Genomic DNA, 144179 nt, shown 5'->3' on the forward strand with positions numbered 1-144179 from the left:
GGCGTCACTTGTTGTACTACCGGCTTGACTGTTGGCAGGACTCCGTGAACGGTCTCTGGGCTCATTGCCAGGAAGGGAGGAAGCACGCTCCCGCCGGAGAAGCTGCCTGGACCGAGCAAGGCGACGTTTTTTGGCTTTGTTTTTCATAACAAAGTCAGCGTGGGGGACGGGTCACGGGAGCGTAAACCAAGCAACCCGCGTGCGGGCAGCAGGAGAACTGTGTGTATTAGGGGTGGGCAGGTACCGGTACCAGTACCGGTACTAACGGTACCAGCTAAACGGTACGGTACCGGTACCAGATTGCTCGGTACCGGTACCAGTTGCTCGGATTTATTTATTGGATTTATTGATAATTCTTCATGTCCGATTTTTTTTTTTAGGTTGCTAATAAATATTGTTATTGTTATTAGACTATGATCGAGTACATCCATAATAACTATACATGCTATTTTTTTATCGAAAAAATAAATATTCACTTCATTCAGAGAGAGAGAGAGATCACCACTTAGTAAGTGGATATCTCGGTGATATGGGTAGTGGGTACTCGATCATAGTCTAATAACAATAACAATATATATTAGCGTTTTCTAAAGACTCGTGGGACTCACTAACTTTTAACCCAAGACTTCGTTTTCTTTTTACTTGCCACTGTTAAATTCGTATGACTCGTTAACTTTTAGAGAGAGAGAGAGAGAGAGAGAGAGAGAGAGAGAGAGAGAGAGAGAGAGAGAGAGAGAGAGAGAGAGAGATCATATTTATCCAATAAAGCATTAACGAAAAAAGAGTTTGAATCCCTTGGCGAGAGTTTTTGGCTATAAAGAATTGCATGATGAATTATATAAGATGATTAAATATTGGAGGTGTAGCAGGCGAGAGAGAGAGAGAGAGAGAGAGAGAGAGAGAGAGAGAGAGAGAGAGAGAGAGAGAGAGAGAGAGAGATCACCACTTAGTGAGTGGATATCTCGGTGATATGGGTAGTGGGTACTCGATCATAGTCTAATAACAATAACAATATTTATTAGCAACCTAAAAAAGAAAAAGAATCGGACATGAAAAATTATCCAGTAACTCCAATAAATAAATAAAATAATGGAAACGGGAGCTGTGATGGAAACGGAAAGCAGGACAAAATGGTGGGAACTTGGGGAGACGGTCAGCGGGGCAGTGACTCAGCGTCTACACACAGGGCTCATACCACATGGAGGCGGGCGAGCACCGAGCGTCACTTAAAGGACCTAACGGCAATGCGCAGTGCCGAGTGATCATTAAGCTTCCCGGAACCCAAGTGATCATGATGCTTCGCGGTACCAGTACCGATAGCAGCTATCGATACCAGTACCGGTACCTGGTATCGATAACTGCTATCGGTACTGGTACCGCGAAGCATCATGATCACATGATGCTTCGCGGTACCAGTACCGATAGCAGTTATCGATACCGGGGTATCGATAACTGCTATCGGAACTGGTACGGCGAAGCATCTTGATCACGTGGGTTCCGGGAAGCTTAATGATCACTCGGTGCTCGCCCGCCTCCATGTGTTATGGGCCCTGTGTGTAGACGCTGAGTCACTGCCCCGCTGACCGTCTCCCCAAGTTCCAACCATTTTGTCCTGCTTTCCGTTTCCTTACAGCTCCCGTTTCCATTATTTGATTTATTTATTGGAGTTACTGGATAATTCTTCATGTCCGATTCTTTTTCTTTTTTAGGTTGCTAATAAATATTTTTATTGTTATTAGACTATGATCGAGTACATCCATAATAACTATACATGCTATTTTTTTTTCGAAAAAATAAATATTCACTTCATTCAGAGAGAGAGAGAGAGAGAGAGAGAGAGAGATTTACATAGATTTACATAGAAAATTAGACCACACAGACCCCATGGTACAGACTAGGTGATCTGTCCTTAAACCTAAGTGATTTTACATTAATCAGAAGGCTCCTAAACGTTGCATTAATTTTCTACTCTAGTTGATATTAAGTTGAAGGAAGAGAGAGGGTTTTCTTTACAGGAAATTTGTTTGGGAATTTCATCAGAAGTCATTAAGAAAAAAAACTCCTTTGGGTACCGGTACCGGTACCGGTACTAACGGTACTTGAGTTTTCGGTACCGGTACTACCGTTACTCAAATTAACGGTACTTGCCCATCCCTAGTGTGTATATATATATATATATATATATATATATATATATATATATATATATATATATATATATATATATATATATGCTACAAGCCGGCACACCTTAGCGGACACACTTCAGACCATCATTATGAAAACCCTACAACCATAAGTATACCTGGTATCTCGTTCCTAGTGGGCCCATGGGGGAAGGGACATTGTGGTAGTTTTGGGGAGGAAGGATCAGGTAACCTCGCAGCCTGTCACAGGTGAGTCGGTGGGTGTGATTCAGGCCTTACAAGTGTATATTGCGATCAATAAATTCGCAATACTACCACGATTTATCTTCATAGGCCGTGCTTTCTATTACCTTTTTACCGCGTCCACATCACCTTTTAACAACCCATTTGCTACATCCCGTTACGTTTTTGCTACGTTATATCCAAAGCTGGGCGTTATCTCGATAAGGTATCGCGATACCTTATCGCTGATAACAAAATCGGGTTATCGGCCATCCGCTGCTAATTTAAATATATATCGGTATCTTCGTTACTTCTGTAACCAAATTAGCGATAATCGCTACTTTTTCCGCCTCAGAAAAAAAAAAAAACTGTCTACTCCTTAGTGCGCATGCCTGGCCCGGGCGCCCGGTGTTGTTTGATAAAACTTCGGGGTATGAAATATCTTCGGTGAAGAGATTTCATACTTATCATGAACATTAGAACACTATAGGTTATTTCTTTATGTTAAACCCAAAAATCAATATATCAAAGAGAAAAATCATTTAACTGCCCTAAAAATGAATATTCACTGCCTCAAATTTGATATTCCATATTCGTTTGTGAGCATGCCATGGTATTGAAGGCACCCGGTGTTGTGTTATTTGGTGTCCCATTGTCAAAAGCTGGCGCTTTTGTTTACAAACACTGGTCTCTCGTGAACTGCGCAACATTCAGACCAGTAAGCGTAGCCTTGTACAGTCTCACAAAGCTTTTTAACACATTAAGAGTAGTTGCTGGAAGGCTGAATCAGACAAACAGTACCACCATCCTCGCTGTATCTAGAACGACACTCTGTACATATAACTCGTACAGAGTGTCTGTCTAGAAACAGCGAGGATGGTGGTAGTGGTACTGTATGTCTGATTCAGCCTTCCAGCAACTCTTTATTACGGTTAAAATGCTTTGTGAGACTGTACAGGTCTACGCTTGCTGGTCTGAGCATGCGCAGTTCACGAGAGACCAGTGTTTGTAAACAAAAGCGCCAGCTTATGATGATGGGGACGCTAAATAACACAACACCGGTTCAGGCATTTCTAGTATTACTCCATATGTACGTGTCAACGTGTGGTTTTCAGGTTTTGTAAGTTTTTTAAAATACAGATAATGAAAATTTGAATTCATCTATGTTTTTTATTTGAAATATCAATATAGTATCGTTTTCGCCTATCGGACTTATCGCTAGCTAGTATCGGAATTGTGGATTTATATCGGGTATCGGTTATCGGTTATATTTGTGTCTCCAGTTAACGAAAATCGGTTATCACTGATAAGGTTTTCCATTATCAGTTATCGGTTATCAGGAATAAGGTTTTCTGTTATCGTGCCCAGCTATGTTTATATCTTTATACCTTTAGCGCTAAGTCTATAATATTACCAAGTCAAGTCATACGCAGGTTAATTGTGGGAGGAGACCCGTACAGCACAGGCGTGGTTTCGTAGGGTAGGCGGTGGCTGAAGCGGTAGCGTGCTGGGCCCACATTCACCACGTGATGGACGACACGAGTTCGAATCCCCACGCTACCACCTCGGATTTTTCAGTCACCGCCGAGTGGCTTAAAACTACCCACATGCTGTCCTGAAGACCACCAATCAACCCGGACTCGAGGAAGCCGTCCAAGAATCAAGAACGAGTTCCGGCAGGGGGGCAGCATGAGCCAAGAGAAGATGGCGCCACTATAAACACTTGCCTGCGCCATGACGGGCTGGGGCCAAATACCATCCAGGCCCCTCAAGCAAGCCTACCGGCGCAATAGGCACTAACGTAAAAAAAAAAAAAATGCGTGACACTGCTTGGAGCCAAACTATAGAGAAACAGGGATTTAGAGAAAATGAAGAAAGGCGGACTGATTTAAATCAATCACTTCATCATGCCTTCCCTCACAACCCACACCACCATTTGTAGGCAATGGAATTAGTCACGCAATAGCACTATAAGAAGACATATTTTTTCGTTAGTGGCTTGCCTGAACGCGCTGTGAAAGGAGGCGAGAATGCACATCCAGCTCGAGTGCACATACAGCCCTAACTTTAGTCACCCCTGAACTGGCGGGTACTTTTTTTTTTTTAGCTTCAAGTGACTTCATCCCCCTGCTCCGCCCCAAAACCGCCTCCTGCGTGTACCGGTCGCAGTTTTGAAGCAGAGTGACGTACATTTGTCACAACCACGGTTATTCCAGTTCTTCCATTTATAGCTTTCTATAACGGTTTTTTGCACCAGTTCCTTCCAATACCTGTAACCTGTGTCATAAACCCTATTTTCCTTTAGGTATTATTCCTTACCTTTCTTTTAGAGCGTGTAGACAACAGGTTTAGCACTTTTGTTGAGTGTATCTAGCGCCATTGGAAGTTTTGAGTTGGCAACGCTGGCCAGCCACACTGGCACTCAGTACGAGGGAACTCAAGCCGAGCCGCGTCGAGGTGTGCACCCTGTGGCCCCAGGCTCCCCAGGCACCGCCGACCACCCCAGTGCCAGGTGACTGTTACACGCAGCCGTTAATCCTCGAATGGGTTTGGGGCGCCAGGGTAAATACGGACCACTACAGGTTCACCTTATTATTAGACAAAAATTTTAAGTGGTCATTTAGGACATCATTGTCAAATGGTAAAGACTATTTAGAATGGCATGTGTCACCGTGTGGCAGTGGTGTAGGAAAGTGGCAGGTGAAACAAAATATTGACCTTCGTGTCCAGTATAGCTGCAGATATTTTCATTGTTCACGGTTTGGCCTCTGAAGTCGACCGTGGTGAACATCACTTACATACCGTGCTCGTCGAGCCTGGGGACGGGAGGCTGCTGAGACAAGGAGTGGGAGTGACCTGGGTATACATGCTTTTTTGGTAACTTAAGATTAAGGTCATGACAACTCTTCAATAATTTTTCCAAGGTAATGCTACAGAATTACACCCAACGGACTTTGGTGGTGAGCATTTTTTTTTATTGATTACAATATACAAATCATCACTGGTAATCACTTCAATTGCAGATTACACTGATTTAAGCAACTAAGTAAGTGGCAATGTATTATCCTTGGTTGCAATGCATCGTTATCAGTTACGGTGGAGGGGGAAGGCAAAATCTCTGAAAAATGGGCTTCCATAATTTCCCTAAATAAATCCCTAAAACAGGGAAAATTCCCTAGTCTCGAGAATAAGGAAAGTCCCTAATGCATACTCTTGTAATCTATTCCAATATATCCTATTGTTTGGTGTGTAATTGGATAGTCAGCGTAGTGGAACCTCACCCCCCCCCCCCCACCACCACCACCGCTGCCTCAATCCGTCCCGCGCTGCATAGTTTTCGCCATCCCACACCACATGTTGAATACATTTAAATTACCCCAACCAAACTTTACATACCTTCTAACAGGGGGGCTTCGTCCCCCCTGTCCTAAGGAGGGCATCTCTATCTGCCCATCTTGTCAGTCCCACACTTAACACTCAATAGCCTAGAGAGTGTTATATTGAGTGTGGTGACAATCCTGTGAACGTGACCGACCCACAGTTACATACTAGAGCGCGCATTCCCCATCTATCTGCATTGTACTGAGTGATGCCCGCAGCCCGTCACAGCGGCTGCGAGTGTGCCCGCTTCATCCAAAACCGACGACTTCACACCCTCACTCCGAGAGTGGTGGAATCTTCTGTTTGGGTCCTTGTGGGTCATGAGAAACTCAGACCAAACCAGATATCCCGCAAAGTGTTTCTTATTCCTCCCATACTACAGGACCTTGCTTTAGGCTTCCCTCCACAGTCGCTCTATGTTGTTTGTGTGTGCCAGTGTTGAAGGGTCAACAAATTTGAGACTGTGATTAACTGTTCAATGTTTGTAGCCCTTTTGATTGAGGCAATTATATGCTTTCCAGCAGTCTGAAATAATAGTGGTTCCTGGTTGAATCTGCTCTTCGATGACTTTCAAAAGTGTTTCACTGTCTCTTTTTTTTCAACAGGAACCATGAAGCACGTACGAGTTTCGCAACACAGTTTACCAAATACCCATTGACCTTCAATGACCCTGCCAACATTATATTTTCTTTTTCCGAATTTACTTTCGTCTATTTCAACTATTTTGCCTTGTCCCCCAATTTTTCCAGTTTGTTTGACACACCATTCCACTAGCACCTCCCGGCAGAAACTCGCCCAGTCCACAATGATATATATATATATATATATATATATATATATATATATATATATATATATATATATATATATATATATATATATATACACGAGGTGCATTCAAAAAGTATCCGACCTTAGTCCATAAGAGTAAAAATAATATACCGTTCAGTAATTCCTTAGCGTGATAGGCTATGCCCCTCTTCACCGCACATGCATGTAAATTTTAGCATCTGTAGGTCACGCCAGTTCCTGGCTGTGAAGCCTATAATACAGAGCTCCAGCACACTTTTGTCGGATTTTTGTATTTAGGCAACATGTCTGAGCGCATCAAACAGCGATATTGCATCAAGTTTTGTCAGAAGCTTGGTGATATGCAAGTGCAAACTATCCACAAGATTCAGCAAGCCTTTGGCAATGAGGCTATGTTCATTACACAGATAAAGGAGTGGTATAACTGCTTCAAACAAGGGCAAACCTCCGTCGAGAGCAAGGCACGGTCTGGCAGACCATCCTCCAGCAGAAACGAGGAATTCATTGAGAATGTTCGTCGAATGGTCATGGAAGACCGTTGTGTAACCATCAGTGAGATTGTAGAAGAAGTTGGAACAAGCACAGGATCAGTTCATATAATTTTAACAGAAGATCTGTGCATGCGAAGAGTGTCGGCGAAATCCGTTCCCAAGTTGTTATGGGAGCAGAAAAAAACTACTCCACCTGGAAATTACTCAGGACCTGCTTGACTGTGTTAACAATGACTCTGACTTTATGAAGATCATCATCACTGGTGATGAGACATGGGTTTATGGATACGACCCAGAAACGAAATTTCAATCATCACAATGGAAGCATCCCGCATCACCAAGACCCCAAAAAACACGACAGGTTCGCAGCAATGTTAAAGTAATGTTGATATGTTTTGAGATTATGCGTCGCCTACGTGACGCTGTGCAACGAAAAAGACCGGGAATTTGGGCGGCGAAAAACTGGAAGCTTCACCACGATAATGCGCCGGCTCATTCTGCCCAGCTGATCCAAGGTTTCCTGGCTAAAAACAACACTCCACTTGTTCAACATCCTCCCTATTCTCCAGACATGGCACCTTGTGACTTCTGGCTGTTTCCTAAACTGAAAACAACCCTGAAAGGGAAGCATTTTGAGACACGAGAGGAAATTATGAGAAAAGCGACGACAGAGCTCTACACTATTACAGTTAAGGATTTCCAGAAATGTTACCAGCAATGGCAGCACCGCTGGGACAAGTGTGTGAACTCCCAAGGAGAGTACTTTGAAGGTGATTAAATAAAATTTGTGATATATATAAAATTATTTTCTTTATTTCTAAAAGTCGGATGCTTTTTGAATGCACCTCGTGTGTATATATATATATATATATATAAATATATATATATATATATATATATATATATATATATATATATATATATATATATATATATATATATATATATATATATATATATATAGTGTGTGTGTGTGTGTGTGTATATATACGTTGAGAGATGATATATCAGGTAATTCTAAGTGAAAATTACTCTATACACATATGCTCGTTTTGCTTTATTATGCGAGAAATTGAGTGTTTAGGTGTGGCGGTTTGTGTGCTGCCGGGGCTGCGGGCCATGTTGTGTAGGAGCAACAGCTGACTGACTGCCCGGCGTGATGCCAATCTGTAGCCTAGTGATAAACATTTGCATTTATTACAACATGGGGCTGCATTATCAACAAATAACACTTACTGAGTGACCAAATAAATTACTGTGCGGGATAATCAAAGAAAAAAATACTCCGAACTTAACAATGGAACAGTTAGAAAAAACGCTTTATGCAGACATGGCAACTCACTGCGCTCACTGTGGGGCTGTGACAGTTGACACAGTGTAGTGTTTAAACGCCAGTGTGATAACTCACCTTACAACAAGTGTTCAAAGTGAGAGCCTTCACACTCAATACACTTCCTTGCTCGATCCAGGACCGATGTCGTCACCCTCCTCAGCATTGGTCTGTTGTTCTTTATTTCCTGTGTCACTTCCTGGATCCGCTGAATTAGCTGTTTATTTGGTCACTCAGTAAGTGTTATTTGTTGATAATGCAGCCCCATGTTGTAATAAATGCAAATGTTTATCACTAGGCTACAGATTGGCGGCATCACGCCCGGGCAGTCAGTCAGCTGTTGCTCCCTACACAACATGGCCCCGCAGCCCCCGGCAGCACACAAACCGCCACACCTAAACACTCAATTTCTCGCATAATAAAGCAAAAACGAGCATATGTGTATAGAGTAATTTTCACTTAGAATTACCTGATATATCATCTCTCAAACTATATACCCCCTCTCTTGTGACACACTGTATATATATATATATATATATATATATATATATATATATATATATATATACATATATATATATATATATATATATATATATATATATATATATATATATATATATATATATATATATATATATATATATATATATATATATATATACAGTAAAACCTTACCATTTGTGCACTCACCATTTGTGCCGTCGCCATTTGCGCAGCCTTAATTTGTGGCCATCATCCCACCATTTGCTCAGGTGGTCTTGCCATTTGCGCACCACCCCTCCCCCCCACCACTGACTAAGGCGGGGTTCCCACTATTCCGTTTTGACAGATCCGTCGACGTCAATGACGTAAAAATGACCAGCGAAACAGCAGCCACTCGGCATGGAGGATCCACTCCGTCAGTCCATCGCTCATCATTTGTTGACAAACATATGGACAGCATTAACCACAATGACTTTTTGTATATGTTATTTTGTAGCTAAGTACAGTACTTCTATTTAATATTTTCATGATATGTAGAATATTCAACATCACTGGACTGGCACCACTGCCCCTTCCCCGGATCCAAAAGTTAACTTGAGTTCATCTCTGGACGGGCTTCGTGCGGGCCCGGGCTCCGTTGGTGACGTCACTTACGGGCGATGGATCGGTGAAAATGCAATAGTGGGAATCCCTCCTAAGGGTCGGTTCCCCCTAGTGCTGTCTCCCGCGTAAATTTAAATTTCTATGTAGTATTGGTAAACATGTCCATGGTGGTGATGAAGTTGGAGGTGGTGATGAAGTTGGTGGTGGTGACGAAAGTGATGGTGGTGATAAAGGTGGTGGTAGTGGAGATGAAGGTGGTGGCGGTGATAAAGGTGGTGGGGGTGATGGTGATGGTGGTGGTGATCAAGGTTTTGGTGATGAAAGAAGTGTTGGTGGTGGTGGTGATTAACGTGGTGGTGGTGACAAAGGTGGTGGTGTAGGTGATGAAGGTGGTGGCAGTGATGAAGGTGATGGTGGTGATGATGATAGTGGTAGTGATGATGAAGATGGTGGTGGCGATTAAGGTGGTTGTGGTGATGAAGGTGGCTATGGTGGTGATGCAGGTGGTGGTGGTGGTGATAGTGGTAGTGGTGACGAAAGTGAAGGTGGTGACAAAGCCTTGAAACCAGCTGGCGATCTACAGCTGTCTGCCACTTGCGAGCCCTCTGCCGCCAATGAAGACCACTACCAGCGTACACAACATGTTGTTTCCCACCATTGCCCGATCGCCTCTCCTGGTCTTGTGGTGACTGTGATTCTCCGATGTTTTCTGCCTCACCTTTGCACCACTATCATGCCGCACCCAGCGTATTCGAAGCCTAAACCCCGGAAGAACCTGATGATGACCATCGCACAGAAGGTGGAAGTGATAGATAGAGTCCCGACAACCTAAGATTTAGACGCCATTGTTGGTCCTGTTTTCGCCGTGAGAGCGTGTGCTAGTGTTTGAAAAGCGCGGTGAAAACAGGGCCAATAATGGCGTCCAAATCTTAGGTTGTCGGGACTATCTATCAAGGGACTCTACAGATTACGACCCAGAAATGGGTTACGCTAAATGGAAGACACTATTAACATGTTTCCTGCCAGCAGGCCGTGACCGCCCATATGTATTTTTCCCCATAGGTTATTAAGTTAGCCATTTGTGCACCTTCAGACTGCCCATATGTGCGCAAATGGTGAGGTTTGACTGTACAGTATATATATAATATGAAATTACAGGCTATTAAAACCTTTTTCAAGCTACCAGACCCATGTAATTTAAACTAATGGATATTAAATTATTGGTGCTGTACAGCAACTAAGTAACTTATGAATATTAAATATAACCTAAGAAGAATTAATAGATTTTTTTTCTTTCACAGAAATCCACAAAACCCCAGTCAGTGATCACCATGTTTCAGTTCAACTTTAATGTGAATAGTGAAGCTGAGACTGGTAAGTTGGAGTGTGTACAACTATTGGAGCTTAGGCCTCCTTTCCATATTTTCACCAATCTCATAAACTTGTGTATCTGCATATTTACATCAACCCTTTCACACACCACGACGCGATTCACGTCAAAACAGAATCATCTACATCTGAGCTTTTGACTCGAATCGCGTCAAAAAACTTTTAAAATTCGCCAAAAACAAAGTATCTCTCAGAATTGCGGCAAAATTTTTTGCGTCAAAGATCTAAGCTAGACCTATAAAATAAACTCTCGTGCCGTTGGATTTGAAGTGATAATTGTCCGTGGCATAGTTGCCTCTCAGCAGGCAGCCTGTGAGCGCGGACTGTCGTCCTTTTAAATTGTGTCCGGAGCCTGGTAAGCCTAGATTACAGTTGTCAGACAAAATTTGGTGAAATTTATTCTTACCTCTGATGTAAAGTGATCGTGCCGTGATACAAAATTTTTTTTTTTATTCGCAGGGACCAGTAACTGTTACTGTTAGAAAATATGGCTAAGAAATTATCAAGTGAAGAGATTTTGAGACCCATTTGTACAGAGCATGATGATGATTCTCATGAAAGTGATGGTGATGATGGAAAAAGTGAAAAAAAAACTCCAGCAGAATGTTTGGGAGAGAGACTTAGTGATATTTATTATGATTATTATTGCGTCTGGCGAAGCTCTTCCAGACAGCAAATAGGTGTGCTAATAGTCATGTTTGTTATTATTATCAAAACTCTATTCCAGACAAAACTGATGTCTGTTTGACGTTGTGTGTTTTGTTTGCTGCCCTTGAGCTGTTTCTTCTTCTGGAAAGAACAGAATAGATAGAAAAATATAGTTTCCCTCCATTTTCTCAAGAACTACTGGTCGTATGAAAATTCCAATGATAGCGTTGGAATCCTTATAAAAATCCCCCTTTATTGGCATATAAATTATAAAAAGTCAACTCAGGAAGTTTTAAGCTACAAGGTGGTGAATGTAAGCATTTCTTATTTATCTTTAATCAATGTTTTTTTCGGAGTCGGTAAACTTCGCTATTTATTTGCATTTCTTGATATCATTTCCTTCATAAGGCAGAATAATCTTTTCCAAAACCAGCGATATATAATAATGCCAGGGAAAAAGAATACTCGTGGGTGAAATTTATAAAATGAAAAATTTCGCTGCATGGTCAGGCCATTCCACGAGGCCCCCTAGGGAGCCCCAGATAGATGTCGCAGTGGAAAGAGAAACTTATTAAACTTTTGGTGCGTGAAAGGGTTATCAACTCTGAAGACTATAGTTAATGTTTTTTTTTTTTTTTTTTTATATAAAATTGAATCCTCCACCCAGTTGTTTGCTTAGCAATCACTTTAAAAATTTCTCCAGGGTGCAGAAACTAGGAAATATTTTTGCTATTATTTAGCAGATCTGACTAATGTATTTCAGCGACAGACTTTTTACATTTATTTATTACATTCATTCTTCATACTTAATTAGCAGACTTCATATTTATTCTTCACATTTAGCCTTCACATAATAGGGCCAATTTCAATGTATATATGCCTTATGCATACATACATCTAGAATATTGCAGAAAATGACCAAAGAGGCATTTTATGTGATATAATGGTGGCAGGTTTTGAAGTTCTTTCGTTAAGCAGATCTAAACTGTGTGTTTCAGCGAGACACTTTTCACAGTTATTTATCACATTTATTCTTCACATTCATTCTTCACACTTATTTAGCAGACTTCACATTTATTCTTCACATTTTATCCTTCACATAATAGGGCCAATTTGAATTATATATGCCTTATGCATATACATAGGCTATCTAAAATATTACAGGACCAGAGAGCCACAAAAAGTAAAGTAATGGTGACAGGTATTGAAGTTTTCAAGACATTTGTTGGTCAACTGGTGAAGTGAGTTCATGTCATTCAAGTTCTTCTAATATTTTTCTTGTACTGTTGAAGCTCTGCAACATGTTGCTGTGCTTAATAATTTTAACACTTATTTAAAGCAATAATATATAACCATATGAGAGCAAGAATTTGTTATTTGATAATAAATTGCTTTGATATGCTCAATTAGGGACCCCCTGGCTACCAGAACTGCATTACTAAAGGTTCCAATCACTGGTTCTGATGCAAAGAAACAATGCCACGAAAGACAACTGTGAAATCAGATTTCTTGCTAGTGGTGGAGATCACCACTCATTGTTAATGATCCCAACAAAAGGAAGTGACTGCAAAATTGGCTCATAGTCTGTGTGTGTGTGTATTTCACCATGGCCTGATCACGAGTTGGACTCGCAATCGCCAGCAAGTACGCTCCCGATTAGAACAACTGCAAGGCTCATTAGTCGATCTCTGGTACTGCCAGGGCGTCACACACCACACACCCTATCCCCCTTGCTCAAGGGGGTACAGTAACCACTCCTAGTCAGCGTAAAAAAAACCGGCCTGAGCGGGGCTCAAACCACCACCTGTCAAGCTGTGAAGCCTGCCAGCGCAGCCCTTTACAGACTGAGCCATCAGAGTGTGTGTGTGTGTGTGTGTGTGTGTGTGTGTGTGTGTGTGTATTTACCTAGTTGTAGTTTACAGGGCCTGGGCTTATGCTCGTGTGGTCCCGCCTCTGTATCTGTATTTGTCCAACTTTTCCTTAAAGTTTTGCACACTCTTCGCCGATACTACATCCTCACTTAGTCTGTTCCAAACCTTTGTATTTCTTTGCGGGAAGCTATACAGTAAACCCTCTGGTATCTGGGTTAATAGAGCCATGGGGCACCCAGTTATGGGAAAAACCCGGATATGGTGTAGGTTAAGTGTTCGGACCCGAAAACCCAACTTTGGCCTACCGCATTTAACCCTTTCTTTGCTGGTGGGACGGAACACAACTATCCCCTCAGGAGCAGTCAGGCAGCCCAGTGGGGGTCTCTTTTAATATCTGTATCTCAAGAACTATTCATCACAACTAAAAACCATAAACACCATTGGAAAGAGGAGGCCCAGATCTATAGGATTATGTATGCCTCTCCTGCGAACGTACATGCACGTTCAGGGAGTGATGAATGTGAACACTTACGGCAGTGCGTGCGTGATGATCAGCCATACTGAGGGAACTGCAGACATCTTTCCTTGAGATTCTGGCAATGTTGTATTGCCAACTGTAATATTTACAACTATTTGGTCAAAGAATCAGTCAGGTGATAGGTGAAGTTATGCAAAAATGCCGCTATATTGGACAAGAATATCCACCAGTTACTCGTCCGTAGATTTGCCGCGCTGGGCTGATATGATTTTCCACCAAATTTAGTGAAGAACCCACTCAATTTTCAATCCTGTGTTGTGAAAAATAGTGTTGGAACACTCTCGCGGGAGATTTGAGTGCGGGTGGAGCTCACAGTAAGCGTTTAGCACCACCAGCAAATACGCCTAGCGCTTGCTGCGAGCGTTTAGCAATGAAAGGGTTAATATATCATTGGCTCAAGTGAAGCTACTTAAGATCACGCCCAAAAGCCCACGACAGCCTTCCACGCCCGCGCATATGTATATATATGAAACAAGTGCAGGGACGATATGTTATAGTCATAAAAAAGAAAAATATGTTACGAGTTACATTTCAGCCGTGCCGCCACCACCCCGCCCCGCTCACCCTGAGAATATATATCTTTATTATCTCACAAATGGAGCTACTTAAGCTCACGTTCGTACACCCACGTCAGCCCTTTATGCCTGTGCACATGTGGTTATATGAAACGAGTGCAGGAAGGATGTATTATAGCCGTAAAAACGAAAAAATGTTACGGGTTACGTCAAACTGCCCGCCTTGCCCCACCGCCCCGGACTGTTTTCTGCAATATTACATTATCTGTGCTTACGCCAGTGTAGGCAAGCCTTTCACCATCCAAAATGAATGCTTGGGTGTCGTGGCGTCTCTTGCAAATGATAATTAGTGACAACGTAAGAAATATTGTTGGGGCATTGCAGGGCTCTGGTCAGCACCTGCCATGGCCCCAAGGATGCGGGTGTTAAGATTCGCTCCTAACGGGGTAATTAACGCTTGTACACCTGACCTATATATATATATATATATATATATATATATATATATATATATATATATATATATATATATATATATATATATATATATATATACACACACACATCGGCGCCATGGTAAGTGCTGCAAACACCACACACAGGCAAAGCAATGCCTGGAGAAGGTAGGGCACACACACAAAAGCAATTAAGTGGGCCATGGTGAACATAAACAATGGCGTGCGGGGCGCTTGTTGTGTTGTGGTGCGCAAGGTAAAGATAATCTCTTTACCGTGGTGGTGTTGTACACCGCCAGGGCAGAGCTTAGAGGCATAGCACGGGCAATTTGAACGACTTTTGGCGGCGCGCGACAATTTTTATTTTTATTTTTTGGAAAAAAATCACATTTTCGAAAACTCCCGGATACGGGCGAGGTCAGATATGGTGCACCCGGATAACTGAGGGTTTACTGTATTTCTTTGTCTCTCAAGCATCTCCCCTTCCTCAATTTTTTACTGCGTTCTCTTGTGTTCCTGGTGTTTCTTCCTTCTCTTAGTAGTAACTCCTCATTATCTACTTCTTCCATTTTAATCAGTAATTTATAAATTTGTATTAGGTCTCCCCTTTCTCTTCTTTGTTCTAGTGTTGGCAGGTCCATTTCCTTTAACCTTTCTTCATATGTCAACCCCTCCAGCTCTGGAACCATTTTTGTTGCCATCCTTTGTATTCTTTCTAGTTTTTTTTGTTTCTTTTTATGGGGGACCACACTGCCTCTGCATATTCCAATTTTGGTATAATCATAGTGGTTATTAGCTTTTTCATCATATCCTTATCCCTGTAATAGAATGCTAATCCTATATTTCTTACCATTTTATACGTATCACTGAATATCCTATTAAAATGACTCTCAGGCTGTATATTAGCCTGTATTGTCACTCCCAGATCTCTTTCTTGAACTTTCTTTAATATTTCTCCATCTCCCATTCTATATGTCCATTATGGTCTCCCTTCACTCTTTCCCATTTCCATTACATGACATTTCTTCACATTGAATTCCTTTATTCATTTATTTTTTTACATTATTGAAAATTTTATAAATACAAAAAATTGCACTTTAGTTGTGATTTTCATTGATACCTTACAATAGACTTTCAGATTTTTTTGTCTATTTTGTAAAAAAAAATAAAGTGTAAAAAACAACTTTTTGAGATACTGGCTCTTAGATTGTTTTCCTGCCATTTGTATTTGTTTGATTGGCATGAAATCTTCACATATTATTGTTCATACCTTGTTTACTTTCTGAAGTAGGATAAGGTATGTGGTTCCCCCTTTATAAAGATATTATTCACTCAAGGGTGAGGGTATCAGAAGGTGCCACCTTCCTCATTGTAGCCAGATTTTATCCTAGAACTCCAGGTTGGTTTGCCTCGTCCTTCTTTTCTGTTTTTTTCGTCTTCCTCTTGGGTGTTGCATGTCTGGCTCTTTCCTGGTCCATCCACTGCAGAGATTCCTGTAGTCTTGGTTCAGTCCCAAGGAGATGCATGATGATATTTGCACCTGTGTATCCAAAGGATGTTTCACTCTGAACTCAACTCTCTTGAGGCCTGAAAACTTGACTTTACGGCACCTAATCCAAACCTTTGAATACAAAGACTCTTGGGGTTCTGGGTAGCACCCTTCAAACATCTTTTGAGGAGACTTGGGTTGCCAAGATCTTTGTAGACCGCCTAACTACTATAAACACTCGCCTGCGCCAGAACGGGCTGGGCCGACCATCAGGACCCACCGGAAAGAAGCCTTGGACCGACCATCAAGATCCACCGGGAAGAAGCCTACCGGCGCAATAGGCCGCAATGTAAAAAAAAAAAAAAAAAGTCATGCTATGGCACAATAGCGCGGGGCATATAAATGTCTTAAAGGGACGCTGTTCTTTAAATTCTAGAAAAAATAAACTACTACCTAATATTTCATGGTATCCCCAACATGTTGAGCGAGAAAAACATATTTCATGGATTTGTAATGCCAGGAAGTTAGGTTAAGAATGGAATGTACAAAGGATCACAAAGGTAGAGGTTAAGTATACTTACATAGTAATACATACGGTAGTAGGCGGTGGCTGAACAGATAGCGTGACGGCCACGCGTTCAGGAGGACGCGAGTTCAATCCCCGACCGGTGCCACAAAGCTGGGATTTTTCAGCCGCCGCCGAGTGGCTTAAAACTACCCACATGCTGTCCAGAAGACCACCTATCAACCCGGACTCTAGATTCTAGGATTAAAGATGAGCTCTGGGAGGGCAGCATGAGCTAGTGCAAGATGGCGCCACTATAAACACTCACCTGCGCCAGAACGGGCTGGGCCGACCATCAGGACCCACCGGGAAGAAGCCTTGGACCGACCATCAGGATCCACTGGGAAGAAGCATACCGGCGCTATAGGCCAAGACATATATAAAAAAAAAATATAAAAAAATGTATACTTAACATCTACCTTTGTGATCCTTTGTACATTCCATTCTTAACCTAACTTCCTGGTATTACAGATTAAAAAAAATATTTGTTAAAAAATCAACCCCAGGCACTCCCCTTAAATCAGTGGACAATATCACCTCTGCTACATCTTCTTACCTCTGTGAATGTTTCATTCAGCTATAAATGCTGTTTCCAGTAAATGGCTGCTATATGAGCTGCTGCAGGAATATTGTGAGGGGCTGTTGTTGTGGATGCCATATTTCTAGCAGACTGTTAGGTCTAGCGGTTAGCTTGGTAGGAAGCACGGGAACTGTGTAAACAAACCGCTGCTCTACCCACAGCTGGATATTTGAAATGTCAGCTCATTAGTTAACCAAGTACAGTAAACCCTCGATATAACAGACCCGCTTATAACGGATTTCGGATATAACGGACAAGGTCAGAGGGTCAGAAATCCATGGGGACTGACCAAGAAAAGTTTTTGACCAAACCGCGCCCGGTAACTACAACAGTGTCAGCTAGCCACCTCACCCTCCTCCCTTTATCTGCTGTCCCATCCTATGGTTACTGTGGTCTTTTCAGCCCACCTGATGAAATATTTTCCTCCTTGTGGTTTCCATTCAAATAAAGAAGGTATTTACACCACAAGAAAGTCTTATGCATCAGTCAAGTGGACGTTAATATAATGGAAAATAGCCAAGTGTTTGTGAGTGTTGGTACTGACACAGCTTAACCCTTTCATTGCTAAACGCTCGCACCGAGCGTTAGGCGTATTTGCTGATGGTGCTAAACGCTCGCTGTGAGCTCCACCCGCACTCAAATCTCCTGTGTATGAGAGTGTTCCAACACTAATTCTCACAACACAGGATTGCTAATTGAGTGGGTTCTTCACTAAATTTGGTGGAAAATCATATCAGCCCAGCTCGGCAAATCTACGGACGAGTAACTGGTGGATGTTCTTGCCCAATATAGCGGCATTTTTGCATAGTTTCACCTATCACCTGATTCTTTGACCAAATAGTTGTAAATATTGCAGTTGGCAATACTCCCTTGCCAGAATCTGAAGGAGAGATGTCCGCAGCTCCCTCAATATGGCTGATCATCCCGCACGCACCGACGTAAGTGTTAACATTCAACACTCCCTGAACGTGCATGTACGTTCCCAAGAGAGATATACATAACCAACTCCTATAGATCTGGAGCTCCTCTTTCCAATGGTGTTTTTGGTTTTTAGCTGCGATGAATAGTTTTTGAGATACAGAGGTTAAAAGAGACCCCCCATTGGGCTGCCCGACTGCGCCTGAGGGGATAGTTGCGTCCGCAACGTGCGCAAGGAAAGGGTTAAAGGGGTCGCCCGTTACGTAGGTTAGGCAAGGTTTAAGTTAAGTTTTGTTAGTTTAAATTTATTTGGCACGCGGGGTGGGGTGGCATAAATACGAAGCACAAGATTGGACAGGGTGGTGGCGGCGGTGGCCCATTACGCCGGCTGGTGTTGCAAAAATACCTCTTCGCAGAAATAAGTCACTCTACTGTCCACCATGCATGCGCACTTGGGAAATACACATCAGGAAAAAACGTTAATTTGCTTGGATTTGTTCTACTTTGTCCACTTGTGATCCATAGCTGGGCACGATAACAGAAAACCTTATTCCCGATAACCGATAACTGATAATGGAAAACCTTATCGGTGATAACCGATATTCGTTAACTGGAGACACAATTATAGGTGATAACTGATAACCGATACCCGATATAAATCCACAATTCCGATACAAACTAGCGATAAGTCCGATAGGCAAAAACGATACTATATTGATATTTCAAATAAAAAATCAGATGAATTCAAATTTTCATTATCTGTATTTTAGAAAACTTACAAAACCTGAATACTACACGTTGACACGTACACATGGATGGTAATACTAGAAACGCCTGAACCGGTGTTGTGTTATTTGGCGTCCCCACCGTCAAAAGCGCCCAAACACTGGTCTCTCGTGAACTGAGCATGCTCAGACCAGCAAGCGTAAACCTGTACAGTCTCACAAAGCTTTTTAACCGTAATTAAGAGTTGCTGGAAGGCTGAATCAGACATACAGTACCACTACCACCATCCTTGCTGTTTCTAGAACGACACTCTGTACGAGTTGTATTTATATGTACAGAGTGTCGTTCTAGAAACAGCAAGGATGGTGGTACTGTATGTCTGATTCAGCCTTCCAGCAACTCTTAATGTGTTAAAAAGCTTTGTGAGACTGTACAGGGCTACGCTTACTGGTCTGAACATGCGCAGTTCACAAGAGACCAGTGTTTGTAAACAAAAGTGCCAGCTTTTGATGATGGGACACCAAATAACACAACACTGGGTGCCTTCAATACCATGGCATGCTCACAAACGAATATGGAATATCAAATTTGAGGCAGTGAATAATAATTTTTTGGGCAAAGTTAAATGATTTTTCTCTTTGATATATTGATTTTTGAGTGTAACATAAAAAATAACCTTGTGTTTTAATGTTGATGATCTAAGTATGAAATCTCTTCACCGAAGATATTTCATACCTCAAAGTTTTTTCTTACAACACCGGGCGCCCGGGCCACGCATGTGCAGTAGGGAGGAGACAACGTTTTTTTTTTTTTTCCAAGAGGCAGAAAAAAGTAGCGATTATTGCTAGTTTGGTTACAAAAGTAATGAAGATACCGATATATATTTAAATAAGTATCGGATGGCCGATAACCCGATTTTGTTATTAGCGATAAAGTATCGCGATAACTTATTGCGATAACGCCCAGCTGTGTTGTGAACGCCCAGCTGTGTTGTGATCTTTGTTAGCAGTGAGTGAGATATAGAAACAGTAAGCTAGTTGAACCTCTCTCTGCGAGCTATTTTGCAGCTGTGGCGGCGGGCGGAGGCGTGTACACAACAGGCATTAAAAAATCGATCATTTAGTGATTTAATGATTTCCGATAGAAACAGTTAGCAGATTATTTCATAACACCAAAAACTACCAAAACAAAAACAAACAAAAAAAAAAAAATTAACCGTTCCGTCTGCCAGTGTGAGTAGGCGAACTTGTAAAATTATACCCATACCCGTAAAAATACGGCCCCCCCGTAGAGCCCCACTGCCAACTTGACAGCCAAAGTGCGTCGCCAAGTTTGCTGAGCAGCTATGCAGACATTGTGCATACAACATACACAATAAAAAGAAATATATACCTATGTTTATTTGGTTCGTCGGTATTATTGTACGTGTTTTTAATTTTCTGCTGCTTATAATGGACTTAAGGCATTAACGGACTAAGTTCCCCTCAATTAGTCCGTTATATCAAGGGTTTACTGTATTACTAATATTATTGACCTGGTCATAAGTGCAAACGGTTGTAAGTCATAGACGTCGTAACTCAAGAACTACCAGTACTGGCAATAATTCACCACTTATTAAAATATAAAAATTAAGAGAAAAATTCAAACAACTTGCCATCAGAAAAAGTTACTTCACAAGATGAATTGTAAATGTATTGAATCTCAAACAGGATTTTATTTTAATTTTTATCATTGTATCTCTTAAGCATTCCTCAAATTTTTATTAGTGTAGAGTCAAACTATGTATATTGGCTATGTGTTTCATTAACTACTGACTTCTACTGTCTCACAGATCCTCAGACTTTGGGAGGTGAGCACGGAGAGACTGTGCAGGTGTGGCTTCCAGCTCAAAAACATGAGATCACTCACTCTCATTTGCTTGATCCATCTGATGTCATAGCGGAAATTACTCTTTGTAAAACAAAAGTAAGTATGTGCATTGTTATGCATAGTTTTCAAATTGCATTTATTTGATAAATGAGTTTCATGTTCATCACAGCTGATAGTTCTCTGGATGTCTCCTCAAATTTAAGACATTTGTTGGTCAGCTGGTAAAGTGAGTTCAAGTCATTCAAGTTCTTTTAATATTTTTCTTGTACTATTGAAGCTCTGCAACATGTTGCTGTGTTTAATAATTTTAACACTTATTTAAAGCAATAATATATAACCATATGAGAGCAAGAATTTGTTATTTGATAATAAATTGCTTTGATATGCTCAATTAGGGACCCCCTGGCTACCAGAACTGCATTACTAAAGGTTCCAATCACTGGTTCTGATGCAAAGAAAATGCCACGAAAGACAACTGTGAAATCAGATTTCTTGCTAGTGGTGGAGATCACCACTCATTGTTAATGATCCCAACAAAAGGAAGTGACTGCAAAATTGGCTCATAGTCTGTGTGTGTGTGTATTTCACCATGGCCTGATCACGAGTTGTACTCGCAATCGCCAGCAAGTACGCTCCCGATTAGAACAACTGCAAGGCTCATTAGTCGATCTCTGGTACTGCCAGGGCGTCACACACCACACACCCTATCCCCCTTGCTCAAGGGGGTACAGTAACCACTCCTAGTCAGCGTAAAGAAAACCGGCCTGAGCGGGGCTCAAACCACCCCCTGTCAAGCTGTGAAGCCTGCCAGCGCAGCCCTTTACAGACTGAGCCATCAGAGTGTGTGTGTGTGTGTGTGTATTTACCTAGTTGTAGTTTACAGGGCCTGGGCTTATGCTCATGTGGTCCCGTCTCTGTATCTGTATTTGTCCAACTTTTCCTTAAAGTTTTGCACACTCTTCGCCGATACTACATCCTCACTTAGTCTGTTCCAAACCTCTATATTTCTTTGCAGGAAGCTATATTTCTTTGTCTCTCAAGCATCTCCCCTTCCTCAATTTTTTACTGCGTTCTCTTGTGTTCCTGGTGTTTATTCCTTCTCTTAGTAGTAACTCCTCATTATCTACTTCTTCCATTTTAATCAGTTATTTATAAATATGTATTAGGTCTCCCCTTTCTCTTCTTTGTTCTAGCGTTGGCAGGTCCATTTCCTTTAACCTTTCTTCATATGACAATCCCTCCAGCTCTGGAACCATTTTTGTTGCCGTCCTTTGTATTCGTTCAAGTTTTTTTATGTCTCTCTTCTTATGGGGGGACCACACCACCTCCACATATTCCAATTTTGGTCTAATCATAGTGGTTATTAGCTTTTTCATCACATCCTTGTCCATGTAGTGGAATGCTAATCCTATATTTCTTACCATTCTATACTTATCTCTGAATATCCTATTAAAATGACTCTCAGACTGTTGATTATCCTGTATTGTCACTCCCAGATCTCTCTCTTTTTGAACTTTCTTTAATATTTCTCCATCTCCCATTCTGTATGTCCATTTTGGTCTCCCTTCACTCTTTCCCATTTCCATTACATGACATTTCTTCACATTGAATTCCATCTCCCATTTTATACTCCATTCCCAAATCTTATTCATGTCATCTTGCAGAATTTCACAGTCTTTACTGTTTCTTATATGTCTCATCAGTTTTACATCATTCTCTTTTGGCTTTTCCCTTATATACCATTTCTTTATCCTTTCTCCCAGAACTCTTAAAAAAAACACCTCTTTTTCCTCTTCTGATGTGTGTATTTACCTAGTTGTATTTACCTAGTTGTGACATATGGGAAAAGAGCTCCGCTCGCACTGTCCAGTCTCCATATCCTCTCCTATCCAACTTTTCCTTGAAATCATGAATGTTTCTTGCACAAACCACCTCCTCCTCCAGTCCATTCCACAGCTCAATGCTTCTGTTTGGGAAGCTAAACTTTTACACATCTCGCCTACACGTGGTCGCCCTCAATTTCTTCCCATGTCCTCTTATTTCTCTCTCGCTCCACACACACAGGTCCTCTCTGTCCAGATTCTCCACCCCACTCGCCACCCTGTACACCGCTATCAGGTCTCCTCTCTCTCTTCTTCTCTCCAGGGTTGTGAGCCCCATGCTATTAAGTCTCTCCTCGTAAGTCCAATCCCTAAGTTCCGGTACCATCTTAGTTGCCATTCTCTGTACTCTCTCCAGCTTTCTTATATTCTTCTTTTCGTGAGGAGACCAGACCACTGCTGCATACTCCAACCTTGGCCTCATCATTGTAACTTATTTTCTTCATCATCTCTTCGTCCAAATACACAAATGCCGTCCTTATGTTCTTCGGCAAATTCATAGTTTGTCCCATTATCCTGTTGATGTGTTTGTCCGGTGACATGTTCTCTGAAATAGTCACTCCCAAATCTTTTTCTTCCATTCCTCTGCATATTATCTCACTTCCCATCTTATAATCATATTCACATCTTCTACCACTCCTACCAAACTCTATTTTTTTACATTTCCCAAGGTTGAATTTCATCTCCCATGTACGACTCCACTTCCATATTTTGTCCACGTCCCTCTTCAGTGCCTCACAGTTTCACATCATTGACTCGTCTCAATAGCTTTGCATCATCTGCAAATAAACTCACATAGCTGGTCACTCCGTCCACCATATCATTTATATAAACAGCAAACATTATTGGCGCCAGCACCGAACCTTGTGGGACCCCACTCCTCACTGGGCACCAGTTGGAAACCCTGTCCCTGATTACTGTCCTCATTTCCCTGTTAGTTAGGAAGTCCTCCAGCCACTTAATAAGTCCATCACCCACTCCACCCCTATTTTTAATTTTCCAAATTAGTCTTCTGTGTAGTACTTTGTCGAATGCCTTTTTCAAATCCAGGTACACTCCATCCCCCCAGCCTTCTCTCTCTTGTATTAAATCTGTCATCCTTGAGTAATAACATAACAAGTTGGTGACACATGATCTCTCTCTCCTGAATCCGAACTGGCAATCCGAGATAATTCTCTCATTTTCTAAAAAATCCGACCACCTGTTTTTAACTGGCCTCTCACATATCTTCGCAACCACACTAGTGAGTGATACCAGTCTGTAATTTAATGGGTCCTCTCTCTTTCCTCCTTTATAAATTGGTACTATGTTTGCTCTCTTCCAATCTTGTGGTACCCTTTCTTCACTCAGGGAGGCACTCATTATGGAGTGCAGTTTCTCTGCAAGTTGCTCACTACATTCTTTCAAGATCCACCCTGATACTCCATCCGGCCCTGTCGCCTTTCTTACATCCAGCTTGTTCAAGCTTTCCTTGACCTCCTGCACTGTTAACTGTATCTCCTGCATAACCCTTCCTCTTTCCTGGCCCGGTGGTTGTACGAATTCGTCTTCCTTTGTGAAAACTTTTTGAAAGCTGTTGTTCATCACTACTGCCATCTCTGCTGGGTCTTCATATGTAGTTCCATCCATTTTCAGTTTATCGATTGTTTCTCTATTCTTTAATTTGCCGTTCACGTGTCTATGAAATAATTTAGGTTGGTCTTTGCATTTGTCGATTATATCTTTTTCATATTTCCGTTTTTCTGCTCTTCTAATCTTTGTATATTCATTCCTTGCTTGTTTGAAATTGTTCCACGCGTTGATTCTTCCTCGTCTCCTCCATCCCTTCCAAGCTTCCTCCTTTCTTTTTCTAGCCGCCTCACATCTTTTGTTAAACCACTCCTTTTTACCAACATCCTTTTTGGTTACCTTTGGGACATATCTATTCTCGGCTTCTTTGTACAGCTTTAAAAACTCACTCCCACTTGTCTTAAGTACTCCTGGCTTTGTACAGCCCACTCCAATTTGCATTCTCAAAAAAAGTTTTCATATTAACAAAGTCTGCCTTAGAGTAGTTTCTTCTCCCTATTTTATGATCCTCTTTTCGGTCAATCCTTCTCTTTTCTTTTACTTCAAATTCCACAATCGCATGGTCACTCTTAGCTATTGGGCAGTCTATTTTAATATTTTCTTTTACTTCCGGTTCCTTGCTAAAAACCAGGTCTAATCTTGATGCCTCTCCTTTCCTGAATCTAGTATGTTCCTTAATCCATTGCGTCGGCACATGTTCCATTGCCAGTTGCAGGAGTCTTCCTCCCCACGACTCTTCTGTTCCCTGCGTTTGCCAATCCTCCCTTTCTACCTCTTTGCAATTAAAATCACCCATCAAAATTATTCTCACTCTCTCTTAACATTCCATGTGTGTGTGTGTGTGTGTGTGTGTGTGTGTGTGTTTACCTAGTTTTAGTGAACAGGGCCTGAGGTGCATGTGTGGTCCTGTCTCCATGTCTATAATTGTCCAGTCTTCCCTTAAATTGTTTTATACTCATTGCCATCACAACTTGTTCCCTTGATCCATTCCAGGCATCTATCCCTCTATAAGGGAAACTGAATTTCTTGACATCATTTCAGCACGTTCCCTTCATCAACTTCATACTGTGTCCTCATAGTTGTCTTGCTCATTATTATTATTATTATTATTATTATTATTATTATTATTATTATTATCATCAGCATTATTACTATTATTATTATTATTATTATTACTATTATTATTATTATTATTATGTTATTATTATTATTATTATTATTATTATTATTATTTTATTATTATTTTTATTTTATTATTATTATTATTATTATCACAGGCTAAGAATACCAGCCCTTCTGAAGAGTTCAAAGAACTCTATACCCAATTAGGGTCCCAATAGGAGGAACATTAGCCAAAAAATACCAAGTTGCCTTATTATAAATCTATTAACCCTCTCGTGCATGATGACGCTCAAAGGGTAAAAGGTCCTGGCGCACGATGATGCAAAACGTGTCATAAAAGTTAAAAAATTGATTAATAATTAAGTTTTCGGTGAAAGTGCGTCAAATTTGGGAGTGTCATTTGTTGGGATAAGTTTCTTAATGGTAGCATATGGCAACCTTCCTTAGGAGCGTAGATGAGGAGCTTTGAGCAATTTTTATTTGTTAGCCTACTCTGACGGGAGGAAAAAATAGTTTTCTTGGCGTAACTTGGGAACTAATAGGCGTATGAGGATTTTGAGGATACCATAAAAATCCTTACTAAATTCTGCTTTGAAACATATATTCGGCTAAAAAGTTGGCCCACAAAATTTCAAGCTAGCGAGTGGGGAAGAATTGGTACTTAGGATTTATTGTCAATAATACTCTATACGGAGACTTGAAACGAGTTTGTATTGTTTATATATATTTTTCTCTATTTTTATTTGTGCATTATCTAGTACAAGTCTTTATGAAGCCATTGATACCAAATTTATTAGGGTATGATATATGTGTGAGGGTAAAATACGTGCAGGAAGGTAGAGTATTGCGTCAGAAAAAAAAGGCTGGTCGGGCCTGAGAAATGCATGATGAGTGGAACAAAAACTTATTGGAAACTTACGGTGTGCGAGAGGGTTAACCCTTTCACGCACCATGACGCGATTCACGTCAAAACGGAATCTTCTACATCTGAGCGTTTGACTCAAATTGGGTCAAAACATTTTTAAAAATTCACCAAAAATAAAGTATCTCTCAGAATCGCTTCAACATTTTTCGCATCAAAGATCCAAGCTAGACCTATAAAATAAACTAATCCTCAACTCTCTCGTGCTGTTGGATTTGAAGTGATAATTGTCCGTGGCATAGTTGCCTCTCAGCAGGCAGCCTGTGAGCGTGGGCTGTCGTCCTTTTAAATTGTGTCCGGAGCCTGGTAAGCCTAGATTACAGTTGTCAGACAAAATTGGTGAAATTTATTCTTACCTCTGATGTAAAGTGATCGTGCCGTGATACAATTTTTTTTTTTTTATTCGCAGGGACCAGTAACTGTTACTGTTAGAAAATATGGCTAAGAAATTATCAAGTGAAGAGATTTTGAGACCCGTTTGTACAGAGCATGATGATGATTCTCATGAAAGTGATGGTGATGATGGAAAAAGTGAAAAAAAAACTCCAGCAGAATGTTTGGGAGAGAGACTTAGTGATATTTATTATGATTATTATTGCGTCTGGCGAAGCTCTTCCAGACAGCAAATAGGTGTGCTAATAGTCATGTTTGTTATTATTATCAAAACTCTATTCCAGACAAAACTGATTTCTATTTTGACTGCTTTGACCTGCCCGTTGTGTTTTGTTTGCTGCCCTTGAGCTGTTTCTTTTACTGGAGAGAACAGGATAGATAGAAAAATATAGTTTTCCTCCATTTTCTCAAGAACTTCTGGTCGTATGAAAAATCCAATGATAGTGTTGGAATCCTCATAAATCCCCAAATGTATTCATTAATTTATTTATGTATTTATTTTTATTTATATATTTATTTATTTATTTATTTATTTTTTGCTGCCTGTAGCACCGGTAGGTTGTCTTGAGGGGCCTCTTCAATGACCCCGGCCCTTTGGTGGAGCAGGTAAATTTTATTTATTGTGGCTGCTGTGCTATATAACTTTCTTGGCCCATGCTGCCCCCTGGTGCTCCACTTGAATTGTTGCTGAAGTTAGGATTGATTGAAGATCTTGGCAGCATGTGGGTAATCTTTCACCACTCGGCGATGGCCTGAAAAATCAGCGTATTTTGGTGGGACACGAACTTAGGTCCATGGGCTCACCAAGTCCACACACTGACCACTCAGCCACTGCCGTTTATTTATTTATTTATTTTTTTTACAACAAAGGAAGCAGCTCAAGGGCACAAAAAAAGGAAACAATAATAAAAAAGCCCGCTACTCGCAGCTCCTAAAAAAAAAGAATCAAAAGAGGTGGCCGAAAGAGAGGTCAATATTGGGAGGAGAGGTGTCCTGATACTCTCCTCTTGAAAGAGTTGAAGTCGTAGGCAGGAGGAAATACAGATGAAGGAAGATTGTTCCAGAGTTTACCAGCGTGAGGGATGGAAGAGTGAAGATGCTGGTTAACTCTTGCATAAGGGGTTTGGACAGTTTAGAGATGAGCATGAGTAGAAAGTCGTGTGCAGTGGGGCCGCGGGAGGGGGGGAGGCATGCAGTTAGCAAGTTCAGAAGAGCAGTCAGCGTGAAAATAGCGATAGAAGATAGAAAGAGAGGCAACATCGCGATGGAATTTAAGAGGTAGAAGACTATCAGTAGTAGGAGGAGAGCTGATGAGACGAAGAGTCTTAGACTCCATTCTGTCCAGAAGAGCTGTGTGAGTGGAGCCCCCCCACAAGTGAGATGTGTACTCCATACGAGGGTGGACAAGGCCCCTGTATATGGATAGCAACTGCGCGGGGGAGAAGAACTGGCGGAGACGGTACAGAACGCCCAACCTCGAGGAAGCTGATTTAGCGAGAGAGGAGATGTGAAGTTTCCAGTTGAGATTTTGAGTTAAGGATAGACCGAGGATGTTTAGTGTTGAAGAAGGTGACAGCTGAGTGTTGTCGAAGAATAGGGGATAAGGCTGGATTCACACGAGCCACTTTTTAGTGGTCAGTGGCCGCCACAAAATAATGGTCAAAATAGAACAAACACATCTCAGTGGGTGGATGCACACGGGCCACTTTTTTGTGGTCACCACAAAACGGTGGAGAGTTGTGGCGGGCGGAGCCATTTTCTGACCATGCCACTGTTGCCGGCCACAGTGGCCGGGGATAGAGACCGTTGTTTCAAATGGCAGCGTGCACACGAGCCACTATCGGTGGCCACCACCCTGCCACCCGCCGCTTTCCCTCTGTCTCAACACTTGAACACCTGAATTTTAACTGTCATAATGATGTATAAGTATGACCTTCACGCATAACTTGTGCTCAGGATATAACGGATAAGCTCATATGCTTTCATAACTAATGTTTTATTTTGTTTCACAGTTTTGCATATTAATTTATTCTGGTATGGATTAATTACTGAATGTGGTAGTTTTATTTACCCGGAAGTAGAAAGGGGAAAATGTTATGTAACTGCAAAGACTGCTGAGTTATGTCAATAAATTACATCTAATGTGACTTAATATTCTTCATGTTCAGTCTTATATTAAAATTACCGCAAGTCTCTCTTCTACTGGGACACAATTCCTCATGTTGATATCCTGCCGTGTTATACGTGGACCAATTATTGTCATAAGATGATTAAACCTATCCTGTGACCTCCTGAAGTAGTAAAAAAATTATCGTGTTCCTTTAGCTCTGTAAATAATGTGTGGAATGCTACATGCAGTAGTTTGTTGCAAAGTATATATGGGGTGAATCCATGGCAGTACTTTCTTCAGCACTTTTTGCCAAGTAAGCACAGACAGCTGCTGCCTCTATGAGATCCATAACCCCACGTGCTGACCTCATTAGTGGCCGCCATTGAGTGGCTCGTGTGCATGGTGCACCTACCCACCATTTTTCGTGGCGACCATTTTTTGTGGTGGCCACTTTTTGTGGCAGCCACTGACCACTAAAAGTGTCTTGTGTGAACCCAGCCTAAGTGTTTGGAAGATTGTGTCGAGTTGATAGGTGGAGAAATTGAGTTTTTGAGGCATTGAAGGACACAAGGTTCCTTCTACCCCAATCAGAAATGATAGCAAGGTCTGAGGTTAAGCGTTCTGCAGCCTCCAGTCTGGAGTCGTGTACTTCCTGTTGTGATGGCCTTCTATTGAAAGAAGTTGAATATTGCAAAGTGGAGTCGTCGGCGTATGAGTGGACAGGACAGTTTGTTATGGAAAGAAGATCATTGATGAATAACAGGAAGAGAGTGGGTGATAGGACAGAACCCTGTGGAACACCACTGTTGACAGGTTTAGGGGACCGTCTACCACCGCAGAGATAGAACGTCTGGAAAGGAAACTGGAGATAAAGGAACAGAGAGAGGGATAGAATCTAAAAGAGGGCAGTTTAGAAAACAAAGACTTGTGCCAGACTCTATCGAAGGCTTTCGATATGTCTAGTGCAATAGAGAAAGTTTCACTGAAACGGCTAAGAGAGGATGACCAAGAAGATCGCCAGTAGAACGCCCCTTGTGGAACCGATACTGGTGATCAGATAGAAGTTTAGAAGTGGAAAGGTGCTTTTGAATCTTTCGGTTAAAGATTGATTCAAAAGCTTTAGATAGACAGGAAAGTAAAGCTATAGAGCGGTAGTTTGAGGGATTGGAACGGTCACCCTTCTTAGGCACAGGCTTTATGAAGGCGTACTTCCAGCAGGAAGGAAAGGTTGATGTTGATGGGCAGAGACGAAAGAGTTTGACCAGGCAGGGTGTCAGCACAGAAGCACAGTTTTTAAGGACAATAGGAGGCACTCCATCAGGCCCATAAGCCTACTGAGAGTTGAGGCCAGAGAGGGCATAGAAAACATCATTATGAAGAATCTTAATAACAGGCATGAAGGAGTCAGAGGGGGAATGAGTAGAAGGAATATGCCCAGAATCGTCCAGGGTGGAGTTCTTACAGAAAGTCTGAGAGAAGAGTTCAGCCTTAGAGGTAGATGAGACTGCGGTGCTGCTGTCAGGGATAAAGAGGAGGGAAAGAGGAAGAAGTGAAATTGGAGGAGATATTTTTGGCTAGGTGCCAGAAGTCCCGGGAAGAATTAGATAAAGCAAGGTGTTGACATTTTCTATTGATGAAAGAGGTTTTGGTAAGTCGGAGAATAGATTTGGCACAATTCCGGGCTGAAATGTAAAGTTCATGATTAGTAGGAGCTGCCTCTCTATCTTTAACCCTTTCATGGCTAAACGCTCGCAGCGAGCGTTAGGCGTATTTGCTGGTGGTGCTAAACGCTTGCTGTGAGCTCCAACCGCACTCAAATCTCCCGCGTATGAGAGTGTTCCAACAATATTTCTCACAACACAGGATTGCCAATTGAGTGGGTTTTCCACTAAATTTGGTGGAAAATCATGTCAGCCTAGCGCAGAAAATCTACGGACGAGCAACTGGTGGATGTTGTTGTCCAATATAGCGGCATTTTTGCATAGCTTCACCTATCACATGACTGATATTTTGACCAATTAGTTGTAAATTTTGCAGTTGGCAATACTACCTTGCCAGCACCCCATCATCAAGAGATCTACAGTAGTTGCCATACGGCTGACCATCGCGCACGTATAAATGTACGTCTTCACAGGCAACACCCCCTGAACGTGCCTGTACTTTCGCAGGAGAGGATTACATTACCGAATCGTATAGATCTTGGCCTCCTCTTTCCAATGGTGTTTTTGTTTTTTTAGCTGTGATGAATAGTTTTTGAGATACAGAGGTTAAAAGAGCGAGCACTAGCGCCACTTGCTGGTGGTGCTAGAAGCTCGCTGCGAGTGCTAGTTGCACTCACAGCAAAAAAAAAAAAAACTGAACATGCCTGTACGTTCGCAGGATAGGCTTACATAACCAAATCTTATTGATCTTGGCCTCTCTTTCCAATGGTGTTTATGTTTTGTAGCTGTGATGAATAGTTTTTGAGATATTGCGATTAACCCTTTCATTGCTAAACGTTTGCAGCAGGCGTTAGGCGTATTTGCTGGTGGCACTAAATGCTCGCTGCGAGCTCCACCCACACTCAAATCTCCCGCGTATGAGAGTGTTCCAACAGTAATTCTCACAACACAGGATTGCCAATTGAGTGGATTTCACTAAATTTGGTGGATGTTCATGCCCAATATAGCGGCATTTTTGCATAGCTTCACCTATCACCTGACTGATTCTTTGACCAAATAGTTGTAAATATTGCAGTTGGCAATACTCCCTTGCCTGAATCTGAAGAAAAGATGTCTGCAGTTCCCTCAGTATGGCTGATCATCACGCACGCACCGACGTAAGTGTTAACATTTAACACTCCCTGAACATGCATGTACGTTCGCAAGAGAGGCATACATAACCAACTCCTATAGATCTGGACCTACTCTTTCCAATGGTGTTTTTGGTTTTTAGCTGTGATGAATAGTTTTTGAGATACAGAGGTTAAAAGAGACCCCCCATTGGGCTCCCCGACTGCGTCTGAGGGGATAGTCACGTCCGCACCGCGCGCAAGGAAAGGGTTAAAAGAGATCCCCTTCCCCCGCTGGGGTGCCCGAGTGCGCCTGAGGGAATAGTCTCGTTGCGAGCGCTTAGCAATGAAAGAGTTAATAGCACGAGAACAAGCATGATTAAACCATGGCTTTTTAGCATGAGGAGTAGAAAAAGAACGTGGAATGTATGCCTCCATTCCAGAGACAATCACCTCTGTTATTCGCTGGGCACACACAGCGGGGTCTCTCTCCTGGAAGCAGTAATCATTCCACGGGAAATCGGAAAACTACATCCTCAGGTCCTCCCAACGAGCTGAAGCAAAATGCCAGAAGCATCGCCTCTTTGGTGGGTCCAGAGGATGTACAGGAGCGATAGGACAGGATACAGAAATAAGGTTATGATCGGAGGAGCCCAACGGAGAGAACAGTTTGACAGAGTAAGCAGAAGGGTTAGAGGTAAGGAAGAGGTCTAGTATGTTGGGTCTGTCTCAAAGATGGTCGGGAATATGTGAAGGTGCTGAACCAACTGCTCTACTGTAGGTTGTTGAGGAGAGCAAAGTTGTAGGCTTGTTCACCAGGCTGGTCAGTGAAAGAGGATGAAAGCCAGAGCTGGTGGTGAACATTGAAATCTCCCAAGATGGAGATTTCAGCGAAGGGAGAGTGAGTCAAGATTGATTTCAATGTGTAATGACGTCTTAGAAATTTAGCTTAGAGAGAAGGGTGCCTGTCAGTTCTCAAATATGTAATAAAAAACTCTTTAAACAGTAATCTCTTCCCCCTTCCTTTTCATAAAATAATGTGTCCTCTTACATTTACAATAATAATCATTATCAGACAGCTCCATAATGGGGGTGGTCAGAAATGATGCTGTAAATAACCAATCAGTCAATGGATGCATAGGCCACAGGGGTGCGTCACCTTGCTCACCCTACAACCCCAAACCTGGGGGCTCCTCTGGGCAAGTCTCCATGCAGGCCCCTGTCCCATCCCAAGTACTTCATGCCAGGATCTATTGACTTGTTTAAACCACATACTCTGTGGGTGTCCCTTTGGCCTCCTCCACTCGGGGATGTCTCTTACAGATACATCTCAGTGAGCAGGGACGGCTTCTGGGTAGTGTGCCACACGTTCATATAGCTTGAGTTGCTGTTGACAAACTACGCAGGTAATAGAGGTCAAATCAGTCTCACTGAGCAGTCACTGGTTTGACACAAAGTCATTCCAGCGATATCCTTTGATTCAAGTGATGGGGCAAGGATGCAATCCTGCCTCAACCCCACATTCACAGGAAAGAAGCTATACATACACCCCACACACATACTTTACAGCACTTTCCGTCCTAGAGTACAGGCCAATCAATAGAATAGTGGTTCCTGCAGAAATCCCATTGAGTTGCAGGAGATCCCAGAGTGCCTCACAATACACTTAATCAGACACCTTAAGATCGACATAGGCTGCAAGCATCCCGTCGAAACTCACATTGGCATTCCACCAGTACGTGAGGCGCCAGGATATGATCAATTGGCGACTTGCCAGACATGAACCAGGACTGCTGAGGTCTCTGCAGCTTCAGCAGCTGGTTGCAAATTTGCATCAATAATAAATGGCAAGCACCTTTCCTGGTAGACTCAGCAGTGCAATACCACTGTAGGTGGCAACAGGCAAAGACGTGAAAACAAAAAAAAAAAAAAAAAAGTTGTAGCAGTCCTGGTGGCATCCCCTTTCCCTTTCCAGATGAGGATGACCAGCCCCATCTTGCAGTCAGGAGGAATGGCACCAGATTGCCATACAACAGTTTATACTGCATGCAACCCATGGATCATGACCTCACCTCCAGCTCTGAGCAGCTCCACACAGATGTCACAGATACCAGGTGCCTCTCCACCCTCAACTTTGCCACAACCTCTCTGACCTCATCAAGAGAGGCTTTCATTGATGGGGACCAACATCTGCCACCTGCAGTCCAGTGGCTGGAAGCTGCCTACTTGTAGGGTCTGGGTTGCACAACTGCTCAGAGTACTCAACCCAATTAGCCCTCCACCCATCCATGTCCAACACAAGACAGCTATCTGCTGTTCCGATAGTTCTAACCCATGAGGAAGGCTAGGAGAGGAGCTTCTTCAGGGCCTTCGATCTCCTCAGTGAGACTCCTGACACACTTCTCCTTGTTTCTCCTCAGAAGAGCTATTGTCCTACATGACAGACCCCTATATTGGTCCTGATTCCCAGCAAGCCTGGCAGTGCGACTCTCCTCAATATTCTCCAGCTTCTCTGCCAGGGCAAATCCACTCTTAGACATTGGGTCCTCTCCACTGCACTCCTTGACAGTTTGAAGAGTTTCACGTTTGAAGGTATCCCACAGTTCTACAGGGTTCTCAAGGATGCTGAACACGTTGAACCAATTTGAAACTATCGCTGCATACTCTTGAGCAGAGAGAGAGAGAGAGAGAGAGAGAGAGAGAGAATTTACATGGAAATTCAGACCACATAAACACTATGGTCCAGACTAGGTGATCTGTCCTTAAACCTAATAGTGAAGCAGATAAGTGAAACAATCATTCATATGGTGATGCAATCATGAAATTTGGTACATGTATTCTTCAAACCTCACTTTCAAAGCACATACCGCTGGCCACGCAAAAATTCAAGATGGCCGACTCATCTGACTGAGCCCTACTGTTATGGGTCAGATAATTGGAAGAAAAAAGACAAAAATACTGTCCATAGTAAGTGAAGATAATTTTGTCCAAAGCAGTTGCATATTAGACTTTAACTAAAATGGCGTCCAAGATGGCCACCGTTAAAGACAAATTTTGTGATATCTTGGCTATTAATAGAGCTAGACTAGTCATGTATTGGATATCCGCATCCGCATCCACGGAACATCCGCATAATTTTTCACATCCGCATCCGCATCTGCTTTTCTGATAAATGAAACATCCGCATCCGAATTTGTGCTGAAATAAACATTCGCATCTCCATCCACACCACACAAAGAGGATGTTGCAGATATATTTCATTCATTAGAGTCAAAGACTTTGAGATCACAATGCAGACTACAGAGTACAGAGCTTGCAAAGTTGAAGAAAATTAATTAATGCTTGCTAATTTTCTCCTAAAATTACACCTTCTATTCATTTCCTTTCAAATCTACTAAACCTAATGTGTCAAGAATTTTCCGGAAGTGCAGAAGGAAGGAGATTATTTTACATAGTAACTATGTAGTATGTATGTATCACGTAAATTTGTAAAAGTATGTATGTATGTATTGAACTGTGTAACTGTGTGTACAGTCGTGGCCATTGTCTCTCGGACGCCAGAGCTGGGCTCTTTGCTTTTCTAATCTTTTCAAATTTTTACAAATTCATCATCCATAGCCACCTCACTCTCCCTGTACCTGCCTTCCTCGACCCTCCTCGTCCCCGTCTTAACCGCCCCAAAATTTCTTCTGATGAGAGTGTGAGGTCAGCCCCTGAGGACAGGTGACACACACACACACACACACACACACACACACACACACACACACTCTCTCTCTCTCTCTCTCTCTCTCTCTCTCTCTCTCTCTCTCTCTCTCTCTCTCTCTCTCTCTCAGGAAGACAGGAAGAGAAAAGAAAGAAAGAGAAAACAAGAGAAAGTAAAAGAAGAGAAAGAAAAGAAGCAAAAAAAGAAAGAAAAAGAATGAAAGAAAGACAAATAAAAAAAAGATAGAGACAAAGAAAGAAAAAGACTGAAAGAAAGAGGATAAAGATTTACATAGAATTACATAGAAAATCAGACCACACAGACCCCATGGTCCAGACTAGGTGGTCTGTCCTTAAACCTAAGTGATTCTACATTAATCAGAAGGCTCCAAAACGTTGCATTTCAACTCTAGTTAATATTAAGTTGAAGGAAGTGACGGTCGAGCTTGTTTTTGAAGGAGTCAATCGTGTTACACTGGACCACTGATGGTGGGAGCTTATTCCATTCTCGCATTACAACGTTGGTGAAGAAAAATTTGGTGCAGTCTGAATTTACTTGTCTACATTTGAGTTTTATGCCATTGTTCCTCGTTCGCAAAGTGTCATCGATCATAAACAATGTTGATCTGTCTACATTCGTAAAACCATTAAGTATTTTAAAACATTCGATCATTTTTCCTCGGAGGCGACGTTTCTCGAGAGAGAACATGTTAAGGGTGGAAAGCCTTTCTTCGTAGGATTTGTTGCGCAAGGAAGGGATCATTTTTGTTGCCCGACGCTGAACACCTAATTTAGCAATGTCCTTTGCATGGTGGGGAGACCAAAACTGTACCACATATTCCAAGTGGGGTCTGACTAAACTATTGTAGAGTGGAAGTATTACATCTTTCCTCTTGAATAAAAAGTTTCGTTTAATAAAGCCCAACATTCTGTTCGCTTTATTTGCTGCATTGATGCATTGCTGTGAGAATTTGAGGTTTGACGCGATTTTGATCCCCAAGTCCTTAACGCATTGAATGCTTCTGAGTTTAACGCCGCGCATTTTGTAATCGAACTTCTTATTAACCCTTTCCTTGCGCACGGTGCGGACACGACTATCCCCTCAGGTGCAGTCTCGCAGCCCAATGGGGTGTCTCTTTTAACCCTTTCATTGCTAAACGCTCGCAGCGAGCGTTAGGCATATTTGCTGATGGCGCTAAACGCTCGCTGCGAGCTCCACCCGCACTCAAATTTCCCGTGTATGAGAGTGTTCCAACACTAATTTTCACAACACAGGATTGCCAATTGAGTGGGTTCTTCACTAAATTTGGTGGAAAATCATATCAGCCCAGCGTGGCAAATCTACGGACAAGTAACTGGTGGATGTTCTTGCCCAATATAGCGGCATTTTTGCATAGCTTCGCCTATCACCTGACTGATTCTTTGACCAAACAGTTGTAAGTATTGCAGTTGGCAATACTCCCTTGCCAGAGTCTGAAGGAGAGATGTCCCCAGCTCCCTCAATATGGCTGATCATCACGCACGCACCGACGTAAGTGTTAACATTCAACACTCCCTGAACGTGCATGTATGTTCCCAAGAGAGGCATACATAACCAACTCCTATAGATCTGGACCTCCTCATTCCAGTGGTGTTTTTGGTTTTTAGCTGTGATGAATAGTTTTTGAGATACAGAGGTTAAAAGAGACCCCCCATTGGGCTGCCCGACTGCGCCTGAGGGGATAGTCGGCGTCAAGACCGCGCAAGTAAAGGTTTAACCACTGTATCTCAAAAACTTTTCATCACAGCTAAAAACCAAAAACACTATTGGAAAGAGGAGATCCAGATCTGTACATGCACGTTCATGGAGTGTTGAATGTTAACACTTACGTCGGTGCGTGCAGGATGATCAGCCATATTGAGGGAACTGCAGACATCTCTCCTTCAAATTCTGGCAAGGGAGTATTGCCAACTGCAATATTTACAACTACAGTACTCTCTCGATTTTCACGCTTGCTTCATTCCGAAGGTATAGCGCTAAACTCGAGGATCGCGAAACTCAAGGTATTGAAATACATGAAAAAGCATTTATAGGTTCCGACCCGTGGAAAAAGATTACTTTTTTTTCGACGACTCCCTTGTTATCACAATTTTTTCGACTTTACTCCCTTGTTATCTCAAAATACGTACCTTGGTAATAGGCAGCAAATGAGAAGTGAGAACAGGTCGTTTTGAAGCCGCAGTTGAAGGCGGCTTCCTTACAATTGGCTGACAGTTCTGAATACACGCTTGTGATCCACGTGGTGTCGTCTGCTAAAGTAAGGGCAGTTGCTCACGGTCACCCGTGGGACAGCCAGACAAACCTATATTTTTTGGTCGTTTTCTGTGTTATGATATAATCTGCTAACTCTTTCTGTTAGAAATCATTAAATCACTAATATCATGATTGACATTTCAATGCCTATTGAACGTAAACTGCCGCCACAGCCGCAAAATAGCTTGCAGAGAGGTTCAACTTGCTTACTGCTTCCATATTTTCCTCACCGCTCACAAAGACCACAAGCGGACAAACTAGAACAAATCCAGGCAAATTAACACTTTTAATGCTGTGTATTCCCACAGCGCGCATGCGTGGTGGACAGCAAAATGACTAATTTCAGTGGGCAGATATTTCTCGCAACACCGGCCAGTGTATAGTGGACCTTCTTCTTCTTCTTTTGACCTGTAATGTTTTGTATCGCTTCTTAGGTCCTCCTTCTCCACACTTTTATACTTCACAAAATGCACGTAGGGCCGCTTTCACAGTCATTTTGTTTGTTTTGATCGTTATCTGTGGCAGGGATTGCTGCTCTAGTATTTCCACGTGAAACTGGCCGATGGTTAGTGGCGGCACACCTTACCACACACTCTCAACACCTGTCGCTTTCTCTGCAGCCGCCACTACCCCATCGGCCAGTTTCACGTGGAAAACAATAGCGTCGATCGCTGCCATTGGTAACGATCAAAACAAGCAGTGACTGTGAAAGTGGCCCTTATTTATTTCACACACCTATACACTTCACCCTGAACTTAGGTGGTTTCTGTTTTTTTCTTTCCCTGATTTTGCTTTTCTTTGCCCTTTTGCTATTATTTTGCACTATTACTTTTCACCATCGCTGCCATGCATTACAGGTCAAAAGAAGAAGAAGAGGCAAACAACACCAGGAGATCTACAATATTCATAGACTTGAGAAAAAAAGTTTTTTGGACTGTGGTTAGACAGCACAGGGTGTTCTCTCATCTTGTTAATCAAGTAGTAAGCAAAGCAGCTCTGCCAGTCCATTTTACAAGTCTCTTGGTGGGCCATCTTCCACTGCTCCTCACTCCTCAGCCACTGCCATCGTCTGTTTGTTTACATGCAGCCGTTCGGTACCCACGTGCCCACGCTCGTACTCACAACCGTTTTCAATTCATAAGGACAACCAACAACTCGCTCCCGGTTAGGCATACGGGCAACCGCGGTTGCCCATAGCCCCAATTGTTGGACACCGCCTTTTAAGGCAGCACGCATGACGCCTACGGTAGGTAGACATGACCCGTACATGTCAAAGCAGCGCGAAACTCGTGGCGGTAATGCGCGAAAGTCGTGATGGTAAGAATTTAGGATTAAGCGCTAAACTCGAGGATTGCGAAACTCGGATAGCACGAAACTCGAGAGGGTACTGTATTTGGTCAAAGAATCAGTCAGGTGATAGGTGAAGCTATGCAAAAATGCCGCTATATTGGGCAAGAACATCCACCAGTTACTCGTCCGTAGATTTGCCGCGCTGGGCTGATATGATTTTCCACCAAATTTAGTGAAGAACCCACTCAATTGGCAATCCTGTGTTGTGAGAATTAGTGTTGGAACACTCTCATACGCAGGAGATTTGAGTGCAGGTGGAGCTCGCAGCGAGAGTTTAGCACCACCAGCAAATACAGGTAACTCTCGATTTACGCGAGTTTGGTTTACGCGTTTTTTAAATAACGCGGGGTCCAAAATCCAAATAAATTTTTAATTTAGGCGTTTTTTTTTTCACTTATACGCGATATTTTATGGAGTGGCCACCAGATGTCTCACGCAACTGGACTCACACGGCCACACAGCTGAGCTCAGTTCTTCCTGCGCGCCACTTTAACAACAATACAGTACCTACGCTGCCACGCTACTCGGCAATAGGGGTGGGCAGGTACCGGTATCAGTACCTGTACTAACGCGGTACCAGCAATACGGTACGGTACTGGTACCAGGCTGCTCGGTACCGGTACCAATACTAGCCAGCCCCTCATGGTGTCCCTCATTTCTTCCTCACACGAGAGAGGCTGAAAATGAGTGCCCGAGTGGATATCCCGGTTCTGGTGACACGCGGCATGCAGCTGTTTGTTGTGTGGGTGTGGTTGTGTGGTTTGTAAACAGTGCAAATGGCGGCCGGGCTGGGATTGCGTGAAATAACTCCTCGTACAAGACTCATGATGTACAGTTTCTGATATCATATTCACCCCATTATTCTCACTAATATTGATAATTAATAATGAACACATGGACATTTTTTTCCAATATGATTTTTTATGTAGCTTGTACTGCTCCTTAGTCATACAATCTTAAGCCACCTGTGACATCAAGATCAAGATCATACAAATGGCGCCCGACGGAAAAACGGGATAACAGCAAGGCATGGACGATCTTCCACCGATTTAGTCTTTGTATAGTAGTTATTAGATCGCCCTGTATTCTATGGTAACATATTATAGGACAGCTATGGACTATGAAGGATTATAAACAATAATAAAGGTAAGTTTGCCGTTGTTATTGGATAAGACGAAAAACGGACCCCTAAAAACATCCCAAAGAAGAAAAAAATCATTAAAAATTTGTACATTTAGCGTATAACGCGCAGGGCTAAACTTTCAGGCATTTTTTATGTGAAAAAATGCGCGCTATACGCCGAAAATTACGGTATTTATTTTTCGACAAAAAACTACCTCTTGTTTGATTTACATCGTTTTTGAATTACGCGACCTCTTCAAGAACGCAACACTCGCGTAAATCGAGAGTTACCTGTACGCCTAACGCTCGCTGCGAGCGCTTAGCAATGAAAGGGTTAAGAGAGAGAAGAAAGAAAAAGAAAGAAAGTAGAGAAACAAAGAAAGAAAGAAGATTATAAATAAATAAAGAGACAAAGAATGAAAGAAAAAAAATATGGAAAGAAAGAAAGAGATAGAAAGTAATGAGATAAAGAACGTAAGAAAGAAAGGAGAAAAAAAATGAGAAAGAAAGAATTTTAATGAAAAATATATAGACAGAAAGAGAGACAGACAATAAGATAAAAAGAAAGAGAGGTAAAGATAGAATGATTTGAAAAGAGAAAAGGAGAAAGAAAAAAGAAAGTGGAAAAAAGAAAGAGAAAGACAGAAAGACAGAAATAATGAGAAAGAAGGAAAATACATAGACAGAAAGAAAGGGCCTCTCCTTAATCCACCACCTCCTATTGTCTCCTGGGATGTGTAGGTGTGTGTAGAAAGGGAAGGGTGAGATGTGGGGGCGGGGGGAGTGGGGAGGGTTGCGGTGACAGGCTCAGAGCGAACTTCAAGGGAAAGGCTGAGGAAGTGGGAATCTCCCTCCTGCCCAGCCAAAAGTGTCAGAGTGACAACAGCCCCGACTGTACTATATGTAATATTGGGTAGGTATGAAAGCCTGGCCGGCAGAGAGAGAGAGAGAGAGAGAGAGAGAGAGAGAGAGAGAGTTCTGCGCGTGACCCCGAAAAGAGAGGTCGCACCGCTCCTGCTACTCCCCGGGCAAGGGCAAGTCAGGTTAAGCCCAGCTTCGTTCCGAGGCGCCCTGGGTGTCATGGACCACAACCCCCTCCCCGCTCTTCTCCTCGATCTCCATCTGCATGATGAACCCCTGTGCAGTGGCATCGTGAGGGGGGGGCGGCATATGTCCGCGGTGCAATACTTCGGGGGCGCCAAAGTGAAGAAGGTCAATCAGATTTTTGTTCCGCATCCTGGTAACACACAACATGTGTGGCTGAAACTCGTCATAAAGCTTTAAAATTACAAAATGCAGTACAGTACCCTCTCGAGTTTTGCGCTTGCTTCATTCCGAAGGTATAGCGCAAAACTCGAGTATCGTGAAACTCGAGGTATTGAAGTACATGAAAAAGCGCTTATTGGTTCCAGCCCGTGGAAAAAAATACTTTTTTTTTTCCGACTTGTCTCCCTTGTTATCAATTTTTTTTCGACTTTACTCTCTTGTTATCTCAAAATACGTACCTTGGTAATAGGCAGAAAATGCGAAGTGAGAACAGGTCGTTCTGAAGCCGCAGTTGAAGGCGGCTGCCTTACAATTGGCTGGCAGTTCTGAATACACGCTTGTGATACACGTGGTGTCGTCTGCTAATGTAAGGGTGGTTGCTCGCGGTCACCCGTGTACAGTTGACAAACCTATAGCTTCTGGTAGTTTTTTGTGTGTTATGGTATAATCTGCTAACTCTTTGTTATATATCATCAAATTACTAACATCATGATTGACTTTTCAATGCCTATTGAACGTAAACTGCCGCCGCAATCGCAAAATAGCTCGCAGAGAGGTTCAACTTGCTTACTGCTTCCATATTTCCCTCAACGCTCACAAAGACCACAAGCGGACAAAAAAGAACAAATCCAGGCAAATTAACACTTTTAATGCTGTGTATTCCCACAGCGCACATGCATGGTGGACAGCAGAATGACTAATTTCAGTGGGCAGATATTTCTCGCAACACTGGCCAGTGTAGTGGACCTTCTTCTTTTTCTTTTGACCTGTAATGCTTTGTATCGCTTCTTAGGTCCTCCTCCTCCACACTTTTATACTTCACAACATGCACTTAGGGCCGCCTTCACAGTCATTTTGTTTGTATTGATCGTTACCAATGGCGGCGATCGCCGCTCTAGTATTTCCACGTGAAACTGGCCGATGGGTAGTGATGTGATGTGATGGTGTCAGAGGTATTGCCTTTACAACGGCACCTCGTGGCGGCTGCGGGGTTAGCCTCGCCCCGCACCTTACCACACACTCTCAACACCTGCCGCTTTCTCTGCAGCCACCACTACCCCAAAGGGCAATTTCACGTGGAAAACTATAGCAGTGATCGCCGCCATTGGTAACGATCAAAACAAACAAAACGACTGTGAAAGTGGCCCTTATTTACTTCACAGTGCACACTTATACACTTCACCCTGAACTTAGGTGTTTTTCTGTTCCTTTCTTTCCCTGGTTTTGGTTTTCTTTGCCCTTTTGCTATTTTTCACTGTTACTTTTCACCTTCGCTGCCATGCATTACAGGTCAAAAGAAGAAGAAGAGGAAAACATCACTGGGAGATCTACAATTTTCATAGACTCAAGAAAAAAGTTTTTTGGACTGTGGTTCCCCAGCACGGGGTGTTCTCTTATCTTGTTAATCAAGTAGTAAGCAAAGCAGCTCTGCCAGTCCATTTTACGAGTCTCTTGGTGGGCCATCTTCCACTGCTCCTCACTCCTCAGCCACTGTAGTTGTCTGTTTGTTCACATACAGCCGTGAGGTACCCATGCTCATACCCACAACCGTTTTCCATTCATACGGACAACCAACAACTCGCTCCCGGTTAGGCATATGGGCAACCGCGGTTGCCCATAGCCCCAATGGTTGGACACCGCCTTTTAAGGCAGCACGCATGACGCCGACGGTAGGTAGACGTGACCCGTACATGTCAAAGGAGTGCAAAACTCGTGGCGGTAATGCGCGAAAGTTGTGATGGTAAGAATTTAGGACTAAGCGCTAAACTCGAGGATCGTGAAACTCGGAGAGCGTGAAACTCGAGAGGGTACTGTATAGTGTAACAAAAGCAGCTAACATCTTGCAATAGGTAGGCAGTGGCTGAGTGGTTAGTGTGCGGGCCTAGCATTCATGGCGCCATGGACAATATCAGTTCAAATTCCCACACTACCACCTGGGATTTTTCAGTCACCGCCGAGTGGCCTAAGACTACCCACATGCTGTCCAGAAGACCACCCATCAACCCGGACTCTAGAAGATACCGTCCAAGTGAATCAAAAATGAGTTCCGGGGAGCAGCATGAGCCAAGCATAACTGGCGCCACTATAAAAAAAATTGCCTGCGCCATGAGGGGCTTGGGACGACCACCAGGCCCAAGAAGAAAGCCTACCGGCGCTAGATGCCGAGATGTAAAAAAAAAAAAGAAAAAAGGTGCTATTTATTGAATTACAAAAATCATGAACACATCTGCATCCGCATCCGTGAGGATGTCATAATTTGATATCCACATCTGCATCCACAGTTTGGTAGAAGCTGATATCCGCATCCGCAAAATATGTAAATATGACATCCGCATACACATCCGCGAATCTCTAAAATCTGACATCTGATACATGACTAAGCTAGACATCTAATCCTACGTTTTTGGGGTCAGAGAATTAGATAGACTTGTCACATTAACCCATCAGGGTCATATGTGACTAGACAAAGTGAAGGAAGATTATATCGTAGGAAACGGCCTAATTCACACCATTTATACATATCCATGAGTACAAATAACATTAGTAAAAATACCAGAGAATCAAAAACTCACACCTCACATTTGCAAGTGCACAGAGCTGTACAGGAGAGACCCAGCCTGTAGTACTTGCACCTGCCACAACAGTCTGATTTACAGCCACATTTGGTCAGCTGTTCACAACTCTTGGCTATGGGGGAGTTGGCTGTCCAGAAGACATGCCATTCTTCACCAACCTTCTGCAATCCTCAGTCAGCAGGACTCTCTGCTTCTGGTTGACACTGGGTTGCCTGGGCCCACACACAACCAGCCTGGAAGGCAGCACGTCTAGTGTGCTGGAGCTGCAGAGCTGCTCTGGTTGGTGGAATGGCCTCGTAAGGCCTTTGTTTTCTGGCAAACATGTCAAGCCTGGCCTCATCCACAGTTGTAGCAGTGCTGGACCTGTAATACATCAGTATGACAGACCTCTCCAGTATCTCCAGGTCACCATCTTCCACTGTAAGAGGGTATACTGGCTCAGCTTGGAGAAGACAGGAGAGGCCTCTGGACAAACATCCCATGTCTGCCAGGCAGTTTTCTTTCCCTTGTTGCAGAAGGCTGAAACAGTGTCAGCCTGTGAAGGCATGAAAGAATAACGTGCCTTTAGTCTTCTCCTGCCCCATATAGCGACACAGGCCATGCACACTGATCTAGCGCAGGCTTTGACCTTGACCAAATGCCACCCATAACTGCTCTAGCCCCAAACTCTGAAGGGTTGGAAATAAAGATGTTACAAGGAAATTGAAAACACTGGTTTGTAAGCAATTTAATATCATTTTTAAACAAAATCAAAATTCAGTGTTGCCTTCCCCGCCTGAGGAACAGCCTGAAGTCGACTTGGGTAGGAGTTGAGGACCGTCTTAACATGTTTCTCCAACTTCTGAGAGAGAATAGAGTGGCAGGAGGTTCCTGAAGCATGAGGGTTTCCACACAGTCCTTCAGGATGGATCCCATGTGCTCGCACACGTTGAGATCAGGTGAGTTTCTGGGCCACTCGGCATTGCCAAAGAAATCGACATTGGCCCGGAAACTCGCCTCATCTCAACGTGTGTGAACACATGGGAGGACCGTGTGGAAACCCTCATGCTCCAGGAACCTCCTGCCACTCTATTCTCTCGTCAGGAGTTGGAGAAACATGTTAAGATGGTGCTCCAAATACGACACCGCTCTTTTCGAGTCGCTCCTCATCTCCTACCCATATCGACTTCAGGCTGTTCCTCAGGCCGGGGGAGGCAACACTGAATTTTTATTTTGTTCACAAAGATGTAGTATTAAATTGCCTACAAACCAGTGTTTTCAATTTCCTTGTGTCATTTTTACTTTAGACTGGGGATGGGGGGGTCAATCATTGTGTGGCACCTTTTACTGTATAGTAGCTAATTGATATGGGGCTGTTAGAAAGCATTTGGGACACTAAATTAAACTACACTGCAACTAATAGTATAAATACTACAGCAGTAGTACAGCAAAATCAGTTGACACTGAACCCCATGCTGAGTTACACAGCAGTGATGTCACCAGTACGTGTGCCCTGGTTGTGTGTTGACATCACTCTTTTACATTTGCAAGATCTCATCACTGCCTCAGTCCTGTACCAACAAATGTGAAAATGGCTCCATTGGATTCTCTGACCCAAAGAATGTATGTGGACACCAAAAAAGCATGTATAATATGTTCAGTAGTTGCTTAGATATGAACAATTTAAATTAACCCTTTCAATGCCTACGAGGCGCCACACAAGCCCCACAATGGGCTAAGTAGGCGTCCGAAGCCACAGTAGCATATAATATGACGCCTACGTAGGTGTCATATTTCTATTCTGTTTCTTCTTCTATTGAGTTGTCCCTTATTTTGTGTTGGTTTCTAAGTAAAGACGCTGTCATTGAAATCCTATTGCTCCTCCCACCATCAGTGTTCCCACCAATCACAAAAAATGAGCTACAGTATGCACCGCCTTCTTCCCGCCTTGTGTCTAAAATTAGGAAGTCTCATTGGCTCTCTCTCTCTCTCTCTCTCTCTCTCTCTCTCTCTCTCTCTCTCTCTCTCTCTCTCTCTCTCTCTCTCTCTCTCTCTCTCTCTCTCTCAGACACCGAGGCGCCGACACCATCACGTCTCGCCCACCTCTCTCTCTCTCTCTCTCTCTCTCTCTCTCTCTCTCTCTCTCTCAGCATTGCCTAATTTTGAAATAATGCATTGCCTAATTTTGAAATAAAGCATTGCCTAATTTTGAAATAACAACCGATGAAGTCCTTAAAGCTCTCCATTCACTTAAAACAAATAAAAGTCCTGGACCTGACAAAGTATATCCAACTCTGCTGAAAGAAACGAAGAGCGAAATACTCTCCTCCCTCACAACCGTATTCAATATGTCCTGCGACAAGGCATCGTCCTTCAGATTGGAAAAAGGCTAACGTGACACGATTTTCAAGAAAGGAGAAAAAAGTACCAGGTAATTACAGGCCCATTAGTCTAACTTCGGTTGTAGGTAAGCTACTTGAGGGCATAATTAGAGACAAAATTGTGAGTTACCTTGAAAGCCACTCATTGATTGGGGACTCACAACATGGCTTCCGAAACAAAAGATCCTGCCTATCAAACCTATTAACCTTTATAACGACCTCTTCACTGTTTATGACGTAACCAAATCACTGGACGTAGTCTATCTTGATTTCAGAAAGCGTTTGATAAAGTCCGCATCATAAATTACTTTACAAATTAAAGCAAATAGGTATTGACGGTCAAGTAAACCAATGGATCGCGAATTGGTTGAGCAACAGACAACAAAGAGTAGTGATTGACGGATTTAACTCAGAGTGGGCGCCGGTCGCTAGTGGCATCCCTCAGGGCTCGGTCCTTGGCCCAGTGCTCTTCATTATTTACATCAACGACGTGGATGTTGGACTCAATAACCGCATTAGTAAATTTGCAGACGACACAAAGATTGGTAACTCGGTTCTCACTGACGAAGACAGGCAAAGCCTCCAAGAGGATTTGCACAAAATTTCAGCTTGGTCGGATAGATGGGAGATGCCCTTTAACGTAGACAAGTGCCAGGTCCTTCAAGTTGGAACGAGGAATAAGAAGTTCGAATACGAAATGCGCGGCGTTAAACTCAAAAGCGTTCAATGCGTCAAAGACTTGGGGGTCAAAATCGCGTCAAACCTCAAATTCTCACAGCAATGCATCGATGCAGCAAATAAAGTTTAACAGAATGTTGGGCTTCATTAAAAGAAACTTTGTATTCAAGAATAAAGATGTAATACTCCGCTCTACAACAGTTTAGTCAGACCCCACTTGGAATATGCGGTACAGTGTTGGTACCCACACCATGCAAAGTATATTTCTAAAGTAGAAGTTGTTCATCTTCGGGAAACTAAAATTATACCTACCTTGAGCAACAAATCCTACTACGAAAGGATTTCTATACTGAACATGTTCTCTCTTGAGAAACGTCGCCTCGAGGAAAATTGATCGAATGTTTTAAAATACTTAATGGTTTCACGAATGTAGACAGATCAACATTGTTTATGATCGATGACAGTCTGCGACGAGGAACAATGGTGTAAAACTCAGATGTAGACAAGTAAATTCAGATTGCACCAAATTTTTCTTCACCAACGCTAGTGCGAGAATGGAATAAGCTTCCACCATCAGTGGTCCAGTGTAACACGATTGACTCCTTCAAAAACAAGCTCGACCGTCACTTCCTTCAACTTAATATCAACTAGAGCAGAAATGCAACGTTTTGGAGTCTTCTGATTAATGTAAAATCACTTAGGTTTAAGGACAGACCACCAAGTCTGGACCATGGGGTCTGTGTGGTCTGATTTTCTATGTAAATCTATGTAAATCTCTCTCTCTCTCACACACACACACACACACACACACACACACACACACACACGTACATGTACACGCATACATTGTCTGTGATGACAAAGGAGTATCCGGCAGCTCTCTGACTGATGATAACAGAGTTGTATTTGCTGATAATTTCTTGACATTCTTCCTCCTCTACACAATCATCTGCTTTCTCTATTTCTTTCCCCCTTGCCCCTTTCTCCCCTTTCTTTATTTCGCTTTTTTTTTATTTCGCGTTGACGCAATTTATATTATGCATAGCAGGTATATGTTGACTCATCGTGTATGCTGCTTTGCAAATATGGGATACAACGAGATACAAGGCGACAAGCAGATACATGCCGGCTCAGGTTTCCTGCGCGTGGCTGAGCACGCCGTATATCAGCCAGGCGGGCTTTTTGAACATCCGGCGTGAGGGGGTTAATGGAGGCCATCTTGGATGCCATTTTAAAATTCCAATTATAGACTCACTATAACAATAATTAAAACAGTGATTCTCATTAATCTGGTTAGCAAGAAACAGTTTTCTCTTAAAAATGTTCACCAGGTAATAATAGAAAATTTAATTTAAGTAATATATGATCAGGCACGGCAGCCATCTTGAAAAATGACCGCCATCTTAGATTTTTGCGTGGCCAGCGGTATTTCTGAGAAGAGCGGACCTTGAAGGATACATGTACCAAATTTCATGCTTGCATCACCATTTGAACAATTCTTTTGAAATATGCAATAATCTGCTGCACTATAAGTGATTCTACATTAACCCGGTAGCAGTAGGGATCATGTTTCTTAATGGTCCCTCTAAGCAAGAAAAATGAGAAAAAATCATCACTCACACAAACCATTTCATATTATATATCAAAGCATTTGTGATCAGTTTATGCATCATCTATTTTTGGGGGTTTCTATCATGACACAAATTTGGCCCGTCACTGCTACACGGTAAAGCCACAAATTTGGCCCGTCACTGCTACACGGTAAAGCCACAAATTTGGCCCGTCACTGCTACACGGTAAAGCCACAAATTTGGCCCATCACTGCTACACGGTAAAGCCACAAATTTGGCCCGTTGCTGCTACCGGGTTAATTAATCAGATAGCTCCAAAACTTTGCTTTTCCACTTTAGTAAATATTAAGTTAAAGGAAGTGTCAGTCAAGCTTGTTTTTAAAGGAGTCAATCATGTTACACTGGACCACTGAAGGTGGGAGCCTGTTCCATTCACACAGTTCAGTGTTGATGAAGAAAAATTTGGTGCAGTCTAAATTCACTTGTTTACATCTAAGTTTTGTGCCATTATTTCTCGTTTGCATAGTGTCATCGATCATAAACAATATTGATTTGTCCTTAGTCATAAAGCCATTAAGTATTTTAAAACGTTCGATCAGTTTTCCTCGGAGGCGATGTTTCTCAATAGAAAATATGTTAAGGGTTAAGAGCCTTTCATCATAAGGTTTGTTGCGCAAGGGAGGAATCATTTTTGTTGCCTGACGTTGAGCACATTCTAATTTAGCAATGTCCTTTGCATGGTGGGGAGACCAAAACTGTACCACATATTCCAAGTGGGGTCTGACTAAACTATTGTAAAGCAGAAGTATTACTTCTTTATTATTTAATAAAAGGTTTCTTTTAATGAAGCCTAGCATTAAGAACATAAGAACATAAGAACGCAGGAGTCTGCAAGAGGCCGGCAGGCCTGTACGAGGCAGCTCCTTTGACCCTAAGCTCCCGTGTATCTAACCCCACCTAATATCGCTGTCCATGAATTTATCTAGTCTATTTTTTAATGTGACAATTGTATTGGCACTCACCACATGACTGCTAAGCCTATTCCACTCATCCACCACCCTGTTAGTAAACCAATTTTTGCCTATGTCCCTGTTGAATCTGAATTTATCCAGTTTAAACCCGTTACTTCGTGTCCTACCCGGTTCTCTTACCAACAAAACCTTATGAATGTCTCCCTTATTAAAGCCCTTCATCCATTTATAAACCTCGATCATGTCTCCACGCACCCTTCGCCTTTCTAGAGAATGCAAGTTTAACTGTTTGAGTCTTTCCTCGTATGGCAAGTTTCTCAACCCCTGAATCATCTTAGTCATCCTCCTCTGCACCGATTCTAACATTTTGATATCCATTCTATAGTAGGGTGACCAGAACTGAACCGCATAGTCAAGATGAGGTCTAACTAATGCTAAATATAGTTTGAGGAAGACTTCGGGGCTTCTGTTGCTTACGCTCCTTGAAATAAATCCCAGTACCCTATTTGCTCGATTTCTAGCTTGAATGCATTGTGCCCTTGGACGGAGATCAGAGCTTTATTTGCTGCGTCGATGCATTGCTGTGAGAATTTTAGGTTAGACTTGATTTTGACACCCAGGTCCTAGACGTATTGAACGCTTTTAAGTTTAATGCCATGCATTTCATAATTGAACCTTTTATTTCTTGTTCAAACTTGAAGAACCTGGCACTTATTTACATTATAGGACATCTCCCATCTATCATACCAAGTTGAAATTTTATGCAAATCCTCTTGGGCTTTGCCTGCATATGTCAGTGAGAACCGAGCTACCAATCTTTGTGTCGTCTGCACATTTACTAATGAGATTATTGATTCCAACATCCACATTGTTGAGATAAATAATGAAGAGCATTAGGCCAAGAACCGAGCCCTGAGGGATGCCATTAGTGACCGGCGCCCACTCTGAGTTAAATCCATCGATCACCACTCTTTGTTGTCTGTTGCTCAACCAATTCGCGATCCATTTGTGTACTTGACCGTCAGTACCTATTTGCTTTAATTTATAAAGTAATTTATGGTATGGATCTGTATCAGTCACTTTCTGGAAATCAAGATAGACTACGTTCAGTGATTTGGTTATGTCATAAACTGAGAAGAGGTCGTTATAAAAGACCTGTAGGTTTGATAGGCAGGATATCTTGTTACGGAAGCTATGTTGTGAATCTTTAATTAATGAGTGGTTTTCAAGGTAACTCACACTTTTGTATCTAATTATGCTGTCAAATAGTTTACCTTCAACTGAAGTTAGACGAATGAGAGAGAGAGAGAGAGAGAGAGAGAGAGAGAGAGAGAGAGAGAGAGAGAGATTTACATAGATATTCAGACCACACAGACCCTACAATCCAGATTAGGTGGTCTATCTTTAAATTATATTAAATTATGCCATCATGACTGCTTTTCTACTTTAGTAAATATTAAATTGAAGGAAGTGTTGGTTGAGCTTGTTTTTAAATGAGTCAATCAACATGATTGACTCGTTTAAAAACAAGCTCACTCAACACTTCCTTCAACTTAATATTTTCTAAAGTAGACATGCAAAGTCTTGATAGCATTTGATTTGATATATGGGTGAGGGGGTGGGGGGCAGTACGAACCAAGCAAGATGGCACATCCATGAACACTTGCCCGGGCCATAACAGGCAGGGGTCAACCATCAGGCCTCATCAAGAAAGCAGAAACGTAAAATCAATGATAAAAAATCAATTGCAATGTTAGACTCTTAAGTTATTGAGAAATATATCTTAACAGTAGAATCATTTCGCACAAGCCACTCTTCATTGCACCCTCTGAAATTCCACCTGGCAGTCCCTACGGTTGCAGGCACCCCAGCTTGGGAATCCCTTTGCTACCACTATTTCCATGTTAACTGCTGCTTTAGAACTTGCTAACTGTATGCTTTCACCATTCATGTGGCTTCACTAAAGAAGACTCTCTACTCTAGCCCATCCCTTTGCTGTTCAATCTCCCTATTTAAGAATTAACTAGCATCTTCATTCTTTCATCCCTATTACTGGTAAACTGGAACAGCCTTCTTTGGGGTCTGTATTTCCTCCTTCCTGTGACCTGAACATTTTCAAGAGGGAGCATCAAGACTCCTCCATAACTAGAAATTACTCAGTTAGGACCTTTTTACTCCTGAGGACTTTTTTTTTTTTTTTTTTCTTTTTTTTTTCCTATTATGTGTATTACCCTTGATTGCCTCCTCTGCGTTAAAAAGAACAACAGAGTCCACTGACTTCCTGAAGATGGTCAGTATAATGTTGATGACCTATCCAGTCCTCTAATCAAGTCTTTTTTTTTTTTTTTTTACAACAAAGGAGGCAGCTCAAGGGCACACAAAAAAAGGAAACAATAATAATAAAAAAAAGCCCACTACTCGCTGCTCCTAAAAAAGAATCAAAAGAGGTGGCCGAAAGAGGTCAATTTCGGGAGGAGAGGTGTCCTCATACCCTTCTCTTGAAAGAGTTCAAGTCGTAGGCAGGAGGAAATACAGATGAAGGAAGATTGTTCCAGAGTTTACCAGCGTGAGGGATGAAAGAGTGAAGATGCTGGTTAACTCTTGCATAAGGGGTTTGGACAGTATAGGGATGAGCATGAGTAGAAAGTCATGTGCAGCGGGGCCGCGGGAGGGGGGAGGCATGCAGTTAGCAAGTTCAGAAGAGCAGTCAGCGTGGAAATATTGATAGAAGATAGAAAGAGAGGCAACATCGCGACGGAATTTAAGAGGTAGAAGACTATCAGTAGGAGGAGGAGAGCTGATGAGACGAAGAGCCTGTGTTAGAAGAGCTGTGTGAGTGGAGCCCCCCCACACGTGAGATGCATACTCCATACGAGGGTGGACAAGGCCCTGTATATGGAAAGCAACTGCGCAGGGAAGAAGAACTGGCGGAGACGATACAGAACGCCCAACCTCGAGGAAGCTGATTTAGCGAGAGAGGAAATGTGAAGTTTCCAGTTGAGATTTTGAGTTAAGGATAGACCAAGGATGTTTAGTGTTGAAGATGGTGATAGCTGAGTGTTGTCGAAGAATAGGGAATAGGTGTTTGGAAGATTGTGTCGAGTTGATAGGTGGAGAAATTGAGTTTTTGAGGCATTGAAGGACACAAGGTTCCTTCTGCCCCAATCGGAAATGATAGCAAGGTCTGAGGTTAAGCGTTCTGCAGCCTCCAGTCTGGAGTCGTGTACTTCTGGTTGTGATGGTCTTCGATTGAAAGAAGTTGAATAATGCAAAGTGGAGTCATCGGGTATGAGTGGACAGGACAGTTTGTTATGGAAAGAAGATCATTGATGAATAACAGGAAGAGAGTGGGTGATAGGACAGAACCCTGTGGAACACCACTGTTGATAGGTTTAGGGGAAGAAGAGTGACCGTCTACCACCGCAGAGATAGAATGGCCGGAAAGGAAACTGGAGATAAAGGAACAGAGAGAGGGATAGAACCAAAAGAGGGCAGTTTAGAAAGCAAAGACTTGTGCCAGACTCTATCGAAGGCTTTCGATATGTCTAGCGCAACAGAGAAAGTTTCACCGAAATGGCTAAGAGAGGATGACCAAGAGTCAGTTAAGAGAGCAAGAAGATCGCCAGTAGAACGCCCCTTGCGGAATCCATACTGGCAATCAGATAGAAGGTTAGAAGTGGAAAGGTGCTTTTGAATCTTCCAGTTAAGGATTGATTCAAAAGCTTTAGATAGACAGGAAAGTAAAGCTATAGGGCAGTAGTTTGAGGGATTGGAACGGTCACCCTTCTTAGGCACAGGCTGTACAAAGGCATACTTCCGCAGGAAGGAAAGGTAGATGTTGATAGGCAGTGACGAAAGAGTTTGACCAGGCAGGGTGTTAGTACGGAAGCAGTAGGACATTACAGGCGGCCACACTCCCTCATGTTCTTCAATTTTGAATGGCCAAGTGGCAGCCAAACACCACACTGGAAAAGAGTTAAGTTTGCTTTCTCCTTGGCCCAGGAAGCGCGCTCTGCGCTCACACTGCCTTGCAGAGCTATGGGATGCATGAAAAAAATGTTTTTATGCCTCAATATCACCATGAAATATTCACTTAACGCAATGTCAACATTGAACATGTATAATGCCAAAAATGTCAAGGATTATGAGATAAAAAAAAGTCAGAAGTACACTGTTAACTTGAATATAGATAGATTTTTTTTTTTTTTTTTTTTTTTTTTTTTTTTTAATTCAATACATGTTTGGATGGCAGTGGTACTAAGAAAGCACAGGTGGAACATTACGCCAAGTCGTGATGCCAGCAACCAAGGCAGAAGGAAACTGACGGGTTCTGTGTGGTGATTGGTTGCCACATAGCTACTCAAAATCAAGAGGAAAAAAGAGGAGGCATGGCCGCCTTGAATTATTTTTCTGAAACAAACTATAATTATCTACTTTTGCCTTGTAATGATTACATCCCTCAGCTTATCATCTTTTGGCTGATGTTTATAAGAATAATTAGTTTTTGCTGCTGTCATATCGAATGTTTAGATATGATTTATAAGGGAAATCATTTATGTTAGAGTTTGTTAGAGTAGTAGGAAGGGAGACACCTACCGAAATAGGCATTAGCCACTCCTGGTGAGGTATATACGGGAAGCAAGGAGGGTGCTGCAAAGTGCAAACCCACCTAATACCCTTCCTGTGTCCTCACTTTCCGTTTCCCTATTGTCTCATTAACACCACATCGTAGGTCAGCATGCTCTCTAAAGACAAATCTTCTTACTTTCCACACCACACTACATACATGCAACACACACCATTTCTTCAAAATTTTTCAAAATTCAAAATGGCTGTAATTCGCTGTGCCTCGGAGTCCCCGTCTGTGGTGGGACCACAAAATATAATGCACCCAGAGAGGACTCCCCTTTTGGCTCTCGACCTGAGAGGAGTCTTGATAGCTCTTCCTCCTTTTTCTGTATTAACCTCTGCAACATTCGCGTTCTTCGTTCTAATTTCCATTCTGTGGGACACCATCTCTCCTCCTCTAAACCTCACCTTCTTTTCCTCAAAGAAACTCAGGTCTCGGAGGCTACAGACAGCAATCTCTACTCTGTTCTTTCCTGCTATCTCTATCTAAATTTCAATACAAAGCTGGATGTTGCATCTACTTATGCAACAATATTACTTCCTCTCGTGCCCACAACCTTGATTCTTCTGAATTTTCCACCATCTGGCTAAGACTTCATTGTCATTCTATTACTAAATACATCTGTGCTGTTTATCTCTCACTTAAGTCTACCAACTTTGTAAAATTCTTTGAGTACTTGAACTCTTAAGGAGCACATCTTGACTCACTCTCTATTTGCTGAAATCTCCATCTTTGGAAATTTCAGTGTTCACCACCAGCTCTGGCTTTCATCCTCTTTCACTGACCAGCCTGGTGAGCAAGCCTACATCTTTGTTCTACTCAATGATCTTTAGTACAGTCATATCTCGGTTGACAAGTTTAATTCATTCCAGAATTTTGCTCGCACACCAAAACACTCGTAAACCAAAACGAATTTCCCCATTGAAATTAATGTAAATCACATTAATGCGTCCCATATCTCAAAAAAAATATTTATCTAAAAATCATTTTACATGTTATTTTATCTAGAATTAAAGTAATTTCCCTAACTAATAGCAATGACAAATAATATAAAACAAATCAATGTGTTACGGAGACTCCCGCAACCGCTAATTACACTCAAGGTGTTGGCTTTGTACCGGGGTTTAGAAGCCGCAGTTTCCCTATTCTCGAGGCACCGGAACTATGTTCAACCACCAACGTGAAGGTAACCCAATGTATCGTTCGAGATGGAGGGTGAACGGTAGTCACAGTCACGTCCAGGAGGGTATACAAGCTGCTGAGGTTCACACCCCGTTACTGTTGCGAGCATAGTATCCGCCGTTCCTGTTTTCTTCTGTGCAGCAACATCCCTTTTAACCATATTTCTTGGGGACATTGTTAAAACACAAAGAACGCTCACTGTTGTGCTGAAAACACTAAAATCACACACCAAAGCACAAATGCAATCGGACAAGAGTGCACGGATATTATCTCTACGAGTTTACAATGCGGACTGAGACTAGGGTTGCCAACATGTCACCCTTTCCTTAAAATATGGAACGCCCTTTGTTCTGTACAGTCGTCCCTCAAATAATACAGGGGTTAGGGACCCAGGACCCCCGTATTATTCGAAAATCTGTACAAAATTAGTGCCCCCCTAGAAACACTCCTGGGCACTCCTACGGAATCCGAGTCCCGCCTGGCTCAGCTGTTACCCACGGGCCCAAGTTGCCAGTTATGCATTTTCTGCTGCAGTCACTGTAGTGTTACCATGCTGGGGGGGGTCGACGGGGGCGAAGGGCCCCGTTAGAGGTCAGGATATTTAAAATTCGGTTGGAGTAGTTTAAATATGCGTCCCTTAACTTTATAATATGAAGGCGTAATGTCGTATTTTGGAGGTGCGGAGTCAATCTCAACAATTACCGTTTCGTATCTTATTTCACGTATGAATTAGAGAGTAATAGCAACTGTAGTAGAGAGTAAGAGAGAGTGTGAGTGTATGACATGGCTTTTTCGCTGACAATGTGGAAGGCAGCGATGCCAGGATGGCTCTGTTGCCAAGCGTGGAAACACTACAGCAGAAAATGCATACCTGGCAATTTTGACCGGCGAGTAGAAACTGATCACCAGTTATGCATTTTCTGCTGTAGTGTTTCCACGCTTGGCAATCGAGCCACGTGGTAAGTTCTCCCTACCGCAACGTAACTCGTACCAAAACGTAACTTCTTCTAAATCTGAATTCTTCTGCAAGGTGAATACCTTTCTTGAACGCTTTAGGGTGCATTCAGTAGGTGTTTTGGCTTGTCTCTTGGGTCCCATGTTCATGTTATGTAGTAATGAAGAAGCGTAGCTGAGGGTGCGCACACACACAGACTTTGGGAAAGCGCATAGGTTTCAGTCGGGCAAAACAGTGTTCCTGATGTTGTACACACACACGGATTGAGGGGATGTGCATGGGAGGCAGTCTGGTTGAACAGTGTTGCCACTCACGCCATGGCTATTTGGTGCGACGAGCGGGAAATTTAAAAATCCTAAAAAATCTTCTATGATAATCCGTATAAAACCGAAACCGTACTATTGGAAACCGTACTATTTGAGAGACGACCGTATTTGGCTGTCTTGAATGGTTAAGTAGATAAAATTCAGTATTTTAAAACTGTATTGAGTGCATTTTTCAGTGAACCACAAAACCAGTCCATAAAATTATGTGTCATGGGTTGTCCTGAAATACATGTAAAATATGCGTCATAACGTCCCTCCCCCTTCCTCCTGCCTTCACCAGCAGCGGCTGTCAGTCATGTAGAGAAATTTTAGGGTTGCCACCCGTTCCTTAAAATATGGATTTGTTTTGTATTGGAGAATGGGATGTTGCGTTCCTTATATTTTTTAGCTCAAGGTGGCAACCCTAACTGAGACTATTCATATTGTTCTCCTCTTAGAGCACTCTCATCTTCTGGCGAACAAAGAGAATCCACGCTCACATCTTGGACATGTACAAAAAAGTACGCCAGTCCTTATTGAAAAATTGACTTGGTCGGCTTGGCTGATGTCAGCCGATAGTCGGTCTACGTATTGGCATCCTCCCCTTCCCTTCATGAGCCGTCATCCGGCAAGGGTCTGTGGTCCCTCCTCAGAGGGACGTACATGTTTGACCCCAACAGCCTCCATATAGCCTGTGTCGCCACCCTTGAGGTGGTGACAAATTAAAAAAAAAAGATTTGTATAAATAGGATGCTCGTATACCAAGTCACCGCTCGTAAACCAAGGCATGTTTTGTGATTTTTTTTTCTCATAAATCAAAACACTCGTAAACTAAGGCACTCGTAATCCGAGGTTTGCCTGTAGTTGGTTCAGCACCCTTCACGTATTTGCAACCACCTTGGAGACATGCCCAACATTCTTGCCCTTTTCCTAACCTCTAACCTTTGGCTTATTCTGTTAAACTGTACTCTCCATTGGGCTCTTCTGATCACAACCTTATTTCTGCATTCTGTCCTATCACTCCTGTACAGCCTCTGGACCCACCAAGGAGTCGATGCTTCTGGCATTTTGCTTCAGCTCGGTGAGATGACCTTAGGATGTACTTTTCCGATTTCCTATGGAATGATTACTGCTACCAGGAGAGAGACCCCTCTGTCCTAATCATAATACTTACATTTCCACCTGGAATCGTGCCAAATCTATTCCTCAACAACCAAAAACTCTTTCATCAATAGAAAGTTCTGCAACCTTGCTTTCTCTAATTCTTCCAGAGACTTCTGGCACCTAGCCAAAAATATCTCCAATTTCACTTCTTCATCTTTCCCTCCTCTCCTTAATCCTGACGGCAGCACCGCCGTCACATCTGTCTCTAAGGCTGAACTCTTCGCTCAGACTTTCTCTAAAAACTCCACTCTAGATGATTCTGAGCATATTCCTCCTACTCATCCCCCCTCTGACTCCACTATGCCTGTCATTAAGGTTTTTAAGAATGATATTTTATATGCCCTCTCTGGCCTCAATCCTCAGAAGGTTTATGGGCCTGATGGAGTGCCTCCTATTGTCCTTAAATACTGTGCTTCTGTGCTGACACCCTGCTTAGTCAAACTCTTTCATCTCTGCCTTTCAACATCTATCTTTCCTTCCTGCTGGAATTATGCCTACATACAACCTGTGCCTTAGAAGGGTGACCATTCCAATCCCTCAAACTACCGTCCTATAGCCTTACTTACCTGTCTTTCTAAAGCTTTTGAATCAATCCTTAGCTGGAAGATTCATAAGCATCTATCCACTTCTGACCTTCTATCTGATTGCCAGTATGGGTTCCACAAGGGGCGCTCTACTGGTGATTTTCTTGCTTCCTTAACTGACTTCTGGTCATCCTCTCTGAGACGTTTCAGTGAAACCCATTCAGATATAAATTTGGGCTGTTAACTAATTTTTACCATCTTTCTTTTGAATTGAGTTGTGAAGTTCATTGACTGAAAGCAATTTTTGATACCAATGTTTCTCATTCCAGATGAAGTATCTGACCATGAGTTCAGCACTTAAGAAGCTGCAAGAGAAAGAGACAGCATGCAACTTGTCCACAGTTTTAGACAAACACTCTGATCTTGTACCTGCTGTCTATGAAGGTTAGAACATGGTAAATTACGGGTTTTCTCTTGACTTGGATTGACTTTAAAAATTTCATCAAGGCTGGTACAAAAGTTTATCATCATAAACAGCTCTTGTTTTCAGTAATAACTGCAAAGTATACAATTTTCCAGGGGGCCTTACAATATGGGAGTGCACCTGGGATCTTCTAAATCATTTAGCAGACATGGACATAATTTTTAAAAATAAAAGGTAAGCCATCTTAATTACAATTTTAAAAAAGAGGTTTGCATTCTGATTTTTAATTACAGTAATTTCCTTCTTAATGAGATTCTCTTTCACTGACCTGAAGGCTTCCAGTGTTATTAACCAAGTGACAAGTGCATGAATGACCCGCAGGTGAAAATATTGGTGAGATCCATGAATGGACATGTGTCCTGCTTACACCTCCATTTTCTTTTAGGTTCATTCTTTCCTTGTGACTTTCCTTATTATCCTGCATCTGAAAGATTCATAGCTTTTGAAGTACACATGCATGTAGATACAAGTTTGTTACCCGCTTTAAAGTTCACACAATTGGATTTTTTTCATCAAATTTTACATTTTTTTTTTTTAATTTTGTGATAAAAGTTTGAAAATTTGACATATTTTTGGTTTTCTATAACAGTTAGGCTATTTACTGTATATGCTGTCATCAAAGATGCATCCCATTTTCAAGTTCTATATTTAAAAAAAAAATAATAATAATAATATCCTGACATTGACCAATTGTACTAGATGTTTTGTTGATTGTTTCATGACTTGCAGTACATGTTTTCTATATACTACTGGACCAGCACCACCTTGTAATATGTATATACCAGCTTGTAGTCAAAATCCTTGAGACCTAGACTAGACCCTCTGAGACCAAGACCAGACCCTCTAAGACCAAGACCAGACCCTCTAAGACCAAGACCAGACCCTCTAAGACCAAGACCAGACCCTCTGAGACCAAGACCAGACCCTCTAAGATCAAGACCAGACCCTCTGAGACCAAGACCAGACCCTCTAAGATCAAGACCAGACCCTCTGAGACCAAGACCAGACCCTCTGAAACCAAGATCAAGACCAGACCCTCTGAGACCAAGACCAGACCCTCTGAGACCAAGACCAGACCCTCTAAGATCAAGACCAGACCCTCTGAGACCAAGACCAGACCCTCTAAGATCAAGACTAGACCCTCTGAGACCAAGACCAGACCCTCTAAGATCAAGACCAGACCCTCTGAGACCAAGACCAGACCCTCTGAGACCAAGACCAGACCCTCTGAGACCAAGACCAGACCCTCTAAGATCAAGACCAGACCCTCTGAGACCAAGACCAGACCCTCTAAGATCAAGACCAGACCCTCTGAGACCAAGACCAGACCCTCTAAGATCAAGACCAGACCCTCTGAAACCAAGATCAAGACCAGACCCTCTGAGACCAAGACCAGACCCTCTGAGACCAAGACTAGACCCTCTAAGATCAAGACCAGACCCTCTGAAACCAAGATCAAGACCAAGACCAGACCCTCTAAGATCAAGACCAGACCCTCTGAAAACAAAATAAAAATAAATAAAAATTATGAATGTTTTGATTTGCACTGCATGAAATATAGTCCTGTCTTGTTTGTAAGGAGTGGGTTTGAACTTCTTGGTCATTGAATACAAAATTGATTACTGCTGATAATGCCAACATGATTACTCATTCACAATTTCATTGCGTGAAACAAAATAGTAGTGTGCGTATGGGAAGAAAGCAAGGCTACACCAGTATAGGCCCGGATCCAAGAAGTATTAGCAATGTTGTTTACTGAGATAGTAATGTTGCTAACTGAGATAGCAACCTTTTCAGCTACACACAGCATCCACAGAACCAAATGATGACTAACAACATCACTAGTAAAACAACTGCCTCAGAAGTACTGTTAACTCCCCTCAACACGAGGACACATATACTGCATGCTGTGCCATATGACCGGTGCAGTTGCGTCACCATGATTTTAGTCAAATTAATCAAATACTGCGTCCTGGTATAATTAGGTGAAACGGTATAAGACAAACATAGCTTTTACTTTTAAGGGAGTGATTATTATCACCGCACAGTGATGATATTGCCGATGTTGTTATCACCGCACAGTGATGATATTGCTGATGTTGTTATCACCGCACAGTGATGATATTGCCGATGTTGTTATCACCGCACAGTGATATTATTGCTGATGTTGTTATCACCGCACAGTGATATTATTGCTGATGTTGTTATCACCGCACAGTGATATTATTGCTGATGTTGTTATCACCGCACAGTGATATTATTGCTGATGTTGTTATCACCGCACAGTGATATTATTGCCGATGTTATTATCACCGCACAGTGATATTATTGCTGATGTTGTTATCACCGCACAGTGATATTATTGCTGATGTTGTTATCACCGCACAGTGATATTATTGCTGATGTTGTTATCACCGCACAGTGATGATATTGCTGATGTTGTTATCACCGCACAGTGATGATATTGCTGATGTTGTTATCACCGCACAGTGATGATATTGCTGATGTTGTTATCACCGCACAGTGATGATATTGCTGATGTTGTTATCACCGCACAGTGATATTATTGCCGATGTTATTATCACCGCACAGTGATATTATTGCTGATGTTGTTATCACCGCACAGTGATGATATTGCTGATGTTATTATCACCGCACAGTGATATTATTGCCGATGTTATTATCACCGCACAGTGATATTATTGCCGATGTTATTATCACCGCACAGTGATATTATTGCTGATGTTATTATCACCGCACAGTGATATTATTGCTGATGTTATTATCACCGCACAGTGATATTATTGCTGATGTTATTATCACCGCACAGTGATATTATTGCCGATGTTATTATCACCATACAGTGATATTATAGCTGATGTTATTATCACCGCACAGTGATATTATTGCCGATGTTATTATCACCATACAGTGATATTATAGCTGATGTTATTATTACAGCACACTGTTATCAGAAGTGACGATGTTATTATCACCATACAGTGATATTATAGCTGATGTTATTATTACAGCACACTGTTATCAGAAGTGACGATGTTATTATCACCATACAGTGATATTATAGCTGATGTTATTATTACAGCACACTGTTATCAGAAGTGACGATGTTATCACCGTATGAATATGGATTAAGTGGTAAGAGGGCAGTGAAGGGGGAGTGGGGAGGATGGAACATGGATTAAGTGGTAAGAGGGCAGTGAAGGGGGAGTGTGGAGGATGGAACATGGATAAGTGGTAAGAGGGCAGTGAAGGGGGAGTGGGGAGGATGGAACATGGATTAAGTGGTAAGAGGGCAGTGAAGGGGGAGTGGGGAGGATGGAACATGGATTAAGTGGTAAGAGGGCAGTGAAGGGGGAGTGGGGAGGATGGAACATGTATAAAGCGGCTAGAGGGCAGCGAAGGGGAGAGTAGGGAGGACGGAACCTGGTTAAGTGGAAAGAGGGCAGTGAAGGAGGAGTGTGGAGGATGGAACATGGATAAGTGGTAAGAGGGCAGTGAAGGGGGAGTGTGGAGGATGGAACATGGATAAGTGGTAAGAGGGCAGTGAAGGGGGAGTAGGTAGGGCGGAACATGGATTAGTGGTTTGAGGGTAGTGAAGGGGAAATGGAGAGGGCTTATCATGGTTAAGTGGTAAGAGGGCAGTGAAGGGGGAGTAGGGTAGGTTTACCATGGTTAAGTGGTAAGAGGGGGAGTAGGGAGGGAGGTGATAAGAGGGTAGTGAAGGGGGAGTTTGGAGGGGGGAACATCAGGATCTTTGTTTATCACTGTAATAACCAGTATAGTAGATGGGGAGGCAGTGGCTGAGTGGTTAGCGTGCCGGCCTCACATTCGGTGCGTTGTCCATGATGTAGGTTCGAATCCGCCACTACCACCTGGGATTTTTCAGTCACTGCCGAGTGGCCTAAGACTACCCACATGCTGTCCTGAAGACCACCCATCAACCTGGAATCTAGAAGAAGCTGTACAGCACAAGTGAAATCAAGAATGAGCTCCGGGAGGCAGCATGAGCCAATAATAATGGCGCCACTATAAACAATTGCCTGCGCCACGATGGGCTCGGGCTGACCATCAGACCCATATGGATTAGCCTACCGGCGCTATAGGCCACATGTAAAAATAAAAAAATAAATAAATAAATAATAGTAGCCAGCTCCAGTCACTCATCATATAATCAGACACTCGACTCAACACACATGAACTTCAGCCAAGGCAACATGGAGGAAGACACTTACGCACAACTTCCAGATTATCCTCCTATCAACCAGGATCCAAACAACATGGAGTCACACATCAGCAGAGCCACAGGAACATCAACCTAATCCACTGCCAACCACGGGCAAGAGGATGCATGTGTACTACTTGTACTGACACAACATCCGTCTTCAAGGCTATTTTCTCCATGGAGACGTTCGACTCTTAAAGAATTTGACAATAGTGAAGTCTTCTAGCTCTGTTATCAGTGAAAATATGCATCGTCAGAAGCAAATCCCTGACGGACCCAAGTACGGATCAGTTTCTTTTTTGTGTGAACATTTTGGCGATCCGAAACAGAAAGGACTTGGCATAAGACAAAAACAGCGATACCTTCCATGTGGCAGTAATGTGTTGGTGGCACTCAGGGCAAGAGAAAACAAGCTGGTTATCACAAAGACCCATCAGCAGCATAATCATGAGGTCAGCGTAGCTTTACAGACCTACTAAACCAGAAATGCAGACTGTCAAGTTCGGAGGTGGGAGACGCAGATGTACTGAAATTTAAACCAGATAACAGACAGTTGAAATCTTTCCTGCAGGGTAAAGCGGAAGCGGAAAGTGAAAAATTGTGAGGGAATATCAGACATCGGCAAGTTGACTGAAATAGTGAATGAAATACTGGATGAAGGAAAAGGCAAGAAAAATATAACAGTAGATGACAGTGGGGCCATGCAAATGATTGCATTTGCTACCTAACAAGCTCATACTCTAAAATATCCAGAAATAACTTTCATGGATGGAACTTACAAAACAAATAGATATAGATATCCACGCTACACGATTCTAATCCAAGGCAACTTAGGTCGTGGCAGGGCTGTCTTTTATGCATTTGTAAGTAGGGAAAAAGAAGACAGTGATTGAGGTAATATTATAACTAAACGGTGATTATAAAGCCACCGTGTGCGGTGACAATAAAGTGATCTGTATTATCACTGTACGGTAATAATACACACAGCCTATTTTTTACCTTTGATTCTTTAAACAAATAAATGAGTGAGAATCAAAAATAACATTTCAATGGAGGGAGCATTAAGGGCACCCTAAAAATATTATTCTTATTAGTAAGGTGAAAGTGAAAAGTAAAAGGAAGGATTGACTTGAATTTAGCAGTTCTCAGCACAAAATGTTCAATATCTTTTCCTTATATATATATATATATATATATATATATATATATATATATATATATATATATATATATATATATATATATATATATATATATATATATATATATATATATATATATATATATATATATATATATATATGTAGTATTAAGGCTCATTGTATTGATATTACCTTCATTGTTACAGAGTGCTAGAGATAGGCTGTGGGGCTGCACTACCAGCAATCTTCTGTGCCCTCCATGGAGCTCACATCACCTTGCAAGACTATGTAAGACATAATTTATTGGGAGAGTTGCGTGAACATGTTTGCCTTATTATTATTATTATTATTATTATTATTATTATTTTATTTTATTTATTTATTTATTTATTTTTTGGTTTGTGTGTGAGTGATATAATGGTTTTGGAATGTGAAAAAAATGTAATATCAGTATGGCGCTTGAATTTATATATGGAAAGAGCTTTATTAAGAAGTAAAGACAAAGGATAGTTGTGATAAATTATGTGGAATTGATACTGGGTACATACACTTGACCCTCGATTTCTTAGACCATTAGGAGGAAGTACCTGTCCAGGAATGCAAAAGTCCAGGAATCGAGAATGGCTAGTGTTTGGGGGCCACAGTGCATTCCTAGGCGTTTACTATAGTACTTGGTCCTACAATTATGAATACACTCGACCCTCATTTTCCCAGACTAATAGGAGGGAGCACCTGTCTGAGCACCACAAATGTCCAGGAATCAGAAATTGACACAGTCAGGGAGCCACAACCCACTCCCAGATGTTTATCATACTCAGTTCAGCAATCACCATTATTCAGTACCTGCCCCGGATTTCTACCGCACTTTGTCCAGCACACTTAAGCAGCACATCTGAGAGATTAACTACAGGTAGTCCTTGAGTTATGACAGGGTTTGGTTCCAACAGGCAGGTCACAAGCCAAATTAGTTGCAGGTCAAAATTTACATTAAAAAATAAAATTAGATATTATTTAAATATCGCAGCATGGATAGAGCGATGTTCCCACACTTTCTGTCCTCCCCTTTAAACCTCCCTCTGCTCTCATGTGCTTGCCTTGTCCTCAGTCTTGTGTTTGATTGACCCTTTATCCACACAATGTTGTGCAACATCATGAAACAGAGCTACCAAGTTTTACCAAGATGGTGCTGTTAGCTAAACGCCCCACCAAGTCATTGGACCGGGAATTGTGTTGGCGGGGGACCAGTGTTTGTAGACAAAGGACATGTCTTAGTTATATGAGTGGCCAGTGTCACCTCTGCTGCATCTTCATACCTTCTCTGAATGTTTAATTCAAGTATGATCACTGTTTCCAGTAAACCATTGCCTTTAACCTAAACAGTCATACCGAGACTGCCTGCAACAGTCGTTGCTGTGAGGTTAGCTGCACCACGACACATGCCTCTACCTCCTGTCATTACTGATACTATAGATCCTAATTAATGTGAGATAGATACTAAAGAAATATGCATGAAATGAAATTTGTACTAAATGGGATTTTGTGATGTGGGATCAGTGGGACTGTCTTTTTTATTTTATTTATGCTTTTTAGTTAAGAAGTCAGCTCAAGGGCAAAATTATAGAAACAAAATACGCATATGTATACCATTATAGAGCTGTTCCTGCACACACCAGGCCTTGCTGTATCTTTCCCATTATTTACAAACATGGCATACACACTTCATGGGTTGTCACCTCTTGTTAACACAAAGCCTTCCACCCATGCACACCACCCCATCTTTGAATAGACATGTTGAGCGTGCAACTGGGGCAACAAGTTGCATCATGATGGTGCCATTAATCAAATGACCTTAGGAATCATGGTTTGGTGGGAGGGCACCAGTGTTTTTAAACAAAGGAGACATTGTAGTTATATGAGTGTGGCCATTATCACCTCATCTCCATTTTGCCTTCCGCACATCTTTCGTTCAACTATGTCACCTATATGAGCTGCTGCAGGAATATTGTTGGGGAACTGTTGTGTGGAACACCATTTTTATTGTGCACAACTGATGCACTGTTTTGTTGGACTCACTTCCCCCACCCCCCCTTCAGTGGGAAGTTGTGCACCAAACAGGTCCAGTGAACGCAGGGTACGCCTTACTTTCTCTTGTTTAAACATGACCACGCCCATACACACAACTTAATGGACCCTTTATTAACCCCTACAGTCTAGGTGGGCCTGAAGGTTGCTGTGCACACTGCCTGGGTATTTTCCACTTCAAATTAAATGAAAACTACTTAAGCAGCATGAATATGAAATGTGTCATTGATTACTTAAATTCTTCTTTTGTGTTATGCAGTTGCATAACAAAATTTTGGCAAATGAATCCACCACATTTAGAAAAAAAAATATTTGGAGAATGAAATGTTTTAATCAACTTGAGGAATAGTGTGGCATGTAGCAACTATCTGTGGAGGGTTTGGCCACAGAGATTATAGTAAGGAACAAATTTCATGAATTTGGCCAATGATAGCACTTACTTGCAAACAATATGTAGAAATGTAATGCCTGGGGGGTGTATGGGGGGGTTAACCCGGTAGCAGCTGGGATCATGTTTCTTAATGGTCCCTTTAAGCGAGAAAAATGAGAAAAAAATCACCCCTCACACAAACCATTTCATAATATATAGCAAAACATTTGTGATCAGATTATGCATGATCTATTTTGGGGGGTTGTTATCATGGCACATATTTGGCCCGTCGCTGCTACACGGTAAAGCCACAAATTTGGCCCGTCGCTGCTACCGGGTTAATGGGGGACTTTTCGACTTTATTTAAAAATGAGTGTTAATAACGACTGGAGTTGAGGATGAATTTGAACTAAAACACCTGTGTGACTGAGTTTATATACAGTGCTCGCCATAAACATTGTCGCACCCCTCTCCCACGCTGCGCAGGTAATATAAACATGTACTGCATCCTGAGAAATTTATTGGACTTACAACTAATACTTTGTTGGCTTTCCTTGACGTCTCTTGCACTCTTCCAAACGGGCCGGAAGGCTGTCTGCAAGCACCATGAGATGCTGGGGAGCGAGTGTGTTCCAAAGGTGGTGAAGCGCAGCTTGGAGTTTGGCCACGGTTGAATAGTCGTGGCTGCATAACTCCCGTCTTATTATCGCTCACAAATTTTCAATTGGGTTCAAATCCGGGGAATTAGCAGGCCAGTCTTCGAAGAACGGCACACAGCAGTCCCTGAGCCACTGCTTCACTGACTTAGCAGTATGGCATGGTGCACCGTCCTGCATGAAGTTGGAGGCCTGACACATCTCGAAAGACCCTGGTAGATGGTCACACAGAAGCTTGAGGTAGTTCCCCTGATTCATTGTGGTGTTCTTGGGTAACATCATGAGGCTCCCCACCCCGTGGTAGGAAAAGCATCCCCACACCATCAATGAAACAGGGAATCTGACGGCAGGAGCGGTGTAGCGGGGGTCGAGCGGGTCGCTGCCTGGGCGCCGGTACACGCAACCTTGACTGCTGGCTGTCACTGTGAATCTTGATTCATCGCTCCACAGCACGCCACGCCACTGCTCGATGGTCCAGTCTTTCATCCTGTCACAAAATGCAAGCCTCTTCTCTTGCTGGGCTACAGTAACCACAGGCTTGGGCCGCGCTGCATAGCTCAGGTACTGGAGGTCGTCGTGGATGCGGCGCGATAATGTCCTCACAGACACATTACTCAGCACTGAACAGGTTATAGGTGAAGGAATCAAGCAGTTGCCATAAAGCAGCATTGTTTGTGACAAAAATGCTAGATTGGGGTTTACGACTTTTATTTTTGTTTACTTAATTTTTTACTATAATTTTCAATATTTTTTCTAAGACATGTATAGTCCTCATAAAAATACTTATAGATTTGAACTGAATGTTAGAAAACTTTTCATGTGTCAAAACTTAGAAAGTTTTTTTTTTTACCTCTGGAATGAATTAGGCAAAAAACATGGAACAAATGTTTTGAATAACAAAATTTCTCACTAACAAAATACATTACAAAACCAATCAATTTTATTATACAATTCCTACTCTTTTTGTTTCCTCCCTTTAGGTTCACTCTTGTTTCTTATTTTCCAGGATTGATGGCTACTGACACAATGGAAACCTTTTACATCAAGCTTTAAGCAACCTTACTCTGTCTCATCCTTGGTAGCATGATCCAAGTTCAAGTTGTTATGGAGACTAGGTTTGGGGATAAAACAAAGGAAAAAATCTGTTTAATTTATTTTAATGAAAGTAACACTCCACTCAACATACAGGTTGAATTCCTGGGACTGGAAGTGTTGTGGATTTTGGATTTTTTTGGATTTTGGAATTTTTGACATTTTCAACAATATCTTTACACCACAGAGCAAACAATCCACAGTAATCACAATGAGTAACAAGCAAAGGTGTTACTGTGACAACTGCTTGATATATAAATGCTTATAAATTGTGTTTTTCAACTTGAAATATAACTTTGCGAGAAAAAAGAGCCAATTCCTTTATATAGTGATGAGATATACCCTCTTTGAGAGGCATGAGAATTGTGGGTGGTATGATATGTTTTCCCAGCAGCACCGATGCTCGGGACTGCCAGAACTCCCTCCTCCATCTTTCCTTCCTTCCTAGATTTGTCCCTCCGTGGAGGGACCACTCCGTTGTCGGGTGACAGCCCATGAAGATGAAGCTGACAGACTGACTTTATCGGCTGTCACCGACCAAAAGTTGGCTCTGTCGACGAGGATTGGCATGCTGATTTCTGCCCTTCTCATCCCGTCTGTTTTTTCTTATCTTCCCATCCTTAATATCTAAAGCGATCAGCAGATATATCAAGGCATTCTTAAGTTTCCCTCGTTCCTCCCTTCCGTCCTTCGTTCCTGTTTGCCTTTGCTCCATATTTTTCTTTGCTTTCTTCCTGACTCAGTCTCCTCCTTATTTTCTTTTTCTTTTCCTTAGGCATGTTTGTAGATAACAAGACATCGAAAAGCAGAGTTACCTTGACGTAAATGTGCAGCAAACAATGAAATCAGTTCCCAGATTGCAATTTAACACAGTTTAACTTTAAAAAAATAAAACCTTTAATTTCAATATAAACGCCTTTATCACTTAGATGTAAAAAGCGGGAATAAGGTAAATATGGTCTTATAAATGTTATAAATAGCCATTGTGTCATATTATAATGGAAAAAGGAAGAAAATGGGAAAAGAGAACGAGTTGTTTTGTGGAATTTTCCATTTGTGACACGTCATGTCAGCATTAAAAAAAACTTTAGGATTTTGGAATTTCTGATAATGAATTCTCAACCTGTACTACATCTCAATAACAGAAAACACTAATAAGACACGTCAGGAGTGGACAAGACCCACAACAACGGCACCACAAATCTTAATATTACAACAAAGTAAAATAACATGCATTTGAAATTATTATGTTGAAGTTACCTATAACCTACAAAATTCACACAAGCATGTCATACCACTGGCAATGGTTCTCCATCTTACTCGCCTCCTAACATCAATAAAGTAACCACCCTACCACATATTCCCTAAACTAATCTACAGGCTAAGATATTTTTACACAAAGATGCGACTTGCCCTAAAATCTCTCATTTCTACTCACAAGTAAGATGACCACAGCCTCTGCTAGGCTGTTGAGTCTTATTCCACTTGCTGTCAAAGCTGGAGGAGCTCTGACTGAACCAGTTCCACCCAACTCATTACTTATCTTTGGGCTGGGCTAATAACACTTATCACACCTATTTTTTCCACATAACTCATTGTCTAATTTCCTATCAATGCCTATTGGCCAGATTCATTCTCAATTGTTATTTACTTTTCTGTTATTTGTCATTAACACCTAATTTTCACACCCGCTTGATTTTCCTGTTCTATTATTAGCTTTTAACAATTGTCATCACTTCCAATCCTATGGGAATGGGTGCAGCTAGCCCCACCTTTTCTCTAACATTGCATACTGACCTGTGTGCTTGCACTCTACTTGTTTTAGGCACTGGTAAATGTTTATGAACTGATCATGTTATCTGTTTTCTCTTCATCCTTTGTTTGTCTTTTCCCCTTGTGATTTTATGGGCTGCTTGCCTCTGTTCAGGCCTGATGTTTACACCTGGCTTGCCTTTGCCTTCTTGTTTCGTTTTTCCCCCTTTGCCTACATTCTGTTTAGGCCTGGTCAGTTTCTGTGGCCTCACCTGGAAAGGGTACTGGGCCTTTTGGATTCCAACATTGTGTTAAATAGTTAGATGGAGAAGTAAACCCCTTTTGTACACATTGATGTTCTCTGGATAAACCCGTTTGACTGTTGTCATGATAAGCCTGGATAGTGTGATCGATGATTCATTGGCATTTGACAGATGTTGGGTTATTGCCATTTAAGCCATTAACCCCTTCAACACGAGGACGCGTATACTGCGTCCTTGTGTGCCCCGTACCATATCCGAGGACACGCATACAGGTAACTCGATTTATGCGAGTATTGTGTCCTTGAAGAGGTCGCGTAAATCAAAAACAATGTATATCAAACAAGAGGTAGGTTTCTATTGAAAAATAAATATTCACTTCATTCAGTGGAGAGAGAGAGAGAGAGAGAGAGAGAGAGAGAGAGAGAGAGAGAATATCCATATCACCGAGATATCCACTCAGGCACTCAGTCACAGCCTCACTCGTGTGAGAAAGAAATGAGGGACACCATGAACGACTGGCTAGTATTGGTACCGGTACCGAGCAGTCTGGTACCGGTACCATACCGTATAGCTGGTACCGTTAGTACCGGTACTGGTACCGGTATCTGCCCACCCCTATTGTTGAGTAGTGTGGCAGCGTGGGTACTGTATTTTTGTTCAAGTGGGGCGCGGGAAGAACTGAGCTCAGCTGTGTGACCGCGGCGCCGTGTGAGTCCAGTTGTGTGAGACATCTGGTGGCCACTCCATAAAATATCGCGTATAAGTGAAAAAAACGTGTAAATTAAACATTTATTTGGAATTTGGACCCCGCGTTATTTAAAAAACACATGAACCAAACTCGCATAAATCGAGAGTTACCTGTACTGCGTCTTGGCTCGCTTTAGCCAATATACAAATTATTTTATCTCCATATATATGCTTACATCTCAAAATTATCAATCAATTTATGTTTCTTTATGTGCACCATTTAATTCTGCATGTTTTCATTACATTGTGTTTTTGGCCGAAAAATTGCTATATTCAATAGCGACATTTGAAATTTGGCGCGTGCAGCGATCCCTGATACGGCGCAGGGCGCTGTTTTGGCCCGGCCATAGTGAGTTTCTTTATGTGCACCATTTAATTCTGCATGTTTTCATATATAATACATGATAATTATGTTGAGGTTATGGCTGAAAACTTGTTATATTCAACAGCGACATTTGAAATTTGGCGCGCATGGCGATCTCGGATACGGCACGGGGCGCTGTTTTGGCCTGGCCGTAGTGAAGGGGTTAAATACCATGTCCTTGGTAACAACCCATAGAATAAACATTTGTTAACAGTTGAGATTTTATCCTTCCCTGTTAGATTTTTCAGACAGTTCTTGTTAGCAGTTATCCACAATATCCTGTCACTTCCTTGCTGTTCTATGTGCAGTAAACAGGCTCAGATGAATATTTTTTCTCCCAAACAGAATGAAGAGGTTGTGAATTTTGTGACCATACCAAATGTTGCACTGAACCTGTATAACAAGACCTCAAGAAATGCCAGTGCTAAAGATGAACATCTTACCGAGTCTTTATCCTCCAAAGCCACATTTTATTCTGGGGACTGGGCTGCTGTTAACCAGCTATTATCAAGTCAATGTGAATATGAGAACGAACAAACAGAAAATATTAGAAAGGATGCAGATGGTGAAGAAAGAAAATTTGACTTAATATTAACCTCGGAAACCATCTACAACCCCAGCTGTCACAAGAAGTTGTTGGATCTTATGACAGCACATTTGAAGCATGATGGACTCATGTATCCTTATATACTGAATCGTGCATTTTACTAGAAACAGGATAAGTGCCAATTGCCCTATACATATTAGGACATGAAGAGTCTTTTGGGGAGAGAAAGTTTACAATGGTAGAAAGAGGATGAAATATAACATTCAAACAATGGGTATAGTTCCTGAAGTGGCATTTAAATATCTTGAGTTCTTAGTATGAAAAATGTGGATACTCCAGTGAAATAAAAATTAAAGTATGTTATACCAAGTAGGAAAACAAGAAGTTTATATGGAAAAATTACAATGCCATAGTCGGTTCACCCAAGTCTGAAGCGAGCATTATCGTGTGCTGGCAGCCTGCTATCACACGGCGTGTCCGATTTTGTGGCTACTGTATGCTAGCCTACGCATAGTAAACAGTCGTCAGTGTCAGTAATATGCAGGCAGTAATAACAAATACCATCAATTATAGTCGATTATGAGTTAAAGAATATTAGTAATGTCGCAAATAGCTGTTTTGTTAATATAAAGCCTGCTAATTTTCTTAGTGGTGGACAGCTTCAAGAATGTTTAATGAACATAATCAGCGACCTTGTAAATTAACAAAACGGCTACAGTACCCTCCCAAGTTTCGCGCTTGCTTCGTTCCGCAGGTATAGCGTTAAACTTGCGGATTGCGAAACTCGGGGTATTGAAAATGCTGAAAAACCGCTTATTTGTTCAAGCCCGTTGAGAAGCTGACCTTTTTTTTTTTTTTTTTTTTTTTTACTTCCTTGTTATCTCAAAATACGTACTGTGAAAATAGGAAGAAAATGTGAAGAGAGAAAATGTCATTTTGAAGCCGCAGCTGAAGATGGGTGGCTGCCTTACAATTGGCTAACTGTTCTGAAAACACGCTTGTGATTTGCCGAGTCCGATGACGTCATCGATGGCACTCATCCAATCAGCGGCCTCTAACTATGACGAAACAAAAGCTTTGTGAATCTGAAGTCAACGTTGATAGTTAAATCATTAGTTCGTAGCTTTTACCGCGGGCCATTAGCGCACATCTCTATGAATCTCACCCCAGCACGTGTGAACACGGTCACCCAACCGCTATTGTCCATCGACTCTTAACTTGAGCCCTGTGGCTTGGCCTGAGGAAACCCCCATTGTTTACAGATCTAGTGATGACCTGCGCATGGCGATCTGTCTCACTGTTAGTCTGTACGTTATCTATTTACGGAATGTATACATATTCATTATACGACTGCATGGTGTTAAGAATGGCTTGGGATTAGAGGGAAAGACAACGACTTAGTAAACCTTCCATATCACTTGGCAAAGTGGCTCATGCGACGTTGCTGCCTGACGGACCTTGGCAACAGGCGCTTGGCTGCACCATTCAGCATTACACCACAATGGACAACTCAAGTAGATCTAACTCTCGCACCCTGCACAACCATGCAAAAGAGAGAGAGAGAGGTAGCGACCCTCTCTGAGGAGAGTAATGGAGTGATGTGGCACCAGCGTGGCCTCGTGGGGAATCCCTGAGTCGCGCCCAAGGGCTCAAGTTAAAATCGATAGAGTATAGTTTCTTGAGAATTTTGTACAGAGATTCAAAGTCGGCTGCATTTCACCGGAAACTCATCGAAATTCTTGTCAGAAACTCAGTCACCAGCATGTTGGTTATTTTCTTGTGAGGTTGGTAAGTTGTGGTCACAAGAAGAAGAGTGTATCAGTTGATCTGTTCAGTAGCTATCTGCATGTTTATTCCAGCACCACAATGAGTTCCATGAAGCTAGATAAGCCTGGAGTAATCAGGTTGAGCAGGTCTTGGACTTGAGTCTTTTCCAAGCATAGCCACTGCCTCATTGTGTCTTGGTCCTCACTGTTACGTACTTTCTCGTAACACTTAATGGTAGCAAGCTGTTACACACTCTCCCTTTGTCTCTGAGCTAACCACTCACGAACCAACACATACTTTCTTTTCATTTTTTTCTTTTTCTTCAGCAAACACCACAAAACAAACTCTGCAAAGTCTGGATCCATTGTTTGTTTTGCTTTTCAGCTGATATATTCCAGAATGCAACAGTCCTCTGCGTGACCAAACATGAGGATAAATTTGAGGCATAAAATTATTGGAAGATAATCTCGGTGGAAAATTCCCGAGAAGCTAGCTTGTGTGACCGCGCCTTTAAGCTGCTGGTGTCACACTGGGCCTTTTTCCTCCGACTGCGTTGGTGATACGGGCGACCGGCAGCTCCAAATTTTCAGGGTGTGCGTCATACATGGCCAAGGTCGGTTGTCCGTATTCACAAAGTAAACAAAGCAGTCGCCCTGTATCGATTAAATAGTAAACAAAGCAGCTCTGCCAGTCTACTTTAAGAGTTTCTTGGTTGGCCATTTTCCACTGCTCCTCACTCCTCAGCCACTGCCGTCGTCTGTTTGTTTACATACAGCCACGCGATTGCTCGTACCTCCAACCATTTTCCATCCGTACAGACAACTAACAACTCGCTCCCGGGTGGGTGCACGGGCGGTTGCCAATAGCCCCAAAGGTTGAAGGAAAACGGCCAATGTGACACCGCCTTGAGGAATCGCGCGTGACGCCGACAGTAGGTAGAGATGACCCGTACATGTCAAAGCAGCGCAAAACTCGGGGCGATAATGCACGAAAGTCGGGATGGTAAGAATGTAGGATTGAGCGCAAAACTTGTGGATTGCGAAACTCGGTTGGCATGAAACTCGAGAGGGTACTGTATTTGCGACATTACTAATATTTTTTAACTCATAATCGACTATAATTGATGGTATTTGTTATTGCTGCCTGCATATTACTGACACTGACGACTGTTTACTATGCGTAGGCTAGCATACAGTATCCATGAAATCGGACACGCTGTGTGACAGCAGGTTGCCAGCACACGATAATGCTCGCTTCAGACTTGGGTGAACCGACTATAGCTTTGCAATGTGGTATTAAAATGAACAGATTATGGAGTATGTATAATAGGGACAAGTAGTGCAGAGGCAACATGAAATAAGTCTTGCAACAAATTTATGGAGGGGATTAAAGCTGTAAAAGAATACATTTCAATTATCTTGTGATCAGGTTGACTGACCATTTAATCAAGCAGTTGCTTCCCCCCTTTGCCCAGCACTTCCTTTCATCTCATCTTGCATATCATGAGAAGTATATTTTGTGGTTTATATCATATATTTCATTTCACCGACGCCTGCTCCTAGGAGCTCCCAACAGGGATGGCCACGCAGAAGAGTTTCCAACTTTCTCTATCCAGACACTCCCTCCTTGCCTGCTCATAGTTTCTCAAAGATCTTTCCCCCCTCTCCCTAACGTACTCTTGCACCCTATCCCTCCATTTCACTGGAGGTCGTCCCCTAGCATTTCCTCCTATCTCACTCACATACACCCTTCTGGTCATCTTACTCTCCTCCATTTGCTCCATGTGGCCAAACCACTTTAAAGTCTGTCGCTTCACTTCTTCCCTTCACCCCTGTGACACATTCCAAAATGCTTGTACACACTTTCATTACTCATTCCATTCATTCTACTCACATCACAAGCACTCCTCAAATAACTCATTTCCACTGCCTGCACTCTAGACCTCTGACTTTCATTCCAGGCCCATGTTTCACTTGCATATGTGTGGGTTGGTACTATTATTGTATTTCTCAAATCCCTCTTTACCTTCATGCTCACACTTCTGCCATTCATGATTCGTCCCAAAGACCCTGCCACCCTTCTTCCTTGCAATGCCCTTTCTCTTATCTCACCCTCCATACCACCATGCTTACACATAACTGATCCAAGGTACCTAAACTCATTGACCTCCTCCATTTCTTCACCATTCAAAATTATTTTGCATTCTTTTTCACATTCAATTTCCACTCTATATGGGCATACAAAATCTACAACCTCACTTCTACTTTGTTCACAAACCATCACTTTACTTTTGTTGACATTTACTTTCAGCTTTCTCCTATTACAGACACTATCAAAAACACTGACCAAATTTTGTAAGTCACTGTCATTTTCTGCAATGAGCACCGTGTCATCAGCAAACAGTATTGAACTCAGTACCCTCTTCCTTCCCTCATCGAACATTCTTACTCCAACTTCCCCAACTTTGCCCTTCATTTCTCTAATAACACCATCCATATAAATATTGAACAACCATTGTGACATGACACACCCCTGCCTTAAGCCCATTTTTATCTCAAAATGCTCACTTGTTTCTCCAGTAATTTTGACACATGCAGATGCATATCAATCTATCTATATCTCTGATATCCATTCCCCTCATGAGAACTTCCCCCAAGGCACTGTCATGGTAGTGGCATCCCTGTTCTGGCACTCCTCAACACATTCAATCCTGCCAGACAATTGCCCAATACTCATCTACTCTATTTATTAATTTTACTCTTTATTATTGATCAGAATCCCATTAATAGTGATTATTTTCATTTTAACCAATCATAATTTTGTTGTTCATTTATTTTTCTTCATATTATTAATGCACCTTAACTTATATAGCCTACTTTTCAGAAATATTTTGATGAAGTGTTACACTGATTCTTAACTTTTATGCAGATTATTAGCTGCCAAAACACATTATTTTGGTGTGGGTGGAGGAACACAACAGTTTGCAGATCTTGTAAAGACTCAAGGTCAACTAGATGTTCATTTCATCACCTCAAACAACTCAGGTAAGTAATTTCTTTATTAACATCCATTAGATTCACATTATTTTCAGCTGAATTTTAACCCCTTCAGCGCAACGCCCGTATATAACATATGGGCAACCCAATCCATCCATGCCTTTATTTACAGGACTGCAGTTTAAAAAATTGCAGCGTTCCCAAACTTGCTTGGCTTGTAGGCCTGCCTTTGTTCTGCCAAGCCTACCCTCCCTTATCCCCCTCCATTGACTCAAGCCATGCTCCCGGGACACCAAGTCCCAAGGCCTTGACAACAAGGAGATTCTTCTTTCTCTTGCATCTGGCTATGTCAGCAAAACTAGCACGACCTGACTCTGCTGTCTGCTCAGCACAAATCACGCCTGCCACCTCACTCAATTCCTCCTTTATACTGGACACCCAAGACTCAACCTCATCTTTAACCCTTTCCTTGCTAAGCGCTCGCAACGAGACTATCACCCCAGGCGCGCTTGGGCACCCCAGCAGGGGAAGGGGATCTCTTTTAACCGCTGTATCTCAAAAACTATTCGTCACAGCGACAAAACAAGAATACTGTTGGAAAGAGGAGGTCAAGATCTATAAGATTCGGTTATGTAAGCCTCTCCTACGAGTGTACAGGCACGTTCAGGGGGTGTGGGAGCTTTAGCACCACCAGCAAGTATGCTAGTGCTCGCAGTTTTAACCTCTGTATCTCAAAAACTATTCATCACAGCTAAAAAAACAAAAACACCATTGGAATGAGGAGGCCAAGATCTATAAGATTTGGTAATGTAATCCTCTCCTGCGAATATACAGGCACGTTCAGGGGTGTTGCCTGTGAAGACGTACATTTACACGTGCACGACGGTCAGCTGTAAGGCAACTACTGAGTAGATCTCTTGATGATGGGGTGCTGGCAGGGCAGTATTGCCATCTGCAAAATTTACAACTATTTGGTCAAAATATCAGTCATGTGATAGGTGAAGCTATGCAAAAATGTCGCTATATTGGACAACAACATCCACCAGTTGCTCGTCTGTAGATTTTTCGCGCGGCTGATATGATTTTCCTCCAAATTTACTGAAAAACCCATTGAATTGGCAATGCTGTGGAATGAGAAATAGTGTTGGAACACTCATACGCAGCAAATTTGAGTGCGACTGGAGCTCGCAGCGAGCGTTTAGCGCCACCGGCAAGTTATGCTAGTGCTCGCTGTGAGCGTTTAGCAACAAAAGAGTTAACCACAGATATTTCTTTAGATAATTCTTGCTTAAATTTATCCAATTTTTCAACAATGTGGGTAATGAGGGATGCTTTATGAAGACATGGAGTGCAAATCCAATTTATTTTAGGTATATTATCCTGCTTGACTCTAGTCAAATTAGTACACTTAACATGACACCACTTTGGGCACAAACGGCATGAAATCCACTTCTCGCCTGTAAAATCTTCACAGATACAACAGGAGTCTCTCAGACTCCTAGTTCTTCCCGGCCTGCCATTGTCGACTCAGCAATTTCGAGGAGCAAGGAGCTCACACAGACACATCCACTCCCTTCCCATTGCTGGGCACGATAACAGAAAACCTTATTCCCGATAACCGATAACTGATAATGGAAAACCTTATTGGTGATAACCGATATTCGTTAACTGGAGACACAAATATAAATCCACAGTTCCGATACTAGCTGGCGATAAATCCGATAGGCGAAAACGATACTATATTGATATTTAAAAAAAAAAAAAAAAAAAAAAAAACATAGATGAATTCAAATTTTCATTATCTGTATTTTAGAAAACTTACAAAACATGAAAACCACACGTTGACACGTACATATGGATGGTAATACTAGAAACACCTGAACCGGTATTGTGTTATTTAGCGTACTCACCGTCAAAAGCTGGCGCTTTTGTTTACAAACACTGGTCTCTTGTGAACTGAGCATGCTCAGACCAGCAAGCGTAGACCTGTACAGTCTCACAAAGCTTTTTAACCGTAATTAAAAGAATTGCTGGAAGGCTGAATCAGACATACAGTACCACTACCTCCATCCTTGCTGTTTCTAGAACGACACTCTGTACGAGTTATATTTATATGTACAGAGTGTCGTTCTAGAAACAGCAAGGATGGTGGTACTGTATGTCTGATTCAGCCTTCCAGCAACTCTTAATGTGTTAAAAAGCTTTGTGAGACTGTACAGGGCTACGCTTACTGGTCTGAGGATGCGCAGTTCACGAGAGACCAGTGTTTGTAAACAAAAGCGCCAGCTTTTGACGATGGGACACCAAATAACACAACACCGGGTGCCTTCAATATCATGGCATGCTCACAAACGAATATGGAATATCAAATTTGAGGCAGTGAATAATCATTTTTTGGGCAAAGTTAAATGATTTTTCTCTTTGATATATTGATTTTTGAATGTAACATAAAAAATAACCTTGTGTTTTAATGTTGATGATCTAAGTATGAAATCTCTTCACCGAAGATATTTCATACCCCGAAGTTTTTTCATACAACACCAAGCGCCCGGTGCACGCATGCGCAGTAGGGAGGAGACAACGGGTTTTTTTCTGAGAGGTGGAAAAAAGTAACGATTATCGCTTGTTTGGTTACAAAAGTAACGAAGATACTGATATATATTTAAATAAGTATCGGATGGCCGATACCCCGATTTTGTTATCAGCGATAAAATATCGCGATAACGCCCAGCTATGTCCCTACCCCTCTTACTCACTCACTCACTGAGTGGTTTAATTATTTTTAAACATTCAATCAATTTTCCACGGAGGCGACATTTCTCAAGAGGAAACAGGTTAAGAGTTGAGAGCCTTTCATCGTAAGGTTTATTGCACAAGGAAGGGATAATTTTTGTTGCTCGCTGTTAAACACCTAGTTAGCGGTGTCCTTTGCATGGTAGAAAGACCAAAACTGAACCGCTTATTCCAAGTGGGGTCTGACTAAACTATTGTAAAGCAGGATTATTAAATCTTTATTTTTGAATAGAAGTTTCTCTTAATGAAGCCCAGCATTCTGTTCGCTTTATTTGCTGCATCAATGCATTGCTGTGATAATTTTAGGTTTGATGCAATTATGACACCCAGGTCCTTGATGTATTGATCACTTTTGAGTTTGACGCCACACATTTTGTAATCGAACTTCTTATTTCTTGTTACAACTTGAAGAATCTGGCACTTATCTATATTAAATGGCATCTTCCATCATTCAGACCAAGCTGAAATTTTATGGAAGTCTTCTTGGAGGCTTTATCTGTCTTTGTCAGTAAGGACCGAGTTACAAATCTTTGTGTCGTCTGCAAATTTACTAATGAGATTATTGATTCCAACGTCCACATTATTGATGTAAATAATGAAGAGCACTAGGCCAAGAACTGAGCCCTGTGGGACTCCACTAGTGACAGGTGCCCACTCTGAGTTAAACAGAGAGAGAGAGAGAGAGAGAGAGAGAGAGAGAGAGAGAGAGAGAGAGAGAGAGAGAGAGAGATCATCTATGGTTTAGCAATGTGTTAACCCGGTAGTAGCGACGGGCTAAATTTGTGGCTGTACTGTGTAGCAGCGACGGGCCAAATTTATGCCATGATATAAACCCCCCAAAATAGATGATACATAATCTGATCACAAATGCTTTGATATATATTATGAAATGATTTGTGTGAGGGGTGATTTTTTCTCATTTTTCTCGCTTAGAGGGACCATTAAGAAACATGATCCCCACTGCTACCAGGTTAAGGGGAGGATCCACCATAGGATATTATGGAAATATGAAAAATATATCAAAATTGAGGTTAACCCGTAAACTACGCCAGACATCTCAAGATGATATGAGTTAGACTGCGCCAGACATCTTAAGATGACACATGTTCCAAGGTGAATATTTATATTTCCTGCAATGCCAAAGTATATTCCAATGAACCTCTTGTGGCAACATCATCCCTCTTTCGCACCATGTAGTCACCATCGTCATATTAGTTGCTCTTTAGCAGCCATGGAGAGCAGAATTATGTCATCTACTGATGCCAACCAATCTCATATAGCTCCTGCAGTCGTGACCGAGGGGGAGGCATGGAAGGGGGTAAAAAGAAAGTATTGGTAAAGAGAAAGATTGTAGTAGACAAATTTGAAAGAGACAGTGATTCAGATTGTATTCAACCATCAGATTCAGCTGGTCTGAGGAAGCGTGGCAAGCGTGAGCATGCTTCTGGCGCTCAAGGTCACAGACACGCTGCCTCTCCAACAGTGCAGAAAGTTACTAGCTAGCCTAGTCACTCACTGACACCATCATCACTGTCCCATGATTCAGAGTGGCAGAAAGATGAGGAAAACGACAGTGGGGGTATAAGAGAAGACTCGGCTAATGAACTGAGTGAGGGAGGGGTGTCAGCTGGAATGGGAGAGGAGTGGGAGGCAGAGGGAGAACAGGAGCCTCAGAGACGTGAGACAACGTGTATTCCATTCGTCTGGTCTGATGGATCAGATTTTGTGCCAGACATTCATAAAACTTTGACAAGAATATTGCTGGTGTGACTAATGACTGGCCTCTTGATAATGATGCGCAAGAGGTTGATTATCGAAATTGACAAAGTGAAGTTTCCTGTGATATAATTTGTTTGTTGTAACTGAAATGAATAATTAGTGGCAAGAGAATGTTCAAACGTTGACTGTGCTGTGTGTCATCTTCCCTTTGCCACCGTCCTATCTACCCCGTCACTGCCAGCGCTCCCAAGGTCGCCTCATATCCGCAGCCTTTATCCCGCCATCATTGCCACATTAGGTGAATTATTATTTTTTTTTTTTTTTTTTGCACTATTTGGTGCTCAACATGTCTCTCTTGGGTGTTGTAATACTAAAAATTGTTTTCCAGCAGGTTATTGTTTTGCCATTTATTGCACACCCAGGAACTATTCCCAAATCTTAATTGCGCAGTTTATGGGTTAAGGGTCTGTGTACACCGCCTATGTGTAGGCTATCGAACAGCAGTTTGTTTTTCTTTCCCGCAAATTTAAATGTCCTGCCGAGCCAATTTTTAAATGCCCTGTAGATGGGCGTGGCGCGCATGTCCTAGTGTGGGTCACGTTGCTACGTTATTTTCAATGAATGTGATGAAATAATGCCTTATAAATGCCCAGTCATACGTCAGGCAGCGTTTACACCATGTTGGCGTTCTGTGCAGGGCTGCCCTGTGCCAGTGCTCTTTATAGCTTGAGGGAGAGAGGTCACGCTCACGCTGCTTCACTCACTTGCCTCTCATTCGCTCATATGCCTTCATTTAGCCTTGCCATGCTCAGAATTCTTTCAGACATGCCTAAAGTACGCAAGAGTGTAGAAACAAAGAGGAAAAGAGCGGAATACGTGAGGGAAAAGCGGAGAGAGAGAGAACGCTGCCTCCCCTATCTCCACCCACGCCGCCACCACCGCCTCCTCTCCTTGCCTCAGCTGATCCACCCATGCCGCCACCACCACCACCTCTCCCTGCCTCAGCTGATCCACCCACGCCGCCACCACCACCACCTCTCCCTGTCTCAGCTGATCCACATATGTCAGCTGCCACACCACCATCAACTTTGCCACGTGCATTGTCACGGTCACAGATTGCAAGCGCTCGTGTGCCTGATGTTACTGAAATCTGTGACCGAAAATATATTACTACTGAAAGCCAGCTTCAGTCTCTGGTCGCTGGCTTACAGTGTTCTAAAAGGAAATGCAGGCAGCAACTCTCAGTAAGTGCCTCTTCTGACAGATGGGACACCACCTTTTCTGTTGCGTGCACTGCATGCCAGACAGAATATTGCTACGCTCCACCAAAAACGTTCAAGCTGAAAGGGGGTGATGATAACAAGTTCACAGAGATGTATGATTACTGAGCAATAAACAACCATATGATATGAGGTTTGCTACATTATAACTTGATTAGAGTACACTATGACATGAAAATGGCAAAAAAACTTTAATCGATGTTTTCTCAAAACAAGGGTTACAACAACATAAAATGCATCTCCTCCATTATTTTTTTTCCGATTGCCATAAAAATTTTGGAGTAAAAACTTAATTTAATTTAGAAAAAATTGTATAATTTTTTTTTTTTTTTGATAGAGGTCATACTTTTTCCGTACAGCACAAAAAAATTTAGACCACGATTTAATAAAAAAAATAATTTGAGTAAGTTTATTAGATTTAAAAAAAAAAAAATTATACGATTTGCTCGGATTGTTATGAAGTATTTTGTGTGCAAGTGGCAAAAAACAATATGCAAAGATGACAGAGAAGATACATTTTGAAATTTTTGAAAAAAAAAAATCAATATATCTACATACATATTGATACTATTTACTTGAAACTCGGGTATGATGATGAAGGCAATGTTACACACAACATCCATGAAAATCAACAACCTCAACTAATTTTAAAAACATAGGCGGATCCTTCCCTTAACCCCTGATCATCAGGGCTCCAAATATTACGTTATCACTAGACATTTCCAGAATTTTGGACAAACTTTTGGGCTCAAAAATACATTTATAAATGGCACAAAGTTTAATCCTTTACAGTAATACCTCGGTTTATGAGCGCCATAGTTTACGAGTGTTTTGATTTACAAGCAAAAAAAATATACAAAAATGCCTTGATTTACAAGCGATGACTTGGTGTTCGAGCATCCTGCTTCTACAAGCCTTTTTTTTTTTTTTTTTTTTTTTTTTTTTTTTTCCTGAAGGGTGTGGACACGGGCTATATGGAGCCCATCAGGGTCAAACGCATACGTCCCTCCAAGGACGGACCAGAGGCCATTACCGGGATAGGACCGACTTTATCGGCTGACGTCAGCCTAGCCAACCAAGTCAGTCTGTCAACAAGGACTGGTGTGTCTCTTTGTACAAGTTGGAAGATGTGAGCATGGGTTCCCTTTGTTCGCCGCAAGATGAGAGTGCTCAAAGCGGAAAACAATGGGAATAGAGTCTTAGTTAGGGTTGCTACCTTGAGTTCAGAAAAATAAGGAATGCAACATCCCATTCTCCAATACAGAACGAATCCATATTTTAAGGAATGGGTGGCAACCCTAAAATTTCTCTAGCCTGCCATGACTGACAGCCACTGCCCGCTGCTGGTGAAGGCAGGAGGAAGGGGGGTGGGATGTCACGCTTCATACTGTACGCATATTTTAAGGACAACCCTAGACAAACAGTTGTATGGACTGGTTTTGTGATTCACCGAAAAATGCACTCACTACAGTTTTAAAATACTGAATTTTATCTGTTTAACCATTCAAACAGACAAATACAGAACAAATGGTGTTCCGTATTTTAATTAAGGAAAGGGTGGCAACCCTAGTCTCAGTTCGTGTTGTACACTCGCAGAGATAGTACCCGTGTGCTTGTGTCCGATTACATTTGTGCTCTGTTGTGCGATCCTTGTGTTTTCAGCACTACACTGTGCATTCTTTGTGCTTTAACAATGTCCCCCAGAAAGATGGTTAAAAGGGATGGTGTCGCAAAGAAGAAAACAGGAACGGCAGATACTATGCTCGCAACAGCAGGAACGGTGTGCGATCCTCAGTGGCTTGTATGCCCTCATGGACATGACTGACTCCCGTTTGCCCTTCATATTGGACGATATGTCGGGTTACTTCACGTTGAAGGTTGAATGTAGTTCCGGTACCTCGAGAATAGGGAAACTGCGGCTGCTAAATCCCAGTGCAAAGCCTACTGCTCGACCGTAGTTAGCAATTGCTAAAGTCTCTGTAACAACTGTAGCACATTGATTTGTGTTTTATATTATTTATCATTGCTATTTGTTTGTAAGATTACTTTTATTCTATATAAATTAACATTTAAAATGATTTTTATGAAAATATTTTTTGGGATATGGGACGCATTAATGGGATTCACATTAAATTCGATGGGGAAGTTCATTTGGGTTCACGAATGTTTTTGTTTGTGAGCAGAATTCTGGAACAAATTAAACTCGTAAACTGAGGTATGAGTATGACTGTTTAACACATGAAATATATGCACTTTTAAACTTGATTATAAATTACTGAAGGCCATGAAATTTGCATTTACAAAAAAAATGTGCAAAAAATGGAGGAAAAAACAAAGTGTATATTGGAAAAATCACAGCCAGTCACAGTGTTATTGTATGCTGCTCAAACTTGCAACACGAGGAGTCGAGATGTTCCCCTGGGATGCTCCAGACCCTCCTAGCCCTTATGCAGCATAGGTTGCTTTGGCCCATGCTGTAAAATTTACAGCACCATATCTGGAATCCTGGACAATGGGGCTGTAAATTTATGCTATACATAGGAGCCCCACGTAAGCACCTCACATGGCAAAACCACAACTCAAAGTGAGATTTCATAGACGGCCAGCCTCTTAGGCCTAGCACCGTCTCGTCAGCAACACAAACTAGGCCTCTTGACAGAATCCCGGACAACCCTGGTGATTAATGGTTAATCCATTTCACATTAGTTCATATGGGAGAAATGATTTAGGTTTTCAAACAAATCAGTTTTCAAAAATCTTTTAGTAACGAATTAAGTTTGAGATCCAAGGTTCCACTGTATAGGGGGGCTTCGTGGTGCAGTGGTTAGCACACTCGGCTCACAACCGAGAGAGCCCGGGTTCGATTCCCAGGCGGAGTGGAAAAATTTGGGCGGCTTTTCCGATACCCTACGCCCCTGTCCACTCAGCAGTGAATGGGTACCAGGTATTAATTGGGGGTTGTGTCCCGTCTCCTGGGATCTGTTCCCTTCTCCTATAATTCCTTCCCCTTCTGTCTCTCTCCAGCATATGACCACAGATGTTGCGCCGACTAAACGAAACTTTCCAACTTTTCACTGTATAGGGCTTGTGGCTCACTAGAAACCATTTCATGATTCTTTCATATGATCTATTTCTTTCATTAGCTACCTGTGTTTCCTGGATACTACAAATTAGTGTGTGGCTGTGCATGACATTTCAGGACATTATACATCAACCCCTTGGATGCGGACTTCCTACAAGAAGACATCACCAAGCTACATGAGTGGAGCAAAAAGTGGCTGCTACAATTCAATGAAGACATATGCAAAGTCATGCACCTTGGGAGGGTATATCCAGCATACCAATACCACATGGGAAACACTCCACTATCCACCACAGAGACAGAGAAAGACCTGGGAATACATGTTAGAAGGCTACCAGTGAAGGCGAAATCCATGTCAATCGCAGTGAAGGGGTTAAATGCAATTTTCCTTGGTTATCGAGTCAGTGTGATAGATACGTGTATATATTTTCTACTAAATTGCTCTCTTAATAACTATTTTATCTTTTCAGGTGTTAAAAGGGAGATAATTCAGATGAAGTTTAAGAACTGAACAACAAAAGACAGAAATGAGTTCTTTTGTTCTTCAACATAATATTAAACAGCAAGGTATGTAATTATTTTACTATCATCCTTTATGTCCACATCCATGAGCCCCAGAAATTTATGATATTTAGAGTACATGTCTCCACGTATATCCCCTGCATGCTGCAAAGCTTATCAAAAGAGATCAAAGATGAGGGCAGGAAGTTACTCCCTATAAAATGTACATCCCACCAAATACAAAATATTGAATATGTCTATTTTTTTTTTTTTTTTTTTTTTTTCTCATTCTGTTGCTTTCATTTATTTCGTTCATCACCATCTCAAGGATAAAACTTTTAGAGGAGGGAAAAACACGATATTACTACAACACTCACAATATATACCAGATGTATAATATTTTCTGACAGACAAATTTATATTCTTCTTTTATATGGACACTAACTTCTGCAAAACGTACAACACTTTCTATTAACTTATTTTGTATGCTAAAGGAAGCGGGTCGAGGGAAGGTAAACTGTATGACAAGTTTCGTATTCATACGATCACATCCTGGTAACACACAAAAGCTTTGATGGGACCTTTGATAATTCTGATGTGGGTCAATTTCTACCAATAGTACAATTAAGTTCTGCTATTTATATTACAGCTTATTCTAGAAGGTCAATATAACTTGCTGTACATACAAATAAATTCTTCCAAATGTATTAAACCTTTACCAAACATAGCACAGTTTCTGCTAGACATATAATATCCTGCCAGACACACAACAGCTTGCTGAATGCACAGCTGCAATACTTGATTTGTTATGGATTTATTGGTTAAGATGTTTAATATGTTAGTGTATGAGTAGCTTTGGTTAATGTTCACTCAGATACCTTGTTATTAATTCTTACTCTTGTTTTATCTTCTTTCTCATTATTGACAGTGTCTCCATTTATAATTATTATCTAATTTTGTTACAGATGAGTATGGAGTTATGATTTGAATAAAGCATTGAATCAAGAATTTTTTTGATCTCAGTCAGACATTTCATTAACATCTAGATGTGTGAAAATTTATGCCATATTCATATACAAATAACTTCTGCCACACACAAGAAAACTTTTGCCAGACTTTAATCAGTTTTCATCAGACTTTGCCAGACATGTGATAACTTGTCCAATATACAAGAGTTTCTTCCAGACATAGGTTAATTTCTTTAAGACTTACAAAAAATTGCTAGATGTATGATTGACTCTGCCAGTTAGATAGATAACTTTTGCTAGATTCACAGGGATTTCTGTCATATTGGTTATTATTTGCCTCATGTGATATTCTTGCCAGATATACGATATCTTGAACGATAACCATATTTTAACAAAAATGCCCACCTGTATACAGATGCATTGGCATATGTCTATGCCAGGGATGGCCAGTCCGCCAATCGTGATCGACTGGTCGATCACAAACCCGTCTCGAGTTGATCGCATGGCTTAGCAGCCTTAGTAAATCACATTTAATGATTTATCATTCATAAAATGCTATAGCATAGAAAATTCATATTTAAATTTACATCAAAATCATTGTGATAAATTATTATTACTGTTGTTGCCCGCTGTACCTAAAACTCAAAACATGAGCTTATCGTGTTGATTTTTGTTTTTGTTTTTTTCTCATTCTGGGAATAGATTATCATTATGAAGATATGAGAATCACAAGTGTAGAAAAGCTACTGTGCATCGCCTCCCTGTGTAACAGGAAGCATTCGCGTCCCATGTGACAGGAAGCATTCGCGTCCATACAGGACTGGTGCTGGCTCACTCCTGGCCAGGAAATTGCTTAGCAAGTTTTCATCAATTGTGTACTAAACTATCATGTGGTTTGATATGCTTAAAAATACAAGATAAATATTATATTAATGAATTTGGTAATGAAAAGTAAAAGTCAATATTAAGGAGTTGTCAAAATTAGAGATAATCCTATCTGGTAACTACTCTTTGATACTGCATTCCCAGTCACCTTCTTTACACGGCAGCATAAAGAATTGTCTCTGGTATTGGAAACCACAATTGTTGAAACTTTGGCCTAGCTACAGTTGTCATGTTAAACTGCAGTAATATCTTTATTTTTTCAAATACAGATTATTGGCAAGTTGTTTAACAAAATTGAGTGCTGGACCAAGCACTAAAGTGGCCAAAACGTACCATTTTCACAGTGAATGGGAGGAAGTTTATTTTTTTACCATGAATAACTTGAAGTGTGTTGGTCTGAGATGTCATGTGTCTCCAGCTCTAGCAAAAAAAAAAAGAAATCTTGAGAGGCATTTCAAAAGCTGTCACAAAAAGTATGACAATGACTTCCCACCTAAAGGTGAGCTAAGAAAGAGGAAATTTCATTACCTGAAATCTCAGCTTAGAATAAAATATTCAAGGAGGCCTTTTTAGAATCAGCAGAATCATTGTTTGAAAATTTCAAAAATGTCCGAAATTCTGTCTTCTCTGAGAGATGTTTAGTTATCAAAAAGCACTGTCATAAGGCACAGTTAAAGTATGGCTGAGGAAGTGAGTGAACAGCTGCATAAAGACACATGTGAGTGTAGGTTCTTTTCATTGCAGTTTGATGAGTCTACTGATGTGGTTGATACATCACAGTTGTGCATTTTTATTAGATTGGTGTTTAAAGACATGAGCACAAAAGAGGAACAGCTGAAAATCCTACCACTAACAGGAAAAACTAGGGGTGAAGACATATTTAAGACTTTCAGTGATTTTGTTCATCGTACACAGTTGCCGTTGAGTAAGCTGTTGTCAATAACAACTGTTGGAACACCTGCAATGGCTGGCTGAATCAGTGGGTTCACTGCTTTATGCAAGAGTGACGACAGGTTCCCTAACTACTTTAATAATCATTGCATTTATTCATCAACAAGCACTATGTGGTAAGAAGTTGAATATGAAGGAAGTCATGGATATATCCCTCAAAGTTGTGAATTCAGTTCAACCCAGAAGTCTTCAGAAACGGTTGTTCTGATCTCAACTAGAAGCAAATAAGGCTGAACACTCTGACCTTCTGTTGCATAACGATGTCAAGTAGAGGTAAGTAGCGGTACACCGACGGTAAACCGCAGGTGCGCCGCCGGCCCCGGAAATATTGCATATCTTGCTGGCTGTTAGACCCCGATTGGCTGACCGGGAGTGATCGGATCAACCCGGACTCTAGAAGAACCGTCCAAGTCATTCAAGAATAAGCTCCGGGGGGCAGCATGAGCCAAGAAAAGATGGCGCCTCTAAAAACACTTGCATGAACCATGACGGGATCGGGCCGACCACCAGGCCTCTCAAGAAAAGCTTACCGGTGCTACAGGCTTCAACGTAAAAAATAAATAAATAAATAAATGAAATAAAATAAAAACTCGACCACTCTAACTGATCAACGGACTAACACATAACATAGAAATGCCAAGCAATTAAGGTGATCTACTGGTTTATTAAAAGGTCGAATTTTGCATCACACACCTATAAATGTTTTCTCACAAAACTTTTCCTTAATTATCCCTACATACTCCTGTGAAAGTTTATTGCTGAAAACCTCTTTTACGTCGGTCATTTTTTGCTTTACTTTACACTTTCGCGGGCCTGGCTCTGCATGCGACGGCCCATACGGGTAAAGTCAGTTCATATGTGTCCATAAAACCACATAGAAATTGAACCCATGCACAGCTGCTGCCCTCTTGGTGTTGACTCCTTGGGCTTTTGCAAGCGGGATAAAGCAGACGACAAGCATAAGAACATAAGAACGTAAGGAGTCTGCAAGAGACCGGTTGGCCTATACAAGGTAGCTCCTTTAAGTCTACCCCCACCTTACCTCACTATCCATGAATTTATCCAACCTCTTCTTGAATGTACCTATGGTATTGGCACACACAACATGACAGCCAAGTCTGTTCCACTCATCCACCACTCCACTGGTGAACCAATTCTTGCCGATGTCTTTGTTGAATCTGAATTTGTCAAAATTAAAACCATTGCTATGTGTCCTACCTGGCTCTTTTACAACCAAAACCCTAATGACATCCCCTTCAGCCCTTCATTCATTTATAGACTTCGATCAGTTCTCCTCACAACCTTTGCCTTTCTAGAGAGTGTCGATTTAAATGCTTCAGTCTATCCTCATAAGGCAAGTTTCTCACCCCTTGAATAATTTTTGTCATCCCTCTCTGTACAGATTCTAACATCTTGATATCCAGTCTATAGTAGGGGGACCAGAACTGAACCACATAATCAAGATGAGGTCTAACTAGTGCTAAGTAAAGTTTCAGGATGACCTCAGCGCTCCTATTGCTTACGCTCCTAGAGATGAAATCCAGTACCCTGTTTGCACGATTCTTAGCCTGAATGCAATGAGCCCTAGGACGTAGGTCAATGCTCACTAAGACTCCTAATTCCCTGTCACACCCAGACCTGCTTAGAAGAGTGTCATTTAACCCCTTCAACATGAGGACGCGTATGCTGCGTCCTTGCGTGCCCTGTATCATATCCGAGTACGCGCATACTGCGTCCTGGCTCGCTTTAGCCAATATACGAGTTATCTTATCTCTGTATTTATGCTTAAATCTCAACATTATTAACTAATATATGTTTCTTTATGTGCACCATCTAATTCTGCATGTTTTCATATATAATACATGATGGTTATGTTGAGTTTATGGCTGAAAATTTGTTATATCCAATAGCGACATTTGAAATTTGGCGCGCGTGTCAATACCGGATATGGCGCGGGGCGCTGTTTTGGCCTGCCCGTAGCGAAGGGGCTAAGGAGTAATTGTGTAAGGGGTTATTCCTACCTACGCTCAGAATATTATACTTTCCGACATTGAATTATATCTGCCTTTTCTGTGCCCAATCATATAGTCTGTCAAGCTCATCCTGGAGAACGCTAGCGTCCTGGTCTGACTGGATTACTTCACAGATCATGGTGTCACCTGCAAACTTACTAACATCACTATTAATTCCTGTGTCCAAATCAGATGTAAATGATAAAAAGCAGCGGACCCAGCACTGACCCCTGTGGGGCTTCACTCATAACACAGCCCCATACAGATTTTTTACCCTTGATTTGCACTCTCTGCCTTCTACCACTAAGCCACGCCCTGATCCTGTTCAAGACTCTCCAATCTATGCCGTGAGCCTACAATTTTAGTAATAGCCGGTGATGGGGGACTTTGTCGAATGCTTTACTGAAATCTAGATAAGAATGTTATAGCTTTCATCTCTGTGAACCGCCTCGATTACTTTAGTGTAGAAGGACAATAGATTAGTAAGGCAAGACCTACTCTTCGTGAACCCATGCTTTGTCATGAATTGAACTATGCTTCTCTAGATGGTCCCGAATGCTCCTGGCTATAACTGACTCCAACATCTTGCCTACAACTGATGTTAAGCTAATTGGGCGATAATTTGAGGTGGCTGACTTATCTCCCTTTAAAAAAAATCGGCGTCACCTTGCAGAAAACAGCAACAAGCCAGGATGATTGTCCAGGATACCCTTTGAACATCGTCAAGTCGTACCAACCAAAGACCTTCTGAAGGAATGCATGAAGAATCGGACCCAAAAGCTAAATGATAATCATCGAAGTTGTTGATGCAAATATCAAAAGACAAGTTTGCTGGGCTGCTCAGAGTAAACTTGTCTCAGGTTATGTTTCTGGAGCAAAACCTTCGGTTTGCAGCACCCTACTTGGCAAGCCAATTAGGATCCATAACCAGAGTTTCTAAGTCTTCCAACCTCAGGTTTCTCCATGATGAGTGCTCTAGATCTAAGGGACTAGAGGACACTTAAAGCTACAGTGCAGGGAACTTTTGAGTGTGTGTGTGTGTGTGTGTGTGTGTGTAAGAGAGAGTTGGGGTTGGTAGGAAGGAAAGTGGAAGAAATTAAATATTTTTATGAAATTTCTGAAGATTCATTGGACAAGATATCAAAATCTGTGATGGCAAAACTCAAGTAACACCTGTAAGTTAACCGAATGCCACATAAGATGATGCAGTTGAAATCGTGGAAAAAAAAAAAGTAATATCATGCGGTTTAGGATAAAAGATTCCTAACTCAAAACAAATCGACCAATTTTCAAATTGAGTAGTACCAATCTTTATCGCTCATAATGCCCTATAACTGTGCACAAGCTCAAGTTCTCTTTTAATTTGTAGCATGGCGGCGTGGCTCGGTGTACCGTGGAAAAGTAAAGGTTAAGTACCATGCTTAAGGTTGCCAAGGTCGCAATTTATCTCACGTCGATAGGGAAATGGAAAATCATGTTTTGTTTTTTTTTTTTTTTTTCATGGGCTATGACGCCAGTAGGCTTCTCTTTAGGAGCCTGTGATCGGCCTGAGTCCCTCATGGCGCAGGCAAGTGTTTATAGTGGCGCCATGTATTCTTAGTTCATGCTGCCGCAGGAGCTCATTTTTAATTTCACTTGAACAGGTCCTTTAGTGTCTGGGTTGATAGGTGGTTTTCAGGACAGCATGTGGGTAGTCTTTTGCCACTCGGCAGTGACTGAAAAATCGGTGGTAGCGTGATTCAAACCCGCATCATTCAGGACGAGGCGGAACGCAGGATCGCACACTAACCACTCAGCCATCGCATCTCTTTGATATATTTATAAATTTAATTCTCTATATTCAATATTACAATTAAAGTTTAGATGGGTGTTTACTTTTTATATGCATGATTTTCTCTTTGGGCTACTTTTTGACTTGGAGGTTCACGGAAAATTTCACCCAAGACTTGGGAACTTGAGTTCCCTCTCAGTCTCAGGCGTTGTTAGGGATAAGTTGTTGAAAGGCATGTTAAGTAACGAAGTGAGTATCTGTGAGAAGCTATTACTTCTCCCTCTCTGGCTCCTTGCTTCACTATTTCTCGTATGTTTCAAATGTTCGTTCAGCGCCCAGTAGTAGGTTTCATTTCAGTTGACTAAATAATTGGACCCCAGAATCTCCTTTACCTCCTGCATTGCCTCAACAGTTTAAGGCAGTCTCTTCAGGAACCACCGTAGCGAGCACATCTCTGGTAACTTGCTTATAAGCGAGCCTGTGGACTGAACTGACTCCGGGGCATGCTTAGTGCCTCGTGATTGTGTCCGACTGTATATCAGTCTGTGCCATTCAGTGCTTTTCGGCTTGTCCGATCAGCGCTTAGGCTCCATTTATTAGCGCTTTGGTAACGTGAATGTAACGTCGAGCCGGTATTGGACACTGAGACTTGTGTTTAAGTCTAAATATTAATTGCGAGTGTAGTATTTGCTTCGTTTGCTTGTTTTGTGCTTTAGTGTTCGTTTTCAATGTCATGCGGGAGTACCGTGACATAACTTGGTGTGTTTGTGACTGCTGGGCACTGGAGTTATATTTCGTGTTTGTTTATGTGTTGTGTCTTTTTGGTGGTGTTAACTTCCGTTGCTGCATTGTAACTATTGTGTCGGGTTATAATAATTATTTCTATGTGTTTACTTTTGCTAACACCGGTAGTCTGCTTACGGTGTAGGATATTTCTTGTGTATTGTTGCAGACATATTAGCCCTGTTATCTTTTCTTAAGTTGTGGCATTGTTATTGGGTGCAATAGTCTTTACGTCGTAAGAGGAGAGAGAACCCCCTTGCCTTAGTCTACATATACCAAGTCGGACCACCGCGCAGGAAGGCGGGGCTATGGATGACGTCACTGGTTGCTGAGTAGGAGAAAATGGTTTTCTGATGAAGAAAACGGATAGAAAAATGGCACACTAAAATATTACCGTGTTTATAGAACGTTCTCACACACACACACACACACACACACACACACACACACACACACGTATATGCAGCCACAGCGCACGTGCACACGCACACACTCACAAGCACAGACACAGCACAACACACACAGACATAGAAGCACAGCACACCACAGCATAGACAGCACGCACACACACACAAACACGGGCACAGCATATTCCACACACACACACACACACACACACAGCATAGCCACACACAGAGCACTGACCACACACACACACAAACACAGCATAGAACAGCGTAGACCACACACACACACAGCACAACACAGCATAGACCTCCCCCGACACACACACACAAAAAAAAAAAAAGAACGCTTCATTGACTAGGTATTGTTATGCCGGGCGTGTTACTTGGGTTCCGTGTCGCCGTCAGGAGACTCCGTGGGAGGGAGATATGTAAACACTTCGCACAGCTTCTGTAGTTTAATATTCTTCCCTAGTAGTACACTTCACTCGGACTCTTCACTTACCACTAGCTTACTATGACTGGGACTCTCTCGCCCTCTTCTCCTATATATATCCAGAACAGTACAGTCTAGAATGTTACAGTATATTTTAGATCATACAAGAACATGTAGCAAAAATATATGCGAGTTGGCAACACTTCCCGCCTGGCGCCTGGCCGCGCCCCGCTGGGCGCGGACGGCTCGCCTTGCTCCCCGCCCCCTTGCTCGTTTCTCCGGGAGCCTTCTAGAGGCCTATGGTCGCCGGGGGAAGCTTCCAGCACAACAGTATTATTACCACTTGTTCATCACGACTTTTCTTTTTCTCCAGATTGGCAGATGGGGACAGAAAAACGGACAGGAATATGTAAATCAATTATATTTATAAAATATATATCCCATTAACATCATATACAATCTGTTTATGCATGACATCCCCACACCACAACCACCAACAAACATTTCTCTCCCCGACGACGTAAGTACATGTATACCAACTGCCCACCACAACTAAGACTCGGCGTAATGCTGGATCTTTCGGGAGGCGATGAAACGTTACATTTACTTGGTGGTGTGTGTAGCGATTTGCGCACCCCAGAACAGCACATTTTTGAGACATGAAAGCCAAGGATGCAAATGTTCACCACACACGCACACACCCTACGCTTGACCACAGCGGAAGGACAACTGAATCACTGACGTCTAGGGGTGGGCAGGTACCGGTACCGGTACTAACGGTACCAGCTAAACGGTACGGTTTCGGTACTAGATTGCTCGGTACCGGTACCAGATTGCTCGGATTTATTTATTGGATTTATTGATAATTCTTCACGTCCGTTTTTTTTTAGGTTGCTACTAAATATTGTTATTGTTATTAGACTATGATCGAGTACATCCATAATAACTATACATGCTATTTTCTTATCGAAAAAAATAAATATTCACTTCATTCAGAGAGAGAGAGAGAGAGAGATCACCACTCAGTGAGTGGATATCTCGGTGATATGGGTACTCGATCATAGTCTAATAACAATAACAATATTTATTAGCAACCTAAAAAAGAAAAAGAATCGGACATGAAGAATTATCCAGTAACTCCAATAAATAAATCAAATAATAAAATAATGGAAACGGAAAGCAGGACAAAATGGTGGGAACTTGGGGGGACGGTCAGCGAGGCAGTGACTCAGCGTCTACACACAGGGTGCCGGGAAGCGTCATGATCACTCGGCACTGCGCATTGCCGCTAGTACCGATACCGTCTGGATCTTATAGTGACGCTCGGCGCTCGCCCGACCGCCTCCATGTGGTATCACGCGGTATGGGCCCTGTGTGTAGACGCTGAGTCACTGCCTCGCTGACCGTCCCCCCAAGTTCCCACCATTTTGTCCTGCTTTCCGTTTCCATTACAGCTCCCGTTTCCATTATTTTATTATTTTATTTATTTATTGGAGTTACTGGATAATTCTTCATGTCCGATTCTTTTTCTTTTTTAGGTTGCTAATAAATATTGTTATTGTTATTAGACTATGATCGAGTACATCCATAATAACTATACATGCTATTTTTTTATCGAAAAAGTAAATATTCACTTCATTCAGAGAGAGAGAGAGAGAGAGAGAGAGAGAGAGAGAGAGAGAGAGAGAGAGAAGGCATCCTTGCGACAAGGCATCGTCCCTTCAGATTGGAAAAAGGCTAACGTGACACCGATTTTTAAGAAAGGAGACAAAAAAGTACCAGGTAATTACAGGCCCATTAGTCTAACTTCGGTTGTAGGTAAGCTACTTGAGGGCATAATTAGAGACAAAATTGTGAGTTACCTTGAAAGCCACTCATTGATTGGGGACTCACAACATGGCTTCCGAAACAAAAGATCCTGCCTATCAAACCTATTAACCTTTTATAACGACCTCTTCACTGTTTATGACGTAACCAAATCACTGGACGTAGTCTATCTTGATTTCCAGAAAGCGTTTGATAAAGTCCCGCATCATAAATTACTTTACAAATTAAAGCAAATAGGTATTGACGGTCAAGTAAACCAATGGATCGCGAATTGGTTGAGCAACAGACAACAAAGAGTAGTGATTGATGGATTTAACTCAGAGTGGGCGCCTGTCACTAGTGGCGTCCCTCAGGGCTCGGTTCTTGGCCCAGTGCTCTTCATTATTTACATCAACGACGTGGATGTTGGACTCAATAACCGCATAAGTAAATTTGCAGACGACACAAAGATTGGTAACGCGGTTCTGACTGACGAAGACAGGCAAAGCCTCCAAGAGGATTTCCACAAAATTTCAGCTTGGTCGGATAGATGGGAGATGCCCTTTAACGTAGACAAGTGCCAGGTCCTTCAAGTTGGAACGAGGAATAAGAAGTTCGAATACGAAATGCGCGGCGTTAAACTCAAAAGCGTTCAATGCGTCAAGGACACATCTCAGGGGCCGGTACGTCGAACTATCTAGATTAGTTAAGAAAAACACCAGGATAGCAAAAAAGAACTATGAGATCAAAGTAGCAAATGAGGCGAAAAGTAATCCTAAGGGCTTCTTTCAGATGTATAGAACAAAAACACGGGAGAAAATTGGACCGCTGAAAACAAACACAGGGGAGCTAGTAGAAAATTACGAAAATATGAGCACATTGTTGAACGACTACTTCCTTTCAGTATTCACACAGGAGGATCGAACGACTATACCGGAAAGAGTTCAGGTGTACGAGGGCGGGGATGGCGATAAATTGAGGGATATAATCATTACCAGGCAAGTAGTTCAGGATGAGATAGATAAGCTTAAGAAGAACAAGTCGCCAGGTCCTGACGGGATATTTCCGAGGGTATTAAAGGAGTTAGGTGATATAATCAGTGACCCACTAACCGACATCTTTAAGATGTCGGTAAATACTGGCTATGTGCCGAGCCTATGGAAAGTAGCTAATGTGACGCCAATTTTAAAAAGGGGACAGGTCAGTTGCTTCAAACTATCGCCCAATTAGCTTAACATCGGTTATAGGGAAGATGCTGGAGTCCATAAGAGCCAGGAACATTCGGGAGCATTTAGAGAAACATAGCTTAATTCACGACTCGCAGCATGGGTTCACAAAGGTAGGTCATGCCTCACCAATCTCTTGTCCTTCTACAATAAAGTATTTGAGGCGGTTGACAGAGATGAAAATTATGATGTAATCTATCTTGATTTTAGTAAAGCGTTTGACAAAGTTCCTCACCAACGACTGTTGCTTAAATTACAGGCTCACGGAGTAGAGGGTAAAGTTTTGAACTGGGTCAAGGCGTGCTTAGCAATAGGAAGCAAAGAGTGCAAATCAATGGTAAAAGATCTGACTGGGGATGTGTTACGAGTGGGTCCCACAAGGTTCGGTATTAGGTCCACTTTTGTTTATTATTTATATCAATGACTTAGACACAGGAATTAGTAGTGATGTTAGTAAATTTGCAGATGATACCAAGATCGGTAGAGTAATTGAGTCGGATCAGGACGCTAGTATTCTCCAAGGTGAACTCAACAGATTATATGACTGGGCGGATAAATGGCAGATGGAGTTCAATGTAGGGAAGTGCAGTATTCTGAGTGTAGGTAGGAACAACCCTCACATAACTATTGCTTAAATGACACTCTCATAAGTAGGTCTGGGTGCGAGAGGGATTTAGGGGTCTTAGTGAGCTCTGATCTCCGTCCAAGGGCACAATGCACTCAAGCTAGAAATCGAGCTAATAGGGTACTGGGATTTATTTCAAGGAGCGTAAGCAACAGAAGCCCAGAAGTCTTCCTCAAACTATATTTAGCATTAGTTAGACCTCATCTTGACTATGCGGTTCAGTTCTGGTCACCCTACTATAGAATGGATATCAAAATGTTAGAATCGGTGCAGAGGAGGATGACTAAGATGATTCAGGGGTTGAGAAACTTGCCATACGAGGAAAGACTCAAACAGTTAAACTTGCGTTCTCTAGAAAGGCGAAGGGTGCGTGGAGACATGATCGAGGTTTATAAATGGATGAAGGGCTTTAATAAGGGAGACATTCATAAGGTTTTGTTGGTAAGAGAACCGGGTAGGACACGAAGTAACGGGTTTAAACTGGATAAATTCAGATTCAACAGGGACATAGGCAAAAATTGGTTTACTAACAGGGTGGTGGATGAGTGGAATAGGCTTAGCAGTCATGTGGTGAGTGCCAATACAATTGTCACATTCAAAAATAGACTAGATAAATTCATGGACAGCGATGTTAGGTGGGGTTAGATACACGGGAGCTTAGGGTCAAAGGAGCTGCCTCGTACAGGCCTACCGGCCTCTTGCAGACTCCTGCGTTCTTATGTTCTTATGACTTGGGGGTCAAAATCGCGTCAAACCTCAAATTCTCACAGCAATGCATCGATGCAGCAAATAAAGCGAACAGAATGTTGGGCTTCATTAAAAGAAACTTTGTATTCAAGAATAAAGATGTAATACTCCCGCTCTACAACAGTTTAGTCAGACCCCACTTGGAATATGCGGTACAGTTTTGGTCTCCCCACCATGCAAAGGATATTGCTAAATTAGAAGGTGTTCAGCGTCGGGCAACGAAAATGATCCCTTCCTTGCGCAACAAATCCTACGAAGAAAGGCTTTCTACCCTTAACATGTTCTCTCTTGAGAAACGTCGCCTCCGAGGAAAACTGATCGAATGTTTTAAAATACTTAATGGTTTCACGAATGCAGACAGATCAACATTGTTTATGATCGATGACACTTTGCGCACGAGGAACAATGGCGTAAAACTCAGATGTAGACAAGTAAATTCAGACTGCACCAAATTTTTCTTCACCAACGTTGTAGTGCGAGAATGGAATAAGCTTCCACCATCAGTGGTCCAGTGTAACACGATTGACTCCTTCAAAAATAAGCTCGATCGTCACTTCCTTCAACTTAATATCAACTAGAGTAGAAATGCAACGTTTTGGAGTCTTCTGATTAATGTAAAATCACTTAGGTTTAAGGACAGACCACCAAGTCTGGACCATGGGGTCTGTGTGGTCTGATTTTCTATGTAAATCTATGTAAATCTATGTAAACCTGTACCTCACCACTAACCCACTTCCTCTTCGAACTATACCCTTGATAAAAAGAGAGAGAGAGAGAGAGAGAGAGAGAGAGAGAGAGAGAGAGAGAGAGAGAGAGAGAGAGTTTTCTTTACAGGAAATTTATTTGGGAATTTCATCAGAAATCATAGATAAAAAAAAATATTCTTTCGGGTACCGGTACCGGTACTAACGGTACCTGAGTTTTCGGTACCGGTACTAACGGTACTCAAATTAACGGTACTTGCCCATCCCTACTGACGTCACGGCGTGTGCTGAGTTGCCGCCGTTTGCCGGCTGCGCAGAAATATTTCATTTTCGGCACTTATAGCCTTTTCCATTTAGCGTAACCCGTTTCTGGTCATGATCTGTAGAGTCCTTGATAGAGTCGACAGCTAAGATTTGGACGCCATTATTGGCCCTGTCTTCGCCGCGAGACCGTGTGCTAGTGTTTGAAAAGCGCGGTGAAAACACAGGGCCAATAATGGCGTCCAAATCTTAGGTTGTCGGGACTCTATGAGGGACTCTACAGATCACGACCCAGAAACGGGTTACGCTAAATGGAAGATGCTATTAGCTGGCCCGACTTGGTATATGTAGATTAGCCCCTTGCCTTCGGTACCGTCTCTCGTACCGAGGCAGGCTCCCTTTGTTATTTTACTTTTGTTTCTTGGCGTGATCTATGTCCGAGTGACTTAATTAGTTATTTATATTTAAGTAATTATTTATTTTAGTTTTCATTTATTCCGTTGCGTGACTATACCTCTCGGGTATAGTATTGGTAGTCTCGGATTGGGAGGTTTTGGCCGCCTAACAATCTACAACTCGAGAGAGTCCTCGCACCACCTCCTCGTGGTGTGATTGGGGAGTCAACGAACCGCGAGACTGACCTGACAAGTAGTTAATAATACCCTCGCTCTAACAGCGTGTATCAGTGGCCTAGATGCAGCCTTGAGGTGAGTGCCGCTCCATTGCTATAGCTATTCCTCTCCTTCCGGTGACAATAGGTGAATCAGGAGCAGCTGTACCCTTGCATTATCTCCCTCTATTACTTATCTTATTTGTGCTCTGTTTTCCTTCTCTGCATGTATCCCTCTTTCTACCATTCCTTGCTTTCTCTTTCTTTTTCTCTCAGCTCTGTGGTTTCTTGCCATGTTCTTTTATTTTAAGTGTCTGTTTGCTTCTCTATTGGGTATCCCGAGGTCACCTTGTAATCAGTAAGATTAATTATCTTAGCTACTTATGTTCAGATGTGTCTGAAATATTGGAGTTGTGGAAAACTTTGGTGGATATCAGTTTATTAGCAAGATAACTTTTCATAAAAAAAATGTAGAAAGCGTCAGTTGCACTTATGTTTAGATGTGTATGTGAGGGATATTGAGGCTCTGTAGGAACTTAAAATTTATGAGTATCTGCTAAACCTTATCCACGTCTCGCCTTTGTAATCTATTCACTGACGTCTTTGTGTCAGTCAAATAAATAAAAAAAAGTCGGAACCATGGTGTATATCTATTAATCTGCTTTGTGTCCGTGTCAGTGTTCAAGTTCTTGTCCGCAAAAATTAGCCTGTTTCACGGACTCGGGACAAGGTATCGTTATCCATCTTCTAGGCAGCAGAACTTACGTAAAGCGCTGTTAATGATCATCACGTGTCACTCTCACCAAAACCTTCTCGAACTCTGTATGCACCATGCATTCTGAGATACACTGACGAAGAATTTGGAGACACCTCTCCCTGTTTAGAACGGATGGTAGCCCTGTATTCTCAATGCTCGGGGTGAATGAGCGAGGTGGCAATGGCTCCGTATTACGTGTGCACTGATAAGCCTTACGCGACCTGATAAGCCTTGTCGCGTGGTCTCGATAAAGCATTGCTCATTTTGTAGTGCGGCGACGGCCTGATGAACGAGCCTCCCATAACCCACTTAGCCAGTGGGGTACCTCTTTGGCCGACTCGGTAAGGAGTGGCTCTCCCGTCACGCTGGTCGCGGGTTCAATCCCAGGCAGCCGGGGAATACCCTCTCCTTGTCTTGATTAATTTTTCGTGTGTTTCGATACACGCAGAGGCCGTGTTGGGAAATAGAAAGGATGGAAAATAAGCTCGTCGGGGCATTACAGTGGTGGCATAGCGGTGGGCATCCTCTCCTGCAGTTCTGTTGAGCTTCCCCGAAGGGGTAACAGGTAGGATGGCCCATGCTCCGAGGGTAATAGAAAATGGGAAGAGTTGGAGGTATGTCTCAAAGGGACATTGTGGAGTTATGTCTCAAAGGGACATTGTCAACACACAGAAATTAATCTACATAGGGGGGAAAGCCGTGTAGTGCGGCGACGGCCTAATGAACGAGCCTCCCATAACCCACTTAGCCAGTGGGGTACCTCTTTGGCCGACTCGGTAAGGAGTGGCTCTCCCGTCACGCTGGTCGCGGGTTCAATCCCAGGCAGCCGGGGAATACCCTCTCCTTGTCTTGATTAATTTCTCGTGTGTTTCGATACACGCGGAGGCCGTGTTGGGAAATAGAAAGGATGGAAAATAAGCTCGTCGGGGCATTACAATTTGCTGTGGTGTTAAGTGAATATATCGGTTATGTAAACGTTAAATAATAATTGGTTATATGTTGCGGTGATAATTCTTCGTCACAAGGATGTTTCTTCGTCTGTAGGATGACGTCATTCTGGTGCTAACTGACGTTAGGTCGTCAATGCGCTACATAAATTATTGACAATTATTATGAGACTGTGGTGTGGATAAAATGATTTCGTAAACCATTTCGCTTCAGGACATAAATCAGTTTAAATGCTGTGGCTGACGTTATTCCTATTCAAATGAATGAACGATAATTCCAGGTGGATCCAGTGTCAACACTCAGAAGAAAAGGGTAGCAGAGGGGTAGAAAAAGGGTAATTTTAGTGATGAAATAGCGCATATACCCATTTACAACCCTTACAAATCTCCACTTTCAAGAGCTGCACGAATTTACCCTTTTTCAACCCGTACCCCAAATAAACATCTACCTATTTGATAACCGTTCTCACGACACATTTCTGCCTCAGAATCCCCTCCCCCCCCCTCCCCTCCGTGGTACCCCTTCCCGCACCCCCTCCCTGGTACCCCGACCCCCTCTTCTCTCCCTAGTGCCCCCCCCCCCCCTCCCTAAGTAACCCGACATCCACCATCTCCATTCCGTTTCGTTCGTTTTCTTGTCCTCTTTATATATATATATATATATATATATATATATATATATATATATATATATATATATATATATATATATATATATATATATATATATATATATATATAATATGCCATGAAATAAAACTATTATAATTATTATTATTATTATTATTATTATTATTATTATTATTATTATTATTATTATTATTATTATTAAGGGAGAAGGGCCTTCGTGAGAGAGAGAGAGAGAGAGAGAGAGAGAGAGAGAGAGAGAGAGAGAGAGAGAGAGAGAGAGAGAGAGAGAGAGGCACGCAGCAACCGCTCACGTTCACCCAAGGATTATATATTATAGTATATAATCCTTGCGTCCACCCCACTAGCTCAGCTGTCAATCTGTCAGTGGCTGCCAGTGACTGGCAGTCACTGAGTAGGGGTGGGCAGGTAACGGTACCAGTACCAGTACTAACGGTACCAGCTTAACGGTACGGTACCTGTACCAGATTGCTCGGCACCGGTACCATATTGCTTTGATTTATTTATTGAATTTATTGAATAATTCTTCATCTCCGAGTCTTTTTTTTTTAGGTTGCTAATATATATTGTTATTGTTATTAGACTATAATCGAGTACATCCATAATAACTATATATATGCTATTTTTTTCGAAAAAATAAATATTCACTTCATTCAGAGAGAGTGTGTGTGTGTGACACACACACACACACACACACACACACACACACACACACACACACACAGTGGACTTTTTTCTCAAATTTATTTCTGCCCTCAATTAGTGTGTAGGATGTTTCTTCTGTTGTACTCTCTCTGAATGAAGTGAACATTTATTTAAAAAAAAAAAATAGTATGTATATATAGACATTATGGATGTACTCGATCATAGTCTAAAAATAATAACAATATATATTAGCAACCTAAAAAAAGAATCGGACATGAAGAATTATCCAGTAAATCTAATGAATAAATCCAATAATAGAATAATGGAGACGGGAGCTATGATGGAAACAAAAAGCAGGACAAAATGGTGGAACTTGGGTAGACGGTCAGCGAGGCAGTGACTCAGCAGCCAGCACAGCATTCAAGGCTTAATAGGCGCACCTAACATCACCATAGCCGATCCGGGATTCAGGACGTTTCCTAAGTAAAATAAGGTAATGTTATACCTGTATTTCATAAAGAATCCTTATAACCAAAAACTAACTAAAATTATGAGTATTCTTTTTCTTGAACACAACATTCAACAACAGAACAATAATATGAAAATACGTATAGAGACCGTTGCCAGAATATCGTACTCAGAGCATAGTATTTAACGGTTTCTGACGCCTAACTATTGCCAAGAAACATCAGGATCTTACTCTTTTAACGAAAACTATAAATTAGTTTCGTTATTGGAGCCCAGAAGACAAGTTTTGGGGCAGGAAGTCGGGAAATATAATGACAATCTGGCAATAATCTGTGGCCGAGGCAGCAGCAGCCTGCCATATTGCGGGTATCAGATAGCTAAAATAGTATACTTTTACTGCGCAAAGCAGGTGATGTCACTTTTGTGACTTCCTGAGCTTTCATATTTATCTATTTGTGTATATTTCATGGTGGCAAAACTTTCATTACTAGTTTAGTTTTTACTAGTGACACGAATATGTGACTGTTTTCACAATAGAATTTCACTCTGATAAGTGAATCAGACACCACAGAAATATTACCAGTGTGTATATGAATGAATACAAAGATAAGCACATACTTTGATTTAACTCTAGGATGTCTCGTGGATCATTAATAAATAAAAACATAATATCCGGCTAAGCTACTCTTTAGCCCATTACCTTTAATGGCGCCCAAAAAACAGTCCCTCCGCCAAGTTTGTACCCCACATTTGGTGATGCTAGGTGCGCCTATTCGTCTCCACAGGGCCCATACCGGTACCGCATGGCGATTGTTAGCGTTGCCGATGTCACTAAGATCCACCGATACTAGTGGCAATGGTCAGTACCGAGTGATCATAGTCTTGGCATTGGTACCGGTACCGAGTGCCGACTGAATCGATTCTTCTCGGCACTCGGTACCGGTACCAAGTGCCGAGAAGAATCGATTCAATCGGCACTCGGTACCGGTACCCAGTGCCGAAAAGACTCATGATCACTCGGTACTGACCATTGCCACTAGTGCCGGTACCGGTTGGATCTTAGTGACGCTCGGCGGCGCGGCGCTGGCCAGTCGCCATGCGGTACAAGTATGGGGCCTGTGGAGACGAATTAGGCATTGAGTGCTGTGCTGGCTGCTGAGTCACTGCCTCGCTGACCGTCTTCCCAAGTTCCCACCATTTTGTCCTGCTTTTCGTTTCCATCATAGCTCCTGTCTCCATTATATTTTATTATTGGATTTATTGGGTGATTCTTCATGTCCGATTTTTCTTTTTAGGATACTAATATATATTGTTATTGTTATTAGACTATGAGTATATCCATAATAACTAAGTATACATGCTATTTTTTTTATCTAAAAAAATATTCACTTCATTCAGGAGAGAGAGAGAATTACCTAGAATTACATAGACATAGATAACCAGACCACACAGGCCCTAAGGTTCAAACTAGGTGGTCTGTCCTAAACCTAAGTGACAGTTGTTATGCGGCCACCATTGCGTTGAAACTGACCTAGTGAACATTTAGATGGAGGAGATAGCGGTCAAGATTATTCTTAAACGATGCAATCGAGTTGCACTGCACCACTGATGTTGGTAATCTGTTCCAATCTCGAACGACAGCATTAGTGAAAAATATTTTTTTGTAATCTGAATGAACTTGTCTACATTTTGAGATTAGCGCCATTATTTCTCGTTCGCATCGAATCATCCATCACAAACAGCTTGGTCGGATCCACGTTGGTAAAACCGTTAAGTATTTTAAAGCACTCGATCAGTTTTCTTCTGAGGCGGCGTTTTTTCAAGAGAAAACAGGTTTAGATGTGACAGCCTTTCCTCGTAGGGTCTGTTTCGTAATGAAGGAATCATCTTGGTTGCTCTACGCTGAACACCTAATTTAGCAATGTCTTTCGCATAGTGGGGAGACCAAAACTGCACGGCATACTCCAAATGAGGTCTCACGAAATTATTATACAAAGGTAGTATAACATCTTTATTCGTGAATGAAAAATTTATCTTAATCAAACCGATCATCCTGTTTGCTTTTTTAACGGACTCGTTGAACTGCTGGGAAAACTTGAGGTTAGACGCGACTGTGATGCCAAGATCTTTGACCGAGTGAACGCCTTTAACTTTAACGCCGCACATTTCATAGTCCTTCTTTATATTTCAAGATCCAACCTGCAGAATCTGGCACTTGTTTATATTAAAAGGCATTTCCCATTTTACTGACCAATCTGATATTTTACGCAAATCTTCTTGTAGGCTCCACCTGTCACATTCCGTAAGTACCGCATTGCCGATTTTCGTGTTGTCCGCAAATTCACTAATGAAATTATTGAGACTAAGGTCAATGTCGTTGATGTAAATGACGAAGAGAACGGGTTCCAGGACAGAGCCTTGGGGGACACCACTGGTGACTGGCATCCACTCAGAGGTCACTCCATTTATTACAACTCTTTGCTTTCTATTGCTTAGCCAGTGCTTGATCCATTCGTGAAGCTTACCCCCGATACCTATTTCCTTGATTTTATGAAGCAACTTGTAGTGTGGGACTTTATCAAACGCCTTCTGGAAGTCCAAATAAATAATATCAAGTTATTTAGAAACATCATAGACTGCAAAAAGCTCGTTATAGAACGTTAATAGATTCGACAAACAAGATCTGTTGTTACGGAAACCATGTTGCGAGTCCAGGATTAGCGAATTACACTCTAGGTAGTTAACTACTTTATCTCGAATAATTGTCTCAAATAATTTACCAATAATTGAAGTTAAGCTGATTGGCCTGTAATTATCCGGTAATTTTCGGTCGCCTTTTTTTAAAATGGTTTGTTACGTTAGCCATTTTCCAATCACTAGGAGCGATACCATGGTGCAAAGACATAATAAACAGCATTGTTAAAGGTCTGAGTATCTCTGTTGATATTTCTTTAAGTAATTTTGGATAAATTTTATCGGGTCCTGAACTTTTGTTAGTTTTAAGTGACTGCAGCGCTTTGAGAACCTCATCTGTACTGATTTCAAAGTCAGGGAGGGCATGACTGGGATTTTCAATAGTGTTAAGCTACAGTCACACTGATTTTACAACCTGCTAACGACCACCTGCGACCTCAAAATGCTGCGATTCACACCCACCGCTCTCCGACCGAATAGGTGGCAAAGTAGTCGTGCGACCGAACGGCTACCGGTGGTCGTCCAGTGTCCGTCCAGTGGGTGGCCGGACGGCGACCATGGTAAGATTCACACCTTGACCCCACACCTGGAGTCAGACCAAGACGCCCACCATACGCCGACCGGTGACCGACAGGCAAAGACCAGTACGTGTCCTGTTGCAATGAGGACGGCGACCTCCCTTTAACGACTTGCTGCTGACGTGTTACAGTATATAATATTTTCACCCAGTTATATTACACATTTCTCATTCTTATTACTGTAAATTATTTGTAAAAAAAAATAAGTTACCTATAAAGGTAATGAAAGTATTCTGTGCTTCACTGCAGCAAAAGACGGATATTTGTGAACCCCGCCCCACCCCGCCCCCCTATGTGCCGCAGACATGTAAAAATGCTCCAAGCAATCTTGGTTTAGCCTGTTGTTAGTATGTATGTAACATTATATTCGTTCTAAAGCATTTCCATCAGACTGGGCAGGGCAGAAGATGAAATTAACAGTTCTTTTTGAAATAGATAAAATCCATTAGCTCTACAGACTCGTTGTTACTGCTGTGCACATCATGTCCTGCAATAATTTATTTTAGTTAGGCAGAGGTGACCCATACACATTTGGCCGTGTGCTTGACCTGTGGAGCAGGTTGAGTTGTGACGGAGCCTGGGCGGGCTGAGGGGCGTTGGACGTCACTGCTCAGGAATGTACCTCATTTCCGGGCAAGGGTGGTTTGATCTACCACCGGTCGCCGCACAACTCGCCGTGTGGTGGAAGGCCGGACGTCGACCACGGCCAATGACAGATAAAAAGTGGACCCCGAGCATCAGCGACCTCCTACTATTTGGCGGCAACCAGACGGCGTCCGCTTGCCATCCGGTCGCCGTTCAACAGTTAATGGTCACCTGTCGGCCACCGGTGGCAGTCCGCTTGCCGTCCAGACGCAGTCCATACGGCCACCAGACGGCAACCTTTTTTACGACCGGCAGCGACCTGAGAGGTCGGCTGGAGGTTTTAGAGCATGACCTAAAACCTCCATCGGTCTCAGGGCAGACGGAGACACATGACGATCGCACGCACGACCAATCGTCAACCATGTGAGATTCCCGCGACCTGCAGGTCGCTGGAGGTCGGCAGTAAGTCGTAGAGCCAGTGTGACTGGGCTTTTAGGAACAGCAGCAGTATCGGTAGAATTACGATTAAAAACCGAGGCGAAATAAGAATTTAACGTGTTCGCTATGCGTTGGCTGCCTGTCACGATATTGCCCGAATTATCTGTTAATGGGCCAATCCCACTTCGAATCTCTTTTTTGTTGTTTACATATCTAAAAAAACTTTTAGGATCTGACTTGCAATTTACCGCAATGTTTACTTCGTACCTCCGTCTCGCCTGCTTGATTAAACTTATGACTTGTCGTCTTGCTTCGTAGTACCATGTACTATTTTCGGTAGAGTTATCGGTTTTCTTTTGCCTATGTAACAAGTTCCTCTTTTGGAGAGCAAGTTCGATTTCAATATTAAACCACGAAGGATTTTTAACTTTTCGGTGCTTTTCACAAGATTGCACGGATTTATTTTCTTCAGTTAGTAATCGAGCTTTAAAGTCTTGCCAAGATTCTTCGACGTCGATGTTGGATACTAATTCAAAGTTCGTTAATGACTGTCTTATTCTTTCAAAATCAGCTCTTTTAAAATTGGGAACCAATACCTTATTCTCTGCAATCCTTGTTTGATCTCTTATGTCGAGATGCACCAGTCTATGATCGCATAATCCGAGGTGTTCGCCAACGCTAACATTGTCAACTAAGTTCTCTTGGGTTACTAATACAAGATCAAGAATATTATCATCGCGCGTTGATTCACTAACCATTTGGCTAAGGCAGTTATTTTCAACGAAGTCTAGCATCCTGTGCGATTCCCCCTCGGATCCCGTGAGTGTCTGCCCGTCTATATGCGGTAGATTAAAATCGCCCATAATCAATGCATCACTGTTTTGGAGTGTTCTTTGCAAAACGCTATACATTATTTCATCATCCTCGCGTGATTGGCCTGGAGGCCTATAAGTGACGAATATGTTGATTTTTAATTAATCGGTATTTGTACTCACGCTCACGTGTTCTACATTACTGTCCTTTGGTGTTTTATCAACGGGCTGTAAGCTACTTTTGACGTAAAGAGCCACTCCTCCACCTCTACGATTAACTCGGTCTTTATTGAAAAATATAAAGTTATCTATATTATATTTATAAACTAAGTCATTATTAGCGGTGTCAATAAATGTTTCAGTTACGGCAATTACATCAAAGTCTTCTGTTTTAGTTAGGCACTGCAATTCATCGGTCTTATTTCTTAAGCTTCGAGCGTTAAAGCTAAGAACCCTTAAATTGTCTTTTGTTATAACTCGAGAAACGGAGTTGTTAGTTGTTTTATTATTTAATGAAGTGGTGGCCGCATGACAACTATTTATATTGAAGTGGACGGGGTGTGAACGCGCGACTCGTTTTTTGTGGAATTTCATCAAACGTCATTGATAATAAAAAAAACTCCTTTGGGTACCGGTACCAGTACTAACGGTACCTGAGTTTTCGGTACCGGTACTATCGCTACTCAAATTAACGGTACGTGCCCATCCCTATCACTGAGTGACTCAGGCGAGCCTGCGGCCTGCGAGGCCCGCGAGGGTTGACATTCAAATGATTGTTCGTCTCCTCCTCTTCCCCCTTCTCCTCTAAAGGAGGCATTGTCAACTTGGAAGACAATAAGAGATAAACTTTTACTACAACAAGATGATCGATCGTATTATACCACATATTGAGATAGTGCTTTGATAACGTAGCTTATTTTTCTATTTAAGTATAGACATGATAAGTGGCAACTCGCATGTGAATCATTGCCAGATATCAGCTGAGTAATACCCTTCTGTGTAATAAAATGGGTATATTGCGCTCAATTATACCCTTGCTCAGAAGGCTAGGGTAGAAAATGGGTAGATGTATTACAATATATCACTTCTCATTGCAAACAAACCCTTTATATACCCGTCATTTCTGAGAGTGAAGGAGTTGAGTGAGGTGGCTGGTGTACTTTTCGCTGAGCAAGAGCCGGGTCGCGCCTATATTGCTGACGTAGCCAGACGCAAGAGGAAGAAGCATCTCCTTGTTGTCAAGGCATCTGATCAAGACATAAAGGCTACTGAGATGAAAAATGAAGTTTCCCAGGCAATTAGATTACCGATTCAAGATTCACAAATGGAGGTGACATTGTTATGAACTTTGGTGATGAGAACATAAGGAGTGAAACAGCTCAGATATTGGAAAATGTAGAGCGTTAGCACAAAAAATGTGGGAAAATTAAGGCCAAAGATCATGATCTGCACTGTGCATAAGAAGGAGACCGGGAATAAGATAATTGAGACACTGTTAAACAGGAATGAGTTCCTACACTCGATTCGTGGAGTTGAGGGGCAAATTGATAGATTTTTTATAAGCCTGCTGCTGGTGGTACAATTTTTAATGCACTGTATTTTGAAATGTGATCCAACTTTTAAAGAGTCGATTCACAAATATCATAACAAAATAAAACTAGAATGGGGAGTGTACACTGTGAGAGATAGATACCATGCAATTGTCCGTTATCACTGTCAGAGCTACGGCCATCTTGAGGCCAACTGTACTGCCAAGAATAATGGAGAGGCCCCAAAATGTTACATATGTGCTGGTAATCATAAATCAAAGGATAGCATCATGGCTGAAAAGAAATGCACAAATTGTGTGAGGTACAAAAACCTGAAATCAACCACTCAGCGAATGACCAGTATTGTGTAGTTCTTCAGACTGAAATTGAGAGAATTCGTAACATAACTAATCATGGCTATTAATTACTGTTGAGACTCGAAGATAAATTGTGTTAAATCATCACTTAAATGTTCAGTGAGGTGGAAATAATCGTTAGATATTGAATTGTGATACTATAAAGATAATATCAAATAAATGGAAAATGAACCAATGGATATTTGTCATACTGTAAAAAGGAAAGATATTGAGATTAGTACGAGCTTTAACATGGCCAAGTGACTGATAATGCCAAGTTTATCAAAAAGACATCAGTAGGCTATTTCCGAGAGCGTAGCGCTGCGCTAGCAGCGGATCGAGCGGGGCCTGAAACCTCATCAATGGTAAAGAGTAACGGTAAACGATATATGAGAGTGGGAGGTATTTATTTGATGAGTGTATGCACCCCCTGCGCCGATTAGACTGGTAAGTCTGCTTCGAAGCTTCGAGGCTTGTCACTAGTGGAGCCTGTTTCCACATATCTGGGGACCCATAGAGATACAGTAGAGATGGACACACCAATCCGCCGTGCTATTTGACGATAACCAAGGCCTTCATTGTGAAACATAATGTAATGACTTTGCGCCGGTCTTTTTTTTTTTTTTTTTTTTTTTTACAACAAGGGAGAGAGCTCAAAAGCGCAAAACAAAAATTCAACAGAGCCCGCTAGGAGCTGTTTCAACAACAGAAACAGAATAAAATTCCGAAAGAGAGGTCAATTTCTGGAGAAAAGGTGTCTTGCCACTCCTCTCCTGAAAGAGGTCAAGTCATATGGCACCAGGAAATATAGACAAAGGAAGGCTGTTCTAGAGTTTACCAGCGGAAGGGATAAAAGAATGAAGGTGCTGGTTAACTTTTGCATAAGGGATTTGGACAGTATAGGCAAAATCTAATTATAACAAGTCTGGTCACTTTCCGCGAAAATTTCGTCGGGCTTGCGCATGACGTCACGCTGCCTACAGGGGCGGGGGCCGTTGCGTGGAAGTCAGTCTGCAACGAAACGGGGTCGGGTGCACAGCGTTGACTTGGACCAGGATGCCTAATAAATGTGCTGTAGGTGACTGCACATCCAATTATAAACACAAACGTGGATTTGTTTTTCATAGTTAAATAAGAATGGTATACTTGGAGTTAATAAAGAAATAATAGAATGACTGACAAGGTAGTATACTCGTACAGTGGACAAAAAATACAAGTCACCCATCAAATACTCCGTTTTCTGTCCTAGGACCATGGAGGTAGAATTTGTGGAGTCGACATCAGCCCTAAAAAGTGAATCCGCCGAACTGTCACTTTTTAGGGCCGCAAGGTTGTGGACACCTGCCAGGTGTCAGGTGATGTAAGGTCAGGCTGCCCCCTAATGGGCTCGGCCAGGCTGCCAGGTGTTGTCAGGTCAGGTATTTATGATATAGATCTACCGCAACAAAAATGTACAGTACTCAAAAACACCACCATCATAATGAATGAGACGGAGTCTTAAGTTAACAGCTAAGGTAGTGGACGTGTGTTCTCACCCGGGTATCCCTCATCTTGTGGCCCTAAAAATGACAGTTGGGCAGGCCTCACCTCAATGAGTGGGATTAGCGGGCCGTGTCGACTCCACCAATTCTACCTCCATGCCTCGGACCCACCGAGGCACCATGACGTCACCTCTTTGCCACGCCTCTCCTGGGCGTGAACATACTTGGTATGATTATACTTTGAGTATAGGGGTGAGCAAGGGTAGTAAGTCGAGTGCAGCAGGGCCGCGGGAGGGGGGAAGGCATGTAGTTAGCAAGTTCAGAAGAGTAGTCAGCATGAAAATAGCAGTAGAAGATAGAAAGGTGCAACACTGCGGCACGTGAGATGCATACTCCATACGAGGGCGGGCAAGCCCTTGTATATGGACAGCAACTTTGCGGGAGAGAAGAACTGACGGAGGTGATGCAGAACGCCTAACCTCGAGGAAGCTGATTTAGTAAGAGAGGAGATGTGAAATTTCCAGTTCAGATTTTGACTTAAGGACAGACCGAGGATGTTTAGTGTAGAAGAAGGTGACAGTTGAGTGTTGTCGAAGAATAGGGGATAGGTGTTTGGAAGATTGCGTCGAGCTGATAGCTGGAGAAATTGAGTTTTTGAGACGTTGAAGGACACGAAGTTACTCTTACTCCAGTCAGATATGATGGCAAGATCTGAGGGTAAGCGTTCTGCAGCCTCCAGTCTGGAGTCTTGTAATTCCTATTGAGAGGGTTTTCTGTTGAAAGAAGTTGAATAATGCAGAGTGGAGTCATCAGCGTATGGGTGGATAGGACAGTATGTTTTGGAAAGATCATTGATGAATAATAGAAAAAGTGGAAGATAAGACATAGCATTGCGGGACACCACGGTTGATAGATTTACGGGAAGAACATTGACCGCCTACCACAGCAGAGATTGAGCGGCCGGAGAGGAAACTGGAGATAGAGGTACAGAGAGAGGGATAGTTTAGGAGGGTAGTTTAGAAAGCAAAGACTTGTGGCAGACCTTGTCGAATGCTTTCGAAATGTCTAGGGCAACAGTGAAAGTTTCACCGGAACGGCTAAGAGAGGATAACCAAGAGTTAGTTAGGAAATCAAAAAGATTACCAGTAGAGCGCCCCTTGCGGAACCCATACTGACGATCAGAAAGAAGGTCAGAAGTGGATTGATGCTTATGAATCTTCCGGTTAAGGATGGATTCAAAAGCTTTAGAAAGATAGGAAAGTAAAGCTATAGGACGGTAGTTCGAGGGATTGGAACGGTCATCATTCTTAGGCACAGGCTGTATGTAGGCGTACTTCCAGCAGGAAAGAAAGGTAAATGTTGAAAGGCAGAGGCGAAAGAGTTTGACCAGGCAGTGTCAGCACGGAAGTACAGTTTTTAAGGATAATAGGAGGCATTTCATTAGGTCCAAAAGCCTTCTGAGAATTGAGGCCAGAGAGGGCATAGAAAACATCACTCTTAACCCGAGAACGGCGACAGACCTCAATTGATGCTTACCCGAGGAGAGGCGACAAGCCTCAATTGAGCGTGATTTTTGAGCCCGCACAGAAACCGCGCCAGTAGGTCTAGATGGCTGAAAATTGGACTGGGTCATGTAATATATGGCAACACTCAGTAGGACTACCCATTATCCCCACGTCATTCATTTCGCCCACGTCAATCGTCTTGCCTCGTCTCGTAGCACGTCTTATTTATAAATTATTGATAAACTAGAAAAAAAAAGATATAGATGAGGTGTATATTAGTAGTTACAAATATGGGTACGTGCTATATGTCATTTACGCTCATGTCCCCCTCGTCTTGCCTCGTCGCGCGTAGGCCCTCTCGCACGTCCCAGGGGTTGCCAGCGCTCTGCTAAATCCCATTTATTGACCGCTGCCACAGCCATACAAATAGGTTTAGAACGTTTTGTTTTCACTGTCCTTTGCGCTCCAATATTCCAAAGGAGCTGAGGTACTGTTTTTCTAATTCTGAGACTCGATTTTTTAGACAACCAGTCGCTTGACAATGGCTCTCTCCAACCCTGGGATCGCTTTTCTCGGGTTCAGAGGGGTGATGGATAGGAGGAATATGCCCAGAATCGTCCAGAGTGGAGGTTTTAGAGAAAGTCTGGGCGAAGAGTTCAGCCTTAGAGATAGATGTGACGGCGGTACTGCCGTCAGGATTAAGGAGAGGAGGGAAGGATGATGAAGTAAAATTGGAGGAGATATTTTTGGCTAGGTGCCAGAAGTCTCTGGAAGAAATATTGCGACTAATGTGAGCATGACTTACTTCGACCACCAAATCTTTGATGCCAAGTTCACCACAGGCTCGAAACGTATCATATGCAGTAATGGATTCAGGTACCTCATCACAATCAAGGGTACCAACCATTCCGAGGCGACAAGACACAATCGATTCATTTAACATCCATCGTGCCCAGGTGTACGAGAAGTTTTACGTGAGAGTAAACATGAATGCGTAAACATATAAATCAATGTAGCTGACAGCCCTTTTCAGATGTTCCAGCTGGTCACATGGCCATTGGCGAGGCTTATTTCCTGCATGTTTCACTGCCACTTGACTCTCTTGGTGTTTATTGTGCCATGTAGGTATGTCTTTCAGTAACTCTATATTGTTATGAGATTACTTAAATCTGCTTAGTCTCCAAAGTGCTTTTGGAGATACATTCTCTGGACCCATCCTGATGACTTTCAGTCGGCAGAGGTGGGCGCGGTACTGAAAAATCAGTATTGCGGGTGTGGTAGTGTGGTACTTTTTTTTCCGGAGTAGTGCGGTTGCAGTAGGGCGGTCCCATTTTTTTCTTTCCCAGTGCGGTACGCAGTGTGTGGTACTGCGGTAGCGGTAGTCAAAATAAAAAATACTTCAGTGCCTATCCTGACTATCCAAACAAAGGAAACATGCTTAAAATAGTACAATTGCCTTAATTTACATTTCCCAAAATAAAAGCAATAATAAATCAAACAGCTACAATTGCACTTTTGGAAGGGGGGGACAAGGAGGAGGGGGAGGAAGGAATGGGGAGGAAGGATGGGGCAGAACAGGACCGGGCGGGAGAGTGAAAGATATCTGTGTGGGACATGTCATTTTTTTTCTTTTATGGTCAATACTGCAACTTTCCGAGGGAGGAGGGAGGGGACAGGGAAGGGGGAAGAGGAGAGCTCAGCGTCATGTGATAGGAGGTAGTGGGGGGTGGGACGGAAGGAAGGAAGTAAGGAAGGAAGGGTGGTGCGACCTTGAATAACAGTTGCAGTAGCCAGGGAGGAAAGGAAGGGAGGATATGGGGTAGTGAAGGGGAAGGGGAGGAGGGTACGAAGGGGAGGAATTCTCCGGCGTTTGAGAGAAAACGAAAGATTACTAATATAGGAAAGTCATGACGGGAACAGTGTGAAACATTATTCAAACTGTCAAACATATTAATCACGCTTGTTCTCGTGTTGTCAAAGATAGAGGCAGCTCACAAAAGGTACCAGAACCTTCACACTACCGCTAACCATGATCTTTACATTTCTGGCCGGAATCGTGCAAAATCTATTCTCCGACTTCCCCAAAACTCCTTCATTAATAGAAAATGCCAAAACCTTGCTTTTTCTAATTCTTCCCGGGACTTCTGGCATCTAGCCAAAAACATCTCCTCCAACTTCACTTCTCCATCTTTCCCTCCTCTCCTTAGTCCTGACGGCAACACCGCCGTCTCATCTATCTCTAAAGCTGAACTCTTCTCACAAACTTTCTCTAAAAATTCCACTCTGCACGATTCTGGGCCTATTCCTCCTACTCATCCCCCCTCTGACTCCTTTATGCCTGTTTTTAAGATTCTTAAGAATGATGTTTTCTATGCCCTCTCTGGCCTCAATCCTCAGAAGGCTTATGGACCTGATGGAGTGCCTCCTATTGTCCTTAAAAACTGTACTTCCGTGCTGACACCCTGCCTGGTTAAACCCTTTCGCCTCTGCCTGTCAACATCTACCTTTCCTTCCTGCTGGAAATACGCCTTCATACAGCCTGTGCCTGAGAAGGGTGACCGTTCCAATCCCTCAAACTACCGTCCTATAGCTTTACTTTCTTGTCTATCTAAAGCTTTTGAATCAATCCTTAACCGGAAGATTCAAAAGCACCTTTCCACTTCTGACCTTCTATCTGATCGCCAGTATGGGTTCCGCAAGGGGCGTTCTACTGGCGATCTTTTTGCTCTCTTAACTGACTCTTGGTCATCCTCCCCTAGCCGTTTCGGTGAAACCTTTGCTATTGCGCTGGACATATCAAAAGCCTTTGATAGGGTCTGGCACAAATCTTTGCTTGCCAAACTACCTTCCTACGGTTTCTATCCTTCTCTCTGTACCTTTATCTCCAGTTTCCTTTCTGACCGTTATATTTCTGCTGTGGTAGACGGTCACTGTTCTGCTCTGCATCACTCAACTTCTTTTAATAGAAGACTCACCCAACAGGAACTAAACGATTCCAGGCTGGAGGCAGCAGAACGCTTAGCCTCAGACCTTACTACTATTTCCGATTGGGGCAAGAAGAACCTGGTGTCCTTCAACGCCTCAAAAACACAGTTTCTCCACCTATCCACGACATAATCTTCCAAACAACTATCCCCTATTCTCTGACAATACTCAGGTATCACCTTCTTCAACACTAAACATCCTCGGTCTATCCTTAACTCGAAACGTCATATCTCTTCTCTTACTAAATTAGCTTCTTCGAGGCTGGGCGTTTTGTACCGTCTCCGCCAGTTCTTTTCCCCCGCACAGTTGCTATCCATTTACAGGGGCTTTGTCCGCCCTCGTATGGAGTATGCATCTCATGTGTGTGGGGGGCTCCACTCACATAGCTCTCTTGGACAGAGTGGAGTCTAAGGCTCTTCGTCTCATCAGCTCTCCTCATACTGAAAGTTTATGCTGGGGTTACGTTTCATCGTCTGGGAACGAAGGTTTATTCAGCATTTAACAAGCCAAGACGTCAATGTTTTCTGGCTATAAATGAGCACCATTTGCCTCAGAGACAAGAAGATAGAACCTTCATGGACGGACTGAGTTCGTCCTCATTTTCTGGCTCACTCACCACTCTATACAACCCTCTGTAAACAATATAACCCTAGTCATAAGCCCCTGGTCGTATTACTCCCTCCTTTTATCTTAAAAGATTATAGTAGAACACATATATTTGTATATGACAACTCGATGCTTATGGAAAAATTACATACTTCCACTAAACAGACTGGTGAATACGACAAAGGAAAGTGGTAATTTTCACTTTCTTGTATCCGCATCCGGGGAGCCTGCCGCCAGTGACGGGTGCAGGGCAAAGCCTATGGGACCCCTGCACCTCAAAGGAGGAAAGGCTCTCATCCCTTCCTTTTGTTTAGGGAGTGGCCGGGATGGTGCAGAGGCTGAGCCCGCCCGTAGAACCAGGTCCGGGGTTAACCTTCGGAGGGCTCTGGGTGTGGACTCCTGGAACGTCCGCAGCCTCTCGGATGATGATCGACTACCTTACCTATCAAATGAGGTCAAAAGACTGAGGGTGGACGTAGTGCGACTCTCGGAGACGAGGAGGCCTGCCAATTGCGAGATCAGTGAGGTGTGTGTGTGTGTGTAGGGGGGGGGGGGGTACACATACTACTGGCTCGGCATGAGCAATGGCTTCCGTCTTAAGGGGTAGTTATGGGCATCTCCAGCCAACTGCAGCCATTTGTGATTGAGGTTACTCCGGTTGATGAGCGCATAATGCGAGTGAGACTGAAGCACACATTGGGCTTCATGTCTCTTGTTGCAGTGTATGCTCCTATCGAGATGTGTGAAATTGAAGAGAAGGAGATGTTCTACGCCAAACTCAACTCCGTATTAAACCAGTGCCCCCCACATTCATTGTCCTGGGCGACTTCAATGCTACGACTGGCACTGACAAGGTTAGCTACGAGCTATGTGTTGGTCCCCATGGTTCTGATACCAGAAACATCAACAGCTCTCTCCTCCTGAATTTTGCAAGACCCAGGATGTTGAGAATTGCGGGCTCTTGGTGCCAGAGACCAGAGCTGCACCACTGGACTTGGAATAGCAATGCCGGCAGGAAGTACTCGTTAGAGGATTCTTCAGAACTGCAGGATTTTCCGGAGTGCTGAGTTGTTTTCAACTGAATATAGGCTTGTTATTGCAACATTCAAGCTTCATGTCAGGTCACGAAGAATCTCGAGATACAACAATACTTTGTTCCAGTTCGAGAGGCTGAAAGACCTAGCATGTGCTCAGGAGTATGCAGTGACAGTCTCAAATCAGTTCAGTGTGCTCAGCGCCCTTGAGGAAGCAATAGAACTGTGGGATATCTTCAAACGTGAGACTCTTCGAGTTGCCAAGGAGTGCATTGGAAAGCGCCTGAGATCTAAGCGTGGATTTGCCTCGGCAGAGACGCTAGAGAATATCGATGAGAGTCACGCTGCTTGACTTGCTGGGAATCGGTACCAATTTAATATAGGGCTTTGTCGCATAGGACTAGAGCTCTCCTGAGGAGAGGCAATGAGAGGTACGTCAGAGGTCTCGCTGAGGAAGTCGAGGGCAATTTAAATACAAATCACCTCCGACCTGCTTACCAAGCTCTGCTCCAAGTCTCCCTCTCAGGTGAGCGCTATCTAAACAACTGATGACTGCCTTGTGTCGGACATGGATAGGCAGAGGGCTCGTTAGGCTGAATACTTTGAGCAGTTGTACGCGCCGAACCCTCCAAGTGGGCAGATTTCAGTTACTGGGTTGCAGGTGGCGGATGCCGATCCACCCATCGACGAAAGCCCACCCTCTCTTGACGAGGTCACAGAGGCTTTGGCAAAGTTGAGGATTGGAAAGGCACCAGGTATCTGTAACACCAGTGCGGAGCTGCTCAAAGCTGGAGGTGAGGCCATGATCTACGGGTTGCATGCGGTCTTGACTGCCGTATGGCAATAGGCAATCATAGGCACCATAGCCGATCCAGGATTCAGTACGTTTCCTAACTAGTAGGCGATACTGTTATAACTGTATTTCGTAAAGAATCCTTATAACCAAAAGCTAACGAAAATTATGAATATTTTTTTCTTGAACAAAATATTGAATAAACAACAGAACAATAATATAAATATACGTTCATATTTTATACGACAACTGGGGCCCGAGGTAGCAACGCACACCATTTTGCGGATATCAGATTCCATTAATAAGCATATTTTTACTGCGCAAAGCAGGTGATGTCACTTACTGTGACTTCGTGATCTTTCACATTTATCTATTTATATATATTTCATGGAAGAATAACTTACATAACCATTTTCAGTTTTACTAGTGACACGAATTTGTGACTGTTTATCACAAAAGAATTTCACTCAATTAAGTGAATCAGACACCATAGAAATATTACCAGTGTGTGTATGAATGTATACAAAGATAAGCACATATATTAATTTAACTCTAGGATGTCTCGTGGATCATTTATACATAAAAATAAAAAATCCGGATAGGCTACTCTTTAGCTCACTACCGTTGCTCGAGGCACATAAACAGTCCCTCCACCAAGTTTGTACCCCACATTTGGTAATGTTACGTGCGCCTATTACCATTCCTCCTGAATGGAAGAGAGGTTTGGTCGTCCTTCTCTGGAGCGTCAGGACTGCAACAACTACCGTGGTATACACTGCTCAGTGTGCCAGGCAAGGTGCTTGCCCACCTATTAGTGATGCGGATTCGCAGCCAACTGCTAAAGCTTCTGAGACCTGAGCAATCTGGGTTCAAGCCTGGTAAGTCAACAAATGACCGTATCATAGCGCTTCGTGTACTGGTGGAGCGCCGACGTGAGTTTCGACAGGGTTGATTGATGCTTGCTGCCTATGTCGATCTCAAGAACGTGTTTGTTTCAGTGCATCGCGAGGCACTCTGGAATCTCCTGCGGCTCCGAGGGATTCCTGCAAGGTCTATTGGTTTGTTGACTGACCTGTATTACATAAGAACATAAGTACGTAGGAGTCTGCAAGAGGCCGATAGGCCTGTACAAGGCAGCTCCTTTGAACCTAAGCTCCCGTGAATCTAACCCCACCTAATATCACTGTCCATGAATTTGTCTAATCTATTTTTGAATGTGACAATTGTATTGGCACTCACCACATGGCTGCTCAGCCTATTCCACTCATCCACCACTCTGTTAGTAAACCAATTTTTGCCAATGTCCCTGTTGAAACTGAATTTATCCAGTGTAAACCCATTACTACGTGTCCTACCCGGTTCTCTTACCAACAAAACCTTATGAAGATCCCCCTTATTAAAGCCCTTTATCCATTTATAAACCTCGATCATGTTTCCACGCACCCTTCGCCTTTCTAGAGAATGCAAGTTTAACTGTTTGAGTTTTTCCTCGTATGGCAAGTTTCTTATCCCCTGAATCATCTTATTCATCCTCCTCTGCACCGATTCTAACATTTTTATATCCATTCTATAGTAAGGTGACCAGAACTAAACCGCATAATCAAGATGAGGTCTAACTAATGCTAAATATAGTTTGAGGAAGACTTCAGCGCTTCTGTTGCTTACGCTCCTTGAAATAAATCCCAGTACCCTGTTTGCTCGATTTCTAGCTTGAATGCAATGTGCCCTTGGACGGAGATCAGAGCTCACTAAGACCCCTAAATCCCTCTCGCACCCAGACCTGCTTATGAGAGTGTCATTTAAGCAATAGTTATGTGAGGGGTTGTTCCTACCTACACTCAGAATACTGCACTTTCCTACATTGAACTCCATCTGCCATTTATCCGCCCAGTCATACAATCTGTTTAGTTCATCCTGGAGAATACTAGCTTCCTGATCAGACTCAATTACTCTACCGATCTTGGTATCATCTGCAAACTTACTGACATCACTACTAATTCCTGTATCTAAGTCACTGATATAAATGATAAACAAAAGTGGACCTACTACCGAACCTTGTTGGACCCCACTCGTAATACAACCCCAGTCAGATCTTTTACCATTGATTTGCACGCTTTGCTTCCTATTGCTAAGCCACTCCTTGACCCAGTTCAAAACGTTACCCTCTACTCCGTGAGCCTGTAATTTAAGCAACAGTCGTTGGTGAGGAACTTTGTCAAACGCTTTACTAAAGTTAAGATAGATTACATCATAATTCTCATCTCTGTCTACCGCCTCAAATAATTCATTGTAGAAGGACAAGAGATTGGTGAGGCATGACCTATCTTTCGTGAACCCATGATGCGAGTCGTGAATTAAGCTATGTTTCTCTAGATGCTCCCGAATGTTCCCGGCTGTCATGGACTCCAGCATCTTGCCTATAACCGATGTTAAGCTACTTGGGCGATAGTTTGCAGCAGCTCACCTGTCCCCCTTTTTTTAAAAACCGGCGTCATATTAGCTACTTTCCATAGGCTGGGCACATAACCAGTATTTACCGACATCTTAAAGATGTCGGTTAGTGGGTCACTGAGTACATCCCTGCATTCCTTTAATACCCTCGGAAATACCCCGTCAGGACCTGGCGACTTATTCTTCTTAAGCTTATCTATGATTATATCCCTCAATTTATCGCCATCCCCGCCCTCGTACACCCTGAACCCTTTCCGGAATAGTCGTTCGATCCTCTTGTGTGAATACTGAAAGGAAGTAGTCGTTCAACAATGTGCTCATATTTTCGTAATTTTCCACTAGCTCGCCTGTGATTGTTTTTAGCGGTCCAATTTTCTCCCTTGTTTTTTGTTCTATACATCTGAAAGAAGCCCTTAGGATTACTTTTCGCCTCATTTGCTACTTTAATCTCATATTTCCTTTTTGCTACCCTGGTGTTTTTCTTCATTCATCTAGATAGTTCGACATACCGACTGTGTTTCACCAATCTTTATTTTCTGATAAATTCCCTTCTTTAACCCTATCTCGTGTTTTAGTCCACGAGTCATCCACTTAGGGTCATAGTTTTCTTTTCTAAGTGTTCGCTGTGGTATATGCTGTCCTTGCCCCTCTACTATTACTCTAACGAAATTATTGTAAGACATTTCTACCTGGTTCTCCTGGCTCTCCAACCCACAGTTCTGGCCCTCATGAATCCCTAAATTTTCCCAGTTTACCCCTTCAAGATGTCTTCGAAGCCCCTCGTAATTTGCTCTTCTAAAATCTGGCACTAACACTGGGTTTGGTTCGCGGGTCGCGGGTTATCACCCAATCTAAGCTAAAACGAATCGTTCTGTGGTCACTATTTCCTAACTCTCCGCCCACCTCCAACTCACGTAGCAAGTTTCCATTATTAGTTAGGACTAAGTCTAATATGTTATCTCCTCTGGTAGACTCAGTAACTACCTGCTTAAGGAAATTATTTTGTATAACTTCAAGAAAATCCTCGGCTTCCAGCTTGGCACACGGGAAACGTCGTTTCCGCCACAGCTGAGGAAGACAATGGGGTTCGATCCCTCGCTTGCCATACACGCCTCTATCATGTCTGATATATGGCCCACCCGTGCCCCTGGGAAACACACCCTCGTCCTGTTCTTATCCTTGGAGCAAAAATACCTGTCAACATGACGCACTAGGTCTTCCCAGTCTATATTCTTATTATCAAAGTCCCCCATTACGCAGACATTTTTACTCGTACTCGCCCTGCCAATCTCTTGTAGTAGTATACTCGTGCCCTGCCTATTAAGGTTGGGTGGCCTATACAGAACCCCTAGAGATAGTTTTTCTTTCCCTTTGTAAAAGTCCACTCAAACTGATTCTGAATCCATGTTAGTTTTAACTGAACTGTTAACTGAACATTTAAGTGAGTTTTTAACATATAGCGCAACTCCACCTCCCCTTCTTCCCCTTCTGTCTTTGTGAAACAGCTGATAACCCGTTATTTCAAATTCCGATCTAAAATTTCTATTGGCAGTGTCTATCCATGTTTCAGTGATTGCTATCATGTCAAAATTTTCTACACAAGCTTCACCCCTTAGTATGTCTATCTTGTTTCTAAGCCTGCCGTTAGTATATATAAAGAAGATTCTTAGCCCGCCCTCTGTTACTCCCCTATAATCACTACTAAGCTGCCTGGTTGTATTTTGAGCTAGATGTCCTCTCCCATTACTCCTCCTCCCCTCGTCTACACTAAAAAATCCCTCAGGGTACTAAGTGCTCGCTCAAGGGAGTCTGAGAGAGCCTCAACATCCTTGAACGTCAAATGTATCCCGTCCCGGGCGTAGATGGCGTCGTTGCCAAAGAAGAGGTCCCAATTGTCAACGAACAGCCACCCATTGCGCTCGCAGTGTTCAGCAAGTCTGCTGTTCACTGCTATCGCCCTGGACAGCCATCCATCGCCAACGCCCCTCCTCGGCAGGACGCCACAAACTACTGACGACCCACCAGCGTCTCGTATCCTACCTAACAATTTTCTAAAACGCCGGAGAAGGTCCTCGCTTGGCACACGGGAAACGTTGTTTCCGCCACAGCTGAGGAAGACAATGGGGTTCGATCCCTCGCTTGCCGTACACGCCTCAATCCTGTCTGATATATGGCCCACCCCTGCCCCTGGGAAACACACCCTTGTCCTGTTCTTATCCTTGGAGCAAAAATACCTGTCAACATAACGCACCTGACTATCACCAACAACCTGCACCCGGCGGTCAGGAGAGGGACCAGAAGGAGGGGTGGGTCAAGGGGGGAGGGGAGAGCGGGAAAGGTGGGGAGAGACCTGCTGTGAAGAACGAGGAAAAATTGTGGAAGGTGTGATGGGTTGAGAGGAGGAGGAGAAGGAAGAGGGAAAGGAAGAGGAGGAGGTTGGGGAGGAGGAGGAGGATGGGGTGAGGAGGAGGAGGGGGAGGAGAAGGAAGAGAACATAAGAACATAAGAACGTAAGGAGTCTGCAAGAAACGGGTTGGTAGGAGGATAAAGGTAGGCTGACAGTGGGGAACGGGTGGGTGTAGGGGGAGAGGAGGGAGGGGAGGCTGAGTTGTGGGTGGGAGGAACGGACGAGGAGGCGGAGGACGAGGAGAAGGAGGAGGGAAGGGTGAAAGGGAAGGTGAGGGATAGGTGACCAAGGGTTGAGAGGGGGGAGAGGGGAAAGGGAGGGTGAGAGGGAGGAGACTGAGGTGAGGGAGGGAGGGACGGACGAGGAGGAGGGGGGGGTGGGGAGGGGGGAGAGGGGGGACGGAAGAGGAAGGGGGGGAGGAGGAGGAGGAGGATGGGAGGGGCTGCTGTGTGAGAGGAGAGAATACCAAAGCTGGTGATGGAGGGGAAGAGGACGAGGAGGAAGGGGAAGAGGAGGAGGCGGGGCAGTACCTGCTGCACTAAGTAATGAGTCTACCTTGGCGGCGAGAGTCGTAACCCTATTATGTAACTCTATGATCCTCTGATCCGGAGTCTTAACGCAGAACCTAAAATAATCTTCGGAAAGAGAGTACTGCTTGGCCATGCGGAGCCCACTCCCGGAACAACGCTTGAGAGGAGACGGCATGGTGAATATATGGGCGAGGCAAGACGAAAACAATTGGCGCGACAAGACAATAACAAAGTCCGCAGCTGCGGTGAGGTCGTCAGGTCAAATTTCTGGGGAAAAAATGTGTATTTAAGAAAAAGGGCGCGCTTTTTTCTACCTGCTAAGGCGAAACAAAACAATAGCAAAGTCAGCAGCTACTGTCAGATCGTCAGGTCGCAATCAGGTCAAATCCCATGGGAAAAAAAGGTGTGTCTTGATAAAAAATAAGGCGTTGTTTTTTCTACCTACCAAGACGTAACACGTGCCTATATTATAATATTGAGAAATCACATACGTAAGTAAGATAATAACTGTGTTCACTAGGTTTGCGTGGAAAGGTGAATTATCTAGCGTTTTGTATGGAATCTAACACACACGACTTATAAATTAACGAAGCTAGGCGCGCCTGATTCACGTGTTCTGTTATCACAAAACAGTAAAGTATCCTAATACTAAAAGGAAAAGAAAACACAAAAACATCACAAAACCGTGTAGCACTGGGTTCGCGTGAAAGTGTTGAAATTAGTGTAGGTGTGGGAAGCTTAATACACGTGGACTAGAAGTAACTGTGGATCACTATCTAATTACGTAAATACTAAATCAGAACACTTAGCGGTCTGGAGTATGTAGGTAGTGGTAATCCTCCTGATTGTGTAGTCCTCCAGCAAGTACCCAGAAGCACAGAACACCTCAAAGCACACCACAAAAGCAGATGAAAAAGCAAGTTGGCACTACACAGCAGCGGAGCAAAGAAGTCCACCTCTTAACCAAAGGAAGGTCAGCGCGGGACTCAATGGCATATAGGTACTCTTTATAATATATATATATATATATATATATATATATATATATATATATATATATATATATATATATATATATATATATATATATATATACAGTGGTGGGATTCATTTTTTTTTTTAAGAACAGGTTCTCTCACTCCAGGACTCGCTAACAACAGGACTTCTCACTATCACAGTCTCTATAAGCAAACCATGCTGGTTGGCCCGATGTAAGTGCAAAGATTGATCTTTGGGTTGCCACACGCTACAGTCTAGCAAGTCAAATTATTGATTTTAGTTATTTTTCCAACTTTAAAAAAAAAGTCCAAATAATGCTTAAAGCATAATTAATACTGAGCAGACAGTATATGCTTAATGACTATTAAAATGTTTGAGTAGTTGCAAATGTTATTCATTAGACTATTACCAGTTGTGATAATATTGTGCTAACATTTTTATAACAACTGTTTGCAATTATGAAATATATATTTTCTGTGCTTCAAATTTTTTATAATTAGTTTATTAGTAATGCTTTTTTTTTTTTTTTTTTTTTTTTTTTGCTGCATATTATTAAGCAACCTTTACTTGTGAGGGGTAATATCAGTTTATAGTTGACATGTGTTTGAATACTGCATTTACATTACATGTTACCTTTTTGAAAAGGAAAAATAATAAGGAAAATGCTTTAGCTTAAGTCTTTTATTCGTGATCTTTCATTGTAAAAAAATTCCAAATAGCCACTTAATTGTCATCATAGTCTTTAGCCTTTTTTTTTTCACCCTGTTGTCATCAGCACTGTTTTTTTTTTCTAAGCCATTTTTTGACAAAATGAAAGGCATCCCATGAATCTAATGGGAGACCAATAAGATTAATTGTCATCAAGTTTGCTACATTTTCCACTAAAAGGCGGCTTCTCCTATCTGTGTATATAATGTTCATTCTTGAAAAGTCACTTTCTGCCTCGGCAGATCTGACTGCAATAGTGTTGATAATATTTTTTGCCTTCTGTACAGTTTGCGGAATCACAGGATATTATTATTTGTAACACTATTATTATCATATATTGTTAAATCCATGCACATTCTATTTTCAATAAATATTTTGTTTTCGTCATGTCAGCCTTGCCTCTGCCACTTTTTATTCTATTTGACCCCATCCATCACCACGACAATGTTTTCAATAACTACATGGTTGATCAGAATGCATCAAAAGTCTATTGGGCTTTTTTTTTTTTTTTACGTTGTTGACTATTGCGCCGGTAGGCATCTTCCCGGTGGGGCCTGATGGTCGGCCCAAGGCTTCTTCCAGGTGGGGCCTGATGGTCGGCCCAGCCCGTTCTGGCGCAGGCGAGTGTTTTATAGTGGCGCCATCTTGCATTGGCTCATGCTGCCCCCCGGAACTCGTTCTTGATTCGCTTGGACGGCTTCCTCTAGAGTCCGGGTTGATGGGTGGTCTTCAGGACAGCATGTGGGTAGTTTTAAGCCACTCGGCGGTGACTGAAAAATCCGAGTGGTAGCGTGAGGATTCGAACCCGCGTCGTCCATCACGCGGCGAATGTGGGTCCAGTACGCTACCAGTTCGGCCACCGCCTACCCCAAATATTTTGTCTCGGCCCTATGCCTATATATGGCATATTTATAGATTCAAACGGTTATCAAAGTGATCTTGACATATTTAAGATCACCTTTCCATATATTGTGATGCGTGACTACAGAAAATAATAGCTACAGCATAAAAAAAAAAAATCCTACCAGCTACAGTGGTGTCTGCAGAAATGTTGTTATTGTTGTTGTTGTTGTTGTTGTCAGGGCCGCAAAGATCTGAAGATCATTATGAGCCCTGGGGAAGTCCTGTGAGATTATCAGAGGAAGACACAGGTGAGGGGGATGACAGCTGGTTGCCGTGAAGGGGAAGTAATTCAGGTAAACAAAACCAGCTGGCAGTGGTTGCTGTCGGTGTAGCCTTTGTAACGGTGCTCTCGTTCGAATCGGTGATGCCACTTTCGTCTTGAACCCGTGTTCGGCTTGACCCGACATGAAATTTGGTTTTAGTCGTGTTTTTTACTATCAAAAGCCAGTAACAGATCTATGGAGGGTTTACCAAAATAAGTGATAAGTAAAAGGTGTTCATGGGGGAAAAATTGAGTACCCCTGATTTAAGCTAACAGTAACAACCGGTTCTCGGGATTAAAGAAATTCCATGAACAGGTTCTCGCGAATCGGTGCGAACCGGCTGAATCCCATATATATATATATATATATATATATATATATATATATATAGATATATATATATATATATATATATATATATATATATATATATATATATATATTACACCACCGGCCCGCACACCTCACTCCACAGCACGGGCAGGTGGTGTGCCTCATCCCCAGACCACCACACACGGGTCGCGAACACTCCAGAACAGCAAGACACACCACGCCGACACTCCCGAGGGCCGCCAACACACCACGAGCGGATAAGGCAGGGCAAAGAGGCTCAAAGTGAAGGCTTTCTACTTTACTGAACAGCTCCAACACGTACAGAACACTGGTTTACAAGGCACAGTAACTCCCAGAACTCAGAAGGGGGGCACGGACACAGCACAGGGCTCACAAAAGTGAGCAAGACACACAGGGGCACGGAGACAAGCGGGTAGCACGTCTCTCGCCTCTCGCAGCTCGAATCTCTCTCCCCTGCCCCGCGGCACGCCCGGCGGCTCCCGGCCCGGCCGCCGCGATGCACCCCACGCCGCCGGCCATCACCAGTCCTCCGCGCCCCAAACTAGCACCCCCACACAAACAACACATACCCCAAAAATATACCCCCCTGGCATAACAATATCCCCCTCTTACAGAAGCAGTCGACCCGACTGCCCCAACATGCAACACACAAAATTACATGGAATACACATTAATCAGTCCTCCACCACGTCCTCCACAGTCTCCTCTCGCGCCCCCAGGGGATCCGCCTGTCAGCCACACCGTCGACCAGCTGCCAGTCCTCAGTGGGCTCTTCCACGCCATCCGCTCCACGCAACGCTCGGGACAGTCGACACCGGCTCCTGGCCTCCACCCTTGGGGCAAGGTGCCCTCGCCCGGCCGTGACTACCTCCCCACGCAGCCAAGCAAAGGAGCACCGGGAGCAACGGGCACCTGTCGGGTTACCCTCTCCAGCTCCCGTCCGAGGCCACCACAAGCCTTGGCCTGCGTCAGGTAGTCGAGGGCCAGCAAACACGGCTCTTCCACGCCCGGCGACGTCCACCGGCAGCCGCTCCACCGCGCTGCCCACGCCGGCACAATCCTCCACTGGCCCCCCGAGCAGCACACACTACCCCGTGTCAGGCCGCGCCGAGGACTCCTCAGCCCCGGTGTCCACTGTCACGCGACGTGGCTACATCTGCTAATCCTCCCACTGGCAACGCGCTGGTCAGGCGGTGGCAGCTTACAAAAGGCGGGGCCCGAGGACGGGAGACGGCTGGAAATCGGCCCCCTTCTCCAGCCCGTCCACGTTTCCCGCCCGCGCCGCGTCCCTGGGCCTGGGGCAGGCGCTCGAGCGGTGGCCAGACTGGCCACAATCCTTACAGCGAGGCTGGAGGGCTTTGGAGCTCAGTCGGTCGAGGGAACGCGTCCCTCGCTCCCCCGGGCACCGACTACGCCTGTGCCTCTTCTCGCCACAGCCCCCGCACGAGCCATGGAGACCTTCCGGGCTCGCCTTCCTCGACGCTGCCTTCATCTTTACCTTCGCCATCCGGCCCCGGAGGTCATGGAAGGTCCAAACCACCCCCGCTGAACACTTCCGCGCACCCAGCCAGGGTGTGGCACACCTCCGTCTGTGCCTCCGTCAGGTGAGCGGCGCTCCGGTGCGCCAAATCCACCAGGAAGTCGGGTAGCGGCCTCACAGCGGCCGACTCCGCGCTCCCCGGCGCCTCCTCCTGTCGTTCCACCTCCTCACAGGTACACAGCTTGGCACCAGCGGGTACTTTCCGAGCCTCGTCGGAGTTAGCCACCAACACCGTGACTGACTCCTCCCCCGCTCCTTCGAGACTGTCCGGCTGCCACACCATCAGCCAGCTGCAGGCCCTCCGTGGACTCCACTGTGCCTTCCGCTGGCACCGCGCTCGACCGGCAACACCAGACCCTGGCCTCCATCCCCGGGGCAAGGTGCAGTCGCTCAGCCGCGACTACCTTTGCACAGCCAACCTCCAAAAGCAAAGGCGCCTGTCCGCGCAGCCTCTTCAGCTTCCGTTCAAGGTCGGCACCATCCTCGCCCTGCGTCAGGTAGTCGAGGCTCAACACGCACGGCTCGTCTCGATCGGCGACGTCCACCGGCCGGCGCTCCACAGCGCTGCCCACGCCGATACGAACCTCCACTGGGCCCTTGGACTGCACACAGTGCCCCGTGACGCCACACAGCCTCTGTTGCGCGTCCTGGAGTCGTGTGGCGCCCAGCATGTCAGGCCGCCCCAAGGTCCTTTCGGCGCCCACCGCCAAGCGGCCTGGCTGAGGCTGGCTCGTCCACTGAGCCCCGCAACAGCGCCTCCTCAGCGTCGCCCAAGCCCTGGGCAGCAGCTGACATATCGAACTGGGCCTCCCATGCCAGCTTCCCGTCGTGCTCCGCTGGCTTAAGCCTCCCTGAGCGCCGGGAGACTGAGGGGCCGCAGGGGGGAGACGGCGGACCACGTGGGCTGCAAGCCGGCCAGCATGGCGGAGAGGGAGGCGGTGAGAGAGGCCACGAAGCGGGGTGAATGGGTCCGACTCCAGCACCAGCTGGACCCAAGGGAGCGGCTCCGATTGCTCCGCAGCCTCCTGCAGCCTCCACCGGCTCCGCCACGACGCCACCAGGCTTCAGGGTCCCTTGCCAGGAGCCCCGCCAGTTCGCCACCCCGGCACCCGCCGCCAGCACATGTGACGCTTCTTGTTCCTCCGCGCACGACGTTGCCACCTCTCGCCGCTGCCTCTCCGAACGGCGGGAAGCTAAGGGGCTGCATGGGGAAAGAGAGCGGACCACGTGGCCTGCGAGCCGGCTGGCATGGAGGAGAGGGAGGGGGTGAGGGAGGCCGCCAGGTGGGGTGAATGGGTCCGACTCCGGCGCCAGCTGGACCCAAGGAAGCGGCTCCGTTGGCTCCCCAACCTCCTGCGGCAGCCAGGGGTCCTTGACAGGGGCCCCAGATAGGCCCCAGCTGGACCGCCGCCCCGGCGTTTCCATATATATATATATATATATATATATATATATATATATATATATATATATATATATATATATATATATATATATATATATATATATATATATATATTATAAAGACTACCTATATATGCCTTTGAGCTTCATAAATGAAGTATTTAACATTGCATTTTTGACATAGAAAACACTTTTAGAAGCACAGATAACAATTATAGAATCTCACTGCCCAGAAACTATGTCTCAAGAGGCCCAACTACTTCCTAAAAGAAAATTCCTCATTCACTTTACAAGTAATGTACAAACAAACATAGGATAACATTACTAGTTTTAGAATATGGACCTTAGTGTCCTGTGCCACGTGATTTAGCATGTGCAACATTGTTAAGAACATTTTGAGCCATGCTGCGGGGGCGCTTCGTGTTAGACACGACACCTGCGGGTCTTCGTCCTTTTAATAAAGCTGTAGCTCCTCTTGACACACCCGGTCCTCTTCTTGAGATGGAAATGGCTGGCATGGAATTCTTCCACGGCCACATCCACCTTTCTTTACATTTAGTACATTTAAGCAAAAAATCAAGCTGTTAAGCTGATTTGAAGTTTTCGTGGATTGGAGACGCTCCTTCAGCTTTTTTAGGGCCAAGATAGTTCTTTCATTGCCCAGAGTTTCTATTGCTTCTATCAGAATATGTGGCACAGACTGAGCCTCATTCTTTAAACTAACAGAAGATTCATTGCTCTGAGGAATATCAATCTCCATTGAGACTTCATTAAGTGATTCGCATTCTTGATGGCTACTTCTTGAAGAATCTGTTACTTCAATTTTCGTCTCCATATCTTCTCTTGGTTGATGTTCAGAGAATCTCATGCTCTGGATCACCCAGAGACTTCTTTCTTTTTTCATTGTCACCCACCATAATGTGTTTAATACTAGGCTACCCCGCATGATGCATACTATTGGACAACAATATTGCATGTCACATTCTTACTTGCATAAAGGGCGAGCCGCAGGTCATTATTGCAGTTCGTCATCCCTTCCGTTTTCTTGCTTTTAACCGTTTTCTCAAATGAACGTGGGAGGCTATTGTGCGGCGACGCATGTCGGAGTTTATGTACGTTTTAGTGTTGCTTCACTTGCTTGAGCTTGAATGTTATCTAGATGGAATGGTTAGGGTGAAATTTGTGAATGTGATCTATAATAAATGGTGTTCACAGTTGGCTTCTTGCATTCTTTCCCATGCCACTTTTTTGGTTGGAGATGGAATCTAGCTCGGCCTCTTGTGTAGTAATCACGGCGAATCTATCTCTCGATCTGGGAACGGTGACATTAGATACAGAGATGTTGTTTTGGGAGAGGAGCATTTTAGTAGGCCATCTTTGGTCTTTCTTCGGTGGTTTTTTGGATGCTCTGTGCCTCTGTGGCATAAGATTGAAGTCTCCTCTAACTTTGTGCAGGGCGAGCGAAAGGTGTCCGTGCAACAAGGACACCCACGGGACAAGAGAGCCAATCACAAGGGACGGGGTCGGAGCGAGGGCGGCCGCTGGCTCGTGGAACGGCGCATTTATCTCGCTCTGAGGAGACTTTAATTTTATGCGTCCCGGACTGACCCCTGGACTTGGCGTCGTGGGGTGGGTGAGGCCATGTGCCCCCTACCGTATGCCCATACTGATTGATTGATTGATTGATTACAGATAAAGAAGATGGAGATGAAGAGAAGGGCCAGACAACCTGACGGAGGTTGGGGGTGGATGGTGATGGTTGGCTGTTTCTTTATCATGGTAAACACACACACACACACACACACACTATAGGTATAATGTCTCATATTTGCTTCTGGTTATATTGAAACGGTCATATCAGTACAATTAACTCTTGATAAGTAACCACAGTATCTATAGCTGTCCAAAGGCAGCCAGAGTTAAAAACCTCTTTTCAATTCATTGTTGTACCTGTGTTGATGATCATCTATTCATTATATTATCCTTCCTCCTTTACTCCCGGCTTGTTCAGTTTATCAGTTTTTTTTTTCTTCCTTTTGTAGGTATTGTGTTTAATTTACTTATCTCTGTCTTCATTCATGTTTTACAAACATTTATCTTCTCTCTCTCTCTCTCTCTCTCTCTCTCTCTCTCTCTCTCTCTCTCTCTCTCTCTCTCTCTCTCTCTCTCTCTCTCTCTCTCTCTCTCTCTCTCTCTCTCTCTCAGAGGTGGTGGTGTCGCCCTTTACGTCAAAAGCTATTTGCAACCCACTGACAGGACACCAAGGGACAGTAACGTTGAACATTTGTGCGTGCGAGTAAATCTTATAAAAATTAATCTAAATATATCCGTCACCTACAGGCCTCCGCGGCAATCATTCGAAGATGATGTTGAAATGTCCTGTGTTTTAAGACAGTCACTTAATAATAGGGACTCATTTATATTAGGCGATTTTAATCTCCTTCATACTGACTGTCGGGTACAGAAGGCAAGTCACATAGTGATCGAATTTTTAGAAGGTAATTATCTAATCCAAATGGTTACTGAACCAACTCGACAAATTAACGTACTAGACCTTGTTATTGCGAACCAAGATAAACTAGTCAGTAATGTTACGGTAGGAGAACATTTCAATTCTTGCGATCATAGATTAGTGCGCGTCGACCTTAGAACTCAAACAACAGTGACTGAAAATAAAGTAATGGTGCCCAATTTCAAAAGAGCATATTTCGTAGAAATCCGACAAAAAACTAACAGAACTACAACTATCAGATGATTGAAACATGGAAACATGGAAACATGGACTAGCAAGCGGCAGAAAGCCTGTTGGCTCATTACTAGGCTGCCTGCGTTCAGTGATTTAATCAATCCGTTTGCCATAGGAGTGGCTTGCAGGGAAGGATTAAAGCACTTGTGTACCTACTCTTGGATACGTTCAGTTCACTCCCGTTGCAGCAAAGTGGCGATCAATGCGTTTCTTGAATGAGTTGATGCTCTCTGCGCTAACCACTTCTGCAGGGAGGCTGTTCCAGTGGCGAACAACCCTATTCGAGAAATAACTCCTGCCTATGTCGGTATGGCATCGCTTTGCTTGAATTGTTTTTCCGTTGTTTCTTGTTCTCAGGTTAGTTTGTAGCGTGAAGAGTTTTGAGTGATCAACGTTGCTGACCTTGTTCAGGTACTTAAAGACTTGTATCATGTCTCCCCGCAGTCGTCTCTTTTCCAACGTGAAGAGGTTGAGTCGCTCGAGTCGCTCTTCATAGGGCTTCGTCCTCAGTGATGGTATCATCTTCATGGCGCGGCGCTGTACTCTCTCAAGTAATTCAATGTCTTTCCTGTAATTTGGAGACCAGAATTGCACGGCGTATTCCAGGTGTGGCCTCACCAGCGAATTATACAAGGATAACATAACTCCCGGTGTCTTGTATTCGAAGTTCCTCGATATGAACCCAAGCATTGTATTGGCTTTCTTACAGGCGGACTTGCAGTGTTTTGTTTGTTTCAAGTCACTGCTGATGGTGACCCCGAGGTCTCTTTCCTCTTGCACTACATGCAGTGGTTCGCCACCCATGTGGTATGTGTGATTGTTGTTTCTGAATCCGATATGCATTACTTTACATTTGGTAGTGTTGAAGGACATCTGCCATTTTTCCGACCACCGAGTGATCAGGTCCAGGTCTCTTTGGATAATTTCGCAGTCTGCCGTTGTGAGGGCCTTCCCACCCACCTTTGTGTCGTCGGCAAATTTTGAAAGATTGGATTTTAATCTAAGCTCTAGGTCGTTGATATATATATGATGAAGAGTATGGGTCCCAGCACTGACCCCTGTGGCACTCCACTTGTGACCGGGAGCCACTCGGAGGCCTGTCCGTTGAGTACAACTCGTTGTTTTCTTCCAGTGAGCCAGTCTTTGATCCACGCTGTCAGGTTGTCGCCTAACCCCGCCGACTTGAGTTTCTTGAGGAGTCTTTCATGTGGCACTTTGTCAAAGGCTTTTTGAAAGTCTAGATATATAACATCACTGGGGATATGATTATACCAGTTTTCATAGATACCTTGGAAGAAGTCCAGTAAATTGGTTAAGCATGAGCGTTTGTTCCTGAAACCGTGCTGAGCATCGGAAATGATGTTGTCTTCAAGGAACCTAACGAGTTTGTCTCTGATGATCTTCTCGAGGAATTTTCCGGCCACTGAGGTCAAGCTGATTGGTCTGTAGTTTAGGGCCACGCTTTTGTCTCCCTTTTTGAAGATCGGTGTTACGTTCGCTTGTTTCCAGTCTTTCGGAACTTTGTTTTGTTGTAGTGACAGATTGTTGATGTAATGGCAGTGAGTGGCTTGAGGATTTGCTGCTTGAGTTCCTTGAGCAGCCTGGGTGACAAGTCGTCGGGTCCGGTGGACTTGTTTGTCTCGAGTTTGTCTAGGTACTTTTTCACATCCCGTTCGTCGATTGGGCCAATTTCTAGGGGAGTGATTCCCATCGGTGGGTTAGGGCTCTCGGGTACGGACTGGGTGTTCTCGACCGTGAACACAGACGCGAAGTTTCTGTTTAGGATTTCGACCATTTGTCTGCTGTCCTGTGTTAGTACGTCACTTTCATCTTTTAGGGGATCGATATTGCTTTTTGTCTTCTTTTTGGTTCTTATATACGTGAAGAACTTTTTCGGGTTGGACTTGGCTTCGCGCGCAATCTGCTTTTCATAGTCGCGTTTACGCTGGCGTATGAGAGTTCTGCAAGCTCTGAGGCTTTGATGGTACTGTTCGCAAGCCTCGTCAGTGCTGTTGTCCTTTAGCAAGTTGTATTTTCTCTTCTTTAAATTAATCGCCTGTCGAACTTGGGTAGTCATCCATGGTGGGCTTGTGGCATTATTTGTTCTCCTAGTCTTCATGGGAACAGTTGTTCTCTCTACCTCTAGGAGTTTGTTCTTGAAACCGTTCCACGCGCCGTCCACAGGAGTGAGGTTCATGGGTTCCCAAGGTGTCTGGGTTAGCAGCTCACGAGCGAGATTAAAATTGGCTCTTTTGTAGTCTGGAATCCTGGACGTGTTTTCGGTGAGTTCATGGTCTGTTCTGATCTTTAGGCGAATCAGGTGATGGTCGCAACCATCCAGTTATTCGCCGACCTGACATTCACGTGTGAGATCGGAATCACTCACGAGTACTAGGTCTAGTAAGTTATTTTCCCTTGTCGGTTGGGTAACAATCTGAGTTAGAAAAGTGTCCTCTAACATTTCGAGCAGTCTGTTACCCTCCCGATCTCCAATCATTGTGGTCCAGTCAATGTTGGAACAGTTAAAGTCCCCGATAATGACTGACTGTTTGTTTTGTGTTATGGTGTGAATTTCCTCGTATAACGCTTCGTCGTCCGCTGCTTGTTGTTTTGGAGGTCTGTAAACGGTTCCAATCGTTATTTTGTTGCGCTTGCTAGTCTCCAGTTCAATATATACAGAGTCATATTTCTCTGAGTCCTCTTTGGATATTTTCACGGCCGGGTATTTGTTCTTGACGTAACATATAACACCTCCTCCTTTCTTGTGAAGTATGTTTTTGTAGAAGCTCTCGTATCCCGGAATTGAGAATTCGGTCATCAGGTGGTCAGAGGTGGCCCACGTTTCGGTGATGGCAATCACGTCCGGTCTTTCTACGTCAACGTAGGCAAGTAACTCATCCCTTTTGGGTATTAAGTTCCGCGCGTTGGTGTATAGGACAGAAATGTCCTTCTTGTCTTCAGTGCTTCGAGGCACAGTATTCTGGTGTCTCCGTGTGTTTTCTGCGTAGATGAAGTAGAAACGTAGATGAAGCCTGGCTAAACTTTAAAAATCATTTACTCACTCAGCTAAACACATTTATCCCATCAGGTTGTCTGTGTAAGAGATAACCCTGAGTGAAGGAGGTCAAGGCGACCCCCACGGAGTTCGTGGCTTGAGCAAGTCGATAGATTCTGCGGGGAGGTACTCAGGATGGGAAGGGGACCTGCATGAGGACTTGCCCGAAGGAACCCCCGGACTTGACGTTTTTAGGGTGGACGGGGCGATGCGCCTCCCCCCCCCACCCCCACCCCCTTTTGCCCCCATTGATTGATTGATTGATTGATACACTTACTCACTGAATATACAATTGAACATCTCAAACTGATAAAAAAAAATCACTGAATGATGGCAAATAGATTAAGCTCGGACTGACAATGACCATATGGAAAAACCCACCAGTGCCTTGAGGGCAGATCATGAGTGATACGGTACCAAAAAAGTGTGTAGGACATGGTCCGGGCCGGATAATGTGTGCTTTCAGTGGGTAACTTTAGAGGATTGGGAGGTGCTCCGGCCCTAAAAACTGAGATATTGAACATTGGCGGCCACCTTAAAAATAATTTGGGGGCAATATGGTAGACAATTCATAATTTTGGAATAGTTTTTTTTTTTCACCATAATAGCGTTGCTCTCTTGTTATTTCCGTTTTCTTGTCACCAAGTTTCTCCTTTACAGATGCCTCTCACCATGTTTTCCTTCGGCTACTCCATCCTCTTCTCTGATTTTCTCCTGTCCCGCGGCGCCTCCTCCACCACCATCGCTTGGATCTTCAACCTTCATATCTTTTTATGGAACGCCATCGGGGTGTTCACGGGGCCACTAACTAAGGAATTTGGCTTCAGGCGCGTCAGCTTGGTTGGCTGTGGCCTTGCGACTGTTTGCGCCCTCGCCCTTGTCTTTGTGGACTCCTTGTGGGCCCTGTCCGTGTTCTTCGCTCTCGTAGGTGAGATGTGTGTGTGTGTGTGTGTGTGTGTGTGTGTGTGTGTGTGTGTGTGTGTGTGTGTGTGTGTGTGTGTATTTCACCACGGCCTGATCACGAGTTGGACTCACAATCGCCAGCAAGTACCCTCCTGATTAAAACAAGGCTTATTAGTCGATCTTTGAGTACTGTCAGGACCTCACACACCACACACCCCATCCCCCTTGCTCATGGGGGAACAGTAACCACTCCTAGTTAGCGGAAAAAAATCGGCCTGAGCGGGGCTCGAACCTCTGCCTACCACGCCGCGAAGCCTGGCAGCGCAGCGCCTTAACCGACTTAGCTATCAGAGTGTGTGTGTGTGTGTGTGTGTGTGTGTGTGTAAGACAGAAGCAAACAGCAGCAAACAAAAATAAAATCCTCTGAGCGCTGATCCTGTAAAGGTAAATAGAATTTTTTGATTGGCCAAAAGAGGGGGTCAATTTCGGGGCCTCATGGAAGAGTTCAAGTCGTAGGCAGGAAAAAAATACAGACGAAGGAAGGGTGTTTCAGATCATACCAACGACAGTGATGAAAGAATGAAGATGCTGGTCAACTCTTGCATAAGGGATTTGAATAATACAGGGATGACCGAGAGCATAAAGTCGTGCGCAGCGTGGCAGCGAAAGGGGTGGCGGCATGCAATTAACAATCTCAGAAGAGCAGTCAGCATGAAAATACCACTTGGAGATTTTTTTTTTTTTTTTTTTTTTTTTTTTTGCGTTTCTGCCTATGGCACTAGTATTTCTTTCTTTCTTTTCTTTTTTTTTTTTTTTACGTCGTGGCCTATTTCACCGGTAGGCTTCTTCCCGATGGATCCTGATGGTCGGCCCAAGGCTTCTTCCCGGTGGGGCCTGATGGTCGGCCCAACCCGTTCTGGCGCAGACGAGTGTTGATAGTGGCGCCATCTTGTGTTGGCTCATGCTGCCCCCCGGAACTCATCTTTGAGCCTCTCTTAGGAGAGGTTATCTAGAGCCCAGGTTGATGGGTGGTCTTCAGGCCAGCATGTGTGTAGTCTTAGGTCACTCGGCAGTGACTGAAAAACTTCAGCTGTGCGGCGGCCAGGATTCGAATCCGCGTCCCTCCTGGAGCTCCTGAACGCTGGGCCATCACGCTAACCACTCAGCCTGATGATCGGCCCCAGTCCGTTATGGCGCAGGCAAGTGTTTATAGTGGCGCCATCTTGCTTAGCTCATGCTGCCCCCCGAGCACAATCATCTTTGAGCCTCTTTTTTTAGAGAGAGAATCCGGTTTGGTAGGTGGTCTACAGGACAGCATGTGGGTAGTTTTAGGCCACTCGGCCGTGACTGAAAAATCCTAACTGTGGCGGCGGGTAGTACTCCAACCCGCGTCCAGGAAACCCGCGTCCTCCTGGACGCGGAGCCGTTACGCTAACCACTCAGCCACCGTCTCCCCAAAGAGAGGCAACAGTGCGGCAGAACTGAAAAAATCAAAGACTATCAGTAAGAGGAGGGGAGCTGGTGAGACGAAGAGCCTAGCTTTGACTGTCCGAAACGGATATATGTTTGCAGCCCCACCCCCTTAACACACACGAATATGCATATTTCATAGTAAATTCATACGAGGACGGACAAGACCCTTGTAGCATTATATGGATAGCATTTGAGAGGAGGAAAAATAAACTGGTCGAGACTATACAGAACGCCTTACCTCAATGAAACTGACTTAGCAAGAAATAAGATATGATGCAGTCCTATGTAAAATATTTTTAAATATTGGTCACTATATGATATCAATGTTCCATGATCCCCCCTACTCATTATTCCGTTGAGTAACAGTTTTACATGTCATTGTATTATATATGTATATTTGTTTCCCTTCCTTCTACCTCAGTCACATTTTCAGATAAATCATTAATTAAATCCAGGCCGCTGCTTTGCGCCTTTGCGCCCTCGCGCTCAGTCTGCCTCAGTGCCACAGTGCAAGGAGACAGTGGTTCGATGTACAGGATGGTGCTGATGATTACGATGATGATAATGACGTCACTTGGTAGTCCTTGCGAGAAAACAGGATGATAAGGAGAACAAACCATTCAAAAGGGTGACAAGTGCGATAAAAACCCAAGTTAGACTCTCTCTCTCTCTCTCTCTCTCTCTCTCTCTCTCTCTCTCTCTCTCTCTCTCTCTCTCTCTCTCTGTGTCAGCAGGACACATTTGTCCCCTTGTGCGAGAAGCGAATTAACACTAATAAAAGTCCACCTTGGTTTAATAGCGAAATTAAACACTCAGTCAAGGAGAGAAAATTGTCTTACAGGTTAAAGAAAGACCAAAGCACGCCCGAAAACATTAGACTTTACAATGATGCAAGGCGACGAGTAAAAAGATTAGTGCATCAGGCAAAGCGTAGATATGAAGAAAATATTGCAGCCAACTGTAAAAATAATCCGAAATCCTTCTTCAGTTACATAAACAACAGAAAGGCGATCAGAAGTGGAATTGGACCTTTAATAAACAGCGACGGTGCACTAGTGACTGACAGCCAACACGTTGCAAACCTATTAAATAATTACTTTTCCTCGGTGTTTAATAATAACAGTCCTCCACCACCACCAACAACACCAGTACTAATGTAAATCCCGAGCATGCATTGTCTAACTTTGAAATAAAACCCGATGAAGTCCTTAAAGCCCTCAAATCACTTAAAACAAATAAAAGTCCTGGACCTGATAAAGTATATCCAACTCTGCTGAAAGAAACAAAGAGCGAAATACTCTCCTCCTCACAACCGTATTCAATATGTCCTTGCGACAAGGCATTGTCCCTTCAGATTGGAAAAAGGCTAACGTGACACCGATTTTTAAGAAAGGAGACAAAAAGTACCAGGTAATTACAGGCCCATTAGTCTAACTTCGGTTGTAGGTAAGCTACTTGAGGGCATAATTAGAGACAAAATTGTGAGTTACCTTGAAAGCCACTCATTAATTGGGGACTCACAACATGGCTTCCGAAACAAAAGATCCTGCCTATCAAATCTATTAACCTTTATAACGACCTCTTCACTGTTTATGACGTAACCAAATCACTGGACGTAGTCTATCTTGATTTCAGAAAGCGTTTGATAAAGTCCCGCATCATAAATTACTTTACAAATTAAAACAAATAGGTATTGACGGTCAGGTAAACCAATGGATCGCGAATTGGTTGAGCAACAGACAACAAAGAGTAGTGATTGACGGATTTAACTCAGAGTGGGCGCCTGTCACTAGTGGCGTCCTCAGGGCTCGGTTCTTGGCCCAGTGCTCTTCATTATTTACATCAACGACGTGGATGTTGGACTCAATAACCGCATTAGTAAATTTGCAGACGACACAAAGATTGGTAACTCGGTTCTCACTGACGAAGACAGGCAAAGCCTCCAAGAGGATTTGCACAAAATTTCAGCTTGGTAGGATAGATGGTAGATGCCCTTTAACGTAGACAAGTGCCAGGTCCTTCAAGTTGGAACGAGGAATAAAAAGTTTGATTACGAAATGCGCGGCGATAAACTCAAAAGCGTTCAATGCGTCAAGGACTTGGGGGTCAAAATCGCGTCAAACCTCAAATTCTCACAGCAATGCATCGATGCAGCAAATAAAGCGAACAGAATGTTGGGCTTCATTAAAAGAAACTTTTTATTTAAGAATAAAGATGTAATACTCGCTCTACAACAGTTTAGTCAGACCGCTCTTGGAATATGCGGTACAGTTTTGGTCTCAAAACCATGCAAAGGATATTGCTAAATTAGAAGGTGTTCAGCGTCGGGCAACGAAAATTATACCTTCCTTGCGCAACAAATCCTACGAAGAAAGGCTTTCTACCCTTAACATGTTCTCTCTTGAGAAACGTCGCCTCCGAGGAAAACTGATCGAATGTTTTAAAATACTTAATGGTTTCACGAATGTAGACAGATCAACATTGTTTATGATCGATGACACTTTGCGCACGAGGAACAATGGCGTAAAACTCAGATGTAGACAAGTAAATTCAGACTGCACCAAATTTTCTTCACCAACGTTGTAGTGCGAGAATGGAATAAGCTCACTTCATCAGTGGTCCAGTGTAACACGATTGACTCAGTAAAACATAAGCTCGACCGTCACTTCCTTCAACGTAATATCAACTAGAGTAGAAATTAAACGTTTTGGAGTCTTCTGATTAATGTAAAATCACTTAGGTTTAAGGACAGACCACCAAGTCTGGACCATGGGGTCTGTGTGGTCTGATTTTCTATGTAAATCTATGTAAATCTCTCTCTCTCTCTCTCTCTCTCTCTCTCTCTCTCTCTCTCTCTCTCTCTCTCTCTATATATATATATATATATATATATATATATCTAATATATATATATATATATATATATATATATATATATATATATATATATATATATATATATATATATATATATATATATATATATATATATATATATATATATATATATCCGACAAAAACTAACAGAAATACAACTATCAGATGACGGCAATGTAGAGGAAGCCTGGCTAAGCTTTACAAATCATTTACTCACTCAGCAGAACACGTTCGTCCCCATGTGCGAGAAGCGAAATAACACTAATAAAAGCCCACCTTTGTTTAATAGCGAAATTAAACACTCAGTCAAGGAGAGAAAATTTTCTTACAGGTTAAAGAAAGAATAAAGCACGCCCGAAAACATTAGACATTATAATGATGCTAGGCGACGAGTAAAAAGATTAGTATGTCAGGCAAAGCGTAGATATGAAGAAAATATTGCAGCCAACTGTAAAAATAATCCGAAATCTTTCTTCAGTTACATAAACAACAGAAAGGCGATCAGAAGTGGAATTAGACCTTTAACAAACAGCGACGGTGCACTAGTGACTGACAGCCAACACATTGCAAACCTCTTAAACAATTACTTTTCCTCGGTGTTTAATACTAATAGTCTTCCTCCCACTACCACCAACACCAGTACTAATGTAAATCTCGAGCATGCATTGCCTAATTTTGAAATAACAACCGATGAAGTCCTTAAAGCTCTCCAATCACTTAAAACAAATAAAAGTCCCGGACCCGATAAAGTAATATCCTATACTGCTTAAAGAAACAAAGAGCGAAATACTCTCCTCCCTCACAACCGTATTCAATATGTCCTTGCGACAAGGCATCGTCCCTTCGGATTGGAAAAAGGTTAACGTGACACCAATTTTTAAGGAAAGAGAAAAAAAATACCAGGTAATTACAGACCCATTAGTCTAATTTCAGTTGTAGGTAAGCTACTTGAGAGCATAATTAGAGACAAAATTGTGAGTTACCTTGAAAGCCATTAATTTTTTTTTTTTTACAACAAAGGAGGCAGCTCAAGGGCACACAAAAAAGAAAACAATAATAAAAAAAAAAAAAGCCCGCTAATCGCTGCTCCCATAAAAGAATCAGAAGAGGTGGCCAAAAGCAAGGTAAAATTCGGGAGGAGAGATGTCCTGATACCCTCCTCTTGAAAGTGTTCAAGTCGTAGGCAGGAGGAAATACAGATGAAGGAAGATTGTTCAAGAGTTTACCAGCGTGAGGTATGAAAGAGTGAAGATGCTGGTTAACTCTTGCATAAGGGGTTTGGACAGTATAGGGATGAGCATGAGTAGAAAGTCGTGTGCAGCGGGGCCGCGGGAGGGGGGGGAGGCATGCAGTTAGCAAGTTCAGAAGAGCAGTCAGCGTGGAAATATCGATAGAAGATAGAAAGAGAGGCAACATCGCGGCGGAATTTAAGAGGTAGAAGACTATTAGTAGGACGAGGAGAGCTGATGAGACGAAGAGCCTTAGTCTCCACTCTGTCCAGAAGAGCTGTGTGGGTGGAGCCCCCCCACACGTGAGATGCGTACTCCATACGAGGGCGGACAAGGCCCCTGTATATGTATAGCAACTGCGCAGGGGAGAAGAACTGGCGGAGACGATACAGAACGCCCAACCTCGAGGAAGCTGATTTAGCAAGAGAGGAGATATGAAATTTCCAGTTGAGATTTTGAGTTAAGGATAGACCGAGGCAACGTTGCCAAATTGTCGTACACTGAACATTGCATTTATCATTTTTAGGCTCCAAGACTGTCCTAACCACACAAATAACGATAGGAAATTAAAGTTAGCGTTAAAACTGTTAACTATTGATGGGTTTCGTTCTCTTTTGCTATAGTTATCGGTCAGAAACTACAAAAATGCAATGCGCTGAGTACGATAATTTGGCAACGCTGGACCGAGGATGTTTAGTGTTGAAGAAGGTGACAGATGAGTGTTGTCGAAGAATAGGGGATAGGTGTTTGGAAGATTGTGTCGAGTTGATAGGTGGAGAAATTAAGTTTTTGAGGCACTGAAGGACACAAGGTTCCTTCTGCCCCAATCGGAAATGATAGCAAGGTCTGAGGTTAAGCGTTCTGCAGCCTCCAGTCTGGAGTTGTGTACTTCCTGTTTTGATGGTCTTCTATTGAAAGAAGTTGAATAATGCAGAGTGGAGTCGTCGGCGTACGAG

At 42.9% G+C, this 144179-nt stretch overlaps 2 protein-coding genes across 6 annotated transcripts in view; both read left to right on the forward strand.

Annotated features, from left to right (window-relative positions):
* Positions 1–4743: 4743 nt before the first annotated feature.
* On the forward strand, positions 4744–87339 carry LOC126995368 (histidine protein methyltransferase 1 homolog). 3 transcript variants are annotated; one of them, XR_007750217.1, is made up of 10 exons: positions 4745–4881; positions 10772–10844; positions 20996–21129; positions 58781–58895; positions 59031–59109; positions 64527–64608; positions 71992–72323; positions 76889–77004; positions 86301–86397; positions 87297–87339. XR_007750217.1 is itself a non-coding variant. In XM_050854861.1 (9 exons), exons 2-9 carry the CDS (start codon positions 10802–10804, stop codon positions 86339–86341), a joined length of 942 nt encoding a protein of 313 aa, XP_050710818.1. In that variant the 5' UTR covers positions 4745–4881; positions 10772–10801; the 3' UTR covers positions 86342–87339. The 3 variants fall into 3 exon arrangements, 2 of the variants coding, with proteins under 2 accessions (XP_050710819.1, XP_050710818.1); XM_050854861.1 differs by having other exon boundaries at positions 86301–87339; XM_050854862.1 differs by lacking the exons at positions 71992–72323; positions 76889–77004; positions 86301–86397; positions 87297–87339 and adding an exon at positions 68435–68570 and having other exon boundaries at positions 4744–4881.
* A 12725-nt stretch (positions 87340–100064) lies between these two features.
* LOC126995369 (monocarboxylate transporter 1-like) overlaps positions 100065–144179 on the forward strand; it is a 74545-nt gene continuing 30430 nt past the window's right edge. Inside the window, exons 1-3 of one of the 3 annotated variants that reach the window (XM_050854863.1) lie at positions 100065–100617; positions 132633–132719; positions 137402–137669. In XM_050854863.1, coding sequence (XP_050710820.1) covers positions 132642–132719; positions 137402–137669 — 346 coding nt within the window. In that variant the 5' untranslated portion in view covers positions 100065–100617; positions 132633–132641. The remainder of the gene's footprint in view (positions 100618–132632; positions 132720–137401; positions 137670–144179) is intronic. The other 2 variants (XM_050854864.1, XM_050854865.1) reach the window with 2 other exon arrangements.

This window comes from Eriocheir sinensis, chromosome 8 (genome assembly GCF_024679095.1).
Source record: "Eriocheir sinensis breed Jianghai 21 chromosome 8, ASM2467909v1, whole genome shotgun sequence".
Taxonomy (NCBI): Eukaryota; Metazoa; Arthropoda; class Malacostraca; order Decapoda; family Varunidae; genus Eriocheir; species Eriocheir sinensis.

Coding starts and splice junctions, on each gene's coding strand:
- LOC126995368 (XM_050854861.1), top strand. CDS start 10,802: ATGTTTCAGTTCAACTTTAATGTGAATAGTGAAGCTGAGACTG. Junction 21,130..58,780: donor TTACTCTTTGTAAAACAAAA/GTAAGTATGTGC, acceptor TTCTCATTCCAG/ATGAAGTATCTGACCATGAG. Junction 72,324..76,888: donor TTGAAGCATGATGGACTCAT/GTATCCTTATAT, acceptor ACTTTTATGCAG/ATTATTAGCTGCCAAAACAC.